The 144,179-nt window shown below is 49.2% G+C and overlaps 1 protein-coding gene across 1 annotated transcript; it reads left to right on the top strand.

The window, feature by feature from the left end:
- Nucleotides 1-32,970: 32,970 nt before the first annotated feature.
- Nucleotides 32,971-140,579, top strand: efcab2 (EF-hand calcium binding domain 2). The gene is made up of 7 exons (XM_038815538.1): nucleotides 32,971-33,151; nucleotides 49,773-49,857; nucleotides 66,771-66,843; nucleotides 78,538-78,617; nucleotides 131,299-131,341; nucleotides 136,193-136,259; nucleotides 140,312-140,579. The coding sequence occupies exons 1-7, from the start codon at nucleotides 33,127-33,129 to the stop codon at nucleotides 140,425-140,427; spliced, it is 489 nt and encodes a 162-aa protein (XP_038671466.1). The 5' UTR covers nucleotides 32,971-33,126; the 3' UTR covers nucleotides 140,428-140,579.
- The last annotated feature ends 3,600 nt before the right edge of the window (nucleotides 140,580-144,179 follow it).

Here is a 144,179-nt window from a genome sequence, read left to right as displayed (position 1 = left end):
AAGGGGACCTACTCCATGAACATTCAGGTGGTCTGTGACCACAGAATGAGGATCCTGCACACCTGCGCCTGGTATCCGGGCAGTGTGCATGACCCGTTCGTATTGACCTAATTGTTCATCCCCGCCATGTTCGAGGGACGCCCCCCCCCCCCCCCCCCCCCCCCCCTACCCGTCGGGGAGGGTCGGCCGCATCGTTGTGGTCTGCTGCGTCCTGCACAACATAGCCCAGCAGAGGGGCGATGTGCTGGAGGCAGAGGAGGGGGAGGGGGAGGAGCAACACGACGAAGGGCAGACCTCCCCAGATGAGGAGGATTGGGACAATAACAGGACGGGCGGGCTGGACATGGACGAGAGGCTGCCCACCGTTACCGGCAGGGCCAGCGGGCACGGGACAGGCTGATATCCGCCTGGTTCACAGACTAGAGGGTTGTGGGAATCGCCGAGTATGGGTACGGACAGCACAGTACGGCACCAGCCCACCACCCTCACCACTCACACCACCAACCACCCTCAACCCACTCACCCCACCCACCACCCTCACACCACCCACCACCCACCAACCATCACCCTCACCCCTCCCACCACCCTCACCCTCACCCCACCACCACCCTCACCCCTCCCACCACCTTCACCCCACCCACCACCAACCACCCTCACCCCACCCACCAACCACCCTCACCCCTCCCACCACCCTCACCCTCACCCCACCCACCACCCTCACCCCTCCCACCACCTTCACCCCACCCACCACCAACCACCCTCACCCCACCCACCAACCACCCTCACCCTGCCCACCAACCATCACCCTCACCCCACCCACCACCCTCACCCCACCCACCACCCACCACCCTCACCCCCACCCACCACCCCACCACCCTCACCCCACCCACCACCCACCACCCTCACCCCACCCACCACCCTCACCCCACCCACCACCCTCACCCCTCACCCCACCCACCACCCACCACCCTCACCCCACCCACCACCCTCACCCCACCCACCACCCTCACCCCACCCACCACCCTCACCCCACCCACCACCCTCACCCAACCCACCACCCTCACACCACCCACCACCCTCACCCCACCCACCACACACCACCCACCACCCTCACCCCACCCACCACCCTCACCCCACCCACCACCCTCACCCCTCCCACCACCAACCACCCTCACCCCACCCACCACCCACCACCCTCACCCCACCCACCACCCTCACCCCACCCACCACCCACCACCCTCACCCCACCCACCACCCTCACCCCACCTACCACCCACCACCCTCACCCCACCCACCACCCACCACCTTCACCCCACCCACCACCCTCACACCACCCACCACCCTCACACCACCCACCACCCTCACCACTCACACCACCAACCACCCTCACCCCACCCACCACCAACCACCCTCCCACCACCAACCACCCACCACCCTCACCCCACCCACCACCCTCACCCCACCCACCACCAACCACCCTCACCCCACCCACCACCCTCACCCCACCCACCACCCACCACCCTCACCCCACCCACCACCCTCACCCCACCCACCACCCTCACCCCACCCACCACCCTCACACCACCAACCACCCTCACCCCCTCCCACCACCAACTACCCTCACACCACCATCACCCCACCCACCACCCTCACCCCTCCCACCACCAACTACCCTCACCCCCTCCCACCACCCTCACCCCACCCACCACCCTCACCCCACCCACCACCCTCACCCCTCCCACCACCAACCACCCCGCCCACGACCAACCAACCTCACCCCGCCAACCACCAATAACCCTCACCCCTCCCACCACCACATCACCTACATGCACACCACCCCTCCATTGCACATCCACCTGGGGCACGACGGGCACGACTCACACGGTCGCCGGTGGAAGCGGGTCTATTGCCGGCCATGGAGGATGATGACAATCTGCTCTGTGATAAGCTCCGGGCTCTACATCGTTAGGCAATGTCTGACACAGGGCCACAGTAACACCCTCCACCTGGACTGTCCATGCAGCGCACAGACCCGTCGTCTGCCCAGGGGCATGGCGAGAGCAACCCCCGGGGGAGGGGGGGGGGGGGGCACACTCACCTGAGCCCGACGTCGACGTCCTATCACCTCTCACACACAAACTGGCGCTCACCTCCCACCCCACCCTCACACGCATCGGGAAGAGCACAGAGGCAGCTTCTGTAGGTGTGAAAGTGATTTTAATGACAGTTCATACATGTGCCCTAGCCCCTATAACTAGTCTGTGCCCTGCATCCATGCCAACCTACTCGGTGTCTAATTTTCTGGCCTTACGGGCCCTATGACAACGTCTAGGTGGTTCCCCAGACGGTGCAGCAGAACTGGAGGCGGACTCCTGTGATTCCTGCCCTGTGACTAAGGGACCTCTTTGGCAGCCGTTTCCTGGGGAAGCCCAGCCTGGATGGGCCAGGCTGCGGCTCGGGCGACTGGGATGGTGAGCTGCCAGCCTGTCCTGCCCATTGCCCACAGATGCACCTGGGACGGAAGGGGGGTGAGTCCAAGGTGTCCCAGTGTTTCGGGACCTCCCCTGCAGGGGGACCCGGAACGGGCCCCAACACCCCCGGGCCCCTCCATGGGTCAGGGGTGCGAACGGATCCAGCATCCAATGCACCCCCCGGCACCGGGCGCTGCCAGTCCTGGAGGCCCGCCCTGGTATCAACAAGGGTCTGTAAGTTTGCAGCCATGGAGCTCAGGGAGTTGGCCATCCCTGTCTGTGTCTTGACGACGCCAGCCTGCACCTGGGCAATGGCACCAATGCCCTCAGCAATGGCCTGCTGAGACTGGGCCATGGCCTGCAGAGACTGGCCCATGGCCTGCTGAGACTGGGCCACGGCGTTGAGTGCCTCTGTGATCTGCAGCAGGCTCTAGCTCATGGCTGCCTGTGAGAGGGCAACCATGTTCAGGGCCACAGACGCCGCCTGCACGGAAAGTCACAGGCCTTGCATACTGTTCCCATGTCTGACACCATCACCCCCATTGCCTCCACTGCGGACGCCACCCGTGCGGTGTCGGCCTGGGTGGCACGCATGACCGGCCCCACTCCCTGCTCCTGGACATGGGTGGACTCCTCCATCTGCGTCTGCAGCTGTCCGCAAGCCATCACCCCCTTCAATCATCCCTTGGTCCGTGACTGCATCGGGTCTTTGGGTGGGTGTGGTAACTCCAGGAACCCGGGACCCGTCCGGGAAGCAGATGGTTGCTGGGGCCGGGGCTGCCCTCCAACCTTCTGACCCCTCGCTGCTTCTCCCTCCATCTGCTGTACCGGGACGGCTGTGTTGTGCGCACCAGTGAGTATACCAGACGGCTCATCACTAAAGTTCCCAACCGAGGTGAGTGTCTCTGCGATGGTGGAGGGTGTAGGAGACAGCAGTGGCGTAATGAGGCGCTCCTCATCTGACCCGAAGTCCGGGGTCCCCTGGAGTGGTGTTTCCTGTCCGTCCGTCTCCTGTGTGTGGGTGTCCTGGGGGGGTCGTCTCCTGTGTGTGGGTGTCCTGGGGGGTCGTGTCCTGTGTCTGGGTGTCCTGTGTGTGGGTATGTCCTGTTTGTTGGTCTCCTGGGTGCTTGTGGCCTGTATGTGGCTGTTCTGGGTGCTTGTGTCCTGTGTGCCCTGGGTTGACTGGGACGAGGGCCTGTTGGTGTGGCTGCCCTCCCCGTCGCTGGGTGTGGCCCTCCGGCGTCGCCAAACTGGCACTAGATGGGGACGGCGTACGCCTGACGCTTCGGGTCTATCCTTGGCTCGTGGGCGCCCTGGCACTGGGTGGGGGTGCCGTATGCCTGAGGGTCTATCCCTGTCTTGTGGGCGCCCTGGCGCATCCTGGGGACGGTCGGCATCCGCAGGGACAGGTGGGTTGATGTTTGGTCCTGCGATACACAATACAGCATGCATGGTTAGACACACAGACGGGGATGGGGGAAGGGAGGATGGGGGGGAAGGGTGGATGGGGGAAGAGGGGATGGGGGAAGAGGGGCTGGGGGAAGAGGGGAAGGGGGAAAGGGGGATGGGGAAAGGGGGCAGGCAGTGGGGGGTCTCACTTGGTGGTGCGCCCCTGATCTCTGCATCCGCAACCTCCCGGTCCTCGGGTCCGCGTGCAAGTTCCAGGGCCCTCTCTTCGTGAACGGTGAGGGGGCGTAATTGAGGTGGACCCCCTCCGGTCCTCTCACGCGGCCGGTTGTCATGAGCGCGCTTCTCCTGTGGGGGTGGGGTGGGGTGGAGGGTGACAGGGATAAAGGGCAACCGTATTAGGCAGACATATACATGCTGTTGCTCTATTTATTTATCTCAGTGAACCACAAGCCTTTCCCTTATATCGATCAAATGACCACACAGCCAGTTAGTTAGTTCAAAAGATGGTTTATTTACATACACAAGAGTTATCTCAACATGCAAACACAATATCTACTACGAGTTAAACTACGCCTATCAGCCATAATAACCTATACTTAACTTCAGGGTGACCGGCACTGTGCAAATGGATAAGGCCTTTATCTGGATTTCACTTGGCTGGTTCGAAGGAAGTGGCTGTCTCTGCTGGGCCCATCCAGCAGGTAGTGATCGTTGGTCTAAAATTATGGCAGTCGCGATTGGCGTCACACCGCTGCTCGCCCCTTCCGGGTCGGAGGTTTTCCCATGTTCCGGGTGGCCCAACGCCGGAGTGGTTCGCGCCGTTTTTGGAACCGGCATCGGGCCATCCCGACGATTGTGGGAGAATCCCGCCCTATGTGTCAACCGTGTGGTCGGGAACTTGCCCATCGGGGGCGGAGCACGAGTAAGAAGAAAGTCTAACAACACCAGGTTAAAGTCCAGCAGATTTGTTTCGAATCACTAGCTTTCGGAGCGCAGATCTTTTCTCAGGCGAATGAAGAGGCGGGTTCCAGAAACACATATATAGACAGTCAATAATGCATTCCGATAAGACATTAGAAATTATTTACTCTTCTTGATAATACCCTCTGGCCCTTCGATGCCCTTCTTTAACGATTACACAAAATGTTTGGCCAATCCATTTGTTGCTGGATGATATAGAACTGACTTGTTATGGTGTATATTGTTCCCTTTCAAGTAGTCCTCAAACACCTTCAAAGTAAACATTATCACTGACTACTTGCTCCAGTTTCCAAATCATGCGAATACTTTGTCTGGTTTCTCAATGTCTGTTCAGTCGTCATTAATTGCTTTCACATGACTGGGCAGCAGAGTAGCACAGTGGTGTTGTTTCACAGCGCCAGGGACCTGGGTTTGATTCCCGGTTTGGATCACTGTCTGTGCGGAGTCTGCACGTTCTCCCCGTGTCTGCTTGGGTTTCCTCCGGGTGCTCCTATTTTCTCCCACAAGTCCCGAAAGACGTGCTGTTAGGTGAATTTGACATTCTGAATTCTCCCTCAATGTACCTGAACAGGTGACGTAATGTGGCGACTAGGGGATTTTCACAGTACCTTCATTGTAGTGTTAATGTAAACCTACTTGTGACAAGAATAAAGATTATTATGGCCATTTCAAGTGCGTGCCTACAATCACTAAGATCATGTGAGCCTCCAGTGGACCAGGGGAGGCAGTGGCGTAGTGGTATTACCTCTGGACTAATAATCCAGAGACTCAGAGTAATGCTCTGGAGATCCGTGCTCAAATCCAGCAGATGGTGAAATTTGAATTAGATAAACATCTGGACTTAGGAGTGCAAAGGTAACCATGAAACCATTGTCTCATAGAATCATAGAATTTACAGTGCAGAAGGAGGCCATTCAGCCCATTGAGCCTGCACTGGCCCTTGGAAAGAGCACCCCACTTAATCCCATACCTCCACCATATCCCCGAACCCAGTAACCCCACCTAACCTAAGGGCAATTTAGCATGGCCAATTCACGTTATCTGCACATCTTTGGACTGTGGGAGGAAACTGGAGCACGCGGAGGGAGACATGGGGAGAACGTGCAGACTCCGCACAGACAGTGACTGAGCGGGGAATTGCATCTGGGACCTTGGAGCTGTGAAGAAACTGTGCTATCCACTATGCTACCATGCCTCCCAATGGGGATTGTTGTCGATTGCTGTAAAACCCCATCTGGTTCACTAATGTCCTTTAGTGGAAGGAAACCTGTTGTCCTTACCTGGTCTGGCCTACATGTGACTCCAGATCCACAGCAATGTGGTTGACTCTTGAATATTCTTAGGGATAGGCAATAAATGCTGGCCCAGCCAGCGATGCCCACATCCCATGAACGAATAAAAGAACCCATTAAATAATCGATGTGTATTCTCTGCCATGGCTGTGTCGGCTATTCCCATGGATTTAATGGTTTTAATGGTGGTGTGTTCCTAAGTTTTGGCATTTCCCTACTTTCTCTTTAATTTGAGCATCTAATTATGGCCACCAAAGATAACTGCATGCCAATTCCTTCATCCTTACCACACCGGGATGTCCCTCATGCAGTTGGTCAAGGACTCTATTACGCAAGCACAGAGGAATAATCATGGATTCCCCATAGTAGAACTCCATTCTGTACTGTCAACTCAAATCTTCATGTGATGCAAGACTTGAGGTGGATTTTTCCTATGAATGTCTGGTGGATTTTTCCGATGAATGTCTGACAGTGTTCCTTTTTGGACCAATTTTACTGAATTTCTGTCCTCCAGAAAGTCCAACAAACAAGTCTTCAATCAGCGGCAGTGGATAATTGTCTACACACAAAACTGGGTTAATTGTAGTTTGAAAAACTCCACAAGTTCTCACTGAGCCATCCCATTTTAATTCAGGAATGATTGGTGTTACCCAATGACTCCTGTTCTTACCAATCTGTCGAGTTGTTCTTCAAATTTAGGCCTGATGACGTATGGTACAGTTCTAGCTTTGAGACATGTGGGTGTTCTGTCTGGCTTGAGTTTAGGTTTATCTCAATTCCACTCATAGAGCCTAACAAATCTTCAAACACCTTCTCATACTTCTTCAGACGTTGTTGCAAGTTGCTCTTTGAATCCACTAATTAATGGACTGTTCCCCAGTTAAGCCTAATCCTAGCAAACCTTGCTGTGTCGAATAAAACAGGAAAGTTTCCACGGACAGCGTGAAGTGGCAATTTCACCCTTTGTCCATTTGTTTCTACTGAAATGAAATGAAATGAAAATCGCTTATTGTCACGAGTAGGCTTCAAATGAAGTTACTGTGAAAAGCCCCTAGTCGCCACATTCCGGTGCCTGTTCGGGGAGGCTGTTACGGGAATCGAACCGTGCTGCTGGCCTGCTTGGTCTGCTTTCAAAGCCAGCGATTTAGCCCTGTGCTAAACAGCCCCTATTACTTTCACCATAAATGCATCCTTTAAATGATACAACCTCTTCAATATACATTCTTAGGATCACATTCAATAGTTTTAAAGCAGATACTTTAGCTTTTGATGATAAATTGTCTCAGGTATTAATTAATAATATAATAATAATCTTTATTGTCACAAGTAGGCTTACATTAACACTGCAATGAAGTTACTGTGAAAAGCCCCTGGTTGCCACATTCCGGCGCCTGTTCGGGTACACAGAGGGAGAATTCAGAATGTCCAATTTAACTAACAAGCACATCTTTCGGGACTTGTGGGAGCACCCGGAGCACCCAGAGACAATCCACGCAGACACGGGGAGAACGTGCAGACTCCGCACAGACAGTGGCCCAAGCCGGGAATTGAACCTGGGACCCTGGCGCTGTGAGACAACAATGCTAACCACTGTACTACCGTGCTGCCAGGTATTAGTGATACTGCTGCGCCCATATCCATTTACTTTCGTGACCGCCAAGTTTTGGATATGTTTTGAATATGTTGTTGGATACGTTGTTGATCACCCCACATGTACAAAGCATCTAGCTTTAGGGCAGCATGGTGGCACAGTTTTTAGCACTGCTGCCTATGGCGCTGAGGATCTGGATTCGATTCCAGCCTTGGGTCACTGTCCGTGTGGAGTTTGCACATTCTCCCCGTGTCTGTGTGGGTTTCACCCCCACAACCCAAAGATGTGCAGGTTAGGTGGATTTGCCACACTTAATTGGGAAAAAAAAATTAGATACTCAAAATAAAAAAAAAACACCTCGCTTTAACTCTTGCAGTAGCTCGGTTTCGCAGTCTTTTGAGTGATCTTGAGCTTAATTGTTTAACTCTATTGTTCTAGTTCCCCCTTCTTGGTGTAGGAGAAGTTTTCTGAATGCAACACGCTTGGGCAATGTGGCCCTTCTTGCCACACGTCTTACATGTATTCAATTTACTCCAGGATTGCCTCGTTGAGTGTCTAACCTGTGTATATTATTATTATTATTACAACTGTGACGTGGTTGCACCTTTGCAGCCTTGTTCCATTTTGTGAATCTTGGCTCCAGCCCCTTCTGGGAAGCTTCTCATTGCAAGCTCTATAGCTATGGCAATTTCCACAGCAGCTTTTAGTGTTAAATCATTCACAGGAAGCAGCTTCCTCTGACTAGCTTCACTGTGGAATCCACATACCAGCCTGTCTCGAAGAGTATTGAAGTTAAAACTCACCACTATTCTTAGAATTCCCCCTATACCAAAAAAAAGTTGATATTCTAAATGGTGAACAGGGATTCTCACTCCCTGACTCCAGTGCAGGCTTCTGTGGGTGCCATTCAGGTCAAACTATCTTTTCAAGTTATCCCCCGGTATAACCCATACCTTCACCGAAGAATTTTACCTACTTACCCCTTAATAGCATTGATGTCCTGGGTCCTGCGTTATTAAGGAAGTGAAGTAAGCTAATAACCACTTTTTCAGGTTAAGTTATTTTTATTATTATATTTTTTCTTTTAAAAGCTGCAAACACTTTCTTTACAGAAAGGAAAAAAGATCTTGCTTCTGGCTGCTTCAGGCCCACCTTGGCAATCGATCTTCTTAAAATCTGGTCTTCTTGAGTTGTATTCGCTGGTGAACTCGGTTGCTGTGTCCTGTTCTTCCCATGCACCGAGCTGTGAGAGCTGGCTCTACTAGCTATCTCTAAGCTGACTCTGACTCCTGTTTAAATTCTAGTCTTCCTTAGATGTATAACTGTTTAAACTCGGCTGCTTGCCTTGTCTTTCCCATGACCGAGCTCTCTCTCTCTCTCTCTCTCTCTCTCTGAGTTCTCCTCCCCTTCTCTCCTGTTGCTGTTCTCCTGCCCTCTGCTCCCTGGGTTTATATTCTCTTTCTGAGAGTTATTAAGTTTTAACGACTTTATTGTAAATGGGCTTGTTTCACTTTGATAGTTTAAAAGTATCTTTGATGTAAACATCTTACTACAACTAATTATTCATTTTGGGCATATCGTCTCCTCTCAGATCTGATTAAACAATGCTTTGGTTTCAATAGGTGTTACTTTTAATTCTGTGATTTCAAATCGTTTAATTTTCCAATTGTCCCCAGCTCATAACTTTGCCTTTGATTTTGACTTACATGATGTTTCTCGTAGACAGGTCGTCTCCAATTTTCTTCTAATTGTTTGATGTTCATAGAATTTTACACTTTAAATTTGACACCAAATTTGACTGATATCTTCCATCCTTTCCAGCTGTTTACTAAGAGAGTTTATTTCAATTAAGGTGTGAAATTTTGCTTTTAGCTGCATGCTAAAATTTAACTTGGTTATGACTTGAAAGACTTGCCTGTTTTAAACATTCGTCACTTAATGCAATTGAAACTCTCATCCATGCTTTTTCAGATGCTTCCTGAGATAGTTACATTCCATGAAGGTGTAAGCCATTGTTTTAGCTTACCACATGAGACTGGTGTGTTTGATTAGCCTGCTTGTGAGCAAGAATCTGCATTTTACAACCCTGCTCTTTGAAGCTGCTATGAAACTTTTGTGGGATCTTTCCCTGTACCCTCTCAAACCAGATATTGCCAGACTTCCATGTTTCAAATGACACATTTTTCTGTATTTTCAAGAACAGTATCATCAAGTGTTGTGTCCCAAATTCACAATATGTAGCTCACCTTCTTAAAGACGATACAAACTGTAAAGTACAGTCACCTTCTTCCTGACTACAGCAGTGGAACTGAAACCTTTCTGCAATCAATAATGGTTTCGGAGAAAAATGTCCCTCTAAGACTGTCATTAATTCACTGTCGGACTTATCGCCGATTATGCTGGGTAAACTAGATTCTGTAGCAGCATAAACATTTTTCAACCAACTGAGCTGAGAAATGTTGCAACCTTTAGGTCCTCCGGTGTCTGATTAGCTATTAAAAACAATTGGAATCTTTCCTCATATGAATTCCATGTTTCATAATCCTCATCAAAAACATCCATGGCCCTGGATAGCAGGCTTCAATGGGTCTACGAGGCGAGCGAGAGGGAGGGAAGGGGTGGATGTTGGGAGATGTTGTTTCAGGGGGAAATGTAGGGGGGTTCTTGGGAGGGGGGAAAGGGGTTTGATGTTAACAATGGACAGGGGCAGGTCAGGCTTATGGGGCAGGGCCCGGTGGTATGATGATGGTGGATAAGAAAGGTGGGGGGGGGGGGTGTGAGAGACCCCCAGTTAGTCACGTTGAACGTGAGAGGGTTAGGAGGTCCGGTCAAGAGGTCAAGGGTGCTTGCGCATCTTAAAAGTTTGAAAGCCGATATAGCAATGGAGCTGGTTTAGCACACTGGGCTAAATCGCTGGCTTTTAAAGCAGACCAAGGCAGGCCAGCAGCACGGTTCAATTCCCGTACCAGCCTCCCCGAACAGGCGCCGGAATGTGGCGACTAGGGGATTTTCACAGTAACTTCATTGAAGTCTACTCGTGACAATAAGCATTTCAATGCTGCAGGAGACTCACTTGAGGGTGAAGGACCAGGTGAGACTTAAAAAGGGCTGGGTTAGTCAGGTGTTTCACTCTGGATTTGATGGAAGGGCTCGAGGGGTAGCAGTGTTGGTCAGCAAAAGGGTACGCTTCCAGATGGAGAGGGTGGGGGCAGATCGGGGGGGGGTAGTTATGTGATTGTGGAGATTAGTGGCACTGTTAAGTGTATACGGTCCCAATTGGGACGATGGGGGATTCGCGAAGAAGGTGTTTGGGGCCATTCCCGACTTTGACACACGAGCTGATTATGGGGGGGGGGGGGGGGACTGGAACTTGGTGCAGGAGCCAAGGTTGGACAGATCACGACCGCGCTCGCTGGTCCCATCAGGGGTGGAGGGGCGAAGGCGCTGGCTGGGCTAATGAAAATGAAAATGAAAATCGCTTTATTGTCACGAGTAGGCTTCAATGAAGTTACTGTGAAAAGCCCCTAGTCGCCACATTCCGGCGCCTGTCCGGGGAGGCTGGTACGGGAATTGAACCGTGCTGCTGGCCTGCTTGGTCTGCTTTAGAACATAGAACATAGAACAGTACAGCACAGAACAGGCCCTTCGGCCCTCAATGTTGTGCCGAGCCATGATCACCCTACTCAAACCCACGTATCCACCCTATACCCGTAACCCAACAACCCCCCCCTTAACCTTACTTTTATTAGGACACTACGGGCAATTTAGTATGGACAATCCACCTAACCCGCACATCTTTGGACTGTGGGAGGAAACCCACGCACACAGGGGGAGGACGTGCAGACTCCACACAGACAGTGACCCAGCCGGGAATCGAACCTGGGACCCTGGAGCTGTGAAGCATTTATGCTAACCACCATGCTACCCTGCTGCCCCTGCTTTAAAAGCCAGCGATTTAGCTGAGTGAGCTAAATGGGAAGGGTGGACCCTTGGAGGTTCCTGCACCCAAGGGAATGGGAGTACTAGTTTTTCTCAGCAGTCCATAAGGTATACTCGCGGATCGACTTTTTTGTGGTGGGAAAGTCTTTGCTGGTTGGAATCAAGGGGTCGGAATACTCTGCAATTGCAGTGTCAGATCACTCTCCACATTGGGTGATATGGTACTGGAAAAGGGCAGAGGCTGGGGTGGAAATTGGATGTGAGGCTTTTGGAGAACCAGGTGTTCTTTGAAAAAATTGAAAAGGTAATTAAGGAATATGTAGGTTTCAACTGTACGGGTGAGGTGCCAAGTCTGGGAGGCTATAAAGGCGGTGGTGAGGGGTGAGGTAATTTTGTTTAAGGCTAGGGGGACAAAGAGGAGAGGTTGGAGCGGCAGAGGGTAATAGATGAGATGTTGGAGGTAGATAGGAGTTATGCAGAAGATGGGGACCCAGCGAAGCTGGAAAAGAGGAAGGAACTACAGGCAAGTTTCAACTGACTATCCACCAGGAAGGCGGTGCGCCAACTGAGACGAGCAAGGAGTGCAGTTTATGAACATGGAGACAAGGCGTATGTTAGCAGGTCAGCTCCAGAGGGAGGCAGCGGCAAGGGAAATTTTTCAGGTGAGGGATAGGGCAGGGAAGTTGGTGGTGGCTCCGTAGCTGATTAACAAGGTTTTTGAGGAGTTTTATGAGAGGTTGTACAGGTCAGAGCCACCCGGGGGAGACCGTGAGATGCAGGAATTTCTAGATGGGTTGGAGTACCCGAGGCTAGGGGAGGGGGACAGGGCTACATTAGAAGGAGCGATAGGGGAGCAGGAGATAAAGGATGCGATTGTGAGGATGCAGTCGGGGAAGGTGGCAGGGCCGGATGGGTTTCTGGCAGAATATTAGAAAAAATTCAAGGATAAGCTGGCACTCCTGATGGTGGGGATGTTTGAAGAGGTGATAGGGAAGGAGGTGTTGCCGCAAACCTTGGGGCAGGCATCGATTTCACTGTTGCTAAAAAGAGATAAGGATCCGACGGAGTGTGGGTCGTATAGGCCCATATCACTTCTCAACATGGACGCGAAAGTATTGGCGAAGGTACTGGTGGGTAGGCTGGAGGAGTGCCTAGGTGATAGGTGAGGACTGGGTTTGTGAAAGGGAGGCAGCTGTTTTCGAACATCAGGAGGGTTTTGAACGTCATTATGGCACCGGCAGAAGGGAAGGGAAACAGAGGTGGTTGTGGCATTGGACGCCGAGAAGGCGTTTGACCGGGTAGAATGGGGGTACCTGATGGCAGTTCTGGAGCGGTTTGGGATTGGACCAAGATTTGTGAACTGGGTAAAGCTACTATATAAGGAGCCGAGGCCGAGTGTCCGCACGAACAATACCAGCTCGAGATACTTTTCTCTCCACCGTGGGACGAGGCAGGGATGTCCTATGTCCCCCCTGCTGTTTGCACTTGCGATTGAGCTGTTGGCCATCGCATTAAGAAATTTGGGAGTATGGAAAGGAATAGTGCGGGGGGGGGCATAGAGCATAGGGTGTCCTTATATGCCGATGACTTGCTGCTATATGTGTAGGAATCGAGTGCGTCGATAGGAGGAATATTGGAGCTACTGCGAGTATTTGGGTCTTTCTTGGAGTACAAGCTGAACCTGGACAAGAGTGAGTATTTTGTGGTGTCTCGGCCGGGGGTGGGGGCAGGGGTGGGGGGGCTGCCATTCCGTAGGGCAGGGACTCACTTTGGGTATCTGGGGGTGCAGGTTTCCCGGTAGTGGGGGAGGCTTCGCAGGTACAACATCACTAGTTTGGTGGGCAGCACGGTAGCATGGTGGTTAGCATAAATGCTTCACAGCTCCAGGGTCCCAGGTTCAATTCCCGGCTGGGTCACTGTCTGTGCGGAGTCTGCACGTCCTCTCCGTGTGTGCGTGGGTTTCCTCCGGGTGCTCCGGTTGCCTCCCACAGTCCAAAGATGTGCGGGTTAGGTGGATTGGCCATGCTAAATTGCCCGTAGTGTCCTAAAAAGTAAGGTTACGGGTATAGGGTGGATACGTGGGTTTGAGTCGGGTGATCATTGCTCGGCACAACATCGAGGGCCGAAGGGCCTGTTCTGTGCTGTAATGTTCTATGTCTATGTCTATGGTGGGGAGAGTGAAAGCTGACCTGGCAAGGTGGGATGGTCTCCCTCTGTCACTGGCGGGTCGGGTACAGGCGGTTAAAATGAATGTGTTGCTGCGTTTTCTGTTTATTTTTCAATGCCTACCGATTTTCCTGCCAAAGGCTTTTTTCAGGGAGATTGAGGGAAGGATTACCTCGTTCATATGGGGAGGGAAGGTGGCCAGAGTGAGAAAGGTGCTGCTACAGAGGGGAAGGCAGGCGGGGGTTTGGGTCTCCTGAACCTGATGTATTATTACTGGGCGGCGAATGTGGAGAAGGTGCGGAGCTGGGTCAGAGGGGTTGATTCCCAGTGGGTCAGAATGGAGGAGAGTTTGTGCAGGGGGTCGGGGCTGAAGGCACTAGCAACAGTGCCACTCCCGATAGCTCTGGGGAAACACTTCGGGTTGGGGGCAGGGTCAAGAGAAATGTCGATTCGGGGGAACCACAGATTTGAGCCAGGGAAGTGGGATGGAAGTTTTCGGAAATGGGAAGAGAAGGGGATTAAGACGCTAAAAGATTTGTTTCTTAGGGGTCGGTTTGCAGGTTTGAGGGAGCTGGAAGCGAAGTATGGGCTGGGGCAGGGAGAAATGTTTAGATACATGCAGGTTCGAGATTTTGCCAGAAAGGAGATACAGAGCTTTCCAGAGGAACCGGCCTCAACATTGCTGGAGGAGGTGCTGACGACAAGGGGACTGGAGAAGGGGCTAGTGTCAGAAGTGTACGGAGCTATTTTGGAAGAGGATAAGGCACCACTGGAAGGGATCAAAGCAAAGTAGGAGGAAGAATTGGGAGAGATTATAGAGGAGGGGGTCTGGTGTGAGGTGCTCCGGAGAGTGAATGCCTCCACCTCATGTGCGAGGTTGGGGCTGATACAGCTGAAGGTGGTGTACAGGGCACACCTCACGAGGGCGAGGTGAGCCGATTCTTTGAAGGAGTAGAAGATGTGTGTGAGCGTTGCGGGGGGGGGGGGGGGGGGGCGCTAATCACGTTCATATGTTTTGGTCCTGTCCAAAGCTAGGGGATTACTGGAAGGAGGTGTTTAGGGTAATTTCTAAGGTGGTGCATGTGAAACTGGACCCGGGTCCCCAGGAGACCATATTCGTGGTGTCGGACTAGCCAGGGTTGGAAACTGGCGCGGAGGCTGATATCGTAGCCTTTGCCTTGTTGATTGCCCGAAGGCGGATCCTGGTGGGTTGGAGAGCAGCCTCTCCACCCTGTGCCCTGGCGTGGCAGGGGGACCTGTTGGAATTCTTGACCCTTGAGAAGGTTAAGTTTGAACTGAGGGGAAGCTCGGAGGGGTTCTACAAGCCATGGGCATTATTTATTATGCACTTTCAAGAACTGGATAACATCGAACATTAGTTGGGGGGGGGTGGATGGGAGGGTTAGGGGGGAGGGGGGCTGTGTATATTAAGGATGACTATGGGTAATCCCTGATTCCTTTTTGTCATTTGTTTATGTAAACATGCGGGCTGATGTTTGGGGTTTGGTGGGAGGATGGGATCGTTGTTATTGTTATGGGGATTGACATATCTGTTGCTGATTATTGCTTATTGTTGGTGGGTGTAAATTCGGGAGAAAATGTGAAAAAGGAGAATAAAAATATTTTAAAAAAAACATCCATGGCACCTGTTTTCCATGCCATTTTTGGATCCCGGCTCCTTGGGTCTACACTTCTGTTTTGTTATTTACAGCACAGATGGATGCTATTGAGCCCATCGTGTCTGCACCAGCTCCCAAAAGAGCTACCTAGTTAGTCCCATTCTCCATAGCCCTCTAAATTAATCCCTTTCAAATATGTATCCAGCTCTCTTTTGAAACCTCTTTGGAATCTGCCTCCACCATTCACAGGCACCTCATTCCAAATCCCAACAGCTCTCTGAGTAAAGAGGTTTCTCCTCATCCCTCTCCGAGCTCTCTTGCTGACCATCTTCAAATTGTGACCCCCCCCCCTAGTCACTGACATACCAACCAGTGGAAACAGTATACTGTATCATTCTTTACCCTGTCAAAATTGTTCATAATTTTGAACACCTCAATAAGTTCATCTCTTAATCTTCTCTGCTCCAAGGAGAACAAGTCCAATTTCTCCAATCTTTCCTTGCATCTAAAATTCCTCATTCCTGGTATCATTCTAGTAAATCACCTCTGCACTCTCTCCAGGGCTTTATGAAATGAAAATCGCTTATTTTCACGAGTAGGCTTCAATTAAGTTACTGTGAAAAGCCCCTAGTCGCCACATTCCGGCGCCTGTTCGGGGAGGCTGGTATGGGAATTGAACCGTGCTGCTGGCCTGCCTTGGTCTGCTTTAAAAGCCAACGATTTAGCCCAGTGACTGTGATGGAAAGTATGGCACAAACAATCTCTTGAACCAACTAGCAAATCTTCCCCCATTTTGCCTGAGTATTTCGAATTTTTGCCTGAGAAGTGATCTTGTACTGTCGGCAGACTTCAAAATCCCCTCTCCCCGAAGCCCAACTAGCTTCGCCACGTGCATGGTCCCTGCATCCCAGACCCCACTCACTTCAACGCAAGGAAGTCTTCTCCAACTGTCGGTTTCTTACTCAGTTGCTCAGGAAACTTTGTTGAATCTTCACATCGATAGCAGTGCTTCACCTGATGTCTGTGTGTGACTCCAGTGCTGAGAATCTTCCGTTGCTCCTAATGCCGTCCTACGTTCGTCAACAAAACTCTTCTTTCCAGCGATTTTTCTGCCTCAACCCTCATCGCCATAGAACATAGAACATTACAGCGCAGTACAGTATCTTCGTCCCTCGGTGTTGCGCCGACCTGTGAAACCCCTCTAAAGCCCATCTACATTATTCCCTTATCGTTCATATGCCTAGCCAATGACCACTTGAATGCGTTTAGTGTTGGCGAGTCCACTACTGTTGTAGGCATAGCATTCCACGCCCTTACTACTCTCTGAGTATATTTCTTTGTTGCTGCAAATAGGAAAGGTATGGGGGTGCCCACACTCTGGATTCTTGTAAAACATGATGAGAGGTTTATTAAGGGTGTTGCTCATACAATCAAGATAATGATCTGCTCAAAATCTGGGCACTCTGCTGATGTCACTACACATCAACCAGCAGGAATGTATTCCCAGATACATAACAAGACCTTAACCAGATCAGCCATGATCTTATTGAATGGTGGAGCAGGTTTTGAAGGGCTGAATGACCTACACCTGCTCCTCAGTCCTATGTTCATATGTAGCTACCAATCACCCAACTTCTCTTCCTGGCTCCATGTCAGCTGATACTGTTAATGATTTTCTCTCCTGAGGCACTGTCCCTCTCTACTTAAAATCTGCCATCATCACCCCCTCCTCAAAATCAATCCTTGATGCCCAGCCCCCCACTGTGTTTGCAAACTATTGCTGCATCTCCAAAGTCCCTTTCCTCTCCATCGCCCAAGGAATGCGTTGTTATTACCCAAATTCATGCCCATCTTTCCTGAACATTCTGATTGAATCCCTCTAATCAGGGTTTCGTCCTGCCATAGAACTGAAACAGTTCTTACCAAAGTTTTAAAAAAAGATTTAGAGTACCCAACTCTTCTTTTCCAATTAAAGGGCAATTTAGCGTGGCCAATCCACCTGCTCTGTACATCTTTGTGTTGTGGGGGTGAAACCCACGCAGACACGGGGAGGATGTGCAAACTACACACGGACAGTGACCCAGGGCTGGGATTGAACCCGGGTCCTCGGCGCCGTGAGGCAGCTGCGCCACCGTGCCATCCAGATGGTTGTATTTAAAAACAAAAGTGTTGCCTCACATATTGAACCTGAATTTTTGTCCAGACACAAATTGTGTTCCTTACCAGGTCTTAACAAACAAGCTTTTTCAGAGGTTTGTGGTTTCTAATTCAGAACTGCTCTATTGAAAGAAATGTATTTTTTTTTACCAATGTGCTTTGCAGCACATACTCATTGCAGATTAAGAGTGCGGTCTACTGTGTTCTGCCCGAGCAGGGATGTGATGCTGCTGATAGATGCCGGGAGAGAGTTCCCCTGGGCACCCGATAGAAGGTGTGCCTCGCGATACCTCACCAGATCTTGCGAGGCGTCACAATCTGGGTTCCCCCTCCCGCACATCTAAGTGGATTTAAGAACCAGGGAGAACCCTGCCAGCCGCCGTTTAGTACTGGTCCATATAAACATGGACCAGGCGGAATGGCACCTGGGGGGGGGGGGGGGGGGGGGGGGAGGGGGGTCTCTCCGAGGCTACTGAAGGCCCCTGGATGATCAGGGGCAGGGTGGCCCCAGGCTTTTCCCTGGCACCTTGCCAAGATGCCCGGGTGGCACTGTCAGGCTGGCAGGAGAACTGCCAGGGAGCCCAGGTGCCAGGCTGGCACTGCCAAGGGTCAGGGCCTGAGGGGGGGCCATGACGTGATAGCAGGGCTGGGGGGGAAGGGAGGTTGGGGGTGAAAAGTGGGGTTCTTGGAAGAGGGGGGGGGGGTCGCAAAAGGTAATGTAGGAAAGCCTGAAAAGGGGGGTCCTCAGTCACCTCATAGGAGGGTGTCCTCACTTTGGAGGGGGGGGAGGGTGTAATGCCCATGAGTGTGGAGGGTGACATGGCTTGTGGGTGGGGGGGGGGGGGGGGGTGGGGGGGGGATGTGGGGGATCTGAAGCTCACTTAGAGATTGAGGCACCATTTCAACATGGTGGCTCGATCTCTGAGGAGCTGGTCTGGCCAGTGGGTTCAGCTCCCCAGTGATGGAAAAAAATGGAAGCGTGGGCTAGCCCTGAGAGAAACCCCTCAGGGCCCGAAAAAGTGACCAAGTGTGGTTAGATAGCGCAGGGGAACTCGCCGACAGAAACTCCCAGCCAAATCCCCCCTGAAATTACTCTTTGGGCTGGATTCTCCGGCCATGCCTGCCGCAGGATCGCCACGGAACGGGGACCATATAAAGGTCCGTTAACCTTGGGCAGGAATGTCCAGTTGCCGGGTGGGTGTGGCCTAAAAACCCCGTCCTCAGAAACATTTTAGTTAAATCGCGCCCTAAATGTTAAATTCATTTCTTAAAAACTGTTAACTGAATTTCCTCAAAAGCTTTTGAAACACTGCGGTTCCACACCGTTTACAGATTTCCCTCACAAGGATAGAAAAAAGGGATAAAAGTTCAGGGTGGAGTCAGATGATTTAGTCACTGGAATGTATGTTGGCACTCCCAATGTGCCACAGAGCAAACGGTAGCTTCAACCTCGCTGAAATTACATTCTGGCATCCGGCTTTTTCACCCTGGTTCCAGCCTGTTTAAAAATATAAAAGTTTGAAAACAAGTACAATCGCGAAGAGGTTTAAGCGATTGGTGCTCCGTGCCAGGGAATAGGGCCCTTACAGGCATTAACTAACGGAGACTGGAAATCTCCCCAACATACTCTCACTTCAATCATGTTTGGTTTCAAATCCAGCCAATTGATGCCACAAGTTGAGGCCACTTCATTCGCAGTCCTTCTGTAGCTTAGGACACCTTTGCACGTAAAAACAGGGTGGTTTTTAAAAAACTTATTCATACAGCAATGTTCGCGTCATTGCAAAATTGGGAATTGCCCAATTCCCGAGAGGAATTGTGCGAGATTCCCTGGAGGGGCCAGTCTCTCACCAGTTGAGTTTGGCACTGTAATTCAGCATCAAAACTAGTTTACAAAGTGCTCCGACAGTGGGGAGAGGGTTTAAATATCCGTAGTACTTTGGGTGGGGGGAGGTGGAATACTTGAGTTCTTTTAAATGTTGAGGCAGTGTGGTGAATGTATTGCTGTAACAATCCACCACGTGTATATCTGTATTGGGCTGTTACCCATGTGGGCTCCACCTATGGACCATTGTAAGGTATTACCTATGATGGAGCATGTTGGTGTCTCTGTGGGCTCTGCCCCTGGCTCCACCCCTTGAGGGGAGGTATAAAGAGCAGTCGCCCTGTAGGCGGCTCTCACTAACAGATCAGTCGCAGGCAGGCATTGTTCTAGTTGATTAAAGCCACAGTTCACTTCTACTCCTGGTTTTGTGTGAATTGAAGGTCGCATCAATTTAATCAACTACAACGCCACTATCCTCAAACCTGACCGACTGGAACACGATCCGCAGGCCGCGGAGGCAAAAGGGATTTTTTCACACTGGCTCCGCTGTTTCAAGCCTATCTCGCTGCCTCCTCTCGCCTTCCGTCACTGACGAACAGAACATAGAACATAGAACAGTACAGCACAGAACAGGCCCTTCGGCCCTCGATGTTGTGCCGATCAATGGTCACCCTACTCAAACCCACGTATCCACCCTATACCCGTAACCCAACAACCCCCCCCCCCTTTAACCTTACTTTTTAGGACACTACGGGCAATTTAGCATGGCCAATCCACCTAACCCGCACATCTTTGGACTGTGGGAGGAAACCGGAGCACCCAGAGGAAACCCACGCACACACGGGGAGGACGTGCAGACTCCGCACAGACAGTGACCCAGCCGGGAATCGAACCTGGGACCCTGGAGCTGTGAAGCATTTATGCTAACCACCATGCTACCGTGCTGCCCCTCCTCCATGCACGGGTGAGCCATCGAATCTCTGTTGAAATCGCGGAAGCCTTCATTTACGCAGACGCCCTCGCGATGCTACAGCGCCTCTACGTAAGGCTCGTGAACGAGGTATATGCACGGCATCTCCTCACCACTTGCCGCAAGCGCCCTGGGGAATCGCTGGAAGAGTACCTACGCGACCTCAAAGCCCTTGCACGAAGCTGCAACTACCAGGCCGTTACGGCCACTCAACATATGGACCTCGCTGTCCGGGACACCTACGTGGCTGGAGTCAGGTCCAACCACGTGAGACAGCGCCTACTCAAAAAGGGGGCCCTGGACCCGGGAGAGACGATAAAATTAGCCTCCTCTCTGGAAGTAGCGTTCCAAAGCCTTAACGCGCTCCCATCCGATCACGCAGCCCCCTCGTGGACCCCTGACCAAAGAGTACCCCAGGCCTGTGCCGCGCGGTTGCCCGCCCACCATAGGGGGCTACCCTGTTATTTCTGCGGCCAGCATCAACACCCTAGGCAGCGCTGCCCGGTCCGGAATGCGAACTGCAGCGACTGCGGAAGAAAAGGACATTTTGCTAAAGTTTGCCTAGCCAGGTCCAAAAACTCTAAATCGCAGGCCCGACCTTCAGACTCACAGGCCCACAGATCCCGCAGTGTGGAAGCGTGTCTGCCGACTCCGCCCCCCCCCCCCCCCCCCCCCCCGGACGCATCATTGGCCTCATCTTGTCCGTGGGGGCAGCCATCTTCCACCCCACCCAACGTGGGCGACCCACAGGGGTTGCCATCTTGGCCATCCTCGCCCACGCGGCCCGCCACGTGTGATTCATGGGGGCCGCCATCTTGGACACCATCTTCCTCGCCGCCCGACATGTGCGACCGACAGGGGCAGCCATCTTGGGACCACCCCAGCACCCCCGACCACGCCGGCTACCCGCAACTCAGCGCGGTCACCCTTGACCAGTCGCGACCCAAACACCTCCGGAGCTCTATGATGACCATCCGGGTAAACAGACACGAAACGCCCTGCCTCTTCGACTCCGGGAGCACGGAGAGCTTCATTCATCCAGACATGGTAAAATGCTGCTCGCTCCCAATCTTCCCGGCGCATCAAACCATCTCCCTCGCTTCTGGGTCGCACTCGGTGCAGGTCCGGGGGTGCACTACCGCAACCGTCGCAATACAGTCGCCACCAGAAGCAGGCGGTATAGCATACAGGACAGGACTTTTATCAGGTCCGAGATCCAGCAGCTCTTGTGGGAGGGAATCATCGAGGCCAGCAATAGCCCTGGAGAGCCCAGGTGGTGGTCGTCAGGACCGGGGAAAAGAACCGGATGGTTGTAGATTACAGCCAAACCATAAACCGGTGCACGCACCGCGATGCGTACCCCCTTCCCTGGATAGCAGACATGGTTAATCAGATCGCACACTACCGGGTGTTTTCCACGGTGGATCTGAAGTCTGCGTATCACCAGCTCCCAATCCACCCGAGGGACCACCACTACACGGCTTTTGAGGCAGACGGCTGCCTCTTCCAATTCCTTCGGGTCCCCTTTGGCGTCACAGACGGGGTCTTGGTCTTCCAAAGAATGATAGACCAAATGGTGGACCAGTACGGGCTGTGGGCCACATTTCCGTACTTGGACAACGTCACCATCTGTGGCCACGATCAGCAGAACCACAATGCCAACCTCCAGAGATTTCTCCAAACCGCCCGAACCCTTAACCTCACTTACAACAAGGAGAAATGCGTTTCCGTCCAACCAGAATAGCCATCCTCGGCTACATCGTGGAAAACGGGGTTCTAGGACCCGACCCTGACCGTATGCGTCCCCTTCTGCAACTCCCTCTTCCCCACTGCCCCAAGGCTCTGAAAAAGTGCCTCGGGTTCTTTTCCTATTACGTCCAGTGGGTCCCCAACTATGCGCCCGCCCACTAATCAAGGCCACCATCTTCCCACTGGCGGCTGAGGCCCGCCAGGCCTTCAGCTGCATCAAGGCGGATATGGCCAAAGCCGCGATGCACGCGGTGGACGAGTCCGTCCCTTTCCAGGTGGAGAGCGACGCATCAGAGGTCGCCCTTGCCGGTGCCCTCAATCAGGCAGGCAGGCCAGTAGCATTTTTTTCACGAATCCTCACCACCTCCGAAATTCGACACTCCTGAGTCGAAAAGGAAACCCAAGCCATTGTGGAAGCCGTGCGGCACTGGAGGCACTACCTTGCTGGTAGGAGGTTTACCCTAGTCACCGACCAACAATCGGTAGCCTTCATGTTCGATAATACGCTGCGGGGCAAGATCAAGAATGATAAGATCTTGAGGTGGAGGATCGAACTCTCCACCTATAATTACGATATATCGTCCTGGGAAGCTCAACGAGCCCCAATGCCCTGTCTTGCGCCAGCGCGCAAGATGACCGACTACTTGCTATCCATGATGACCTCTGCCACCCGGGGGGTCACCCGGCTTCTCCACTACATCAAGGCCCGCAACCTGCCATACTCCACTGAGGTCAGAGCCATGACCAGGGACTTCCAAATCTGTATGGAGTGTAAGCCGCACTTCTATCGACCGGATAAGGCCCACCTGGTAAAGGCATCCCGGCCCTTTGAGCGCCTGAGTATCGATTTCAAAGGGCCCCTCCCCTCCAACAACCGCAACACATATTTCCCCACTGGCAGGAGGTCCTCCCCGACGCGCTCCACTTTATTAGGTCCCTACTTTGCACGGCCACAAAACAAGACCCCTCATGACCGCCTATTTGTTTTCCCCAGGAAAACCACCTCCGGCGCCTCGTTTCCGTCCTGGCTGAAGACACCGGGGCCCGTCCTGCTCTGCAAACACATCAGGAGCCATAAGTCCAAACCACTGGTCGAGAGGGTCCAGCTCCTACACACCAACCCCATGTACGCAAACATTGAACACCCCGATGGCCGACAGGATATTGTCTCCCTCCGGGACCGCGCACCCGCAGGTTCCACTACCAACGCCACCCCAACTTACCCCGCCCAGCCTACACTGACCAGCACCCCCGCCCCAACATGGCACCCCGCACCCCCTCCCGCCCGCCATTCCCCCTTCACCGACCCACAGGAATGAAGCTCCAGAAGACACGCTCCCGGAGTCCACATCTGTGCCCGCACCGGCAACTTCACTACCCATGCCAGCACGGATGAGTTCGACACCCGGGCCAGCTGCGATACCAGAGCTTCGGCGATCACAGCGCACAGTCCGTGCGCCGGACAGGCTGAACTTATGAACCCTTCACTCCCGCCGGACTTCATTTTTTAACAGGGGGTGAATGTGGTGAATGTATTGCTGTAACAATTCACTATGTGTATATCTGTATTACGCTGTTGCCCATGTGGGCTCCACCTATGGACCATTGTAAGATATTACCTATGATGTAGCATGTTGGTGCCTGTGTGGGCTCCTCCCCTGGCTCCACCCCTTGAGGGGAGGTATAAAGAGCAGTCGCCCTGTAGGCGGCTCTCACTAACAGATCAGTCGCAGGCAGGCACTGTTCTAGTTGATTAAAGCCACAGTTCACTTCTACTCCTGGTTTCGTGTGAATTGATGGTTGCATCAGGCAGCAAAAAAATCTGAACTTTAAATGGCCTGGAGAAGGTAAGACTGCACATGTGTGTAACCTTGTATGCACGTGGCTTTCTCCTTGACGAGTTAGCTATGCAGTATAAACTGGATAATGCCTAGCTAGAATCTGGCTGATAATCAAGCTACTGGTGTTAGACCAGCAATTGTTTTTTTTTATTTTATATTTTTTTATAAATTTAGAATACCCAATTCACTTTTTTTCCCAATTAGGGGGCAATTTAGCGTGGCCAGTCCACCTACCCTGCACATCGTTTTGGGTTGTGGGGGCTAAACCCATGCAAACACGGGGAGAATGTGCAAACTCCAAAGCCGGGATGGAACCTGGGATCTCAGCGGCGTGAGGCCGCAGTGCTAACCACTGTGCCACCGTGCTGCCCCTTAGACCAGCAATTGTAACACAAAAGAATCATGTAGGTCTATTTCAAATAAAATCTTTCAGAAAACTGAAAATGTTTAAAGTTTACTACTGGAAATAGATCATGTAAAATGCATTAAGCTGCTGTTTATTTCAAGGAGAAATTTAAACAGAAACTGTTCACCCACATTACAAAATAGATTTGTTTCGGTGTAACTTCATATTTTCCCAGGAGTCCTTTCTTAATGAAAACCAATATCATCTTGTTAGATTTAATCTAGTTCTAATTTATCACATCTTGGAAAGAGTGGATTCTGATCAAAATGTAACTATAAACACCTTCAGTACATCAAAGAATGTGGACTCGAATCTTTTACTGTAATTCTCTCTAATATGTTATAACCACTGATCCACCAATGTCTATAGTTTTATAATTAATATAGTATCAATTTAAAATAATCTTTTTGAAAGATGTCTCTGATAAGAACATGTATGATCCCCACGTACAATTTTGGCTGGAGAGGCATTATCATCTATATTACACAGCATCAACCACAACAGGAACTTCTCCATTCCTGCCAATGCCTTCTTGGTGAAAATATCTAGACAACAGAAGACTGTTACATTTTCTACAGAAATGCAATCAGTAAAATTCCTTTCACAATGTGCACATTAACTGTATTGGTGGTTGCTGTTATTGTTTGATCACTGCACGCGGATTTCAACTCAGCAATTATTCATGCAGTTGTGTTTTTACAAGTTAAAAAGCACTAAAGCAGTTAAGCAGTGATCAATTTATGTATTTTTGTGGCTTGCGCCTTTGCGTTCTGTGGGGTGAGGGTGGGAGGAGGGTCGGGAGGGGCATAAAATCATTGGAGGATGGGCGTGACCTCATTTGGGGAAGGGCCGTGATGTCACTGGGGGGGGGGTACCCAGCAATGAAGTCAAGCATGGGGCCTCACAAAGTTTAAATCCGCCACCAACTGTGATAAGGGTAACCAATATCCTTTCTTTCTTTTTGACCTCACTACAGTCTTTTGCATGGTTGATTGCACTTCCCTCCTCCAGTAACTCTCCACTGTAGTCCGGCTAGGTGGGATAGCACTCATATGTTAATGATAGCCAGAGGATCACTTGCAATTGCTTCTCGATCTTTAAAAAAAATAAATTTAGAGTACCCAATTCATTTCTTTCCAATTAAGGGGCAATTTAGCATGGCCAATCCACTCACCCTGCACATTTTTGGGTTGTAGGGGCAAAACCCACGCAAACACGGGGAGAATGTGCAAACTCCACACGGACAGTGACCCAGAGCCGGGATCGAACCTGGGACCTCGGCGCCGTGAGGCAGCAGTGATAACCACTGTGCCATCGTGCTGCCCAATTGCTTCTCTTTCCCTCCTGTATCATTACATCTGATGTCCCCCAAGGATCTTTTGGCCCTCTCCTATTTCTTATCTACATGTTTCCCCTTTGCGACATCATCTGGAAACACATCAGTTTCACTAGGCACACTGATGTCACCTAGCTGTCCTCACCACCCTACTTCCTGACCCCCACCACTGTCTCTAAGTTGCCTCCAGTTGGAAGACCACAGCCATTGGTTTCTGTCCCCACCACTAATTAACCCCACCAAGTTCTCCTCCAAGTCACTCACCATCCTGACTTGGAAATATATCGCCTTTCCTTTACTGACGTTGGGTCAAAATCCTGGAACTCCCTCCCTAACAGCACTGTGGGTGTACCATCACCATCTGGTCTGCAGTGGGTCAAGAAGGCAGCTCACCATCACCTTCTCAAGGACAATTAGAGATGGGCAACAAATTCTGACCAAGCCAGTGAAGCCCACATCCTGTAAAAATGAATTTAAAAAAGAAATCCCTTCTCAGAAAGAAAAACCAGCAAAACCTGGAAAAAGCCTGGAACTGGTCTGAAATACCTTAAAGTAGAACTCCAGAGGGCAGCACGGTGGTGCAGTGGGTTAGCACTGCGGCCTCACGGCGCCGAGGTCCCAGGTTCGATCCCGGTTCTGGGTCACTGTCCGTGTGGAGTTTGCACATTCTCCCTGTGTTTGTGTGGGTTTCGCCCCCACAACCCAAAGATGTGCAGGGTAGGTGGATTGGCCATGCTAAATTGCCCCTTAATTGGAAAAAAAGAATTGGGTACTCTAAATTTAAAAAAAATAGAACTCCAGTTCGGACCAGTACCAAACTGCCCCTCACCAATACCCACTCATGCAGTTACTGGCTCTGTGACTGCATCTACACTATAGATGGGACCACCCTTTAAAAAAAATTTAGAGTACCCATTTCAATTTAGCGTGGCCAATCATAGAATTTACGGTGCAGGAGGAGGCCATTCGGCCTATCGAGTCTGCACCGACCCTTGGAAAGAGCCACCTGCTGTTGCTCTGTTTCTCTGGTTCTAAATATGGCGGTCAATATGGTCGCCTTCCTTAATCTTAAGAGTCGCCAGGTATCTTTTGATACCGCCACAAGGTTCAAACCCGAATACTGATCAAAGAACCAATACACCAGTTAGTTAGTTCAAAGTCAATACTATTTATTTACACACACAGTAATATCTACTCATGCACAAAATACTACAAACTAAACTATCTCTAACGCTAACACCTATACTTAACTTCGGGTGCCCACTCAGTCAGAGGAACAATGGCCGTTGTTCGGATCTGAGGCTGTTGGGTTCAAAGGGGTACAGGAGAACAGCTAAGGTCGTCCGTTTGGTAACGAGCGTTGACCTTGGACTTACTTGCTTCTGGTGTATCTGGTGGACGGGTCTCTCCGCTTTGAAAGCCGAGTCCAAGAGAGCGATTCTCTCTCAGGGGTTTCTTCTTCTACCCGAAGGGGCTTCGCGCGCTTTTGGGCGGGCCTTAAACCTGGCCCCAATTAATTGGGCTGCATCTTGATCACTGCTATTGATCTTGACCAATAAAGGGGTGGGTGCCCTGATGGCTGGGCGTGTCTTTGGTGGCCGTTGACCTTGCTTTGTTTGCGCTTTCGGTTTGAGGAACTGGCGCAGGGGTGTCTGGAGCTGTATCGGTTCCTTGAGTGTCTTTCCTTTGTTCCCAGAGATGGGCCATCAATATGTTAATCGACCTACAATTTCAGTGTCGTCTGGGAGCTGCCGTCCCAATATACATACAGGTTCTGTGTCTGCTTGCTTTCTTAACATTGTCCATAGTTCCCTACAGTCTTTGCGAGCATCCATTTGGAATTCTGGAAGTGGCCATCCCAGATGGCTACACTTCCTCCTTGTGATCCTCAACGCGAAGCGTGAAGGATCAAATTACTGCATCTTCTTCATTCTCCTCCTAAGTCGGACACCCATAAGCAATGATAGGCCCCACACTACTCTGTCCTATGGATTGAAATTATGATTAAAGAAACACCACCTTATAAAAGTCTGGGTTTTAGTACATATGCAGGTTTACATTCCCCCTCTCTACAACATGAGATTGAAAATAACAAAATCAGAAGCTTCCATTTCTATCACGTTTCCATCGTCTTCACAAAGAGACAAACATGAAGCCACAGTGGGGGAACAACAGGACAGGTCACCAAGGTGAAGGGGCTATAGACAGAATGCAGAATTTCATTCCGGAGACTTTGTATGGTGGCAGACGGGAAAGTTTATTTATTTATTTATGTTTATTTATTATTTTTAAAATAAATTTAGGTTGTCCAATTCTTTTTTTCCAATTAAGGGGCAATTTAGCATGGCCAATCCACCTACTCTTCACATCTTTGGGTTGTGGCAAACACGGAGAGACTGTGCAAACTCCACACGGACAGGGATCCAGAGCCGGGATTGAACCTGGGAGCTTGGTGCCCTGAGGCAGCAATGCTAACCACTGCACCAGGCAGGCAGGAAAGTTGGCACGGCAGGGCTGGTTTATGTGCCAGAGCAGCCTCTTTTCACCTCATTATCTATGCATCTATCTTCTGGAGGGGTGGGCTAGGATCAGTCTGCCCCACCATTACCTCAAATTGGACCCTTTACAAGGTTCCTCCTCCATCCTAACCCATTCTACCCCTTCTCCTTCCCACCATCGCCGCACGTTATCCCCATTGCCACCCAATAATAATGAAGTGGATTAGACAACGTCAACCACCCCTGCTGCCTCTGTAGCGGGGTCCTGCCGACCCTCGGCACCTTCTCCGCCCATACAAAGAGAAGGCTTGATTGTTGACAGTGAAGATAGAAATGGTCACCTCCCAAAGGGCAAGAAAGAGATAAGGGGAGGGTTAAATTGTATGCATGTAAATGCATGTAGTATAGTGAACAAAATTGGGGAACTGGAAGCAGAAATTGCTCTAGGGGCGTACGACATAGTAGCATTGACAGAAACATGGCTCAAGCCAGAACAGGACTGAATACTTAACATCCCAGGTTAGAAGCTTTTTAGTAGGAACAGGGTGGGTAAATAGGGAGGAGGTGTAGCAGTCTTGGTCAAAGATAGTATCATAGTTCTTGAACGAGATGCAGTTCCTGAATTAGAATCTATATGGAGGTGAGAAACAGGAAGGGAGCAGTGACCTTGTTTGGTATTTATTATAGACCTCCAAATAATGGGGAGGAAGTGGAAGAGAGCACTTGTCGACAGATTATGGAAACCTGCAGAGTGAATAGGGTTGTAATAGATGGGGATTTCAATTACCCGCAGGTAGACAGGGAAAAGGGTAGAGTAAGGAGAGAAATTCCTGCAGTGTCTGCAGGAAAACTTTCTGGAACAGTACATTTCCAGTCCTACCAGGGAGCAAGATGTGTTGGGTCTGGTCCTAGGAAATGAGGCAGGGCAGGTGGAGAACTTCAGAGTGGGGGAGCGTTGGGAAGTAGCGATCATAATATAATACGAGTCAATATTAAATTGGAAAAGGATAAAAATCAGTCACGGATTAAGATTCCAGACTGGAATAGGGCAAATTTTATGGGTCTAAAAGTTGAACTGGTGCAGATTGATTGGAAACGCATTTTGGTGGATAAAACAGTGGATGAAAAATGGGAGACTTTCAAAGGAGAGATGAATAGGGTGCAAGCTAGGTAAGTAAACATGAGAAATAAGTACAGGGTATTCAAAGCTAGAGTATCCTGGATGACCGAAGATATTGATAAAATAAGGAAGGAAAAAGGCATATGATGCTTGCCGGAATAATAATAGTAATAGAAATCAGGAAGAGTATCTCAAATGCAGGAGAGAGGCTAAGGTTGGAATAAGGAAGGCTAAGAGGAAGCCTACTTGTGCTACCATGGGCAGCACGGTAGCACAAGTGGTTAGAACCGTGGCTTCACAGCGCCAGGATCCCAGGTTCGATTCCCCGCTGGGTCACTATCTGTGCGGAGTCTGCACGTTCTCCCCGTGTCTGCGTGGGTTTCCTCCGGGTGCTCCGGTTTCCTCCCTCAGTCCAAAGACATGCAGATTAGGTGGATTGGCCATGATAAAGCCAGTAGTGACCAAAAAGGTTAGGACGGGGTTATTAGGTTACGGGGATAGGGTGGAAGTGAGGACTTAAGTGGGTCGGTGCAGACTCGATGGGCCGAATGGCTTCCTTCTGCACTGTATGTTATATGTTCCAATGAGGAAAGTATGGCAGGCTGTGCTATAACAAATAACAAAATATTCTTCAAACATATTAATGGCATTTCCACATTGCTGGAGGAGGTGCAGACGACAGGGGGACTGGGGAAGGGGGTAGTGTCGGCAGTTACCCGTGTGTGCGTGGGTTTCCCCCGGGTGCTCCGGTTTCCTCCCACAGTCCAAAGATGTGCCGGTTAGGTGGATTGGCCATGCTAAATTGCCCGTAGTGTCCTAAAAAGTAAGGTGGGGGGGTTGTTGGGTTACGGGTATAGGGTGGATACGTGGGTTTGAGTAGGGTGATCATTGCTCGGCACAACATCGAGGGCCGAAGGGCCTGTTCTGTGCTGTACTGTTCTATGTTCTTAACAATGCTATTTTGGAAGAGGAGAAGGCACCACTGGAAGGGATCAAAGCAAAGTGGGAGGGAGAGTTGGGAAAGGGTATGGAGGAGGGGTTCTGGTGTGAGGTGCACTGGAGAGTGAACACTTCCACCTTATGCACGAGGTTGGGGCTGATGCAGCTGTAGGTGGGAAATAGAGCATACCTCACAAGGGCAAGGATGAGCCGGCTCTTTGAGGGGGTAGAAGATGTATGTGAACATTGCTGGGGGAGCCCCACGAATCACGTTCATATGTTTTGGTCCTGTCCAAAGCTGGAGGATTATTGGAAGGAGGTTTTTAGGGTAATCTCTAAAGTGGTGCACATGAAACTGGACCCAGTCCCTCGGGAGGCCATATTTGGGGTGTCGGACCAGCCAGGGTTGGAAACGGGTGTGAAGGCAGGTGTTGTGGCCTTCGCCTCGTTGATCGCCCAAACGCGGATCCTGGTGGGTTGGAGAGCAGCCTCTTCACCCTGTGCCCTGGTGTGGTGGGGGGACCTGTTGGAATTCTTGACTCTTGAGAAGGTTAAGTTTGAATTGAGGGGAAGGATGGAGGGGTTCCACAATTCATGGGCGTTATTCATTAAGCACTTTCAAGAATTGGATAACATCGAACATTAGGGGTGGGTGTTGGGAGGGTTGGGGGGAGGGGGGCTCTATGTGTTAATGGTGACTATGGGTGATTCTTGATTCCTTTTTGTTATTTGTTTATGTTAACATACGGGCAGTTGTTTGGGGTTTGGTGGGAGGGTGGAATTATTGTTGTTGATATGGGGATTGACATTGTATTCGTCACTGATTATTGTTTATTGTTGGTGGGTGTAAATTTGGGAGAAAATGTGAAAAAGGAGAATAAAAATATTTAAAAAAAACATATTAATGGCATAAGATTCGTGAAGGATAGAGTGGGGCCCATAAGGGACACACGGGATAAGATGATCACTGAAGCGGAGGGTATGGTATGAAAATGTGGGTGTTGATCAACTAAGCAGCGTGGTGATAGATAAAGAAAAGGTGCTAAAAAGGCTGGCAGCGCTCCAGGTAGAAAAGTCGCCAGGCCCAGATGGGATGCATCTTAGATTGCTGAGAGGTAAGGAAGCATATTGCGGAGCCATTGACAGAAATTTTCCAAGTCTTCTGAACACAGGATTTGTTCCAGGGGACTGGAGGATTGCAAATGTGACGCCACTGTTTAAGAAAGGGGCAAAGGATAACCGAGGAAACTACAAACCTGTCAGCTTGACATCAAAAGTGGGAAAACTGATTGGGGCCATAGTACGTGATGAGATAAATATACACTTAGAGAAAAATAAATTAATTCCAGACAGTCTGCATGGCTTTGTCAAGGGCAGGTCATGTCTGACAAATTTAACTAAGTTCTTTGATGAGGTGACACAGGCAGTGGATGAAGGTAATGTCGTAGATGTTGCATATTTGGACTTTCGGAAAGCATTTGACACAGTACCACATGGCAGGTCGGTTAACAAATTTAAAATGTTTGGGATTGATGGGTCCTTGGATTAGAGGTTGGCTTAGAGATAGGAAACAATGGTTAGGTATAGACGGGCAAGAGCGGCACGGTGGCGCAGTGCTTAGCACTGTTGCCTACGAAGCTGAGGACCCGGGTTCGATCCCGGCCTCCAGTCACTTCTGTATGGAGTTTGCACATTCTCCCCGTCAGGTTATGTATTGTGGCTTTTTAACGAGAGTTACTGAAACGCAAAAGGCGCTGCGAGCGTGTTTCCCGACACGGCATGGTGGGCCACCTGGATCTAATAATAATCTTTTGTTGTCACAAGTATGAAGTTACTGTGAAAAGCCCCCAGTCGCCACATTCCGGTGCCTGTTCGGGGAGGCGGGTACAGGAATTGAACCCGCGCTGCTGGAATTGTTCTGCATTACAAGCCAGCTGTTTGGCCCACTGAGCTAAACCGGCCCATAGGTGCCATCTAAGTCAGGAGAGAAAAAGAAAATCGTGCCTTGTTTTCTCCCCCACCCACCACCCTTCACCCACACACCACCACCCCTCACCCACCCACCACCGCCCCCACCCCTCACCTACCCACCACCATCCCTCATCCACACACCACCACCCCTCACCCACCAACCCCCACCCATCACCATCCCACCCCTCACCCACCAACCTCCCACCACCCCACCCACCACCCCTCACCCATCCACCACCACACCACCAACATCCCACCCCTCACCCACCAACCCCCACCACCCCTCACCCAAACACCACCACCATCCCTACCCCTCACCCACCACCACCTCACCCCTCACCTACCCACCACCCCTCCCCAACCACCACCCCCACCCTCACCCACCCACCACCATCATCACCCCACCCCACCACCCCCCATACACCACCACACCCACCACCATCACCACCCCTCACCCACACAACCCCCCACCCCCATACACCACCACACCCAACCACCAGCACCCCACCCCTCACCACCCATTACCACCCCCACCCCTCCACCCACCACCACCATCCCTACCCCTAACCCACCACCACCCCACCCCTCACCTACCCACCACCCCCACCCCTCACCCACCCACCACCCACCACCCTCACCCCTCACCCACCGACCACCACCACCATCCCCGCCCCTCATCCACCACCATCCCCCTCCCCCGTGGCCCTGTGTTGTGAAGTGTTGAGCTGTCCTGAGGGAGCAGAGTCTGGCATCTTCTCAGCCTGGCAGCTCCTCCATGGGCGCCCGGCCTGCTTGACAACCGGCCTCCCTAGCAACCGGCTTCCCTAGCAACCGCCCGAAACAACATGGCGGACGACAAAGAAACGGCAGGTAAGCGGTAGGGTTGGGAGAAAGGGACGGTGCAGGGCGACCACCACGGTGCAGGGCGACAACAGAGCCAGGGAAAGCACTCAGGCCCGATGCTGCATTGTTGCCTCCGACCAGCTCGGCCCGGCCCGGCCCGGCCCGGGGGGAGGATTTGCTGCAAAGATCCCCCCCTCCCCGCGAGCGGACAGATCAGGGAAATGTCAAAACTCACCGGGGTTGAGTTTACTTTTCTTTTTTTAAAAGAGCCGGTGCGTTTTAATCCCTGACATTTTGGATCGGCCACCAGTGAGACAACAAGCATCTGAGCAAATGGAGGGAGGGGGAATACAGGTTGAAAAACAATTGAGCATTGTCTCTAATCAGAAAGTATTGAAGTTTTTCTTTCATGTTCCGTGAAAGGCGACAGATTAGTTCATCTAAAACCCAGCTCACCTCACCCACAACCTGTGTACACTTGATTTCTTATCGCATTCCAGATTCACAGGGTGAGATTCTCCGGTGGCGCCCCCAGCGACGTGTCGCTTGCTGCCGACGGGATTCTATCTTCCCACCGCTTGTCAATGGGATTTTGCGATGTAACCACCTCACGCCGCCGCGAAACCCGCTGGCGGAGGATATGCTGCCGGCGGGTAAAGTGAATCGCAATGACTGCAGAATTCGGGCCACTGCATTTTTCACTTGTGGGAAAGTGATAGTTTCTGCAGTAGCCGGAAACACCCCATTTGTGAACGTTGCTTTATTCATGCAACCAAGAGAGGAGAGGGCAGCACGGTGGGGCAGTCGTTAGCACTGCTGCCTCATGGCAGCCGAGGTCTCGTTTCGATCCCGGTTCTGGGTCATTGTGAACATAGAACATACAGTGCAGAAGGAGGCCATTCGGCCATCGAGTCTGCACCGACCCTCTTAAGCCCTCGCTTCCACCCTATCCCCGTAACCCAATAACCCCTCCTAACCTTTTTTGGTCACTAAGGGCAATTTATCATGGCCAATCCACCTAACCGGAGCACCCGGAGGATACCCACGCACACACGGGGAGAACGTGCAAACTCTGCGCAGACAGTGACCCAGCGGGGAATTGAACCTGGGACACTGGCGCTCTGAAGCCACAGTGCTATCCACGTGTGCTACCGTGCTACCTGCTACCGTGCTTGTCCATGTGGAGTTTGCACATTCTCCGCGTGTTTGCGTGGGTCTCACCCCCGCAACCAACGATGTGCAGACAAGGTAGATTGGCCACGCTAAATTGCCACTTAATTGGAAAAAAAGAACTGGGTACTCTAAATTGAGAAAAAAAATCTCTATACATATATATATATATTTTTAAATTCTGAGTGTAATTTTGGCCATGTTTGGCAAGATCCTGGCCCATATTCAATAGCACTTAGTGCCGAAAATGAGCTCCCACGTGCGTCTCGCTTTTACTGGCCGTCTTGCCATTCGATTTGCCAGACTCACGCCTCAGCATCACATCACTAACAAGGGGAGCTGCTTTTAAATGTTCTCTTACCACTCACTCCCAGACAACGGTAGCACAATGGTTAGCACAGTTCCTTCACAGCTCCAGGGTCCCAGGTTTAATTCCCAACTTGCCCACTGCCTGTGCAGAGTCTGCATGCTCTCCCCGTGTCTGCGTGGGTTTCCTCCCACAGTCTAAAGATGTGCAGGTTAGGTGGATTGACTAAGCTAAATTGAGCCTAGTGCCCAGAAAATGGTTAAGTGGGGCTACGAGGATAGGATGGAGGTGTGGTAGAGTGCTCTTTCCGGGGGCCAGTGCAGAATCGATGGACCGAATGGCCTCCTTCTGCACTGTAAATTCTATGATTTCTATGAACACACAAGCATGGTAGCGTGTAGACCTGCTCTTTGCTTTGGTGATGCTGACTTGGTCAGGCTTCTCGACACTGTGGGGGTCGGAGGCCCAGCAGCAAGGTCAGCAATGGCGCCTGGGAAGCAGTAGCTGTCAATGCAAGCAGCATGACCGGGAGGGCCGCCATCCAAAGTCGGAAGACCAATGACTTTCACCGAACTTCAAGGGTAAGTTACCGCTTCTCTCCTAGCATGAGTTCCGCCTGCCACCCCTCAAATTCCCAACCCCCACCCCGCACAAATTACTGGCTGACACCACACACCCTCCCCACACTGATCTTTGTGCTTGTTCCTCATCACCCCCAGGCACCCGCCAGCATTACCAGGTGTAGTCCCCATACATGCCGCCTGCTATAGACCCCCTGACCCACCAAGCGCGCAGCTCACAATGCCCTCTTTGACCCGCAGGCAAAATAACCCATAATATATGGGAAAGGGCCATGTCGGGAGGCTGAGTCCCAGAGTTCGGATTCCTCACCCCCTATGAGGAATGGGCCCTGGAGATCGCGGGGTTGACAGAGGAGAGAGCAGTCACCGACGGAGATGTTGGTCTGTGCCACAAAAGTGAGGATCCACTGCCTATTCACCCAGATGACCTATCTCAAGTGATTAGTTCATGTCAGACAAAGTTATCCTCCCCTCTCATTGACCACATGTCCATTGTCTCACAGGACCTCCATCTGATGAGGCTGGGCCATCCAGAGTCGTTGCCCCCCTGCCACTCAAGAGACCACCTCGGAGCAGAACTCTGAGGAGAACACCGACGAGACATCACAGCTATCGCCCCCACCGTCGACCAGCGCAGAGACACACATCTTGGTGGACAACATTAGTGGATAGGCTTCTGGGGTACAATCTGGTGAGCACCACACAGTTGCCAAGATATTCAGGAGGGGTGGTCAGGTACATTTCAATGACTGCATAGCCAATTGGAGAAATCCCAAAGGCTTCAGTCGCAGGAGGTGGTGCCGACAATGCGTGGCACCGTGGCCAACATTGCTAGGGTGGAAAGCCTGGAGCACTATGTTCATGTCTTGAGTGGTGGTGTTCAAGGTATGGCTCAGTCTGTGACAACCATGGCTGAGGGCCTCAATATAATGTCCCAGTCGCTCAGGGATGTGCCCCAGGCGCAGGTAGATATTGCTGAGGCACTCCAGAGTATGACACAGGCGCAAAGAGACGTGTTCCAGGCACAGATCTACATGACTGAGGCACTCCACGGCGTGGCCCAGTCGCACAGAAGCTTCGCTGAGGGCACCAACACCATGGTGCTGACAATGGGGAGCCGCCAGGGCTAGCAAAGCCAGATGACTCAGAGGCTTCTGGAGCTCACACCAGATGCCCCTTTGTCCCATGGAGATCCCAGGGCCATACGGACACTGTCAGGGAGGAGGAAACACTGGAGGCTAACCAGGGGCCTTCCATCAAAGATATGACGGTGGTTTCCAGTTTTCCTGAATCCCCCCCTCCTGACGCCGGTGAATCTCAAGGGCAGCGGGCAGAATATGGTAGCACAGCAATGCCAGTGACACCGGTAAGTCGGCCAGGGCTCCCTGGCACCAGACCCTCCAGAGGACATCCGCCAAGGGCATCAAAGGACAAGGCGCAGAAATCAGTAGGCTCCCTCCATCTCTGATGTGCATCCTAGGTACACACGTAGATATAGCAATAGACCACGAAAGATTAAGATGATTGAGGAGCAGTGAGTGGACATTGGGGAGGAGGGGGTCACAATCTGTAGCTAGGGGTAATGGAAATGTCAGTAGTTCACCTGATACATGTGAAGCCTCTGTCACGTTAATCTTCACAGCGGGCCTGCCTGCACCCCCACCCCCCGTTGCCCTCGACTCCCCCCACCTCCAGCACTCCCCCCCCCCATTGTTAGTGTGCTGTAAGCAGAAATATAGGAGTCAGAATTTTGCAGAAACTGAGGAGCACCAGAGCTTTCTTCACAGCGAGTTATCATCATCCTCCTACCTTGTATATTGATTCGCTGAAAGTGTCGACACAGACCTATCACCTTGGACTGATGTTACACAAACCCTTGGAGGGTGGAACAAGGTGGCCAGATGGTGTGAGGGGTAGGGTGGAAGTGTGGATTGAGGTAAAGGAGGGAAATAGGGGTGCTGGACATAACCTCATCCTGGGCGAAATTCTCCGACCCCATGCAGGGTCGGAGAATTGGCCGGCGGCGGCGTTATTCCCGCTCCCGCCGGGTTTTTAATTCTCCGAGCGGCCAAAAACCGGCGTTGTGCAAATCCCGCCGGCAGCCTCTGAAAACAGCTGGCGCCGGCAGGATGTCATTGATTTTTAACAGACAGTCATTCTCCGTGCCGGATGCCACGTCGGCGAAAAACAGAGTAGCTTTAAAACGACGTCAACCATTGATGATGGTTGACGCCGTTCAGTGACCTAGGGCGAGTGCGGGGTAGCGGCGTTGAAGAGGGGTGGATTGGGGGGGGTTGCGGCGTTTGGGGGGGGGATGCGGCGTTTGGGGGGGGTTGCGGCGTTTGGGGGGGGTTGCGGTGTTTAGGGGGGGTTGCGGTGTTTTGGGGGGGTTGCGGCGTTTGGGGGGGGTTGCGGCGTTTGGGGGGTTGCGGCGTTTGGGGGGGGGTTGCGACGTTTGGGGGGGGTTGCAGCGTTTGGGGGGGTTGCGGCGTTTGGGGGGGTTGCGGCGTTTGGGGGGGTTGCGGCGTTTGGGGGGGTTGCGGCGTTTGGGGTGTTGCGGCGTTTGGGGGGGGGTTGCGGCGTTTGAGGGGGGTTGCGGTGTTTGGGGGGGTTGCGGCGTTTTGGGGGGGTTGCGGCGTTTTGGGGGGTTGCGGTGTTTGGGGGGGGTTGCGGCGTTTGGGGTGTTGCGGCGTTTGGGGGGGTTGCGGCGTTTGGGGGGGTTGCGGCGTTTGGGGTGTTGTGGCGTTTGGGGGGGTTGCGGCGTTTGGGGGGGTTGCGGCGTTTGGGGGGGTTGCGGCGTTTGGGGTGTTGCGGTGTTTGGGGGGGTTGCGGCGTTTGAGGGGGGTTGCGGTGTTTGGGGGGGTTGCGGCGTTTTGGGGGGGTTGCGGCGTTTTGGGGGGTTGCGGCGTTTGGGGGGGTTGCGGCGTTTGGTGGGGGTTGCGGCGTTTGGGGGGGTTGCGGTGTTTAGGGGGGGTTGCGGCGTTTTGGGGGGTTTGCGGCGTTTGGGGGGGGTTGCGGCATTTGGGGGGTTGCGGCGTTTGGGGGGGGTTGCGACGTTTGGGGGGGGTTGCAGCGTTTGGGGGGGTTGCGGCGTTTGGGGGGGTTGCGGCGTTTGGGGGGGTTGCGGCGTTTGGGGGGGTTGCGGCGTTTGGGGTGTTGCGGCGTTTGGGGGGGGTTGCGGCGTTTGAGGGGGGTTGCGGTGTTTGGGGGGGTTGCGGCGTTTTGGGGGGGTTGCGGCGTTTGGGGGGGTTGCGGCGTTTGGGGGGGGGTTGCGGCGTTTGGGGTGTTGCGGCGTTTGGGGGGGTTGCGGCGTTTGGGGGGGTTGCGGCGTTTGGGGTGTTGCGGCGTTTGGGGGGGTTTGCGGCGTTTGGGGGGGTTGCGGCGTTTGGGGGGGGTTGCGGCGTTTTGGGGGGTTTGCGGCGTTTGGGGGGGTTGCGGCGTTTGGGGGGGTTGCGGCGTTTGGGGGGGTTGCGGCGTTTGGGGGGGTTGCGGCGTTTGGGGGGGTTGCGGCGTTTGGGGGGGTTGCGGCGTTTGGGGGGGTTTGCGGCGTTTGGGGGGGTTGCGGCGTTTGGGGGGGTTGCGGCGTTTGGGGGGGGTTGCGGCGTTTGGGGGGGTTTGCGGCGTTTGGGGGGGTTGCGACGTTTGGGGGGGTTGCGGCGTTTGGGGGGGTTGCGGCGTTTGGGGGGGTTGCGACGTTTGGGGGGGTTGCGGCGTTGGGGGGGTTGCTGTGTGGGGGGGTTGCGGCATTGAGAGGGGGGGGTTGCGGCGTTGGGGGGGGTTGCGGCATTGAGAGGGGGGGTTGCGGCGTTGAGAGAGGGGGCGGCGTTGGAGGGGGGTGGGGTGGTGGGGAGGGGGGTAGGGGTGGTGGGGAGGGGGGTAGGGGTGGTGGGGAGGGGTAGGGGTGTTGGAGGGGGTAGGGATGGTGAGGGGAGTAGGGGCGTTGGAGGGGGTAGGGGCATTGGAGGGGGGTAGGGGTGATGAGAGGGGGGGTTGGGGTAGGGGTCAGCGGCGTGCAGGGGGGCGACGGTGCGTTGACCCCGGGCATCCGTCACCCCCCCCCCCTCTGCACGCCGCTGCCCCCTACCCCAACCCCCCCTCACCACCCCTACCCCCCTCCAACGCTCCTACCCCCCACCACCCCTACCCCCTCCAACGCCCCTACCCCCCTCCCCACCACCCCTACCCCCCTCCAACGCCGCCCCCCCCCTCTCTCTCAATGCCGGTACCTCCCCCCCTCTCCTCTCAACGCCGGTACACCCCCCCCCCTCTCCTCTCAACGCAGGTACCCCCCCCTCTCTCCTCTCCTCTCAACTCAACGCCGCAACCCCCCCTTCTCTCCTCTCCTCTCAACTCAACGCCGCAACCCCCCTCTCTCCTCTCCTCTCAATTCAACGCCGCAACCCCCGCTCTCTCCTCTCCTCTCAACTCAACGCCGCAACCCCCCCTCTCTCCTCTCCTCTCAACCCAACGCCGCAACCCCCCCTCTCTCCTCTCCTCTCAACTCAACGCCGCAACCCCCCCCTCTCTCCTCTCCTCTCAACTCAACGCCGCAACCCACCCCTCTCTCCTCTCCTCACAACTCAACGCCGCAACCCCCCCCTCTCCTCTCCTCTCAACTCAACGCCGCAACCCCCTCTCTCTCCTCTCCTCTCAATTCAACGCCGCAACCCCCCCTCTCTCTCCTCTCCACTCAATGCCGCAACCCCCCCCTCTCTCTCCTCTCCACTCAACGCCGCAACCCCCCCTCCTCCTCCTCCTCTCCTCTCAACTCAACTCAATGCTGCAACCCCCCCCCCCCAAACGCCGGGACACTCTCTCTCTCCCCCCCCAAACGCCGGGACACTCTCTCCCCCCCCCCCCCCAAACGCCGGGACACTCTCTCTCTCCCCCACCCCCAAACGCCGGGGCACTCTCTCTCTCCCCCCCCCCAAACGCCGGGACACTCTCTCCCCCTCCCCCCCCAAACACCGGGACACTCTCTCTCTCCGCCCCCCGCCCCTCAAACGCCGGGTCTCTCTCTCCCCCCCCAAACGCCGGGACACTCTCTCCCCCCCCCCCACCAAACGCCGGGACACTCTCTCTCTCCCCCACCCCCAAACGCCGGGGCACTCTCTCTCTCCCCCCCCCCAAACGCCAGGACACTCTCTCCCCCTCCCCCCCCCAAACACCGGGACACTCTCTCTCTCCGCCCCCCGCCCCTCAAACGCCGGGTCTCTCTCTCCCCACCACACAAACGGCGGGACTCGCCACTTCCGCAGCGGGTGAAACTGACGCGTATCGCGTCAGTCCGCTGCTGGCCCTTTCGGGAACAGAGATTAACGGCTTAAAAGAAGGCCCTGACGCCGGAGTCATCCGCACTGCTTTTTCCCGCTGGAAATGGGCGTCACGTCGGTCCGCGGAGAATTTTGCCCCCTATGTGAGCCTGGTGTGGATGAGGGCCCCCCTGGTGTGGATGAGGGCCCCCCTGGTCCTCCGGGTGTGCCTGAAACATGCCACCGCCTGTCCTCCATCCTCTGGTTCCTCTTGCAGCTCTTCCCCGGCCTTGACCTCCAGTGCAGTGTTCTTCAAACTTTTTTTCCGGGGACCCATTTTTACCAACCGGCCAACCTTCGGGACCCAACCCGGCCGATCTTCGCGATCCACGGCGGCTCACCTTTGCGACCCACGCTGGCCGACCTTCGCGACCCACGCCAGCCGACCTTCACGACCCACGCCAGCCGACCTTCGCGACCCACGCCGGCCGACCTTCGCGACCCATGCCAGCCCACCTTCGCGACCCACCATTTTCTCTTACCTTGTTTGCTGCTGACAAAAATGGAGGAAATGGTTTTGGGTCCCTTTGGCCCTCGTACTCGCTCCTCCAATGGAACCTGTTGGATGAAGGTGAAGCCTTCCGGTGTCAGAAAGTATGGAGTCTCCATCTGTCCAAAGTTCTGAATTTTTTTCCTGTAAAATTTTATCAAATAAAACCCACCCCCCCGAACTTGTAAAAAAAATAAAAAATGAATAAAATAAATGAAAAAAATAAAAATTAAATGAATAAAATAAATTAATAAAAACCGCCCCCGAACTGGTAAAACAAAAATCTGCAACCGTTTTTTAAAAAAGCGGCGCAGGAGGGGTCGGAGTCACAGAGAGAGTGAGGGAGCCGGGCACCGGAATGGGCACCCCGGGGGGAGGGCACACACTGGGTGGGGGAGAGGGCACACTGGGGATGGGGGGGGAGGGGGCAGGATGGGGATGAGGGAGGCAGGATGGGAGTGGGGGGGATAGGGCACACTGGGGGAGAGGGCACACTGGGGGTGGGGGAGAGGGCACTATGGGAATGGGGGGGAGAGGGCAGGATGGGGATGAGGGAGGCAGGATGGGAGTGGGAGGAAAGGGCACACTGGGGGAGAGGGCACACTGGGGGTGGGGGAAGGGGCACACTGGGGATGGGGGAAAGGGCAGGATGGGGGGCGAGAGGGGGCACACTGGGGGTGGGGGGCACACTGGGGGTGGGGGGGCATCTTGGTGGGCTTGGTCTAGATTGAAGGTGATGCCTTTTGCTGCCCGGCATACAGGACATCAGTGGCCTCCTAGATGCACCTGTGGGCTGTAGCTTGAGAAATACAGCATAGTCACTACTCCAGAGCTGGTCGCATAAATGTTCAGAGCTGTGGCATGTGCTGTCCGTCATCTCATCGAAAGACCAGCGACGCCCATACACCATGGGCCGTTGCTGCCACCCCCCCGGGTTCCTGCGTGGCCCGATGGATGGCCTGCTCTTTAGGGTGTGCGGTGGCGGCCCCCTGCTCATGGAGTGCTGCCTCCAGCCTGCATCATCGCTGCTGCCACCTTCTCTGGCGTCCACCTGCCACCGATACCGCAAGGGCGGTCTCTGCGGGATCCACGCCAGGAAGCCCCCGGACCCCAGACCTCTACCGGGAACATTAGGGAGGCTATGCTTGTGCAATCTTCCCTCATCTACACACTTGGGGCGCGATTCTCCGCTCCCCACGCCGGGTGGAAGAATCGCGGGAGGGCCGGGCGAATCACGACACGCCGCCTTGGCACCCCCCGCGATTCTCCCACCCCCCGCTCAGGATGGGCCGAGCGGCCTGACGTTCCCGACCTGTTGACGCCGGCGGCAACCACACCTGGTCGCTGCTGGCATGAACATAGTGCGAAAGGTAAGTTTGGGGCCTGTGGGGGGCGGAGAGGGGATTAAGCACCACGGCCTTGCTCGGGAGGGGACTGGCCCGCGATCGGTGGCCACCGATCGTTGGGCCGGCGTCTCCAAGAGACACACTCTTCCCCTCCGCCGCCCCGCAAGATCAAACCGCCACGTCTTGCGGGGCAGCGGAGGGGAAGACGGCAACCGTGCATGCGCGGGTTGGAGCCGGCCAACCTGCGCATGCGTGGCTGACGTCACTTAGGCCCCGCCGTCGCATCATTCTCGGCGCGCCGCTTTGACGCAAGCGTCAAGGCTCGGCGGCCGAGTTTCTCAACGCCGCTCCTAGCCCCCTGGGGGGGGGGGGAGGTGTGAATAGGGTGCGAGGAGCTGCCTCCGACGCCATCGTGAAACTCGGCCGATGTTCACGACGGGCTTCCCGATGCCGCGCGGGAGCGGAGAATCGCGCCCTTGGCCTTTAGTCACGAGAGGATCCCCAGTGCTGAAGCCCAGCTTTTTAGTGTTTGATTGTTGGTAGCTGCCTCCATGGTACTGACACTCCTAGAGTTCAGGCGCAGTATTCAGCCTTCACAGTTTCCTTGAGATGCTATGCACTAATCATCCTCCGAGGAATGGAACATGTACCCTGGAGTAGGGACTTGAGAGTTGAAAATATTTTGGGGTGGCACAGTGGCGCAGTGAATAGCATCACTGCCTGCGGTGCCAAGGACCCAGGTTCGATCCCAGCCCCAGGCCACTATCTGTGTGGAATTTGCACATTCTCCCCGTGTCTGCATGCGTTTCACCCCCACAAACCAAAGATGTCCAGGTTAGGTTGATTGGCCATGCCAAAATGCTCTTAATTGGAAAACAACATTGGATACTCTAAACATTTTAAAAAATTTTTCATTTGTTTATTAAACGGTCAAAAGTAACATTCCACATATCACACTAACCATTAAACAACAAGGAAACGTCACCATTTCATGTTGGCACCAATACAAAGGTATAATTTCACAAAACAAAAACCACACGGTATCACCCCTCGCAGGTTCTTCAACAGAAACTGAGAATAAGCCTGAGAATATTTTTTCATGTCAGAATTTTGTCGTAGAAATGATCTGTCCATCAATGTGTTACTTGTTCCACGTATCAGTGCCATTCTCTGTCCAGGAGCTGCAGCTGTGCAGGCCCCTCCCACACGGCCCAATCTCAATGGAACCAAATCCCGACATCCACATATTCCACTGGCGCTCAAGGTGCAGTTGAACATCCTTGACCTCCAGCGTGTTTAACCCGTGATGGCGTGCCAGTTACATGCAGTACTTGCCACACCAGCAACAAAAGCATCAGCAATCTGCAAAAGCATTTCCTCAACGACATCATCAGGTGGCTCATTTGGATCAATATCACGCACCAGGATTGCCTTCTGGACCCATATGCCCCCCTGAGCCCAATGTTCCAGGATCTGAAAAAAAGTGGTCCTTCTTTCATGCTACAGAAAAGGAAGGAAACAGCATCTGCAGCCACCAGCAGCAGCAAACACGACCTGCAAATCTTTTAGTTTATTGACAGTATCAAAATACAAAAGACAATACAATGAGGACACCAATCACTTGGCACTCAAAACAAACCCCCGACCTACATGAGCGGAAAGGCTCACCAGCCAAGCCCACCAAAAAGGCTGCTCCAACATGGAGAATGGCAAAGAAGAGAGAGAAAACCATTCCACCCCTCCCAAGAGGGGCAGCGCATGCCACCGGAAAAGGACACCAACACGGATCCAGCGGAGGAAGGAGAGAGAACACCCACCCCCCTCACCGACACCAGTAGTGTTCTCAGAATGAAAACACAAAACCAGGCAGGAATATAATGAGCTCACCAGCTGCACACCAAAGACGAAATGTAGGCAAAAACAAAAAGAATACATTACCGGCAGCTACCAAGTCAACACCCACCCCCGCGGCCCCAAGAGCAGACCTACATTGGTGGAAAGGTGCCCAATGCGTGTACAGGAAAGCATGTCTGTGAACATCAGTGCATATACATTGGCAAGAGTGTGCGTGCATAAAGAGTATAGGCATGAATGACTGTGCAGCGTGCCAATGCATGAGTGCAAGCAGCACAGATCACAGGAAAAGTTCACGCAGATTTGGGAAACAGGAAGCAGGAGAGAACACCCCACCCCCTTCTCCAGCACTGGTAATTTTTCAGGGTTAAGGCCTTAGAAACAAGAGGGATAGTAGCAGACAAGACAAGGCACAGCCGCCAGGCAAAAGAGCAATATACTGCCAACGGTGCAAAAACTTCTCGGTGGAAAGCGGTTTGGTAAGCCAACCACCGGAAGGTCTCACTGACCTGGAGCACAGAGAAGGAGGGAGAGAGAACGAAAACCACCTCCCCCTCTCCGGCATTGACAATGTCGTCCAACGACTCCCAGGCTACAGAGGCAGGAGGGGCTGTAATTGGCAAAAAGATAATCCGCAGTTATATGGTATCCATCTTACAATTCCGCCCCCCTCAACAAACATAGACCAAACACTGTGCAAAAGGAAACCAAGGAATTCCAGTGACTGATTGATCTCCCCGTGGGACTTGTAGAATACGAGCTCCCCCTCTAGTGGGTGGTGGCCCACCCAACTGGAGCTTGTTGATTCGCCCTTTAAGAGCTGTCCCACACTGGGACCGGCACTTCCGGTAGTCCCGCCTGGGACCTTTGAGTTGTAAGCCGTGTTTGGCCGTTACTTTATGTTAACTAATTAAACATTGTTGAAACTTTTCGGGCCTCCTGAGCTTTTCTACTTGTTCTATCTGTGATTCATGCACTTGGACACCCAGATAGATCACTCTGAAGCTCAGAGCTCTGCAATCTCACACCATTTAGATAATATGCTTCTTTCTTACTCTTCCTGCAAAAACGCAGAAGTCACAATTGCCCACATTATACTCCATTTGCCAGACTCCTGAGATGTACTCCAATAAATTGGTTAAACGTGATTGCCCTTTCACAAAACTGCATGGACTCTGCCAGATTGCATTAAATGTTTCTACTTTTCTAAGTACCCTGCTATACCACCTTTAATAAAAGCTTCTAACATTTTCCCTATGATAGATGTTAAGCTAACTGGCCTGTAATTTCCTGCTTTCTGTCCCCTCCTCCCCTTTTGAATAAAGGAGTTCCATTTGCAATTTTTTAATCCAGTGAAATCTTCTCTGTATTTTGGAAAATTAAAACCAACGCGTCAACAATTTCACAAGTCATTTATTTTAAAACCCCAGGATAAAGTCTATTCGGACCAGTATTTATCAGCTCAGTGCTCCAACAATTTGCTCAATATCACTTCTCAGGTGATTGTAATCTTCCTGAGTTTCTGCTCCCCCCCATTCCATTTCCCAATTTATGCTATTTCCCGGATGTAATTTGTATTCCATGTAGTGAAGATGCATAATGCCTGTTTAATTCATCCACCATCTCCTTACTTTCTATTATTAATTCCTCTGACTCGCTTTCTATAGGACCAAAGGTCACTTTGTTAACTCTTTTCTGAACTAAATGTCTATAGAAGCTCTTACAATCGTCTTTATATTTCCAGCTAGTTTTCTCTCGTACACTAATTTTTTACTCTTTATTAATTTTTTCGTCATTCTTTGCTGTTCTTTAAATTCTAGCCAATCTCCTGACCTGCCACTTTGTCCAGTTATTCACCTTTTGTTTAAGTTTGACACTGGACAGGATTCTTTGGCCTCCCCGTGGCGTGTTTCTGGGCGGTGGGAGGCAGCCCTACGTTGGCCAGTGGAGGGAGCTTCTGGTCCCACCACTATCAGATGGGATCCCCCATTGATTCCATCCCATGCTGCCGGGAAACCCGTGGCGGGGGTCCTCCGTCGGCAGGAGCAGAAGATCCCAACGGCGTGAAGAGCCAGAAGATCTCCCCCCACTGTCTTTAATTTTTTTAGTTAACCAAGGATGGTGGGTTCTCCCCGTGGATATTTTCTTTCTCATTGGGATGTATCTATTCTCAAATATCCCTTTAAAAACCGGCAGCTGCATCTCTATGGAAACATCCCTTCACCTCATTTGTCAGTTCACCTTAGCCAGCTCTGCTTTCATGCCTTCATAATTGCCCAGATTTAAGTTTCAAATAGTAGTCTCCGACCCACTCCTTTCTCCCTCAAACTGAATGTAAAATTCTAGTACATTATGATCACTGCTATCCAAGGTTTCATAGAATTACATAGAACACACTGTGCAGAAGGAGGCCATTCGGCCCATTGGGTCTGCACTGACCCCTTAAGCCCTCACTTCCACCCTATCCCCGTAACCCAATAACTCCTCCTAACCTTTTTGGACACTAAAGGCAATTTAGTTGGCTCTCTGGTTGGCTTCAGGACGTTCTGTGATTAGAAACTGTCCTGAAAACATTCAATAAACGGCTCATCTTACCTTTTCCCATCTGATTTTCCAGACTGACTGAAGATTAAAATCCCCCATGATTATCATTGTACTTTTCTGACAAGCTCCATTTAGCTCATCCTTTTTCCTCCGTCTACATTCTGGCTGCCTGAACTTCGGTCATCCCTCTCTAATGCGTTAATTCCATCATTAATTAACAGAACCACTCCCTCCACCTTTTCCAAACTTCCTACATCACTGGTTTCTTGTTTCTTGTTGCTCTTCCCGCATCTAGTGCACAAGGCATTCCCTTTGAGAGATTTTTCCTCGACCAGCTTGCTAGCCTGTTACCAGAGGCTTATAGCCTGAGGGGCGCCACTCTGCATCAAGCATTGCTGACCAGGAGTCTCTTTACCACCTACCATTGGCATGTTGGAATGATTTTGATTCTCAACCTGATGACCGTGTTATGAACCCACCTTCCTTGATCATCAAGTCTTGGGGTGGGATTGGAACCCATAGCTTCTAGCTCAGAGGCAGGGATGCTACCCACAGCGCCACCAGGTCTAATCACTGGTAGTATGTAATTCATCTTCAATGACTTTCCTGAACTATAATCAGAAGCATGAAACTTAAGAAGAGTGTTCTGTCATTCCCAAAGCAATGGAAAGCTATTTACCCACGTGGGGATTTCTAACCTTGCATCAAAACCATTGCACAATTGTTTAATTCAATGATGTTCAATGTAAAGTGTAGAATTACGGAAAATGCCAGAACAGTATTGGCACCTAATACTGTTAATAAAATCAAATAATATAAAGTCAAATCAAAAAGGAGTAGTATTCGCACCCCAACATTATTCTGCCTTTGAGGGCAGCACGGTGGCCTAGTGGTTAGCACAACCGCCTCACGGCGCTGAGGTCCCAGGTTCGATCCCGGCTCTGGGTCACTGTCCGTGTGGAGTTTGCACATTCTCCCCGTGTCTGCGTGGGTTTCGCCCCCACAACCCAAAAAAAATGTGCAGAGTAGGTGGATTGGACACGCTAAATTGCCCCTTAATTGGAAAAAATAATTGGGTAATCTAAATTTAAAAAAAAACAAAAAAAAATTATTCTGCCTTTGGATGGGCTGAGCAGACAGAAGCTGTGCATTCTACACACTTTTAACTTGAATTCATTTTGCAGGGGGTGTGTGATCATGAGAGAATGGCAAAATCAGTTTTGCGACTGCTGTCATGGAGGTGGGCAGAGCTAGCTGCAAATATAAATACTTACTAGTATCTAAGTTAATGATTTACAAAGATATTTTATCCTCCTGGTTTCTAGTTTCCCAATCCCATTCATCTCAAAAACCTATTCAACTGAATAGAATCAATGTTTTTAAAAAATAAGTCCTGAGCTCTCTGTGTTTGTCTATTGAGAAACATCTCACCTCTTCATGATCATCCTAATTAGTTTTGATACCCTCCGCCATATGTGAGGACTAAAACTGGACATTAATCTCTAAATAGGCAAACATGGGCATCATCCCCAGTGCAGTATCTGAAGCCCAACCATCTTTAGCTGCTACTTCAATTACTTTCCATCATAAGTCAGAATGTTCACTGATGATTGTTCACTTCCATTTGCAACTCCTTAGAAAATGGAGCGATTTGTACCTGCATACAGCAAGACCTGGACAACATGCAGGTTTGGGCAAGGAAGTGGCAAATAATATTTGTGCCACAGAAGTGCCAGACATCTCCAACAAGAAAGAATCTAACCACTTTTCCTTGACACAGTCCCCCACCATCAACATACTTGGAATCGGCATTGACTAGAAATGTAACTGGACTAATTAAACCACTCATCTGCCTAACACTGTGCTGGAGGCAGATTCAATCAGGCTTTCAAAAGACAATTGGATAAGTATCTGAAGAGAAAAAAGATATTTTCAGAGCCATGGGGAGCAGGTGGGGAAATGGGATAGAGATGGCTTGTACATGACAGGTTGAATGAACTTCTATGACTCTGATATAAGTACAGCGGCTACAAGAATAGGTGTTGGGTTAGCTTTCACACGTTTGTGGATAACAAACAGTTTTACCTCTGCCACCACCCTTAATGCCTTGACTATCACTGTGCTTGTGCAATTGTCTCCTTGGTCATCCAACATCAAGTTGTGAATTACTTTTTCTCAGCTTAAAAAAAGAGACAACTAAAGCTACCGTATGTTTGAGCCAACATCTCTACCCTCATAGAATCATGGAATTTACAGTGCAGAATGAGGCCATTCGGCCCATCGAGTCTGCACCGGCCCTTGGAAAGAGCAACGCCACCCTATTCCCTTAACCCAGTAACACCACCTAATGGCAGTAATTTAACATCGCCAATCCACTTAATGATGATTGAATCTGTAGATCTGCCCTTGCACAACTTGTAAATATGACGGTTGGTCCTCCCTAACCTCTACAATTGAAATAAGTTGTCCACATGAAGTCATGAAGACAAACTGCTGTTAGTTTCAAAGCTCCATCAAATCAGCCAACAGTCTCCACTTCCCTAAAGTGCTCGCAGCCAGCTCTTGGAATCCAATGGGGCAAAATACTGTGAATGTTGGAAATATGACAGATTCAGAAAATGCTGGAAATGCTCAGGTCAGGAATCATATGTGGAGAGAGAAGCAACCACTCTGTAGCCTTTGACATGCCCGACCACACTATACTCCTGCTGCAACTCTTCTGTTTTGTCCAGTCAGTGGGACCTGCTACGACTTGGGGCACTTTTTCCTCTTCAGTTGTATGCAGAGAATCTGCTGCAGTGGTGAATCTTCCCACTGCCATCACTGTCATCCAATACCGTGTCCAACTGCGCATTCAGATTGAAATCAATGGTATGAAAACTTGGTGCCCTTTTGACCATGAGCTGAACTGATGGCTAGAAGCATCTATTTGCAACTTGGCAATATTACCCACTTTGGATGTTAAATGCAAGTTATTGTTACGACATCGCATTGCAGCATATCAGCCAGAAATACTGAAATTGTCACATTTTCATTTACTACAGAGGCTTTAATAGCAGAACTTCAGAAGAACATCAAAGAGGCATTCGCCGTTTTTGATCATGAGTCAAACAACACTGTGGATGTCAGGTCAGTGAGTCAGTAACCTAGAACAACAATTCATACAATCATAGAATCCCTACAAGTGCAGAAGGAGGCCATTAAGCCCATCGAGTCTGCACCGACCCTCCAAAAGAGCACCCTACCTAGACCCACGCCTCTGCCCTATCCCCATAACCCCACCTAACCGTTGGACACCAACGGGCAATTTAGCATGGCCAATCCACCTAACTTGCACATCTTTGGACTGTGGGAGGAAACCGGAGCTCCTGAAGGAAACCTATGCAGACACGGGGAGAAACTGCAAACTCCACACAGACAGTAACCCAAGGTCTGAATCAAACCCGGTTCGCTGGCATCTTGAGCAGCAATTCTTGGTTTTGAGGAGAAAGCTGTAACTTTCATAGCTATGAAAATAATGGTGGCATGGCAGATAATTTTGTGGTGGAATGTTAGGGTTAATCATTTTCTTGTGCAGAATTGAGTCCATAAGCTAAAATGCTTGGTGCCGTCTAGTTAGACATGTTCTCATCACATATAGTGTGGCTCAGGAAGCTGGAATATTAACAGTATACAAAATATATTTGAATTATTTCAAACCCAGGGTGTCCTATTACTTATTCCCTGATTGGAGCATTTGCTATTAATATCTTTTCAAATGAGTTTCGGTTTTATGAAGCGAATGCATTGGCAGTCTGTGCAAGCTTCTTTGTATGAATTTGTTTTCATGGAAGGTGTTCTTTTAAATGACTAGGTGGTTTACAGCATCCATGCACCAACTGTGTCGAGCAAGTGCCCTTGTTCGTGCTGTGTTGCAAGAATTCTTCAGTAGCAATTACAGGGAGCAAGTTGCTATGGTTATAGATAGTCCTGGCTGCCAGTTGTGCTGCCCTACCGACCCTCTCCCCTGTCCATCGCCTTCCCTGACAATATGTTCCTTGTAAGAAGTGGATGGATGTTCACCCATTGCAAGGCAGGCTGGACGTCCCAAGTGCTTGCTGGTTTTTGGTGGCTTTCACTGGTCTCCCACTGGAGGTCTTGTTGAAAAAGGAGATGTTAATTGGAAAAGGGTCCTAGTTGTGAAGGGAAAACTTACTTAGGAACATCTGTAGAATGGGGAAAGTGTGAGAAAGACCGTGCTAAGTTGTGATTGGCATCCTTCCATCTGTGAGAGATGGTGGGAGTACAGCCTCAGAAATTGGTGAGGCCAATTAGATCATCTGCTGCACTTCTCATGGCTGAAGAAGCCAATTCTGGAAAGGCAAAGTCTGCCACAAATTCCCCACAGGGAATTGACTCTTGCGAGATGATCTCTGCTGATGCCTTGTTTGCTGGGTTGGCATCTGCTTTGGAGATTCTGAAACCACATGTCATTGTGGCAGTGAAATCCTGCCCACAGCTGGTGTTGCCATTTTCATTGGTCATCAGCTAGAGTTTCCCTCTTGTCTTGAATGAAAGAGGTTTACAGCATGGAAATAGGCCCTTTGGCCCAACTTGTCCATGCCGTTCAGTTTTTAACTACTAAGCTAGTCCCAATTGGCTGCATTTGGCCAATATCCCTCTATACCCATATAACTGTCTAAATGCTTTTTAAAAGACAAAATTGTACCCGACTCTGCTACTGCCTCTGGCAGCTTGTTCCAGGCACTCACCACCCTCTGTGTGAAAATATTTCCCCTCTGGACCCTTTTGTAACTCTCCCCTCTCATCTTAAACCTATGTCCTCTAGTTTTAGACTCCCCTACCTTTTGGGAAAAGATGTTGACTATCTACTTTATCTATGCCCCTCATTATTTTATAGACCTCTATAATATCACCCCTAAGCCAGGCGCAACATCGAGGGCCGAAGGGCCCGTACTGCGCTGTAATGTTCTATGTTCTATGTTAAGCCACCTACGATCCAGGAAAAAAAGTCCCAGCCTATCCAGCCTCTCTTATAACTCAAACCATCAAGTCCCGGTAGCATTCTAGTAAATATTTTCTGCACTCTTTCTAGTTTAATAATATCCTTTATATAATAGGATGACGAGAACTGTATACAGTATTCCAAGTGTGGCCTTACTAATGTATTGTACAACTTTAACAAGACGTCCCAACTCCTGTATTCAATGTTCTGACCAATGAAGCCAACAAGCATGCTGAATGCCTTCTTCACTACTCTGTCCACCTGTGACTCCACTTTCTTAAAAAAAAATTTAGAGTACCCCATTCATTTTTTCCATTTAAGGGGAAATTTAGTGCGGCCAATTCACCTACCCTGCACATCTTTAGGTTGTGGGGGTGAAACCGCGCAAACACGGGGAGAATGTACAAACTCCACATGGACAGTGACCCAGGGCTGGGATCGAACCTGGGTCCTCAGTGCCGTGAGACAGCAGTGCTAACCACTGCGCCACCGTGCTGCCCTCTGGGACTCCACTTTCAAGGAGCTATGAACCTGTACTCCTAGACCTCTTTGTTCTACAACTCTCCCCAATATTTGGGACTTTTGTGTCTCATTTGACAGCAAGCATGCATTGGAGCATTGGGCGCCGTGCTGATCGCTTGACAGGGACTACTCCTCGCATAGCACATCTGTGGGGATGCGGTCATCATTCATTCTGTGCACATGCCCAAACCAGCAAAGCCTTCTTTGCTTGATTAGTGCTTGGCATGTTTGCCCTTGAAAGGACTGCTTCATTGGCGAATTGTCTTTCCACTTGATGCCAAGGGTGCTTCACAGTACCAGAAATTGAAGTTATTGAGCTTTATTTTTGGCAAGGTGTGTATGTTGTACAGGCTTTGCTGCCATACAGCAACATGCTGAGGATACAGGCATTATGAATACCATCTTGATCCTGCAAGTCAGTTTGTGTTTTTCCATGCCCACTTTGTTAGTCAGTTGATGGCTGTCTTCCGAATACATGTGCTGAGCTCTTTGTCAAGAGACAGGTTATCTGTTGCCATAGAACCAATGTAGCAGAATTTGTTGTCTGCCTCCAGTGCTGTGTTGTTGAGTCCAAATACAGGTGGAGTCCAAATACAGGTGGAGACCTTTTCAATAACTACAGTTTTCTTGACACTGATGCTGAGGGAGAACAAGACCCAGACATGGGATAGGGGATCCATGAGCCTTTGGAGCTGATATTCTATCTTGAGCAAATCATGTGGCAAGGGCCATTGGACAGTACCTGACTTCAGTAATTAAAGCCATGTTTTAACTGCAAGAAACAGAATCATATCATACACAAGTGTTTGCAGAGAGAAAAGCAAAACAAGGTGGGTATTGGAGAGCTATCAGCAGCCTGACAACACAATGCAGTGGCAAGAAGGATGATCTGGAATTCCAGATTATAAATGGGATGCAATGACCACTCATCTCAGCTGAAGCAAGTTGAAAGTTTGGATTGATAACCCTAAATGTGCCAACAGAGAAAGGAAAACAAAAGTTTCCAGAGCATGGGGACAATATGCAAGTAAACCACAAGATGGTTGCCAACCACGACAGTGTAAGGAAATGCACAAGCAAAATTTATATGTCAACAGTTCAACAGGAAAATTTATGCACCAAAGCTGAACTGGTAGATTTGAAGGACAAGATTCCAGCTGGGTATATACCATTGAAAATGTGCAATAAACTCTCTTCAATTAACCAAGCTATGTGAGATCAGAACAAAATATTTTCAGAGATGACACAAAGGTGCTAAGAGGAAGCAACGACACAATTCCATACCAAGCAACTCAAAGTGGGAAATGAAAAATTCAACCAGATGTGCATGTGTAACCGTAGACATCTGAGCTCAACTAGCAAAGTAGCTCCATCACTCCAATCAGCTGGTCAGGGACAAGTGAGCTCATCAGCTTTATTGAGTACAGAGGTTCCAGAGGTTCATGTGTCTCCAACAACTGCAATAGAACAACAACAGTTACCAAGGCAATAAGCGTCACGGGAATGACATACTGCCAATATCAACGCGCATATGGACCATTACGAGACCTGAATGATTCACAGGCTGTGTGTGCAATGCATGTGCAAAAACTGGCTGACTAGTAGAACAAACAGTTATTAATCATTGAGAACAGTGGGTGTATAGTGGGCAACTTGGATACCTCACAGGACACAGGATAATGCTTGCAAATGTGCCTTTTGTATGCTAGGAAAATAGGGATGTTTATCTTTTGTTTGCTATGAAAAGGGGAATGAGACACTTGTTGCAGATAGAAGAAGAGATACCCTTTAGTGTTGGCTCCATATGAAGGTAGAGGAATATATGCTATTGGTGTTATTGGTGTTATAAAACTGTCTCTCCTCCAACAACTTGAACAACATTGCAGGACATCAACTAGTGTTTTGAAAATTGAGTAGAATGGGCATATATCCTCAGGAATGAGTAAAAATGGAATCTCGTTGAAATGTATAAAATTTCAAAAGGGCCTTACCAGGGAAGATGTTGACAGATAGTTTATCTTTGCGGGAGAGTCCAGAACTAGAGGCAATCGTTTTGGGTCAAGGGGTTGGTCAGTTAGGACTAAGTTGAGGAGAACTTTCTTCACCGAGGTTGTGAGTTGCTAGAATTCTACCCTGTAAGGCTGTGGCTGCTCAGTCATTGAGTCAATTCTTGAATTGATAGATTTTTGGACATTTATGGAACTGAGGTACATGGGGATAGGAAGGGAAAGTAGAATTGGAGTGGGAGATTGGAGAAGATTTTATTTAATGGCAGAGCAGACTGAAGATGCCTACTCACAGATCACACAGATCACAGAATTTACAGTTCAGAAGGAGGCCATTCGGCCCATCGAGTCTACTCTGGCTCTTGGAAAGAGCACCCTACTTAAGCCCGCGCCTCCACCCTATCCCCGTAACCCAGTAACCCCACCTAACTTTTTGGATATTAAGGGCGATTTATCATTGCCGATCCACCTAACCTGCACATTTTTGGACTGTGGGAGGAAACCGGAGCACCCGGAGGAAACCCAAGCAGACACAAGGAGAACATGCAGATTCCACACAGACAGTGACCCAAGCCAGGAAACGAACCTGGGACCCCGGAGCTGTGAAGCAACTGTGCTAACCACTGTGCTACCGTGCTGCCCCTATTCTTACGGAATCTCTTAGGCAGCGAGAAGAAACAAAAGATCTGGGATGAAATTAACTGCTTGAGCGGGAGTGACAGAATGCTTTCATCAGCCAAATCATCTTATCTAACTTTTCAGAAGTTCAATGTTTGGAATGATCAGCCAGGTAAAGTCGAAAGACAAAACATGGAGATATTTCAAACGGAAATTTAGAAGCTTTGATGAGCTCAATGACCATTTCTCATCTTTGACTTTTCTTGTTTATTTTGCACGTTAATCTTTTCCTTAACATCAGGTGTACTTCGGTGGTTACGGCTATTTTGTTTCCAACAGTCGGTGCAGGAGCAAACGTTTAAATGCTGCATTATTAATCCTAACGTAGTGTGGTGCCATGTCTCAAGTGAGCAGACCTTCATTGCGGGTGTGATTCTCTGGCCTCGTTACTCTCTTGCTCAAGCGAAATGAGGCTGATGAATAGCCAAAAACGAGAACCGCGCCAGATGCCCAACAGTTTGCAATGCAACTGGCTCTCTCCCGTAGGTGAAATCAGGATCTTGCTGTAGCGTGGCGAGAAACCAATTATCACCACTTAAGCCCCATTTCCATATAATCAATGAGAGCCATGGGCAGCACGATGGCGCAGTGGTTAGCATTGCTGCCTCACGGCGCCGAGGTCCCAGGTTCGGTCCTGGCTCTTGGTCACTGTCCGTGTGGGGTTTGCACATTCTCCCCGTGTTTGCGTGGGTTTCTCCCCCACAACCCAAAAGATGTGGCGTGTAGTTGCCATGCTAAATTGCCCCTTAATTGGAAAAAATGAATTGGGTACTCTAAATTTATTTTAAAAAACAAAGATGGGCAGCACGGTGGCTCAGTGGGTTAGCCCTTCTGTCTAACGGCGCCGAGGTTTGGCCATGCTAAATTGCCCCTTAATTGGAAAAAATGAATTGGGTACTCAAAATTTTTTTTAAAAAACAATGATATCTTTTTTGAAAGATGGTGGTATTCTCCGCTCCAGATAAAAATCGGGATGGCCGTCGTGAAATCGGCCGAGGTTTATGACGGCCTCGGAGCCTGCTCCCCGCGCCTAATTCACCCCCACCTGGGGGGCTAGGAGCGGGCCTCCGTCTTTCCCGGCCGCGACTTCGTCGCGCTGGAAATGACGCGCAAAACGGCGCATTTGTGAGGTCATCCGCGCATGCGTGGGTTGCCGGGTCCAACCCACGCATGCGTGGATGACATCAGCGCGCAGACGGCATGAACCCGCACATGTGCGGTGCCGTCTTTCTCCACCGCCGCCCGGCAAGACGTGGTGGCTTGATCTTGCCGGGCGGCGGAGGGGAAAGAGTGCGTCCGTTTTGGACGCTGGCCCGACGATCAGTGGGCACCGATCGTGGGCCCGTCCCCTCCCGAGCACAGTCGCGGTGCTCCCGTCCCAATCGGGCCCCTAGATGCCCCAAACGGGCATCTGCCGCCCGTTTCACGAATGCAGCGACCAGGTGTGGTTGCTGCCATGGTGAAACGGGTGTGAAGGGCCGGCCGCTCGGCCCATCGGGCTCGGAGAATCGCCGTTCGCCATGACAAACGGCGAGCGGCGATTTTTCCGAGCCGGGGGGTGGGGTGGGGGGGGAGAATTGTTGGGGGCGCCAGTGGGGCGTAAAAAATGTCGTGAGGCCCTCCCACGATTCTCCCACGCCACGTAGGGAGCGGAGAATTCCGCCCGGTCATTTTATATAATGAATGCAGAATTCGCCATTGAACTGCAAACATTTTCTCATGTAAACTTGCTCTAATGATGTTCATAAATGTAAATGTCATCTCCCAGCAGCAACCCTGGAGTACACTGACACTTGGTGGTCAGACTGATAACTGCTGTCAGCACAAGAACAAATCCACAAAGACCAATTTAAATGGGACACACTTTCTATTTTAAAAATCGTGAGCTGTATTCTCCGTTTCTGAGACTAAGTATTGAGGCCAACTGAGAATCTGTGGATTTTTACGCCAGAAGAACCGGCGCCTCACCTGGACCGATTCCACTAATGTTGTGGGACTAGCACGGTGCCGCATGGAACACACTCAATTTCACTGAAAAATGTTGCGGGATACGCTGGGTCCGTGATCGACACTCGGGAGGTTCACAAGCTGTAGCCGCACTTACGCATTACACTCTCCACACACACTTATCCCAGCCAAAATTATGGCACTGGTTGTGGAGTGCACCCATACAGCTGATGTGTCAGCTAGGGCCAGAGGACACCCTGGGGCGACACCTATATGACCCGTGGCACCAGGTTCAATGCGAGCTGTTAGTATTGTGCGCAATACCCGCATGACCATGGGGTCATGGTCCAGGGAGAGGTAGGAGCCAGTTGGGTTTGAGATTTGGCATTCAGCCTCTGGGAGGTACAGGTCAGTATGTCAGATAACAACAGCAACACCCTTGTCAACAGGTTTGATCACAAGGTCACGGTTGGACCTGAGTGAACAGAGTGCAGGAATTTCAGAGGAAGACATGTCAGAATGGGTGAGATTGGCAATGAAATTGAGACGCTCAATGTCATGTTGACAGTTCTCAATGAAAAGATCAAGAGAAAGTAGGAGGCCAGAGGGTGGGATGCAGAGAGAAGAGGAATACTTGAGTTGGGTGAAAGGATCCATTGAATCAGGGAAAGATTCCTGCCCAGAGAAGTGAGACCACAAGACATAGGAGCAGAATTAGACCACTCAGCCCATCGAGTCTGCTCCGCCATTAAATCATGGCTGATATTTTTCTCATCCCCATAACCCCTGATCCCCATGTTAATCAATAACCTGTCTATCTCTGTTTTAAAGACACTCAATGATTTGGCCTTCACAGCTTTCTGCGGCAAAGAGTTCCACAGATTCACCACCCTCTGGCAGAAGAAATTCCTCCTCATCTGTTTTAAAGGATGATCCCTTTAGTCTGAGATTGTATCCTCTGGTTCTAGTTTTTCTTACAAGTGGAAACATTCTCTCCACGTTCACTCTATCCAGGCCACGCAGTATCCTGTAAGTTTCAATAAGGTCCCCCCTCATCCTTCTAAACTTCAATGAGTACAGACCCAGAGTCCTCAACCATACCTCATACGACAAGCTCTTAATTCCAGGGATCATTCTTGTGAACCTCCTCTGGACCCTTTCCAAAGCTAGCACATCCTTCCTTAGATACGGGGCCTAAAATTGCTCACAATACTCAAAATGGGGTCTGACCAGAGCCTAATACAGCCTCAGAAGTACATCTTGTATTCCAGCCCTGTCAACATGAATGCTAACATTGTATTTGTCTTCCTTTCCTTCTTTTTATAAATTTAGAGTACCTAATTAATTTTTTCCAATTAAGGGGTAATTTAGAGTGGCCAATCCACCTACCCTGCACATCTTTGGGTTGTGGGAGCGAAACCCACGCAGACACGGGGAGAATGTGCAAACTCCACAAGGACAGTGACCCAGAGCCCAGAGCGAACCTGGGACCTCGGCGCCGTGAGGCAGCAGTGCTAACCACTGTGCCACCGTGCTGCCCTCCATTTGCCTTCCTAACTGCCGATTGAACCTGCACATTAACCTTAAGAGAATTGTGAACAAGGACTCCCATTCCTTTGTGCTTTTGATTTCCTAAGCATCTTCCCATTTAGAAAATTGTCTATGCCTCCATTTCTCCTTCCAAAGTGCATAACCTCTCACTTTTCCACATTGTATTCCATCTGCCACTTCTTTGCCCACTCTCCTAGCCTATCCAAATCCTTCTGAAGCCCGCCTGGTTCCTCAATACTCCCTGACCCGCTACAGATCTTTGTATCGTCTGTAAACTTAGCAACAGTGCCTTCAGTTCTTTCCTCCAGATCATTAATGAGCATGGAGAGGAGGTGACAGAAGATGGTTCAACATTCAGGCGAGGACATTTGGGGATGAAACTGAGTCCTTTGCTGAGTACAAAATGTTCAGCATCAGAGAGGGGCAGGTCAGAGGGTTTGGTGAACACACGGCAAGGACTGAGTTTTGAAGAATGAATGGGGTCAGAAGGGCGGAAAGGTGCGGAGGGTCCCAGATGGGCATTGGGAACTAAGTTGCTGTAGCTTGCGATCCTTAACACCTGAAAGGAAGAGAAAACGCTTCTTGATAACCGCTATAGCCATAATGTCTATGTCTTCCTCATGATTCGCCTTCTTTTAGCGAGTAAGAAGGCTCTGGAGAGAGCATCAGCCGAGTACAGCTCCTTACCACATTGGTAGACAATGCTGAGATTGTAACGTTGCAGCTTTAGTGTTATGTGTTGCAGCCATGTAGATGCAATGTGGGGAATCTTTTTAAAAGTAGTTACGAGTGGTTGGTAATCTATTTTAACAGTTGCAGGACGGCCATGTATGGAGTCATGAAATTTCAGACAGGTGAACACTAAAGCAAGACGCTACTTTTCGATCTGTGCATTATGAGTCTCAGTGTCAGTGAGGATCCTTGAAGCAAAAGCTAGTGGTCTGCCATTCTGGATGAAGACTGCGCCAAACCCATGTTGGGAGGTGGCTGCTGATATGAGTACAGGTGCTTGAACCTCAAAGTATTGTAGCACGGGTGGGGCTGCGAGAGCTTGTTTGAGTGTGTTGGAGACTGCTGTGATGCGCTTGCCAGTACCATTTGACGCCCTGGTGGAGAAGTTGGCGTAGAGGTCCAGTGACCTCATATCATACGGGATAAACTTAGAACGATAATTGATCACACCAAGAAGGTGCTGTAAAGGCATCCTTATCCACAGGAATAGCCACCTGTCGTACAGCCATTGTCTTGTCTGGATCGGGCATTACATCATCGACTGGGAGTAGATGGCCCATATAAGGAACCTGGTTGACCCTGAATTTGCATTTCGCAGGGTTAAACTTCAACTGTATGGTCATGATTCTGTCACGTACAAGATGAAGATGTGCATCATGTTCTTGCAGAGCACGACCCCAAGCCAGGGTGTCATCAACAATGATTGAGCACGGTTGGCCTGCAAAGAGTTGCTAGAGGACCTTACTGCTCGTGGAGATCCCAAAGGGCAGACAAAGAAAACAATATCTGCCTACCAGACATATGAATGTGGTTAGTTTCAAGGATTCCTCATCTATTGGGACCTGCCAAACCCACATTTCACATTGAGGATGGTGAGCACCTTGGCATTGGGCATGTCTGCTAGCACCTCTTCATAGGGTGATGAGGTCTCAGCAGCTCCGTGTTCAAGTGGTATGAGTCAAAACATATCCTAACTCTGCTATCTTTACTGCCACCACCATTGCTCAATCCTATTCTTTGGCCTCGTCGATAGGAGTTATGGCACCTTGTGCTGGCATCTGATACAGTTCATCAATTCCGTTCTGCTTCATGGCTACCGGTACTCTTCTCGGAGTACAGACCGTTGGTGGTACCGGATCATCTCGTCTCATGCGGTATACAACTGGTAGTTGACCAATGATGTCACAGTTGAAGAGGTCTTTGTATGCTATCACCTGTGGATCTTGGAGTTGTAGAGCATGCACTTCTGGACCATGTTGAATGAGCCACAATGTAATGCTGTCCCGAAGATTTAGTCGTGGCCATTCTGGTTAGCGATATCAAACTCAAAATTTTCCTGTGTGCAGTGGAGGGTAGCCACACTTTGGTGCAGATGGTTTATCCACCATGAGCCATGAGGTCCGCCTGGGTGCTGGATCTGGTGCTGTAAATGGGTTTAGTTGCTGTAACATTAGGCTGGATAATACAAAATACTTTGCTCCAGTGTCAATCATTACTTTTAGCCTTGCGGTTACTGCAAATTACATTGAGGGTGGTGAAGATCTCACTCTTTCCTGTGAAGCTGTTGAACTCTCGCAATGGAGTGTTGTTGGAGGCTCTGTAGCTTCGCTGCTTTGGCTAAGGTCCAATTCATTCAACTTACTGATGCTCCTACCTGTAGAGGATCAACCAGCTGCCATGTTGTTGATGGCAGAGGAGGGCTGCTGTTGTTTGATCTGCAGCATTTAGCGTAGTGATTCCTCATTTGTTGTATGTTTTACCATATGCAAAACAAACTGTTCTGTTTAGAGGTTGCTGGCCGCTGCAGTTGGAGCAGAGCGCCCCCATACTGCGAATACTTCTGTTTCTCACCCAAAATCTCTGCTTCTTTTTCTGATTGTTTAACATACAGATACAAATGGCTGCCCTGTAATGTTAGATCTTTCACTCACAGCAGAAGCTTGAGGACTAAATCGCTATGAATTCCACAAACTATTCGATCCCTAATTATTCATCAGTGAGAGTTGCAAATGCACATTTCTTTGCCAATATTTTCAGGGTAGCCATATAAAATTGTATTGATTCACCTGCACGTTGGTTTGTTGAATTGAACGTATATCTATCGAGGATTATGTTTTTACCCGGAGACAGATATTCCCAGACATTTTCAGGCTCCTCTTTTTCCTCCTCTCCGCCTGGAAAACAGCCTCGGGACTTGCGTTTTTCGATGGCCTCGGGACCTGCTATGTTTAATAAAGTATAAGCCTCTACCTTTTTGACTTGTCAGACAATGCAGCACCGCAGTAAATATGTCACTCCTTCTCAAACCTTTCCCAACTATCCGTGACATTTTCATCAAAGACAAGTAGGTCGAAGCGGCAAAACCCTTGTGCCATATGGTCAACTCCTGACACCATTTAAATGTTGGGTTCTTGAATCACTAACAGCAAGGACTTTCAACAAAGAATAGTTTATTCACTAGCTTGTCAGCTGCTTCAACACTTGTGCTGTGCCCTCTTTTGTAGCTTCATCACATTTTCACGTGACCACTCAGTCTACACTATTCAATTCCCTTTTGAATGCCTTGATTGAACTTGCCCCTGCCACATTCTCTGGGAGTACATTCCAGATCCTAACCCCTTGCTGTGTGAATACGTTTCTTCTCCTGTCATGTCATAATTGCTTCTTTTGCCAATGACCTTAAATCTCTGCCCTCTTATTCTTGATCCTTTAGCGAACAATTTTTCCCACTCTATTCGGTCTAGCTCCCTCATGATTTTGAATATCTCCATCAAATCTCCTCTCAGCCTTCTCCAATCTATTTTCAATATTGGTTTCAGGGATGAGGAACTTGGGGCGCAATTCTCCGCACTCACTTTTACGGCCACGCTAGTCTGACGCCCTCCCGCTATCCCCCCCCCCCACGCCCGACTCCCGACACGAATCGCTGCCGCCGTTTTTTTACGGCGAGCAGCGATTCTTAGCTGGCCGATGGGCCGAAGTCCAAGCCCTTTACGGCCGTTTTTACGAACGGCAAACACACCTGGTCTGGCCGTTCGTAAAAACGGCCGTAAAGTTCCGATCTTGGCAACCATGGCACCGATTGGCACGACAGTACCACGGCCGTGCCAAGGGTGCCATGGGCCCACGATCGGTGGGCACCGATCGCGGGCAGCGGGTCCGATTCCCGCGCACTCTTTGTCCTTCCGCCGCCCCGCTGTATCAATTCGCGGGGCGGCTGAGGGGCATCCCGGCCCGCGCATGCGCGGGTTTCGCGCAAATGCGCGATGACGTCATCCGCGCATGCGCGGGTTGGAGTCTTCCAATCCGCGCATGCGCAGCTGACGTCATGTGACGCGTCAGCCGTCGCAAACTCTGGCAAGCGGGCTTAACGAAATTCGTTAAGCCCGCGATGCCGGAGTTCACGGCCGCGGCATGCTAGCCCCGACCGGGGACCAGAATCGGTTCCCGGTCGGGGAGGGGGAGGCTGGCGTCAAACCCGCCCGTTTTTGACGCCAGCCTTACGATTTCTCCCTGTTTGGGAGAATCGCGCCCTTGATTCTCATTAATCTTTTCTGCACTCTCTGTAATGCCTTCATATCTTTTCTAAAATGTGATGCCTAGAATGGGATGCTTTATTTCAGTTGAAGCGAAACCAGGGTTTTATCCAAGTTTATCCTTACTCTTACACTCCATGCCCCTATTAATAAACTTTGGGATACTGTACTCCAGCTCTGCCTCCTTTGTCACAACGGTTTTTAACAATGCTCCGCACTCTTCCAGCCCAGCCTATATTGCCTTCCCTGGGCCCATACCTGATTGCTGCAGTAATCACTAGCTTTCTATTCCATTCTGTTCCTTCACGCAGCATTCCTTGGTCCCTGGCTGCCACATGCATGGCCACTGTGAATGTGCCGACTCCTTGTGATCCTGCATACTCCAGATTGAGCTGCCAGTACCTGGAGGCACAGACCTTTGGTGCAGGATTGTTAGGCCTCAACGGGGTGTGTGCAGAGGTGGGCAGGTGTGAAAATTAGCACTGCTGGGCGATGTGCAGTTTGACTTTGCCATTCCTGCTGCTCAGGATGAGGGAGGGTGGGAGCTGACTCCTCCGCCACCCCCCCCCCCCCCCCCTTCACCTTCCCCCAATTTGTGGCTCATTGGTCTTATTAACAAACATGTTATCAGCTCATTAAGGGCCAGTTTGGAATTTTGGCCAGGGCACACGGGTTGCATGGTGGATCAAGGACAATTCAGGTACGGGAATTGAACCTCGTTGGCCTTGTTCTGCATTACAAGCCACCTGCTTACTGAGTCTTTCACATGCTGTTGGACAGAGAGGAGTGTACTCTATCCCTTTGATCCACATAATTCATGATCTTTTCACCCTCTCTTCAAGGTTTTCACATTTTTCTTTGCCCCACTTTGTCTTGGGCCCACTCTGCCAATTTCCATCACTACCTCTTCCATGACAGACACAATAACAAGCTGTGGTACGCCTCCTCCAGTGCAAATTCTCCCGAGAGTTATGTGTCCCTTTCTCCTGCAATGACAAAACAGTGAGAGGTATTATAATAATCTTTATATTGTCACAAGTAGGTTTACGTTAACGCTGCAATGAAGTTACTGTGAAAAGCCCCGAGTCGCCACATTCCGGCGCTTGTTCGGGTACACAGAGGGAGAATTCAGAACGTCCAATTCACCTAACAGCATGTCTTCCAGGACTTGTGGGAGGAAACCAGAGCACCCGGAGGAAACCCACGCAGACACGGGGAGAACGTGCAGACACCGCACAGACAGTGAACCAAGCCGGGAATTGAACCTGGATCCCTGGTGCTGGGAAGCAACAGTGCTAACCACTGTGCTACCGTGCCACCCACTGCTGTCCTCTCTGACCAAGGCCACATAAACCTGCATCTATCAGTGTTGGGGTTCTGTCCTTGCTGAGGGATTACCCTGAGTACATATTTCTTCCATGCTCGGAGGGACCATGCATCCTCAGGCTGCTTAGCTGGTGTGTCTGTTGACGTTTGCATGCCCAGAGGCCTGTAATCATGGCCTGTAATCAGAGGCCTGTTGACGTTTGCATGCCCAGAGGCCTGTAATCAGAGGCCTGTTGACGTTTGCATGCCCAGAGGCCTGTAATCATGGCCTGTAATCAGAGGCCTGTTGACGTTTGCATGCCCTGGCAGAGGCCTGTAATCATGGTGTGTTGTACTCATCTCGCCAGGGTGAAGAAGATAATTGAAACTCTTGTATCACTGAACCTAAATCCTCTGCACAATGCTGCTGCTGCTGCTGCTGACAGCTTCTGCCACCTCAAGCCACCTCTAGCCATGTCTGCTTTGTTTGGCTGGGTAGACTTCTGATGCCTTCTGGAAATGGGCGCCATCTGCTCTCTCTCATTTCCTTCAGTTATACCTCAAGGTCCGCATCATTGAAGCAAATGCAGCCTCTCCTTGTGTGTCAGACCTCTGCCTCTCCTCCTGATCAGTTGGAGCCTGCACTGTGCTTCAAAATAGCTGCCACAATAATGCTGCGTGGTGTCTTTATATCGGCCCTGTACTTTAGATGCTTCGCCTCCATCCCACACCCGCTGCTGCTAATTAGCTGTCAACCCCGCCCTCCAACAAATTGGCAGCCCGCCGCTATCAAACTACACTGTGTCTACACTGATGTGTTAGGCAGGTTGGTTCGACGTTGACTGCAACTGGACGCAGGGAAGCTAGAAACAAATGTCTGACACAGGAGATGATCCAACACTGTTTTATTTAACTATGGACTGCTGTACATGTTCAGCTGTGGCTTGACACTCTACTAATCCAACTGATGACCTCTTACTGGCTTGACCAGACTTACTAGCTACCGCATGGTACTAGTGCTCACTAGCTTGTGCACTCTGACCGCCTCAGTAGCTGGGTCCTGAGAGAGGGAGAGTCTTAATGCCCTGTGGGCTTGATAGTGGTGGTGTCCTGTCTGGTGATTGGTTGTTCTGTGTTGTGTGTTCATTGGTCACCCTGTGTGTCAATCACTGCCTGTCTGCATCATATTATATACATGAATGGATATTATGACATACACTCCCTCCCCCCCCCACCCCGGGGAATGATTGGGATCCAGAAATGGTTCCAATATCGGGGTCCTGACCTCAGAGGCTACAATCCTGCCCATGGTGACAGACTTAGTCCTTACTGGCATATAGTTAGAATGTGCTAATCATTGTCAGATTCACAACATTATTACAAGATATTTAATAATAAGGAAATTGCATATCATTTACATTGTCTGCATGTGAGTCAGTCTTTGCGCTGACAGCAATTATCAAACTGGCCACCAAGTGTCAGTGCATTCCATGTTGTTGCTGCTGCATGATGCCATTTATATTCAGGAAGCTGCTACCTCCCAGGTTAGCTTTGTTGCCAGAGCCCAGTCTTAGGTGTCACTGCAAGCCTCTACCCCTTAGGTCCTCTTCCAGCTCCAGTTTCACATTCTCCCTACCTCTCTTCTAACTCAATCCATACTCCCTCTTGACCAGAACCTGTTACTCCTTCCTGCATATATAAGCCCCCACCGCTATGTATTGTCCCAGCCCAGAGTCCAGTCTCCTAATCCCTTCCATCCAAACCTAAGTCACCACCTTCTCTCGTTCATGCATGTCAGTTTAGATTCTGAAGAAAATGTGGGTGGTAAATCTAAGATAAAGGAGACAGGAGAAGGGAATATCGACAGAGAGAACAGCATAGGCGAAATCACAAAAAACAGGAGTCAGAGAAAAGTACAGAGGTACAGATATAACAACAACAAGACGGCGAGGACCCGGGTTCGATACCTGCCCTGGGTCACTGTCCGTGTGGAGTTTGCACATTCTCCCCGTGTCTGCGTGGGCTCACTCTCACAACTCAACGATATGCAGGCTAGGTGGATTGGCCGCACTAAATTGGCCCTTGATTTGAAATATTTTAAAAAACAACGACAAAATGTGTGGCAGTCATTTTTTTTTCCTTTTATAAATTTAGAGTACCCAATTCATTTTTTCCAATTAAGGGGCAATTTAGCGTGGCCAATCCACCTACCCTGCACATCTTTAGGTTGGGGGGCGAAACCCACGCAAACATGGGGAGAATGTGCAAATTCCACATGGACAATGACCCAGAGCCGGAATCGAACCTGAGACCTCGGCGCCGTGAGGCAAGCAGTGCTAACCACTGTGCCACCGTGTTGCCCTGTGTGTGGCAGTCATACCGAGAGAGAGTGGGATAAAGAATAGGACAGGTGGACAAAACAGAACAAGAGAGTGAAGCACAAGTGGCGGGGTAGTTATGGAAATAAATAATTTTACTCCTTTGTGAGCAAGCCATAGGAAATCAGCTAGTATGTTTGAAATAGAATCCAGTTCTTATATTTAGATTACGACTTAATCTTGAAGTCCAGGCAATTTACAAAATGCTTAACAATAGCTATCCTAGTTTTTGCTGTAAAATTTGACCCCTCATTTAGAATATTGCTATTTCAGTGTTACTTCTTTGTTTAAATGCATGATATAAATTTGATCGTATATCATACACCTTTTATGAAATCCATCTGTAAATTGTATGGTTAATCTGTTTATCTTCTGTCCACAGGGAAATTGGCACCATTATTAGATCTTTGGGCTGTTGCCCAAGTGAAGGAGAACTTCATGAACTGTTAGCAGAGGTACACTAAGTTTAATTAGTGCTATTTCTAAATGATATAAAATTGTTATGTATAGGTTTGAGAGGACAAAGGCACCTCAAAGCCAATTTACTTGGTGTTGCTGTCCGGTGTCTATCTGCTCACGCGGGACAATGTCATGGATTAAAGGGGGGCAAGGAGACCCATAACCCTGCCTTTTTTTTTTATAAATTAAGATTACCCAATTATTTTTTCCAATTAAGGGGCAATTTAGCGTGGCCAATCCACATACTCAGCACATTTTTGGGTTGTGGGGGCGAAACCCACGCAGACACGGGGAGAACGTGCAAACTCCACACGGACAGTGACCCAGAGCCGGGATCGAACCTGGGACCTCAGCGCCGTGAGGCGGTTGTGCTAACCACTAGGCCACAGTGCTGCCCAACCCTGCCATTTTACCCATTTTGGACCTAACCTGTATTTCTGGATACAGTAGTCCCCCGTTATACCGCGAGTGTTCGGGTCCAAGACAGTCACCCGCGTTGTATCCGAGCCGCGGATATCCAAGATGACGGATATCCAAATGAATGAACGAGAGGAAACATCGCTGACTGTACTGAACATTGCTGAATGGAAGGGCGTTTTAAATAAAAAACATCAGAGTTCGTTCAAGTCTTAAATCAAGTTTTAAATTTATTAAAATATATACAATAATATATACATACAATAATATACTTAAAATTGTACTTACAAGCATATTTTTAAAAATCATTTAAAAAAGTCTGTGAGTTTCTTCTGGCACATCCCCTTCCTCATCTTGACTTGTGCTTGCCTCTGGAGGTTCTTCAGGTGTAGGATGTATATGGGGTCGAAGTCCTGTTGCTCTGTGTATGCTATGAGCCACTTCAGGTGCGTGATGGCATCCGAGTGGCTCTTTGCCACTGTGGGCTGGGGTTCTTCCTCTTCTTCTGCCTCCTCTTGGATGACCTGGTCGATGATCTCCTCCTCTGTGAATGTTTCTGCGGGTGCCATGTCGTCCTCTGCTGCCGACCACCTGTTCACCCAATCCTGGAGTGTTAGGTTCTCATCCAGGTGGTCCTCTAGCCTCTCCTCAGCTGCCCTGGTCTCTGCTTCAGTAAAGCCTACGAAGTCCTCTTCATCCGGGTAATGTTGGGGTCGTGGGAGTGCTGCTCCTAGGGCCTTGTTCCAGCAGTTGGCGATGGTCTTCTCCGTCACAGCTCCCCAGGCCTTCCCTGCCAGATAACAGGCATCCTTGATGGTGATGGCTTTCAGGTAATCTGGGACAGTGAGAGGAGAGTCTATCATTTCCAGGATCAGTTCCTTTTTGTACACAGACTTGAAGGTCTGAATGATGCCAGCATCACATGGCTGGATCTTGCTGGTGGTGTTCTTTGGGAGATAGAGCACTTGGATCTGCCCATCCCTGGTCTTGAGAACATCTCCCTGAGGGTGGGCTGAGCAGTTGTCCAGTAGGAGTGTGACCTTCTGCGGTAAGTTGCGGGCACTAAGGTGGTCCCTGACACTGGGTACGAAGAACTTGAAGAACCACTCCTCAAATAAGGAAACTGTCATCCAGGCTTTGCCAGAGTTCCGGTAGGTAATGGGTAGGTTCTCCATGTTGATGTGGTGAAAGCATCTAGGAGACTTGAATTTGCCCACAATCAATGGCTTCAGCTTGTGTGTTCCCGTGGCATTGCTGGCAAACAGGATGGTGAGCCTGTTCTTGGCTTGCTTGTACCCCAGAGTCTTGTGGGCATCATCCTTGACAGCTAGGGTCTTGTCAGGCAGAATCTTCCAGTAGAGCCCTGACTCATCTGCATTGTAGAGTTGCTCTGGGGTCAGCTCCTCTTGCACCATGTAGTTCTTGAGGATGTCGGGAAAGGCTGCTGCTGCTCCTGAGTCGGCGGATCTCTGTTCACCACTGATGGTAACTGCACCTATCCCATGTCTTTTCTGGAACCGATGGAGCCAACCCTTGCTGGCTACGAAATTGCTGTCCTCTGGGTGGAGCTGGTGATGGAACTTCTCAGCCTGAGTCCTGATAATAGGTCCAGATAGGGGGGTGCCACCAGTCTGTTCCTGGACAAACCAGGTGAACACAGCCTTCTCCAAGTTAATGTCACTAGCGTTCCTTGCCTTTTTCCTGGTAAGCCCTTTACTCTGAGAAACTGTCCCAACATATGTTCTTAAATTGGGCTCATCTTTCGCCCACCCACGGAGGGTTGACTCTGGTACACCAGTCTCTCTGGATAATTTTGCCTTCGTTTCGCCGTTTCGAAGCCGGTCTATCAAATGTATCTTTTGCTTTACTGTGTAAGACTTGCGCTTAAACATTTTGAACGACAGTAACTGAACTCGAAGATACCTGCACTGGAAAAGGTATCCCTTTTATGGCTGGGTAATCGGGCTAATCGGTCGCGGCTATTCATCGCTGCTAATCGTTCTAATCATCGCAGCTAATCGGTCTAATCATTGCGGCTAATCATCGCGGCTAATCATCGCGGCTACTCATCGCGGCTAATCATCGCTGCTAATCGGTCTAATCATTGCGGCTAATCATCGCGGCTAATCATCGCGGCTACTCTTCGCTGCTAATCGTTCTAATCATCGCAGCTAACCATCGCTGCTAATCGGTCTACTCATCGCGGCTAATCGTTCTAATCATCGCGGCTAATCATCGCTGCTAATCGGTCTAATCATTGCGGGTAATCATCGCTGCTAATCGGTCTAATCATCGCGGCTAATCGGTCTAATCATTGCGGGTAATCATCGCTGCTAATCGGTCTAATCATCGCGGCTAATCGGTCTAATCATTGCGGCTAATCATCGCTGCTAATCGGTCTAATCACCGCAGCTAATCGGTCTAATCATCGCGGCCAATCGGTCTAATCATCGCGGCTAATCGGTCTAATCATCGCGGCTAATCGGTCTAATCATCGCGGCTAATCATCGCTGCTAATCGGTCTAATCATCGCGGCTAATCGGTCTAATCATCGCAGCTAATCGTTCTAATCATCGCGGCTAATCATCGCGGCTAATCATCGCTGCTAATCGGTCTAATCATCGCGGCTAATCGGTCTAATCATCGCAGCTAATCGTTCTAATCATCGCTGCTAATCATCGCGGCTAATCATCGCGGCTAATCGGTCTAATCATCGCTGCTAATTGGTCTAATAATCGCGGATATTCATCGCGGCTAATCATCGCGGCTAATTGGTCTAATCATCGCGGCTAATCGGTCTAATCATCGCGGCTAATCGGTCTAATCATCGCAGCTAATCGGTCTAATCATCGTGGCTAATCATCGCGGCTAATCATCGCGGCTAATCGGTCTAATCATCGCGGCTAATCGGTCTAATCATCGCGGCTAATTGGTCTAATCATCGCGGCAAATCGGTCTAATCATCGTGGCTAATCATCGCGGCTAATCATCGCGGGTAATCATCGCTGCTAATCGGTCTAATCCTCGTGGCTAATCATCGCGGCTAATCGGTCTAATCATCGCGGCTAATCGGTCTAATCATCGCGGCTAATCGGTCTAATCATCGCGGCTAATCGGTCTAATCATCGTGGCTAATCATCGCGGCTAATCATCGCGGCTAATCGGTCTAATCATCGTGGCTAATCGGTCTAATCATCGCAGCTAATCGGTCTAATCATCGTGGCTAATCGGTCTAATCATCGCAGCTAATCGGTCTAATCATCGTGGCTAATCATCGCGGCTAATCGGTCTAATCATCGCGGCTAATCGGTCTAATCATCGCGGCTAATCATCGCGGCTAATCGGTCTAATCATCGCGGCTAATCATCGCTGCTAATCGGTCTAATCATCGCGGCTAATCGGTCTAATCATCGCAGCTAATCGTTCTAATCATCGCGGCTAATCATCGCTGCTAATTGGTCTAATAATCGCGGATATTCATCGCTGCTAATCGGTCTAATCATCGTGGCTAATCATCGCGGCTAATCATCGCGGCTAATCGGTCTAATCATCGCGGCTAATCGGTCTAATCATCGCGGCTAATTGGTCTAATCATCGCGGCAAATCGGTCTAATCATCGTGGCTAATCATCGCGGCTAATCATCGCGGGTAATCATCGCTGCTAATCGGTCTAATCCTCGTGGCTAATCATCGCGGCTAATCGGTCTAATCATCGCGGCTAATCGGTCTAATCATCGCGGCGAATCGGTCTAATCATCGCGGCTAATCGGTCTAATCATCGTGGCTAATCATCGCAGCTAATCATCGCGGCTAATCGGTCTAATCATCGTGGCTAATCGGTCTAATCATCGCAGCTAATCGGTCTAATCATCGTGGCTAATCGGTCTAATCATCGCAGCTAATCGGTCTAATCATCGTGGCTAATCATCGCGGCTAATCGGTCTAATCATCGCGGCTAATCGGTCTAATCATCGCGGCTAATCATCGCGGCTAATCGGTCTAATCATCGCGGCTAATCATCGCTGCTAATCATTGCGGCTAATCACCGCTGCTAATCGGTCCAATCATCGCGGCTAATCGGTCTAATCATCGCGGCTAATCGGTCTAATCATCGCGGCTAATCGGTCTAATCATCGCGGGTAATCATCTCTGCTAATCATCGCTGCTAATCGGTCTAATCATCGCGACTAATCATCGCAGCTAATCATCGCGGCTAATCATCGCGGCTAATCATCGCGGCTAATCGGTCTAATCATCGCGGCTAATCATCGCGGCTAAAAAAGGTGCTGTTTCAAAAAGAGTTTAAAATGAGTCAAGTAAGTTGGGGTCCATAAGCCCCCCCCCCCCCCCCCCCCCCCCCCCCCCCCGCCGTATATCGCGAACAAATGAGTATTGCGGAGCACGGTATAACGGGGGACTACTGTATTAGACAGGCAGGGGTAGGAAGGTATTGATAATGACATAGATGTGGATGCTTTCCATGTCCAGACCCGATCCAGGAAAACACAGCATTTTTCATTGCCATACTTATAAATTTGGCTTTAGGATTTGTAGGCACTGAGTAGTATACAAGAGGTAGTTTAAAAGTTAAACATGAAGAATGGTTTAATACTTTTTAGCCCACTTTAAAAAACTGCAACTTTCTTTTATGCTGGAAGTTAGGTCCTCATGAGCCATTTGATTTTTTTAAATCCTTCCCCTCACACCAAGACTTGTTATCCTTCCCCTAGTAAGTAGCCCCAGTTCCTTCTCTTCCCACTTTCTCTTGAATTACCTGTAAGATGCAGGTAAATCAATAAAGCTGGAAGATTGGGGAGTTTGACTTCCTGCATCTATCTCTGAGTTATCGACAGCTAAAAGAAGCCAGACTGCACAGTTAGAAAGTAGTTCCAGGGGCTGCAACACTGACCTGTTCCAATCTGCACAGGTCTTGCCTTTCCTGAAATAATAATTATTCTACTTGACATAATTATAAGGAAGATTAGGTAATTTTTATCAGTAATCTATGGAGAAAGCACAACCGCCTCACGGCGCTGAGGACCCGGGTTTGATCCCGGTCCTGGGTCACTGTCCGTGTGGAGTTTGCACATTCTTCCCGTGTCTGCGTGGGTTTCGCCCCCACAACCCAAAGATGTGCAGGGTAGGTGGATTGGCCATGCTAAATTGCCCCTTAATAGAAAAAATAATTGGGTAATCTAAATTTATAAAAAAAAAGTAATCTATGGAGAGTTTGCGATGAAGTAACAGCCCATAGGCGTTTTGCAGGTTTTTGAGCGTAGATTTGCTGTTGTTAAGGCATCTGATTCAGCAAAATGCCCTCTGCTGCGGATCCGTGACCTATGTGAGCAGGGCAAGGAACAATCTGACGTTCAGTGCAAAGTATTATATACCAACCCCAGTTAAATGGACACCATCAGACAGAAGAAGAAGACAGGACAGGCCAAAGAAAACCTGGCGAAGTGTCTTTAAGGAGAACCTCCAAGAGCGGGACCCCACCTAGGCTGGAGCAAACAAGATTGTGATGGACCAAGGCCAATGGCAGAGTCTTGCTGCCCGTTGTCCCACATGGGAGTAGAGGAACTAAGTCTAAGTAGGTAAGTAAACCTCCCAACTCAAATGGCATTTTTAGCGTCCTTACTCCCAGTCCGTTTAGGTTAGCTAACACCTCTAGGGTAGTAATCTCAGGATTACTTCCCATGCGCTAGCAATAGGGATATAGTGCAGTTGAAAACGTGGCCAAAGAACTGGTGCAGGAGGGAGGCCTTCACTTTCTTGGATCACTGGGATGCCTTCCAGAGAAGGTGGGGCCTGTACAAGAAGGACGGGTTACACCTGAACTGGAGGGGACCAATATCCTGGCTTGGAGGTTTGCCAGTATGGTTCGGGTGGGTTTAAACTAATTTGGCAGGGGGATGGGAATCCATACAGTAAGCCAACAAGTGTAGAGACTGGGGATGAGCATGATACCAGGGTCAGGCTGACGCCTCCGAGGCTGGGGGAGGTCGAACTCATTGGGCCTGGAGATCTGGAGTGCATCTGCTTCAATGCACGGAGTATAACAGGTAAGACAGATGAACTTAAAGCCTTGATTCACACACAGAACTTGGATCTGGTTCCTGAAATGGAGACTTTGTTAAAAAAGGGGCAGGACTGACAGCTAAATATTCCGGGATATAGGTGTTTCAGGCAAGACAGAGGGGAAGATAAAAGAGGTAGGGAAATTTCAATATTGGTTCAAGAACATATCACAACTGTACAGAGGGAGGACACCATGGAAGAATCAAGTAACAAGGCACTATGGGTAGAACTCAGAAACAGGAAGGGGGCAGTCACTATGATGGGGTGTATTACAGGCCTCCCAACAGCCCATGGGAAGTTGAAGAAGATATGTAAGCAGATTCTGGATAGATGTAGAAATAATAGGGTTGTTGTAGTGGGAGACTTTAAGTTTCCTCATATTGACTGGAAATCCCTTCAGGCCAGTTGTCTGGATGGTGAGGAATTTGTTAAGTGTGTCCAAAAAGATTTTTTGGAACAATATGTGGGTAGTCAGACTAGAGCGGGGGCTATATTGGACCTAGTACTAGGGAACAAGCCCGGCCAGGTCATCAAATTTGCAGTGGGAGAACATGTGCAGTGGGCAGCACGGTAGCATTGTGGATAGCACAATCGCTTCACAGCTCCAGGGTCCCAGGTTCGATTCCGGCTTGGGTCACTGTCCGTGCGGAGTCTGCACATCCTCCCTGTGTGTGTGTGGGTTTCCTCCGGGTGCTCCGGTTTCCTCCCACAGTCCAAAGATGTGCAAGTTAGGTGGATTGGACATGATAAATTGCCCTTAGTGTCCAAAATTGCCCTTAGTGTTGGGTGGGGTTACTGGGTTATGGGGATAGGGTGGAGGTGTTAACCTTGGGTAGGGTGCTCTTTCCAGGAGCTGGTGCAGACTCGCTGGGCCAAATGGCCTCCTTCTGCACTGTAAATTCCATGATCTATGTGGCGAACAGTGACCACAATTCCGTAAGCTTTTGGATACTCATGGAAAAGGACGAGTGTTGTCCGAGGTTTACGGTGCTAAATTGGGGGAAGACTAGCTACAACCAGATTAGGCAGGATTTGGAGGCTGTTGTTTGGGAGAGGCTGTTTGAGGTTAAATCCACATTTGGCATGTTGGAGTCTTTTAAGGAGAAGGCAGGATTCAGGAACCACGGATGATTAGGGTAATTGAGAATCTTGTCAAAAACATTTGAGGAAAAAAGCACTTGAGGAATACAAGAAAAATAGAAAAGAGCTCAAGCAGGGAGTTAGGAGGGCAAAAAGGGGTCACAAAATTTCCTTGGCTGACAGGATTAAGGAGAATCCCAAGGCATTTTATGCGTACATTAGGAGCAAGAGGGTAGCTAGAGAAAGAGTAGGTCCAATCAAGGACAAAGGAGGGAAATTATGTGTAAAATCAGAGGAAGTAGGTGAGGTCCTTAATGAGTATTTTGCATCGGTATTCACAAAGGATAAGGTCACGTTGATCAGTGGTGTCTCAGAGGGATGTGTAAACACTTTAGAAGGGTCTTTATTACAGGGAGGAAGTGTTAGGTGTGTTAAAAAGCATTAAGGTAGACAAACCCCCAGGGCCAGATGGCATCTATCCCAGATTACTGCGGGAGGTAAGAGATTAAATCGCTGGGCCTCTAACAGAAATCTTTGTTTCCTCGTTGGCCAAAGGTGAGCTCCCATAGGATTGGAGAATAGCTAATGTTGCACCGTTATTCATTTTCATGTTGCACCGTTATTTAAGAAGGGTTGCAAGGATAATTTGGGTAATTATAGGCCAGTGAGTTTGACGTCAGTGATAGTAAAATTGTTAGAAAAGATTCTCAGAGATAGGATATATGCACATTTGGAAGTGAATGGTTTTATTAGCAACAGACAGCATGGTTTGAGATAAGGGAGGTCATGTCTCACTAATTTAATTGAGTTTTTTGAGGAAGTGACAAAAGCATTTGATAAGGTCCCTCATGGCTGGTGCAAAATATTAAATCACATGGGGTCAGGGGTGAACTAGCTGGAACGATTCAGAATTGGCTTGGCCATAGAAGACAGAGGGTAGCAGTGGAAGGGTGTTTTTCCGAATGAAGGTCTGTAACTAGTGGTGTTAACACAGAACATACAGTGCAGAAGGAGGCCATTCGGCCCATCGAGTCTGCACCGACCCACTTAAGCCCTCACTTCCACCCTACCCCGTAACCCAATAACCCCTCCTAACCTTTTTTGGTCACTAAGGGCAATTTTAGCATGTCCAATCCACCTAACCTGCACGTGTTTGGACTGGGGAGGAAACCGGAGTACCCAGAGGAAACCCACGCAGACAGGGGAAGAATGTGCATTCTCCAAATAGACAGTGACCCAGCAGGGAATCGAACCTGGGACCCTGGCGCTATGAAACCACAGTGCTAGCCACTTGTGCTACCGTGCTGCCAGGGATCCCTCATCCTTCATGAGGGATCCCTTCCTCATACAAAACTGTTCCGCAGGGATCAGTACTGGGACCTCTGCTCTTTGTAATATATATAAATGACTTGGAAGGAAACGTAGCGGGTCTGATTAGCAAGTTTGCGGATGATACTAAGATTGCAGGAGTTGCGGATAGTGATGAAGAGTGTCAGAGAATACAACAGGATATAGATAGGCTGTAAAATTGGGCAGAGACATGGCAGATGGAATTTAACCCAACCAAATACGAGGTGATTCATTTTGGTAGATCCAATTCACCTGGGAACTATAAAATAAATGGCAGAACCATCAGGAGCATAGAGACACAAAGAGATCCTGGCGTGCAGGCCCACAGATGCTTAAAAGTGGCAGCACAGGTGGAAATGGTGGTAAAGAAAGCATATGGCATGCTTGCCTTCGAAGGACGGGGTATCGAGCATAAAAGCTCAAAAATTATGTTACAGTTATATAGAATGTTGGTTCGGCCACATTTGGAATACTGTGTCCAATTCTGGTCATCGCACTCCCAGGAGGACGTGAAGGCTTTGGAGAGATTTCGGAAAAGGTTTACCAGGATGTTGCCTGGTATGGAGGGTATTAGCTATGAGGAGAGATTGAATAAACTGGGATTGTTCTCCCTGGAGAGACGGACCTGATAGAAGTTTATAAAATTATTAGGGGTATAGATAGGGTGAACAGTTGGAGACTTTTTCCCACGGTGGAATTGAAAAGTACAAGGAGGCACAGGTTCAAGGTGAGGGGATAGGTTCAATGGAGATATGCGGGGAAAGTTTTTTACACAGAGGGTTGTGGTGGCCAGGAATGCACTGCCAAGTGAGGTGGTTGAGGCAGATACGTTAGCGACCTTTAAGACTTATCTGGATAGGCACATGATTAGACTGGGTATAGAAGGATACAGGTCTAGATGGGACTCGTGATCGGCGCAGGCTTGGAGGGCCGAAGGTCCTGTTCCTGTGCTGTATTGTTTTTTGTTCTTTGAAGTTGTGTAATCTGTGTGGCTCAGCTACCTACTGGATAAACGAGAATAATGTATTGGAGTTTTTTTTCAAAATTTGCATTGGAGTTTGTACTTTCTAATACTGCAGCCTTAATGTCCAAATGTTTTGGATGTCCTCATGCCCCTTTGATCATTTTTTCCAAATCACATCAAGCCAGGGCAGATATATTAATTTAGCATTTTCCCCACTTAGATCCAACATGGGCTTTGCTCTTTCCCATCAATTTATGGAGCTGGATTACATTAGATCTCTCCATCGAGAAACAGTGAGGTTAGTTATGGGTACATCAAGATCACCTATAGGAATATCCTTCAAGAATGGCAAAGGCACACTCTGGTAGAGATATTTATAACTATCAATTTGTTCCTAAATGCTTGTGCAAAGTTTATGAATATCTTTTTATGACCCAACTACATACCTTTATAGAGAAGAGGGAAATATATTGTAACAGGTTTATGTGGTAAATCAGGAAGCTTTGCACCATAAAATGTTCCTCCTGATGTATTATTAAGAAATTCTCACTGTCCAATTTGGGACTTGGTGAAAATTATCTAATTCTATTAAACTCTTTGAAATAGAGAATGTTTTTAAAAGAAATTCAAATTAAGGGGCAATTTAGCATTGCCAATCCACTTACCCTGCACATCTTTGGGGTGTGGGGGTGAGATCCACGCAGACATGGGGATAATGTGCAAACTCCACAAAGACAATGACCCGAGATTGAACCCAGGTCCTCGGCGCCGTGAGGCAGCAGTGCTAACCATTACGCCACAGCGCCCTTGAAATTGAGAAAGTTTACAATTGACTTGAATAACAATAGAGAGATGTGAGTGAGGCACCCACTGGACATTGTAAGTTTAGCGCTAAAATAATGTGCAACATAATGTAATACCCATTTTTCTACCTGTGATTATTTACTATACAGATTACCAAATATGCATCATATAGCAGGATATCCATACTATATGCTAATGGAATGAAATTCCATGTTTAATGACTTTAAAGAATGCAAACCAGGCATTCTTTAAAAAGATCAAATGTGCAATCATGTGCATAGCAAGCTGTGCATGAGATTGGTGATTCAGAAAACAAATTGACTACTTTGGGACAATCTTATCTGGTTCGTGTTGTAAAGATGAAATAATGGGCGGTGCAGTGGTTAGCACTGCTGCTTCACGGCGCTGAGGACCTGGGTTTGATCCCGGCCCCGGGTCACTGTCCTCCCCTTCTCCCACATTCTCCCCTTGTCTGTGTGGGTCTCACCCCCACAACCCAAAGATGTGCAGGGTAGGTGGATTGGCCACACTAAATTGCCCCTTAATTGGAAAATGATAATTGGGTACTCTAAATTCATTTAAAAAAAGTAAATATGAAATTATTTGTCTAAAGGCTGGGCATTATAATTCAATACAGCAACAGAAGATGCTACAAATGATAGATACAGTGCAAAAGCTATTACTTCAGCCCCTTTGCAGTCAGCTATCACACATTTTCTGCTTATGTAGTGTTAATTCAAATCCACTTAATATTATGTTTCAACAATTTGCATTATTTTGACGTTTGGCAGATATACTGTAGGTTATCTTGAAACGAATTATGTTATCTCGCAATCTTTTTGGCTTTGATTTATAACACAAATTTCAATATTGCCCGTAAAAGCTATATTGTAATTGTAACTCATTCGTTTCTAGAGGCAGACTGATGAAAATTAGACATTGGTGTATCTTAAGTTGTTTTATTATTGTAATTCTATTTTGCAATTTCTACTTAAAGGTGGAGGAAGAAGAACCCACAGGGTATATACAATTGGATAAGTTCCTTCCTATGATGACGAGAGTGTTATTAGAAAGGAAGTGAGTTCTAGATAAATTGTTTTATTCTTTCACTGCTGATTTCAAGGCTGTTTGATTTATTAAAGTGCTAAGATAACTAATTAATAAAATAAATAATTGGCTGTGATGGTTAAAAACTTTCCTGTCTGCTAACCACTGAACACTTTCTCTACTGTATAGAGTGGACATGGAGAGGATGTTTCCATTTGTAGAAAAAAACTAGAACCAGAGGACACAATCTCAGGCTAAAGGGACGATCCTTTGAAACAGAAAGGAGGAATTTCTTCAGCCAGAGGGTGGTGAATCTGTGGAACTCTTTGCCGCAGAAGGCTGTGGAGGCCAAATGGGGCTGCTTTAGCTCACTCGGCTAAATCGCTGGCTTTTAAAGCAGACCAAGCAGGCCAGCAGCACGGTTCGATTCCCGTACCAGCCTCGCCGGACAGGCGCCGGAATGTGGCGACTAGGGGCTTTTCACAGTAACTTCATTGAAGCCTACTCGTGACAATAAGCGATTTTCATTATTTCATTTTCAAATCACTGAGTGTCTATAAGGCAGAGATAGATAGGTTCTTGATTAATAAAGGGATCAGGGGTTAGGGGGAGATGGCAGGAGAATGGGGATGAGAAAAATATAAGCCATGATTGAATGGTGGAGCAGACTCGATGGGTCGAGTGGCCTAATTCTGCTCCTATATCTTATGGTCTACCATATTTGATGTAAATAGATGTGTGTACCAACTATTATTTGTCATTCCTTTATCTTCCATATATGCTTGAATAAGGTTCAAAGGTTTGAAATGCCTGGATGACATGAACTTTTAATAGTTTCTGAAAGTGAGGTGTCAGGGTTGAGAATTGCCCATCCTTCATCTGCATTGTTCCCTGGTGGCATCAAAATCTCACACAGATTGCTGATGTATTTTAGTTGATGGTACCTTCTCAGCAGCTTCCCTGGACATCACTTTGCAATGTTTCACTGAGTCTACACCTGCCCCAGGTGCAGGATCCACCAGTATCCTCTGGAACTATCGTCTGGAGGCCCTGGGGCAACCTAGCAGGATGAGGACGTAACTCAAAGTGCCTCCACCACGTTGCCTCTCTGCTATGTCAGGAAACCCAAGTATATCCCAAACAAAGTAAAGAGGAGTTTGCACCCTCCCAAGTTTAATGTGTACTTAACTGCCCCACCATCTCCCACTATCTTTTAGTTTCTTGAATTTTAATCTAAAATGTCACAAGTTCTGGGCTACTCATTCAGCCCATAACCAAAAGGAAATAGACATTACCAAAAATAACTAGTTTGTATTTCAAATCAAACATCTGTGCTAAAAAGTATAACCTTTTTAACTAGGTTTTCTTTTTAATGTGTTGGAAATTGTAGCATGTTAAACTATCACAGAATTGAATAGTAAAGCAGCAGTCATTTTGCTGAATAGTGCCACCATGTGCACAAAATATTTGTCAGCACCCCAGAAACCTTTCCAACGCAGACTTCTAAATTCAGCACTCATTATAATATTTTTGTTAAAACTAAATGAGAGTTCAAACAATGGTTTAATTTTGTTGTGAATTATTAATAAGTTTGATTTGTTTCTACTGTTCTATGGCCATGTGGCAACTGAAACAATGATAGGTACGGTGGCACAGTGGTTAGCACTGTAGCTTCACAGCGCCAGGTCCCGGGTTCGAATTCCCGCTTGGGTCACTGTCTGTGCGGGGTCTGTTCGTTCTCCCTGTGTCTGCGTGGTGTGATGATATGCATAATGTAAGTTTGTACATGGTCTCTGACCACTAGGTGGCATTGTAAACCCATCACGTCACCATGTGATCTGAGAGTTGGGAGTTGATCGTGCTGGGAGATGGATATATTTGCAGTAGTTCCACGAGAGTTATTTTGTGTTAGTTTTTTATTCGTTAGTTTATCCTAGTTATCTTTGCACAAAGTTTGTTCTCTAATAAATTGTTTTAAACTACATGCTCTGTAGTTCATTGTTCACTTCGGCCAGTCTACAGAACATGCCATGTGGGTTTCCTCCGGTTTCCTCCCACAATTCCTGAAAGACGTGCTTGTTAAGTGAATTGGATATTATGAATTCTCCCTCTTATTTTTTTAAAATCTCGGACTTGAGGCTTCATCTTTTTAATGAGATTTCTCTCCTGGGAGCCCCTAACGTTTGCGTTCTAGTCAACCCCTTTCATTTTGTCAACTGGCAAGGCTCCAGCTGGAAGTTAGAGGGACAGTCATCAAAGTAGTGTCAGTGGGCGGGATAACCTCTGCATGCTTAGCTTGGTGCACCAGCAGGACTTAATCCATCACAGATTCAGACATTCCCACCAGTTTACGATGCAGTCGAGCTTATTTATACTTGAGAGCATAGGTGGGAGTGTCACATGCTTGCTGTAGGCTGTGCTCTTTTAGACTAGATGAACTGAATGAGCCACATAAAAGGTATAGCTTTTACTTATTTCCTATTCATTGATAAAAACATGCAGTATAACACCCATAAAGTGACAACACTCAGAGAAGCGAGTGAGACTTTGCAATTTCAGGTTTTTATAGAGTTGCTTTATTTGCTAATGATTGAGCAGCAGATCCTCTAAATGAACCTTAACCCTGTAATCCAAAACATCTTTGTACTGTATTCATGTAGCCTTTGTGTACCCACGATTTAATTGTATAACGAATCTCTCTTCAAAATGATGGGTTCTAGCACGTGAGCAAGAGGTTTACAGGCCAAATGGACAAATTTAAACACTGATTAATTATTTCCTGTCATGTTAGTAAATAAAAAAATGGAAGAATTAATGACCTAAACAACTTCCCTATTTATGTTAGTGCTCTTCATATCTCTGCTGATCACATGGTTCTACATATTAAAATACATCAACTATTTTACATCAAATAAAAAATGATAATTAAATCAAGGAATCAATTCACTTTGTGACCTAAATATGAACTAAAACTCATTGAATTTTCCTCGATAGTCTATGATTCTGGAAATTCAAGTTCACTGACACATGCTGCTGCCTTTCTTTGTACAGTACAGTCACATTTCCCGTTTCACTGCACCATTTTTATTCTTTTGTTCATATGCCCTTCCGGTGCATGGTGAATTATATTCAATCTCCTCGTCTGCAATACATGTTCTTGCACCTGGTCTTTCGTGTGAGTGAGAAAGATTAGAATGAAAGGAGGATTCCATGTAAAACTGACTTCACAAAGGCACTGTATTGTACTGTTCCCCTTAACAGTTCTCCTGCATTCTAGGTCCAATTATAGGTGAGATGGGAGAAATTTACTCTTAGATGGGTTGGGGGGGTTGTGGCTTCAGATGACGTCATAGCCATCATAGCCACTATAATGGGTGATTTATGGCCTGAGTGGTGTATGGATGCTACCTGATCCCCTTTCAGCCATTCACCCATTTTCTGGCATCAACAGTTCATTACAGGCTGGGAGTTATTGGCATGCTGTAGTATAATGTGGCCATGTGATTGATGTCGTATAATGTGGCTATGTGATTGTTGTAGTATAACGTGGCCATGTGATTGTTGTAGTATAATGTGGCCATGTGATTGTTGTAGTATAACGTGGCCATGTGATTGTTGTAGTATAATGTGGCCATGTGTTTGTTGTTGTAGTATAATGTGGCCATGTGATTGTTGTTGTAGTATAACATGGCCATGTGTTTGTTGTTGTAGTATAACGTGGCCATGTGTTTGTTGTTGTAGTATAATGTGGCCATGTGATTGTTGTAGTATAATGTGGCCATGTGATTGTTGTTGTAGAATAATGTGGCCATGTGATTGTCATTGAAGTATAATGGGGCCATGTGATTGTTGTAGTATAATGGGCCATGTGATTGTTGTTGTAGTATAATGTGGCCATGTGATTGTCATTGTAGTATAATGGGGCCATGTGATTGTCATTGTAGTATAATGGGGCCATGTGATTGTCATTGTAGTATAATGGGGTCATGTGATTGTTGTAGTATAATGTGGCCATGTGATTGTCATTGTAGTATAATGGGGCCATGTGATTGTTGTTGTAGTATAATGTGGCCATGTGATTGTCATTGTAGTATAATGGGGCCATGTGATTGTCATTGTAGTATAATGGGGCCATGTGATTGTCATTGTAGTATAATGGGGCCATGTGATTGTCATTGTAGTATAATGGGGTCATGTGATTGTTGTAGTATAATGTGGCCATGTGATTGTCATTGTAGTATAATGGGGCCATGTGATTGTTGTAGTATAATGTGGCCATGTGATTGTTGTAGTATAATGTGGCCATGTGTTTGTTGTTGTAGTATAATGTGGCCATGTGTTTGTTGTTGTAGTATAATGGGCCATGTGATTGTTGTTGTAGTATAATGTGGCCATGTGATTATTGTAGTATAATGTGGCCATGTGATTGTTGTTGTAGTATAATGGGGCCATGTGATTGTTGTAGTATAATGTGGCCATGCGATTGTTGTTGTAGTATAATGGGGCCATGTGATTGTTGTTGTAGTATAATGTGGCCATGTGATTGTTGTAGTTTAATGTGGCCATGTGATTGTTGTAGTATAATGTGGCCATGTGATTGTTGTAGTAGTATAATGTGGCCATGTGATTGTTGTTGTAGTATAATGTGGCCATGTGATTGTTGTTGTAGTATAATGTGGCCATGTGATTGTTGTAGTATAATGTGGCCATGTGATTGTTGTTGTAGTATAATGTGGCCATGTGATTGTTGTTGTAGTATAATGTGGCCATGTGATTGTTGTAGTATAATGGGCCATGTGATTGTTGTTGTAGTATAATGTGGCCATGTGATTGTTGTAGTATAATGTGGCCATGTGATTGTTGTTGTAGTAGAATGTGGCCATGTGATTGTTGTTGTAGTATAATGTGGCCATGTGATTGTTGTTGTAGTATAATGGGGCCATGTGATTGTTGTTGTAGTATAATGTGGCCATGTGATTGTTGTTGTAGTATAATGTGGCCATGTGATTGTTGTAGTATAATGTGGCCATGTGATTGTCATTGTAGTATAATGTGGCCATGTGATTGTTGTAGTATAATGTGGCCATGTGATTGTTGTTGTAGTATAATGTGGCCATGTGATTGTTGTTGTAGTAGAATGTGGCCATGTGATTGTTGTTGTAGTATAATGTGGCCATGTGATTGTTGTAGTATAATGTGGCCATGTGATTGTTGTTGTAGTATAATGTGGCCATGTGATTGTTGTAGTATAATGTGGCCATGTGATTGTTGTAGTATAATGTGGCCATGTGATTGTTGTTGTAGTATAATGGGGCCATGTGATTGTTGTAGTATAATGTGGCCATGTGTTTGTTGTAGTATAATGTGGCCATGTGATTGTTGTAGTATAATGTGGCCATGTGATTGTTGTTGTAGTATAATGGGGCCATGTGATTGTTGTTGTAGTATAATGTGGCCATGTGATTGTTGTTGTAGTATAATGTGGCCATGTGATTGTTGTAGTTTAATGTGGCCATATGATTGTCATTGTAGTATAATGTGGCCATGTGATTGTCATTGTAGTATAATGTGGCCATGTGATTGTTGTTGTAGTATAATGGGGTCATGTGATTGTTGTAGTATAATGTGGCCATGTGATTGTCATTGTAGTATAATGGGGCCATGTGATTGTTGTAGTATAATGTGGCCATGTGATTGTTGTAGTATAATGTGGCCATGTGTTTGTTGTTGTAGTATAATGTGGCCATGTGTTTGTTGTTGTAGTATAATGGGCCATGTGATTGTTGTTGTAGTATAATGTGGCCATGTGATTATTGTAGTATAATGTGGCCATGTGATTGTTGTTGTAGTATAATGTGGCCATGTGATTGTTGTAGTAGTATAATGTGGCCATGTGATTGTTGTTGTAGTATAATGTGGCCATGTGATTGTTGTTGTAGTATAATGTGGCCATGTGATTGTTGTAGTATAATGTGGCCATGTGATTGTTGTTGTAGTATAATGTGGCCATGTGATTGTTGTTGTAGTATAATGTGGCCATGTGATTGTTGTAGTATAATGGGCCATGTGATTGTTGTTGTAGTATAATGTGGCCATGTGATTGTTGTAGTATAATGTGGCCATGTGATTGTTGTTGTAGTAGAATGTGGCCATGTGATTGTTGTTGTAGTATAATGTGGCCATGTGATTGTTGTTGTAGTATAATGGGGCCATGTGATTGTTGTTGTAGTATAATGTGGCCATGTGATTGTTGTTGTAGTATAATGTGGCCATGTGATTGTTGTAGTATAATGTGGCCATGTGATTGTCATTGTAGTATAATGTGGCCATGTGATTGTTGTAGTATAATGTGGCCATGTGATTGTTGTTGTAGTATAATGTGGCCATGTGATTGTTGTTGTAGTAGAATGTGGCCATGTGATTGTTGTTGTAGTATAATGTGGCCATGTGATTGTTGTAGTATAATGTGGCCATGTGATTGTTGTTGTAGTATAATGTGGCCATGTGATTGTTGTAGTATAATGTGGCCATGTGATTGTTGTAGTATAATGTGGCCATGTGATTGTTGTTGTAGTATAATGGGGCCATGTGATTGTTGTAGTATAATGTGGCCATGTGTTTGTTGTAGTATAATGTGGCCATGTGATTGTTGTAGTATAATGTGGCCATGTGATTGTTGTTGTAGTATAATGGGGCCATGTGATTGTTGTTGTAGTATAATGTGGCCATGTGATTGTTGTTGTAGTATAATGTGGCCATGTGATTGTAGTTTAATGTGGCCATATGATTGTCATTGTAGTATAATGTGGCCATGTGATTGTCATTGTAGTATAATGTGGCCATGTGATTGTTGTTGTAGTATAATGTGGCCATGTGATTGTTGTAGTATAATGTGGCCATGTGATTGTCATTGTAGTATAATGTGGCCATGTGATTGTTGTTGTAGTATAATGTGGCCATGTGATTGTTGTAGTATAATGTGGCCATGTGATTGTTGTTGTAGTATAATGGGGCCATGTGATTGTTGTAGTATAATGTGGCCATGTGTTTGTTGTTGTAGTATAATGTGGCCATGTGATTGTTGTTGTAGTATAATGTGGCCATGTGATTGTTGTAGTATAATGTGGCCATGTGATTGTTGTTGTAGTATAATGTGGCCATGTGATTGTTGTAGTTTAATGTGGCCATGTGATTGTTGTAGTATAATGTGGCCATGTGATTGTTGTAGTAGTATAACGTGGCCATGTGATTGTTGTAGTTTAATGTGGCCATGTGATTGTTGTAGTATAATGTGGCCATGTGATTGTCATTGTAGTATAATGTGGCCATGTGATTGTTGTTGTAGTATAATGTGGCCATGTGATTGTTGTAGTATAATGTGGCCATGTGATTGTCATTGTAGTATAATGTGGCCATGTGATTGTTGTTGTAGTATAATGTGGCCATGTGATTGTTGTAGTATAATGTGGCCATGTGATTGTTGTTGTAGTATAATGGGGCCATGTGATTGTTGTAGTATAATGTGGCCATGTGTTTGTTGTTGTAGTATAATGTGGCCATGTGATTGTTGTTGTAGTATAATGTGGCCATGTGATTGTTGTAGTATAATGTGGCCATGTGATTGTTGTTGTAGTATAATGTGGCCATGTGATTGTTGTAGTTTAATGTGGCCATGTGATTGTTGTAGTATAATGTGGCCATGTGATTGTTGTAGTAGTATAACGTGGCCATGTGATTGTTGTAGTTTAATGTGGCCATGTGATTGTTGTAGTATAATGTGGCCATGTGATTGTTGTAGTAGTATAATGTGGCCATGTGATTGTTGTTGTAGTATAATGTGGCCATGTGATTGTTGTAGTATAATGTGGCCATGTGATTGTTGTTGTAGTATAATGGGGCCATGTGATTGTTGTTGTAGTATAATGTGGCCATGTGATTGTTGTAGTATAATGTGGCCATGTGATTGTTGTTGTAGTATAATGGGGCCATGTGATTGTTGTTGTAGTATAATGGGGCCATGTGATTGTTGTAGTATAATGTGGCCATGTGATTGTTGTTGTAGTATAATGTGGCCATGTGATTGTTGTAGTATAATGTGGCCATGTGATTGTTGTTGTAGTATAACGTGGCCATGTGATTGTTGTAGTATAATGTGGCCATGTGATTGTTGTTGTAGTATAACGTGGCCATGTGATTGTTGTTGTAGTATAATGTGGCCATGTGATTGTTGTAGTATAATGTGGCCATGTGATTGTTGTTGTAGTATAATGGGGCCATGTGATTGTTGTTGTAGTATAATGTGGCCATGTGATTGTTGTAGTATAACGTGGCCATGTGATTGTTGTTGTAGTATAATGTGGCCATGTGATTGTTGTAGTATAATGTGGCCATGTGATTGTTGTTGTAGTATAATGTGGCCATGTGATTGTTGTTGTAGTATAATGTGGCCATGTGATTGTTGTAGTATAATGTGGCCATGTGATTGTTGTTGTAGTATAATGTGGCCATGTGATTGTTGTAGTATAATGTGGCTATGTGATTGTTGTTGTAGTATAACGTGGCCATGTGATTGTTGTAGTTTAATGGGGCCATGTGATTGTTGTTGTAGTATAACGTGGCCATGTGATTGTTGTTGTAGTATAATGTGGCCATGTGATTGTTGTTGTAGTATAATGTGGCCATGTGATTGTTGTTGTAGTATAACGTGGCCATGTGATTGTTGTTGTAGTATAATGTGGCCATGTGATTGTTGTTGTAGTATAATGTGGCCATGTGATTGTTGTTGTAGTATAATGTGGCCATGTGATTGTTGTTGTAGTATAATGTGGCCATGTGATTGTTGTTGTAGTATAATGTGGCCATGTGATTGTTGTTGTAGTATAATGTGGCCATGTGATTGTTGTTGTAGTATAATGTGGCCATGTGATTGTTGTTGTAGTATAATGTGGCCATGTGATTGTTGTTGTAGTATAATGTGGCCATGTGATTGTTGTAGTATAATGTGGCCATGTGATTGTTGTTGTAGTATAATGTGGCCATGTGATTGTTGTAGTATAATCTGGGCATGTGATTGTTGTAGTAGTATAATGTGGCCATGTGATTGTTGTTGTAGTATAATGTGGCCATGTGATTGTTGTTGTAGTATAATGTGGCCATGTGATTGTTGTAGTATAATGTGTCCATGTGATTGTTGTTGTAGTATAATGTGGCCATGTGATTGTTGTAGTATAATGTGTCCATGTGATTGTTGTAGTATAATGTGGCCATGTGATTGTTGTTGTAGTATAATGTGGCCATGTGATTGTTGTTGTAGTATAATGTGGCCATGTGATTGTTGTAGTATAATGTGGCCATGTGATTGTTGTTGTAGTATAATGTGGCCATGTGATTGTTGTTGTAGTATAACGTGGCCATGTGATTGTTGTAGTATAATGTGGCCATGTGATTGTTGTAGTATTATGTGGCCATGTGATTGTTGTAGTAGTATAATGTGGCCATGTGATTGTTGTAGTAGTATAATGTGGCCATGTGATTGTTGTAGTATAATGGGGCCATGTGATTGTTGTAGTATAATGTGGCCATGTGATTGTCATTGTAGTATAATGGGGCCATGTGATTGTTGTAGTATAATGTGGCCATGTGATTGTTGTAGTATAATGTGGCCATGTGATTGTTGTAGTATAATGTGGCCATGTGATTGTTGTTGTAGTATAACGTGGCCATGTGATTGTTGTAGTATAATGTGGCCATGTGTTTGTTGTTGTAGTATAATGTGGCCATGTGATTGTTGTAGTATAATGTGGCCATGCGATTGTTGTTGTAGTATAATGGGGCCATGTGATTTTTGTAGTATAATGTGGCCATGTGATTGTTGTTGTAGTATAATGGGGCCATGTGATTGTTGTAGTATAATGTGGCCATGTGATTGTTGTTGTAGTATAATGTGGCCATGTGATTGTTGTTGTAGTATAATGTGGCCATGTGATTGTTGTTGTAGTATAATGGGGCCATGTGATTGTTGTAGTATAATGTGGCCATGTGATTGTTGTTGTAGTATAATGTGGCCATGTGATTGTTGTTGTAGTATAATGTGGCCATGTGATTGTTGTAGTTTAATGTGGCCATGTGATTGTTGTAGTATAATGTGGCCATGTGATTGTTGTAGTATAATGTGGCCATGTGATTGTTGTTGTAGTATAATGTGGCCATGTGATTGTTGTAGTATAATGGGCCATGTGATTGTTGTTGTAGTATAATGTGGCCATGTGATTGTTGTAGTATAATGTGGCCATGTGATTGTTGTTGTAGTATAATGTGGCCATGTGATTGTTGTTGTAGTATAATGTGGCCATGTGATTGTTGTTGTAGTATAATGTGGCCATGTGATTGTTGTAGTTTAATGTGGCCATGTGATTGTTGTTGTAGTATAATGTGGCCATGTGATTGTTGTTGTAGTATAATGTGGCCATGTGATTGTTGTTGTAGTATAACGTGGCCATGTGATTGTTGTAGTATAATGTGGCCATGTGATTGTTGTTGTAGTATAATGTGGCCATGTGATTGTTGTTGTAGTATTATGTGGCCATGTGATTGTTGTTGTAGTATAATGTGGCCATGTGATTGTTGTTGTAGTATAATGTGGCCATGTGATTGTTGTTGTAGTATAATGTGGCCATGTGATTGTTGTTGTAGTATAATGTGGCCATGTGATTGTAGTTGTAGTATAATGTGGCCATGTGATTGTTGTTGTAGTATAATGTGGCCATGTGATTGTTGTAGTATAATGTGGCCATGTGATTGTTGTTGTAGTATAATGTGGCCATGTGATTGTTGTAGTATAATCTGGGCATGTGATTGTTGTAGTAGTATAATGGGGCCATGTGATTGTTGTTGTAGTATAATGTGGCCATGTGATTGTTGTTGTAGTATAATGTGGCCATGTGATTGTTGTTGTAGTATAATGTGGCCATGTGATTGTTGTAGTATAATGTGGCCATGTGATTGTTGTAGTATAATGTGGCCATGTGATTGTTGTAGTAGTATAATGTGGCCATGTGATTGTTGTAGTAGTATAACGTGGCCATGTGATTGTTGTAGTATAATGTGTCCATGTGATTGTTGTAGTATAATGTGGCCATGTGATTGTCATTGTAGTATAACGTGGCCATGTGATTGTTGTAGTATAATGTGTCCATGTGATTGTTGTAGTATAATGTGGCCATGTGATTGTCATTGTAGTATAATGGGGCCATGTGATTGTTGTAGTATAATGTGGCCATGTGATTGTTGTAGTATAATGTGGCCATGTGATTGTTGTAGTATAATGGAGCCATGTGATTGTTGTAGTATAATGGGGCCATGTGATTGTTGTAGTATAATGGGGCCATGTGATTGTTGTAGTTTAATGTGGCCATGTGATTGTTGTAGTATAATGTGGCCATGTGATTGTTGTAGTATAATGTGGCCATGTGATTGTTGTTGTAGTATAATGTGGCCATGTGATTGTTGTAGTATAATGTGGCCATGTGATTGTTGTTGTAGTATAATGTGGCCATGTGATTGTTGTAGTATAATGGGCCATGTGATTGTTGTTGTAGTATAATGTGGCCATGTGATTATTGTAGTATAATGTGGCCATGTGTTTGTTGTTGTAGTATAATGTGGACATGTGATTGTTGTTGTAGTATAATGTGGCCATGTGATTGTTGTAGTATAATGTGGCCATGTGATTGTTGTAGTATAATGCGGCCATGTGTTTGTTGTTGTAGTATAATGTGGCCATGTGATTGTTGTTGTAGTATAATGTGGCCATGTGATTGTTGTAGTATAAAGTGGCCATGTGATTGTTGTAGTATAATGTGGCCATGTGATTGTTGTTGTAGTATAATGTGGCCATGTGATTGTTGTAGTATAATGTGGCCATGTGATTGTTGTTGTAGTATAATGTGGCCATGTGATTGTTGTTGTAGTATAATGTGGCCATGTGATTGTTGTAGTATAATGGGGCCATGTGATTGTTGTAGTAGTATAATGTGGCCATGTGTTTGTTGTAGTATAATGTGGCCATGTGATTGTTGTAGTATAATGTGGCCATGTGATTGTTGTTGTAGTATAATGTGGCCATGTGATTGTTGTAGTATAATGTGGCCATGTGATTGTTGTTGTAGTATAATGGGGCCATGTGATTGTTGTTGTAGTATAATGTGGCCATGTGATTGTTGTAGTTTAATGTGGCCATGTGATTGTTGTTGTAGTATAATGTGGCCATGTGATTGTTGTAGTATAATGTGGCTATGTGATTGTTGTTGTAGTATAACGTGGCCATGTGATTGTTTTAGTTTAATGGGGCCATGTGATTGTTGTTGTAGTATAACGTGGCCATGTGATTGTTGTTGTAGTATAATGTGACCATGTGATTGTTGTAGTATAATGTGGCCATGTGATTGTTGTAGTATAATGTGGCCATGTGATTGTTGTTGTAGTATAATGTGGCCATGTGATTGTTGTAGTATAATGTGGCCATGTGATTGTTGTAGTATAATGTGGCCATGTGATTGTTGTTGTAGTATAATGTGGCCATGTGATTGTTGTTGTAGTATAATGTGGCCATGTGATTGTTGTTCTAGTATAATGTGGCCATGTGATTGTTGTTGTAGTATAATGTGGCCATGTGATTGTTGTTCTAGTATAATGTGGCCATGTGATTGTTGTTGTAGTATAATGTGGCCATGTGATTGTTGTTGTAGTATAATGTGGCCATGTGATTGTTGTTCTAGTATAATGTGGCCATGTGATTGTTGTTGTAGTATAATGTGGCCATGTGATTGTTGTTCTAGTATAATGTGGCCATGTGATTGTTGTTGTAGTATAATGTGGCCATGTGATTGTTGTTGTAGTATAATGTGGCCATGTGATTGTTGTTGTAGTATAATGTGGCCATGTGATTGTTGTTGTAGTATAATGTGGCCATGTGATTGTTGTAGTATAATGTGGCCATGTGATTGTTGTTGTAGTATAATGTGGCCATGTGATTGTTGTAGTATAATCTGGGCATGTGATTGTTGTAGTAGTATAATGTGGCCATGTGATTGTTGTTGTAGTATAATGTGGCCATGTGATTGTTGTAGTATAATGTGGCCATGTGATTGTTGTTGTAGTATAACGTGGCCATGTGGTTGTTGTTGTAGTATAATGTGGCCATGTGATTGTTGTAGTATAATGTGGCCATGTGATTGTTGTTGTAGTATAATGGGGCCATGTGATTGTTGTTGTAGTATAATGTGGCCATGTGATTGTTGTAGTTTAATGTGGCCATGTGATTGTTGTTGTAGTATAATGTGGCCATGTGATTGTTGTAGTATAATGTGGCCATGTGATTGTTGTTGTAGTATAATGGGGCCATGTGATTGTTGTTGTAGTATAATGTGGCCATGTGATTGTTGTAGTTTAATGTGGCCATGTGATTGTTGTTGTAGTATAATGTGGCCATGTGATTGTTGTTGTAGTATAATGTGGCCATGTGATTGTTGTTGTAGTATAACGTGGCCATGTGATTGTTGTAGTTTAATGGGGCCATGTGATTGTTGTTGTAGTATAACGTGGCCATGTGATTGTTGTTGTAGTATAATGTGGCCATGTGATTGTTGTTGTAGTATAATGTGGCCATGTGATTGTTGGTGTAGTATAACGTGGCCATGTGATTGTTGTTGTAGTATAATGTGGCCATGTGATTGTTGTTGTAGTATAATGTGGCCATGTGATTGTTGTTGTAGTATTATGTGGCCATGTGATTGTTGTTGTAGTATAATGTGGCCATGTGATTGTTGTTGTAGTATAATGTGGCCATGTGATTGTTGTTGTAGTATAATGTGGCCATGTGATTGTTGTAGTATAATGTGGCCATGTGATTGTTGTTGTAGTATAATGTGGCCATGTGATTGTTGTAGTATAATCTGGGCATGTGATTGTTGTAGTAGTATAATGTGGCCATGTGATTGTTGTTGTAGTATAATGTGGCCATGTGATTGTTGTTGTAGTATAATGTGGCCATGTGATTGTTGTTGTAGTATAATGTGGCCATGTGATTGTTGTTGTAGTATAATGTGGCCATGTGATTGTTGTAGTATAATGTGGCCATGTGATTGTTGTAGTAGTATAATGTGGCCATGTGATTGTTGTAGTATAATGTGTCCATGTGATTGTTGTAGTATAATGGAGCCATGTGATTGTTGTAGTATAATGGGGCCATGTGATTGTTGTAGTATAATGGGGCCATGTGATTGTTGTAGTTTAATGTGGCCATGTGATTGTTGTAGTATAATGTGGCCATGTGATTGTTGTAGTATAATGTGGCCATGTGATTGTTGTTGTAGTATAATGTGGCCATGTGATTGTTGTTGTAGTATAATGTGGCCATGTGATTGTTGTTGTAGTATAATGTGGCCATGTGATTGTTGTAGTAGTATAATGTGGCCATGTGATTGTTGTTGTAGTATAATGTGGCCATGTGATTGTTGTAGTATAATGGGCCATGTGATTGTTGTTGTAGTATAATGTGGCCATGTGATTGTTGTAGTATAATGTGGCCATGTGTTTGTTGTTGTAGTATAATGTGGCCATGTGATTGTTGTTGTAGTATAATGTGGCCATGTGATTGTTGTAGTATAATGTGGCCATGTGATTGTTGTAGTATAATGTGGCCATGTGTTTGTTGTTGTAGTATAATGTGGCCATGTGATTGTTGTTGTAGTATAATGTGGCCATGTGATTGTTGTAGTATAATGTGGCCATGTGATTGTTGTAGTATAATGTGGCCATGTGATTGTTGTTGTAGTATAATGTGGCCATGTGATTGTTGTAGTATAATGTGGCCATGTGATTGTTGTTGTAGTATAACGTGGCCATGTGATTGTTGTTGTAGTATAATGTGGCCATGTGATTGTTGTTGTAGTATAACGTGGCCATGTGATTGTTGTAGTATAATGGGCCATGTGATTGTTGTTGTAGTATAATGTGGCCATGTGATTGTTGTAGTATAATGTGGCCATGTGATTGTTGTTGTAGTATAACGTGGCCATGTGATTGTTGTTGTAGTATAATGTTGCCATGTGATTGTTGTAGTATAATGTGGCCATGTGATTGTTGTTGTAGTATAATGTGGCCATGTGATTGTTGTAGTATAATGTGGCCATGTGATTGTTGTTGTAGTATAACGTGGCCATGTGATTGTTGTTGTAGTATAATGTGGCCATGTGATTGTTGTTGTAGTATAACGTGGCCATGTGATTGTTGTAGTATAATGGGCCATGTGATTGTTGTTGTAGTATAACGTGGCCATGTGATTGTTGTAGTATAATGGGCCATGTGATTGTTGTTGTAGTATAATGTGGCCATGTGATTGTTGTAGTATAATGTGGCCATGTGATTGTTGTTGTAGTATAACGTGGCCATGTGATTGTTGTTGTAGTATAATGTTGCCATGTGATTGTTGTAGTATAATGTGGCCATGTGATTGTTGTTGTAGTATAATGTGGCCATGTGATTGTTGTTGTAGTATAATGTGGCCATGTGATTGTTGTAGTTTAATGTGGCCATGTGATTGTTGTTGTAGTATAATGTGGCCATGTGATTGTTGTAGTATAATGTGGCTATGTGATTGTTGTTGTAGTATAACGTGGCCATGTGATTGTTGTAGTTTAATGGGGCCATGTGATTGTTGTTGTAGTATAACGTGGCCATGTGATTGTTGTTGTAGTATAATGTGGCCATGTGATTGTTGTTGTAGTATAATGTGGCCATGTGATTGTTGTTGTAGTATAATGTGGCCATGTGATTGTTGTTGTAGTATAATGTGGCCATGTGATTGTTGTTGTAGTATAATGTGGCCATGTGATTGTTGTTGTAGTATAATGTGGCCATGTGATTGTTGTTGTAGTATAATGTGGCCATGTGATTGTTGTAGTATAATGTGGCCATGTGATTGTTGTTGTAGTATAATGTGGCCATGTGATTGTTGTAGTATAATCTGGGCATGTGATTGTTGTAGTAGTATAATGTGGCCATGTGATTGTTGTTGTAGTATAATGTGGCCATGTGATTGTTGTTGTAGTATAATGTGGCCATGTGATTGTTGTTGTAGTATAATGTGGCCATGTGATTGTTGTAGTATAATGTGGCCATGTGATTGTTGTAGTATTATGTGGCCATGTGATTGTTGTAGTAGTATAATGTGGCCATGTGATTGTTGTAGTAGTATAATATGGCCATGTGATTGTTGTAGTATAATGTGGCCATGTGATTGTTGTAGTATAATGTGGCCATGTGATTGTTGTTGTAGTATAATGTGGCCATGTGATTGTTGTAGTATAATGTGGCCATGTGATTGTTGTAGTAGTATAATGTGGCCATGTGATTGTTGTAGTATAATGTGGCCATGTGATTGTTGTAGTATAATGGGGCCATGTGATTGTTGTAGTATAATATGGCCATGTGATTGTTGTAGTATAATGTGGCCATGTGATTGTTGTAGTATAATGTGGCCATGTGATTGTTGTTGTAGTATAATGCAGCCATGTGATTGTTGTAGTATAATGTGGCCATGTGATTGTTGTAGTATAATGGGGCCATGTGATTGTTGTAGTATAATGTGGCCATGTGATTGTCATTGTAGTATAATGGGGCCATGTGATTGTTGTAGTATAATGTGGCCATGTGATTGTTGTAGTATAATGTGGCCATGTGATTGTTGTAGTATAATGTGGCCATGTGATTGTTGTAGTAGTATAATGTGGCCATGTGATTGTTGTAGTATAATGTGTCCATGTGATTGTTGTAGTATAATGTGGCCATGTGATTGTTGTAGTAGTATAATGTGGCCATGTGATTGTCATTGTAGTATAATGTGGCCATGTGATTGTTGTAGTATAATGGGGCCATGTGATTGTTGTAGTATAATGTGGCCATGTGATTGTTGTTGTAGTATAATGTGGCCATGTGATTGTTGTAGTATAATGGAGCCATGTGATTGTTGTAGTATAATGGGGCCATGTGATTGTTGTAGTATAATGGGGCCATGTGATTGTTGTAGTTTAATGTGGCCATGTGATTGTTGTAGTATAATGTGGCCATGTGATTGTTGTAGTATAATGTGGCCATGTGATTGTTGTTGTAGTATAATGTGGCCATGTGATTGTTGTTGTAGTATAATGTGGCCATGTGATTGTTGTAGTATAATGGGCCATGTGATTGTTGTTGTAGTATAATGTGGCCATGTGATTGTTGTAGTATAATGTGGCCATGTGTTTGTTGTTGTAGTATAATGTGGCCATGTGATTGTTGTTGTAGTATAATGTGGCCATGTGATTGTTGTAGTATAATGTGGCCATGTGATTGTTGTAGTATAATGTGGCCATGTGTTTGTTGTTGTAGTATAATGTGGCCATGTGATTGTTGTTGTAGTATAATGTGGCCATGTGATTGTTGTAGTATAATGTGGCCATGTGATTGTTGTAGTATAATGTGGCCATGTGATTGTTGTTGTAGTATAATGTGGCCATGTGATTGTTGTAGTTTAATGTGGCCATGTGATTGTTGTAGTATAATGTGGCCATGTGATTGTTGTAGTATAATGTGGCCATGTGATTGTTGTTGTAGTATAATGTGGCCATGTGATTGTTGTAGTGTAATGTGGCCATGTGATTGTTGCTGTAGTATAACGTGGCCATGTGATTGTTGTAGTATAATGGGCCATGTGATTGTTGTTGTAGTATAATGTGGCCATGTGATTGTTGTAGTATAATGTGGCCATGTGATTGTTGTTGTAGTATAACGTGGCCATGTGATTGTTGTTGTAGTATAATGTGGCCATGTGATTGTTGTAGTATAATGTGGCCATGTGATTGTTGTTGTAGTATAATGTGGCCATGTGATTGTTGTTGTAGTATAATGTGGCCATGTGATTGTTGTAGTATAATGTGGCCATGTGATTGTTGTTGTAGTATAATGTGGCCATGTGATTGTTGTAGTATAATGTGGCTATGTGATTGTTGTTGTAGTATAACGTGGCCATGTGATTGTTGTAGTTTAATGGGGCCATGTGATTGTTGTTGTAGTATAACGTGGCCATGTGATTGTTGTTGTAGTATAATGTGGCCATGTGATTGTTGTTGTAGTATAATGTGGCCATGTGATTGTTGTTGTAGTATAACGTGGCCATGTGAATGTTGTTGTAGTATAATGTGGCCATGTGATTGTTGTTGTAGTATAATGTGGCCATGTGATTGTTGTTGTAGTATAATGTGGCCATGTGATTGTTGTTGTAGTATAATGTGGCCATGTGATTGTTGTTGTAGTATAATGTGGCCATGTGATTGTTGTTGTAGTATAATGTGGCCATGTGATTGTTGTTGTAGTATAATGTGGCCATGTGATTGTTGTTGTAGTATAATGTGGCCATGTGATTGTTGTTGTAGTATAATGTGGCCATGTGATTGTTGTTGTAGTATAATGTGGCCATGTGATTGTTGTTGTAGTATAATGTGGCCATGTGATTGTTGTTGTAGTATAATGTGGCCATGTGATTGTTGTAGTATAATCTGGGCATGTGATTGTTGTAGTAGTATAAAGTGGCCATGTGATTGTTGTTGTAGTATAATGTGGCCATGTGATTGTTGTTGTAATATAATGTGGCCATGTGATTGTTGTTGTAGTATAATGTGGCCATGTGATTGTTGTAGTATAATGTGGCCATGTGATTGTTGTAGTATTATGTGGCCATGTGATTGTTGTAGTAGTATAATGTGGCCATGTGGTTGTTGTAGTAGTATAATGTGGCCATGTGATTGTTGTAGTATAATGTGTCCATGTGATTGTTGTAGTATAATGTGGCCATGTGATTGTTGTTGTAGTATAATGTGGCCATGTGATTGTTGTTGTAGTATAATGTGGCCATGTGATTGTTGTAGTATAATGTGGCCATGTGATTGTTGTAGTATTATGTGGCCATGTGATTGTTGTAGTAGTATAATGTGGCCATGTGATTGTTGTAGTAGTATAATGTGGCCATGTGATTGTTGTAGTATAATGTGGCCATGTGATTGTTGTAGTATAATGTGGCCATGTGATTGTTGTAGTATTATGTGGCCATGTGATTGTTGTTGTAGTATAATGTGGCCATGTGATTGTTGTAGTAGTATAATGTGGCCATGTGATTGTTGTAGTATAATGGGGCCATGTGATTGTTGTAGTATAATGTGGCCATGTGATTGTCATTGTAGTATAATGGGGCCATGTGATTGTTGTAGTATAATGTGGCCATGTGATTGTTGTAGTATAATGTGGCCATGTGATTGTTGTAGTAGTATAATGTGGCCATGTGATTGTTGTTGTAGTATAACGTGGCCATGTGATTGTTGTTGTAGTATAATGTGGCCATGTGATTGTTGTAGTATTATGTGGCCATGTGATTGTTGTAGTAGTATAATGTGGCCATGTGATTGTTGTTGTAGTATAATGTGGCCATGTGATTGTTGTTGTAGTATAATGTGGCCATGTGATTGTTGTTGTAGTATAATGTGGCCATGTGATTGTTGTAGTATTATGTGGCCATGTGATTGTTGTAGTAGTATAATGTGGCCATGTGATTGTTGTAGTAGTATAATGTGGCCATGTGATTGTTGTAGTATAATGGGGCCATGTGATTGTTGTAGTATAATGTGGCCATGTGATTGTCATTGTAGTATAATGGGGCCATGTGATTGTTGTAGTATAATGTGGCCATGTGATTGTTGTAGTATAATGTGGGCATGTGATTGTTGTAGTATAATGTGGCCATGTGATTGTTGTAGTAGTATAATGTGGCCATGTGATTGTTGTAGTATAATGTGGCCATGTGATTGTTGTAGTAGTATAATGTGGCCATGTGATTGTTGTAGTATAATGTGGCCATGTGATTGTTGTTGTAGTATAACGTGGCCATGTGATTGTTGTAGTAGTATAATGTGGCCATGTGATTGTTGTAGTATAATGTGGCCATGTGATTGTTGTTGTAGTATAACGTGGCCATGTGATTGTTGTAGTAGTATAATGTGTCCATGTGATTGTTGTAGTATAATGTGGCCATGTGATTGTTGTTGTAGTATAATGTGGCCATGTGATTGTTGTAGTATAATGTGTCCATGTGTTTGTTGTAGTATAATGTGGCCATGTGATTGTTGTAGCAGTATAATGTGGCCATGTGATTGTTGTAGTAGTATAATGTGGCCATGTGATTGTTGTAGTATAATGTGTCCATGTGATTGTTGTAGTATAATGTGGCCATGTGATTGTTGTAGTAGTATAATGGGGCCATGTGATTGTTGTAGTATAATGTGGCCATGTGATTGTTGTAGTATAATGTGGCCATGTGATTGTTGTTGTAGTATAATGGGGCCATGTGATCAATCAGGTTCACTTAAAAAAAACCTTGGCCTGAATATTCTGGATTGCGGAGACTCCACAGGGACCCCAGCAGTCCCGATGCCATATCACACGAATGTTCACCACTGGAATAAGGGGGAACTTCCATCCCTCGCTGGCACAGAGTTGCACCTGGGAGGTACCCCAGGGTAAACCCACCCCCGCTGGTCTCTTTGCAAGGACTGCACGGGAATTGTTCAGGTCGTTCAAACCTCCAATGGGTAATTACCCTGTGCCAGGAGCCCCCCGACACTCTGATTTAAATTGAAGACTTTCAATGGTTCTGACTATCGGACCTCCCTAATGGTAGGGAGTTGGGGACAATTACGGAACAAAGAGATCTAGGAATACAGGTTGATAGGTTGAAACTGTTGAATACAGGTTGAAGGTGGCGTCGCAGGTGGACAGGGTGATGACAAAGGCATTCAGCATGCTCGGTTTTATTGGTCAGAATATTGAATACAGGAGTTGGGAGGTCTTGTTGAAGTTGTACAAGACTTTGGTAAGACCACACATAGAATACTGTGTTCAGTTCTGGTCACCCTACTATAGGAAGGATATTGTTAAACTAGAAAGATTGCAGAAGAGATTTATGAGGATGTTACCAGGACTTGATGGCCTGAGCTATAAGGAGAGGCTGGATAGGCTGGGACTTTTTTTCCCTGGAGCGTAGGAGGCTCAGGGGTGATATTATAGAGGATTATAAAATAATGAGGAGCATCAATGAGGTAGATAGTTGACATCTTTTCCCAAAGGTGAAGGAGTCTAGAACTAGAGGGCATAGGCTTAAGGTGAGAGGAGAGAGATACAAGAGAGACCAGAGGGGAAATTTCTTCACACAGAGGGTGGTGAGCATCTGGAACGGGCTGCCAGAGGCAGTGGTAGAGGCAGGTACAATTTTTCCTTTTAAAAACAGTTAGATAGTTACATGGGCAGGGTGGATAAAGAGGGATATGGGCCAAATGCAGGCAAGTGGGACTAGCTTAGTGATAGAAATTGGGCAGCATGGACCAGCTGGGCTGAAGGGCCTGTCTCCATGCTGTAAACATCTATGACTCTATGACTACCAGAATAGGTACCCATGAAAATCTAGAAGGATTATAACAACTTCTAACTCCTGAGTAACTCTACTTCTGACCCCTCTTACATCCCCCTCCCCCAACTACCCTGACACCCCCAATTACCCGTCAAACCCCTGACTCTCTCTGCCTACCCATTTACTTTACACACGTACTTTCTCCCTGGCTTCTCAAAGTGGTTAGGCCCCTTAAATTTACCTGCTTTACAGCAGTTGGTGCCTAAAAAATATGGGCATAGGGCAGCACGGTGACAAAGTGGTTAGCATTGCTGCCTACGGTGCTAAGGACCTGGGTTTGAATCCCGGCCCTGGGTCACTGTCCGTGTGGAGTTTGCACATTCTCCCTGTGTCTGCGTGGGTTTCACCCCCACAACCCTAAAGATGTGCAGGCTAGGTGGATTGGCCACTCTAAATTGCCCCTTAATTGGAAAAAAAATTAAAAATTGGGTACTCTAAATTAATTTTTTTTGAAAGAAATGGGCATGGCTTTACTTCTCCCGACACTGCTGCCCCACACAGAGGAATCCCAGGAGCTGGTTCACTGCACATTTCCTCACAGCTCCAGTCGGAAGGTCAGGTGAGAAACGTGCAGCTCCCAAATAAGTAAGTGAAAAGGAGCGGAGTGGCAATTGTGATTGCCACTCCTCCTAAATTCTGGCTCTATATCCAATTATAGATGGATTGACAGAGATTAATGGGACTGTAATTTACTCTGGGGATTCAGATGACATTTTAAATCACAGCAGTGAAGCTCAAGATGTAGTTAAAATGTTCAAAGTGGCTAATTTTGCGATATTGGGGTGCAGCTTACGTTTTCACCTCTGTGTAGTATTTGGTGCAGTATTTATCATGGCTTAATTCTAATGACATTTCCAGCATATGTTTGAGGATTAGGTTTGCGCTCTCCAACAAACTCACGCCTACCATTTCGGTCCAGTCGTCAAACGCAATCTGAACATATGAGGAACAAGGGATGAAAGAAAACCCATTTGAAAATTGATGGCGCTGAGGATCATAAGATAGGATGACTGATAGGACATTGTAATTCAGAAAAGATTGAGAGTTTTCGTGCACAGAATGGACAGCTTTTACATCCGAAGGAAGGCCATTGATAGTGTTAAAAATTGCAGTCTGTGTAATTGGTTTTATTACCTTTGGGCTACGTTTTCCAGTATATAAGAAAGGTATTGTCAGACAATTCTTGTACATTTGCAGCATATTTCTGTGTGATGTAAGAGAACTAATTTCAAGGCGCACTTTCCTTTTTGAGAACATGGAACATGAAACAAAAGAAAAAAATTTATTTCCTCTGATGCACTTTTCCCACTAATTTAAAAGATATCCAGATGCTCAAAAGTCTGTTTCGTTGCATTTATGAAATAACTTCTTTCAACTAAACCATATAACTCCACGAATTATGGACAAGCTATTCTATACTGCAGCGTGTGTTTTAAGTGAACCGTGATTATTGTAAAATTCTAAACTGCCTGCTTTACCTCTGCTGCCCAAGATCGAAAAGTCTAAAAAGGACAGAATCAGACAGCCATTCACGTAAGCTATCAACACTGATAACCCATCAGGCCAGCGATCACCACTAATGCCTGAAGATTCAACACCCAGGGTAGGACTTTCCAGGCCTACCTGTGGCAGGATCATGGTGGGTGGGAACGGAACGTATTGTGAGATCGTAAAAATCAGTTTAGAACATAGAACAGTACAGCACAGAACAGGCCCTTCGGCCCTCAATGTTGTGCCGAGCCATGATCACCCTACTCAAACCCACGTATCCACCCTATACCCGTAACCCAACAACCCCCCCTTAACCTTACTTTTATTAGGACACTACGGGCAATTTAGCATGGCCAATCCACCTAACCCGCACATCTTTGGACTGTGGGAGGAAACCGGAGCACCCGGAGGAAACCCACGCACACAGGGGGAGGACGTGCAGACTCCACACAGACAGTGACCCAGCCGGGAATCGAACCTGGGACCCTGGAGCTGTGAAGCATTTATGCTAACCACCATGCTACCCTGCTGCCCCCAAATATAATATTAATAATAATCTTTATTGTCGCATTGAGGCTTACATTAACACTGCAATGAAGTTACTGTGAAAAGCTCCGAGTCGCCACATTCCAGCGCCTGTTCGGGTACATGGGGAGAATTCAGATTGTCCAATCACCTAACAGCACGTCTTTCAGGTCTAGTGGGAGGAAACTGGAGCACCCGGAGGAAACCCATGCAGACACGGGGAGAATGTGCAGACTCCACACAGACAGTGACTCAACCCGGGAATCGAGCCTGGGACCCTAGAGCTGTGAAGCAACAGTACTAACCACTGCGCTACCATGCCACCCACGTTTAGCGGCATTGTAAAAGCAGTCCAGTATCGTCCGCTCCAGCTTTCAGTGGTGGGCCACATTTCCCATTGCAGCATGTCAGCAACGTAATTTTAATACATTTCCATCTCGTTAGAATGCCTACTAGCCAGATCATCCCCCATCCTGGATCAAGAGGGCATGTGGGAGTCCAATTAGACCAATGTGTTTCACAGTATATAAGCGACGTGGACCTGGTGACCTGCACTTCACTCAAGACTTTGAGGTTCGTTTGCCTCCCTCGCATGGTGCAGTGCTCACAACAACTCAGACTCAGCGGCAGGCTTCGTAGGCAGCGTCACATCACTTTCTGTGGGCTGGCGGAAGCAGGTTTCAATCTACTAGCATGGAATTCCACCGGGGTCCTCCAGCATGATCTGGACAGGTTTAATGAGTGGGCAAATCAATGGCAGATGCAGTATAATTTGGATAAGTGTGAGGTTATTCACTTAGGAAGCAATAACAGGAAAGCAGGTTACTACCTGAACGGTTGTAAATTGGGAGAGGGGAGTGTGCAGCAGGACCTGGGTGTCCTTGTGCACCAGTCGCTGAAGGTAAGCATGCAGGTGCAGCAGGTGGTAAAGAAGGCTAATGGTATGTTGGTCTTCATTGCGAGAGGTTTGGAGTATAGAAGCAGGGATGTGTTGCTGCAATTCTACAGGGCCTTGGTGAGGCCACACTGAGAATATTGTGTGCAGTTTTGGTCTCCTTTTCTGAGGAAGGATGTTCTTGCTCTCGAGGGAGTGCAGCGAAGGTTTACCAGACTGATTCCAGGGATGGCAGGACTGACATATGTGGAGAGATTGACTAGGCTGGGATTGTTCTCGCTGGAGTTCAGAAGAATGAGGGGGGATCACTTACTTATAAACTTATAAAATTCTAACAGGACTAGACAGGGTAGATGCAAGGAAGATGTTACCAATGATGTGTGGGTCCAGAACCAGGGGTCACAGTCTGAGGATTCAGGGTAACCCATTTCGGACAGAGATAAGAGATATTTCTTCACCAAAAGAGTGGCGAGGCTGTGGAATTCATTACCACAGGAAGTAGTAGATCCTAAAACATTGACTATATTCGAGAGGCTGCTAGATATAGCACTCGGGGAGAATGGGATCAAAGGCTATGTGGAGAAAGCAGGTTTAGGCTATTGAGTTGGATGATCAGCCATGATCGTGATAAATGGCAGAGCAGGCTCGAAGGGCCGAAAGGTCTCCTCCTGCTCCTATCTTCTATGTATCTATATACCAGATCAGTGATAAGAACATAAGAACTAGGAGCAGGAGTAGGCCGTCTGGCCCTTTGAGCCTGCTCCGCTTTTCAATGAGATCATTAAAAAAAAACACATTTTATTACAAACTTGTATCAAAGTAGGTTACAGCAAATAAACACCCCGGGAAACAGTCTTCCCAACAATCAACTATACAGTTTGTACAGATTTTCCTCCCCCCCCCCCCCCCCCCCCCCCCCCCCCCCGCCCCCGGTCACAAACATCCCCCACCTTTTCTCAAACTCCCCTACTGAGCCCCGAAACTCATACTTTATCTTCGCTAACTGCAGGAAGTCGTACAGTTCACCCAACTGTGGTGATGTGCATCACTGTAAGTTCACAAGGGGTTAATGTAAATACATGTAGACTAGCTAGACACTAGAGGGAGCACCAGAGAATCAGACAGCCATTCACGTAAGTTATCAACACTGATAACCCATCAGGCCAGCGATCACCACTAATGCCTGAAGATTCAACACCCAGGATCATGGTGGGTGGGAACGGAACGTATTGTGAGATCGTAAAAATCAGTTTAGAACATAGAACAGTACAGCACAGAACAGGCCCTTCGGCCCTCAATGTTGTGCCGAGCCATGATCACCCTACTCAAACCCACGTATCCACCCTATACCCGTAACCCAACAACCCCCCCTTAACCTTACTTTTATTAGGACACTACGGGCAATTTAGCATGGCCAATCCACCTAACCCGCACATCTTTGGACTGTGGGAGGAAACCGGAGCACCCGGAGGAAACCCACGCACACAGGGGGAGGACGTGCAGACTCCACACAGACAGTGACCCAGCCGGGAATCGAACCTGGGACCCTGGAGCTGTGAAGCATTTATGCTAACCACCATGCTACCCTGCTGCCCCCAAATATAATATTAATAATAATCTTTATTGTCGCATTGAGGCTTACATTAACACTGCAATGAAGTTACTGTGAAAAGCTCCGAGTCGCCACATTCCAGCGCCTGTTCGGGTACATGGGGAGAATTCAGATTGTCCAATCACCTAACAGCACGTCTTTCAGGTCTAGTGGGAGGAAACTGGAGCACCCGGAGGAAACCCATGCAGACACGGGGAGAATGTGCAGACTCCACACAGACAGTGACTCAACCCGGGAATCGAGCCTGGGACCCTAGAGCTGTGAAGCAACAGTACTAACCACTGCGCTACCATGCCACCCACGTTTAGCGGCATTGTAAAAGCAGTCCAGTATCGTCCGCTCCAGCTTTCAGTGGTGGGCCACATTTCCCATTGCAGCATGTCAGCAACGTAATTTTAATACATTTCCATCTCGTTAGAATGCCTACTAGCCAGATCATCCCCCATCCTGGATCAAGAGGGCATGTGGGAGTCCAATTAGACCAATGTGTTTCACAGTATATAAGCGACGTGGACCTGGTGACCTGCACTTCACTCAAGACTTTGAGGTTCGTTTGCCTCCCTCGCATGGTGCAGTGCTCACAACAACTCAGACTCAGCGGCAGGCTTCGTAGGCAGCGTCACATCACTTTCTGTGGGCTGGCGGAAGCAGGTTTCAATCTACTAGCATGGAATTCCACCGGGGTCCTCCAGCATGATCTGGACAGGTTTAATGAGTGGGCAAATCAATGGCAGATGCAGTATAATTTGGATAAGTGTGAGGTTATTCACTTAGGAAGCAATAACAGGAAAGCAGGTTACTACCTGAACGGTTGTAAATTGGGAGAGGGGAGTGTGCAGCAGGACCTGGGTGTCCTTGTGCACCAGTCGCTGAAGGTAAGCATGCAGGTGCAGCAGGTGGTAAAGAAGGCTAATGGTATGTTGGTCTTCATTGCGAGAGGTTTGGAGTATAGAAGCAGGGATGTGTTGCTGCAATTCTACAGGGCCTTGGTGAGGCCACACTGAGAATATTGTGTGCAGTTTTGGTCTCCTTTTCTGAGGAAGGATGTTCTTGCTCTCGAGGGAGTGCAGCGAAGGTTTACCAGACTGATTCCAGGGATGGCAGGACTGACATATGTGGAGAGATTGACTAGGCTGGGATTGTTCTCGCTGGAGTTCAGAAGAATGAGGGGGGATCACTTACTTATAAACTTATAAAATTCTAACAGGACTAGACAGGGTAGATGCAAGGAAGATGTTACCAATGATGTGTGGGTCCAGAACCAGGGGTCACAGTCTGAGGATTCAGGGTAACCCATTTCGGACAGAGATAAGAGATATTTCTTCACCAAAAGAGTGGCGAGGCTGTGGAATTCATTACCACAGGAAGTAGTAGATCCTAAAACATTGACTATATTCGAGAGGCTGCTAGATATAGCACTCGGGGAGAATGGGATCAAAGGCTATGTGGAGAAAGCAGGTTTAGGCTATTGAGTTGGATGATCAGCCATGATCGTGATAAATGGCAGAGCAGGCTCGAAGGGCCGAAAGGTCTCCTCCTGCTCCTATCTTCTATGTATCTATATACCAGATCAGTGATAAGAACATAAGAACTAGGAGCAGGAGTAGGCCGTCTGGCCCTTTGAGCCTGCTCCGCTTTTCAATGAGATCATTAAAAAAAAACACATTTTATTACAAACTTGTATCAAAGTAGGTTACAGCAAATAAACACCCCGGGAAACAGTCTTCCCAACAATCAACTATACAGGTTGTACAGATTTTCCTCCCCCCCCCCCCCCCCCCCCCCCCCGCCCCCGGTCACAAACATCCCCCACCTTTTCTCAACTCCCCTACTGAGCCCCGAAACTCATACTTTATCTTCGCTAACTGCAGGAAGTCGTACAGTTCACCCAACTGTGGTGATGTGCATCACTGTAAGTTCACAAGGGGTTAATGTAAATACATGTAGACTAGCTAGACACTAGAGGGAGCACCAGAGACATCACACACACACACTCAACCAATAGATCAGTTAGATAGGACACGACCAATGGGCAGTCACGATACACAGAGGTGACACGACCACAGGAGGGCATTACACCAACCCATATATAAAGGACACCACACACATGATCTGTCTCTTTCCAGTGGAGACAGTCAGTGAGTACAGACACAGGGTTGATTCAACATTACACCTACCACGTGGATTGTAGCAGACTGGGTAGTCAGTCTGGGTAGCTATAGTAGGATTAGCAGTAGTGGCGAACCCGAGTAATAGAAGTGTATATAGTTTAATAAACATGTTGAAGTTATCTCCACGTCTGAACCTTCCTTTGTCAAGTGCACCACAAGGAAGCCGCTTATGCCACACTTAGAGCATAACAAGACACCAGCCATGCTACTACCCCCGGTGGCGATGCTGACCGCCACTCCAGCAAAATCTGTCACCGTGCAATCAGAGAGGCGAAGGCCATGACATCGGCCTTCCTCCTCTCCATGAGCTCCGGCTTCTCTGAAACCCCAAATATCGCCACCAAAGGGTCCGGGTCCACTCCCTCCTCCACTATCCTGGCTAAGACCGCGAACATTCCCGCCAGGAATCTTCTGAATTTTTCACAATCCCAAAACATGTGTGTATGATTCGCTGGCCCCTGCCCAAACCTCTCACACTCATCTGCTACCCCCTGAAAGACCCCACTCGTTCTTGCCCGAGTCATATGCACCCTGTGCACCACCTTAAACTGCATCAGGCTCGTCCTTGCACAAGAGGAGGTCCCGTTTACCCTTCGCAGTGCCTCACTCCATACTCCCCAATTGACCTTCATTCCCAACTCCACTTCCCATTTCTCCTTGATCTTCACCACCCGCTCGCCTCCCTGCTCCCCCAGCCACTTATATATATACCCAATTCTTCCCTCCCCTTCCACATCCGAAAGCAGCAGTCACTCCAGCAGGGTGTATACCGGTAATCTAGGGAACCCCTTCCAGACCTTTCGTGCAAAGTCCCTAACCTGTAGATACCTGAACTCACTACCCCTCGGCAGCTGTACCCTCTCCCTTTGCTCCTCCAGACTGGTGAACCCTTCCTTCAAATACAAAGCCCCACTTCCCTCCACCTCCTGTATACACTATCCCCGCCCCCCCCAAGCTCAAACCCATGATTCTCGCACAGCGCCATTAGCACCGACATCCCTTCCACCCTAAAATGCCTCCTCAGCTGATTCCATATCTTCACCGTGGACTGCACCACTGGGCTCCCTGAATACCTACTCGGAACCATTGGTAATGCTGCCGTCACCATAGCCCTCAAACTAGACCCCTTACAAGATTCCTCCTCCATCCTAACCCACTCTACCCCTTCTCCTTCCCACCACTGCCACACCTTGTCCACATTTGCCGCCCAATAATAATGAAGCAAGTTTGGCAACGCCAACCCCCCCTGCTGCCCCTGCCTCTGTAGCAGGGTCCTCCCCACCCTCAGCACCTTCCCCATCCATACAAAGTCAGAGATGATTGTGTCCACTTTCCCAAAAAAGGCCTTTGTATAAAGGTAAGGGAGCCTGAAAGACAAACAAGAACCTCGGCAGAATATTCATTTTCACCACTTGGACCCTTCCCGCCACCGTGAAGTGCAGTGTATCCCACCTCTTAAGATCCTCCCTGGCTGCCTCCACCAGCTTTGTTAAGTTCCACTGTCTATTCCCTGTTTATTCCCTCGCTACCTGAATCCCCAAGTACCTAAACCTATCCCTCGCTACCGTAAATGGCATCCCCCCTAAATTAGCCCGCTGTGCCAGCTCATTCACCGGGAATACCTCGCTTTTCCTACATTCAGCTTGTATCCCGAGAACCCTCCAAACCTCCCCAACAGGCCCATAATCCTTCCCATACTCTCCAACGGATCCGAAACATACAGCAGCAGGTCATCGGCATAGAGTGACACCCGATGCTCCCTCTGTCCCCTCATTATCCCCTGCCTCTCTGCCGACCCCCTGAGAGCCATCGCCAACGGCTCTATGGCCAACACAAACAGCAGCGGCGACAGCGGGCACCCCTGCCTTGTACCCCTGTGTAAGTTAAAGCTTTGTGAGATCATATCATTCGTCCTCACCCTCGCCCTTGGCGCCACATACAGCAACTGCACCCATGCCACAAATCTCGGCCCAAACCCAAACCTTCCCAAAACTTCGAACAAATACCGCCACTCCATGGACACTACCACCTCCGGTACCAGAGCTCTCGACGGAGTCATCACCACATTCAACAGCCGTCTTATATTACTCGCGAGCTGCCTGCCCTGCACGAAGCCTGTTTGATCTTCTGCAACCACCTCCAGGACACAATCCTCCATCCTCCCCACCAACAACTTAGCCAATACATTCACATCCGTGTTCAATAGTGATATGGGTCTATACGACCCACATTCCACCGGATCCTTCTCTTTTTTTCGGGATTAGTGTGATTACTGCCTGCTTCATCGTCTTCAGCAACTCCCCCTTCTCCAGTGCTTCATTAAACGCCCCCAACAGATGTGGTGCCAGGTCTGCGTTAAATTCCTTATAAAATTCTGCCGGATACCCATCCGGCCCAGGGGCCTTCCCCGACTTCATACCCGATACTATCCAGCACCTCCCTCAGCCTGAGGTGCTCCTCCAACGCCTGCCTCTGTGCTTCCTCCACCTGGGGAAATTCCAGCTCGTCCAGAAACCGCCCCATGTCCCCCTCCTCTCCTCCTAGGTCTGCCTCATAAAGCCCCTGGTAATACTCTCTAAATGCCTCATTTATCTTCCCTGGCTCTGACACCACATCCCCAGCCCCAGTCCGGATCTTCAATATTTCCCTGCCTCTGCAGTTGGTGCCCCAGCATGCGGGTTGCTTTCTCCCCATACTCGTATTGCACCCCTCTTGCCCTACGCAGTTGCCCTATCGCCCTCCCCATTGTCAGCCTGTCAAATTGCCCCTGCAACGTTTTCCTCCTCGCCAATCCCTCCACAGGGGCACCCTCGAATGTTCCCTGTCCACCTCCACTATCTCACTCACTCGACGGTCATGTTCCGCCCTCCTTTCCTTATTCGCACGAACCGTAAATGAGATAATTTCTCCCTGGACCACTGCCTTCAGTACTTCCCAAAAAATGCCCGCCGACACCTCCCCATTCTGATTGAACTCCACATAATCCCTAATCGGCAACCACATCTTATCACGAAAACCTCCATCCGCCAACAACCCCGAGTCAAACCTCCACCCCAGCCTCAGCTTTCATCCTGTACTGAACCGAATGTCCAGCCAGTGGGGTGCATGGTCTGAGATAACTATCCCCGCATACTCTGCCCCCTCCATCCCAACCAAAATCTCCCGTCTCACTACAAAGTAATCAATCCTCGAATACACATTATAGACGTGTGAAAAGAAGGAATATTCTCTTCCCCCTGGGTTCTGAAAGCGCCATGGATCCACCACACCCATCCTCTCCATAAACCCCTCCCAGCTCCCTTGCCATTCGTACCCAGCGCCGGCCCTAGGGTTGCTGGCGCCCCGGGCAAGTTGAACTTCGGCGCCCTTGGAGGGGGGCGGGTCCGAGAGGGGGGGGCTGAGAGGGGGGGGGGCCGAGAGGGGGGGCGGGGCCGAGGCGGGCGGGGCGGGGGCAAGAGGGGGGCGGGGGCGAGCGGACCCGAGGGGGGGGAGCGGACCCGAGGGGGGGGGAGCGGACCCGAGGGGGGGGGGGGAGCAGACCGAGGGGGGGAGCAGACCGAGGGGGGGACCGGACCGAGCGGGGGGGCGGACCCGAGGGGGGGCGGGGCGGAGGGGGGCGGGGCAGGGCGGAGGGGGGGGCGGGGCGGACCCGAGGGGGGGGCGGACCCGAGGGGGGGCGGACCCGAGGGGGGGCGGGGCGGAGGGGGGGCGGGGCGGACCCGAGGGGGGGGCGGACCCGAGGGGGGGGCGGGGCGGGGGTGGACCCGAGGGGGGGGGGGCGGGGGTCGGACCCGAGACCGGGGGGGGGGGGAGCGGGGGAGCGGACCGAGCGGGGGGGCGGACCGAGGGGGCGGAACGGGGGGGGGGGCGGACAGAGGGGGGGGGGGCCGCCCTGGGGGAGTGCGGCCACCCTGGGGGCGTGCGGCCACCGCGCATGCGCTGGCTGGCACCGGCCCAACTGCGCAGGCGTGGGACCCGAGTCTCTGGCGCCCCCTAGCACATGGCGCCCCGGGCGACTGCCCGAGTTGCCGGTGCCTTGAGCCGGCCCTGTTCGTACCCGACCCATCGACCTGGGGCTCGATCTATCCACCGTTGGCTCCAGGACACAGTTAAAATCTCCTCCCATGATCAACTGGTACGTGGCCAAATCCGGGATTGCTGCCAGCAACCCCCTCATAAAACCCACATCATCCCAATTTGGGACATACACATTTACCAACACTACCGGTGCCCCTATCAATACCCCACTCACAATCACATATCTCCCACCTGGATCCCTCATCTCCTTCGCACTCACAAATCCCATTTTCTTGCTCATTAAAATCGCCACACCCCTCGATTTCAAACCCCGAGTGAAAAACCTGCCCAACCCACCCCTTCCTTAATCTAACCTGGTCCTTCACACGGAGGTGTGTCTCCTGCAAAAAGAACAGCCCTGCTTTCAAGCTCCTGAGGTACGCGAACACCCGCGACTTTGAACCGGCCAGTTCAGTCCCCGAACGTTCCACGTTACCAACCTTACCGGAGGCTTTCGTCTCCAATCCCTTCTACCGTCCGTCATCTTCCCCACTAAACTCCTGCCCCTTTAATTCCACTCTGTACCTAGCCCATCCCAGATGGCCCCTTTCTTCGCCCTTGACCATGTCATCTCTCACCCCTGCCGCATCACAGAAACCAACTTTTCCCCTTCGCCCCCCCCCCCCCCCCCCCCCCCCCCACTCCTCAGCTCAAAGAAAAAGGCCTCCTGCTGGCCGTACCCTCCCCCACCCAAACAAGGACTTCTCCTGAACTCCAGGTAGCTTCTCCAAAGCAAACAAACAGATGTTAACCACAAACAGTCCCATAAAACAGGGGGGGGATGGAACATCCATCCCCACATAAACCTTTCAGCCCTACACCTCCTTACAATCTCACATTGAACAGAAACCCCCCCCCCCCCCCACAAAAACAGGCGAAAATCCCCCCAATCCCTACACCCACTTCAAACATGCTCCCAATCATTATATAGTGCCAGCACCCCGGTTTTCAGGCATTGTCCACTCAGTTCTCCCCCAGTTTATGCTCCTTAATTAAGTCTTTGGCCGCTTCTGGGGTCTCAAAATAATACTCACTCCGAACGTCACCCATAATTTTGCCGGTACAGCACCGCCTTGGCCTTATGGAAACGGGCCCGCCGTTTTGCCAACTCGGCTCCGATGTCCTGATAAATCTGGACGTTATTTCCTTCCCAGTCGCAGCTACGCTTCTCCCTGGCCCACCGTAGAATTTTCTCTTTCTCCACAAATTTATGGAGTCTCACGATCACCGCCCGCGGTGGCTCCCCAACTCTAGCCTCTGCCTCAGAGACCTATGCACTTGGTCCACTTCAGGTGCCTCATCCAGCACCATTTCTGCCACCAGTCCCGCCAGCATCCTCGAGACGTACCTTGTGGCACTCATACCTTCCACTCCTCCAGGCAGGTCCACTATTCGCAGGTTCTCTCTTCTCGAGGCATTCTCCTGCTCCTCCATCTTTGCCCTCAGCATTTTACAAAGGTCTCGTAGGAGCCCCACCTCCGCCTCCAGATAGGTGTGGTCCGAGATCACTCCTTCAATCTCCCGAATCTGTGACCCCTACACCTCCAAACACCTCTCCATCCGCTCCAAAGTACTCTTAGGGGTGCCACAGCTTTTGCAATGCCCCCCCCCCCCCCCCCACCAGATTGCTGCTGACATTTTACTGCTCTCCTAGAAAGTCGAGGAACGGCTGCCACCTCCGAGAGAACCCCGCCATGGACCCTCTCAAGGCAAACTTTATTTTCTCGAGACTGAGAAACCCAGCCATGTCACTAACCCAGGTCTCTACACTCGGGGGCTTCGAGTCCCTCCACATTAATCCGTCTCCGGGCTACCAGGGAGCAAAGGCCAAGACCTTGGCCTCTTGCTTCCTGAACCCCCGGATCGTCTGACACACCAAAGATCGCTATCTCTAGACTCGGCACCACCCGCGTGTCTAGGATCTTGGACATTGCCTTAGCGAATCCCTGCCAGAATTCTTTAAGAGCCAGACATGCCCAGAACATATGGATATGATCTGCAGGGCTTCCCGCACACCTCGCACATTTATCCTCAACCCCAAAGAGCTTGCTCATTCTCGTTGCTGTCATATGTGCCCGGTGGACCAGCTTAAACTAGATTAAGCTAAGCCTGGCACATGATGAAGAGGAATTAACCCTGTTTAGGGCATCCGCCCACAGGCCCGCATCCAGCTCCCTGCCTAGCTCCTCCTCCCACTTGCCCTTAAATTCCACCACAGGGGCTTCCTCCGCCTCCTGTAGTTCTTGGTACATGTCCGACACCTTCCCCTCCCCTACTCAGGTGCCAGAGACCACCCTATCTTGTATCCTACATGGGGTTAGCAACGGAAATGTCACCAACTGTTTTTTAATAAAGGCACATACCTGAAGGTATCTGAAAGCATTTCCAGGGGGCAAATTAAATTTCTGCTCCAGCGCTTTCAAGCTGGGAAAAGTCCCGTCTATGAACAAGTCCCCCATCCTTTTAATACCTGCCCAATGCCAGCTTTGAAACCCTCCATCTATCTTGCCCGGGACAAATTGGCGATTGTTGCGTATCGGGGTCCAAACTGAGGCTCCCTCCTGTGACTTCTCCACTGGCCCCAGATCCTTAATGCCGCCACTACCACCGGACTTGAGGAGTAGCGGGCCGGCGAGAGCGGCAGAGGTGCCATTACGAGTGCCCCTAAGCTGGAGCCTTTGCATGAGGCTGCCTCTAACCGCTCCCATGTTGATCCCTCCCCCAATACCCATTTCCTAATCATGGCTATATTAGCCGTCCAATTGTAGTTGCAAAAATTTGGCAGCCCCCCCCCCCCCCCCTCCCCCGGACTACACTGTAGATACAGTCTCTTTACTTGCGGGATCTTATTTGCCCATACAAATCCCAAAATGATCTTGTTGATCCTCACACATTTCTTTCCTCTGTTTATGGAATTCCTCCTTGATAAAAGTCATCAGTTCCTGTATCTGGGGCCTGACAGCTTGCCCCTCCCCCTCCTGCATGCTGGAAGAGGCTGTTGCTGCAGCACCAGACTGTTTCAACTTTCCAGCCAAATTTCTCACTGTTCTCTGCCAAGTCTGGCGATCAGGAGACATACCATTCCAGGGGTAAACTACTCCTCTAACATTCGCCTGCGCCTTTTCATCAAAATTCCACCCGGATCTGTGTGAAAAAAGCCCTTTTCTATGACTTGAAGCAGGAACAGTCCTGTATGTGACCACTCACTCCATGGTCACAACCGGAAGTCTCCTTTTCAATCAGATCATGGCTGATTTTTTGTGGACTGAGCTCCACTTTCCCGCCCGAACACCATAGCCCTTGTTTCCTTTATTCTTCAAAGAAATATCTTTATCTTGAAAACATTTAATGACGGTGCCTCAACTGCTTTGCTGGGCAGGGAATTCCATAGATTCACAACCCTTTGGGTGATTTTTAATGTGCTCCAGGGCAAGGCCTCGACTGCGGAATAAGGGTGGCCAGTCAGGTAAAGGGGCTGGGGGGAGGGGGGAAGGGGGCTAGTCAGGTAAAGGGGCTGGGGGGGAGGGTGGCTAGTCAGGTAAAGGGGCTGGAGGGAGGATGGCTAGTCAGGTAAAGGGGCTGGATGGTGGCTAGTCAGGTAGAGGGGCTGGGGGGAGGGCGGCTAGTCAGGTAAAGGGGATGCGGGGGAAGGGTGGCTAGTCAGGTAAAGGGGCTGGGGGGAGGGTGGCTAGTCAGGTAAAGGGGCTGGGGGGAGGGTGGCTAGTCAGGTAAAGGGGCTGGGGGGGAGGGTGGCTAGTCAGGTAAAGGGGCTGGGGTGGACGGTGGCTAGTCAGGTAAAGGGGCTGGGGGGGAGGGTGGCTAGTCAGGTAAAGGGGCTGGGGGGAGGGTGGCTAGTCAGGTAAAGGTGCTGGGGGGGGAGGATGGCTAGTCAGGTAAAGAGGCTGGGGGGGGAGGGTGGCTAGTCAGGTAAAGGGGCTGGGGGGAGGGTGGCTAGTCAGGTAAAGGGGCTGGAGGGAGGGGTGGAGGGTGGCTAGTCAGGTAAAGGGGCTGGGGGGAGGGGGGAGGATGGCTAGTCAGGTAAAGGGGCTGGGGGGGGGGAGGGTGGCTAGTCAGGTAAAAGGGCTGGGGGAGAGGATGGCTAGTCAGGTAAAGGGGCTGGGGGGAGGATGGCTAGTCAGGTAAAGGGTGTGGGGGAGAGTATGGCTAGTCAGGTAAAGGGGCTGGGGGAGAGGATGGCTAGTCAGGTAAAGGGGCTGGGGGGAGGATGGCTAGTCAGGTAAAGGGGCTGGGGGAGGATGGCTAGTCAGGTAAAGGGGCTGGGGGGAGGGGGCTAGTCAGGTAAAGGGGCTGGGGGGGAGGGTGGCTAGTCAGGTAAAGGGGCTGGGGGAGGGTGGCTAGTCAGGTAAAGGGACTGGAGGGGAGTGTGGCTAGTCAGGTAAAGGGGCTGGGGGGGAGGATGGCTAGTCAGGTAAAGGGGCTGGGGGGGAGGGTGGCTAGTCAGGTAAAGGGGCTGGGGGGGAGGATGGCTAGTCAGGTAAAGGGGCTGGGGGGAGGGTGGCGAGTCAGGTAAAGGGGCTGGGGGGGAGGGTGGCTAGTCAGGTAAAGGGGCTGGGGGGAGGGGGGAGGATGGCTAGTCAGGTAAAGGGGCTGGGGGGGAGGGTGGCTAGTCAGGTAAAGGGGCTGGGGGGGAGGATGGCTAGTCAGGTAAAGGGGCTGGGGGGAGGGTGGCTAGTCAGGTAAAGGGGCTGGGGGGGAGGGTGGCTAGTCAGGTAAAGGGGCTGGGGGGAGGGTGGCTAGTCAGGTAAAGGGGCTGGGGGGAGGGTGGCTAGTCAGGTAAAGGGGCTGGGGGGAGGGTGGCTAGTCAGGTCAAGGGGCTGCGGGGGGAGGATGGCTAGTCAGGTAAAGGGGCTGGGGGGGAGTGTGGCTAGTCAGGTAAAGGGGCTGGGGGGAGGGTGGCTAGTCAGGTCAAGGGGCTGCGGGGGGAGGGTGGCTAGTCAGGTAAAGGGGCTGGGGGGGGGAGGGGAGGATGGCTAGTCAGGTAAAGGGGCTGGGGGGGGGGAGAGGATGGCTAGTCCGGTAACGGGGCTGGGGGGGGGGGAGGGTGGCTAGTCAGGTAAAGGGGTTGGGGGGAGGGTGGCTAGTCAGGTAAAGGGGCTGGGGGAGGGGGGAGTGTGGCTAGTCAGGTAAAGGGGCTGGGGGGGAGCGTGGCTAGTCAGGTAAAGGGGCTGGGGGGGGGAGGGGAGGGTGGCTAGTCAGGTAAAGGGGCTGGGGGGGGGAGAGGATGGCTAGTCCGGTAACGGGGCTGGGGGGGGGGGGAGGGTGGCTAGTCAGGTAAAGGGGTTGGGGGGAGGGTGGCTAGTCAGGTAAAGGGGCTGGGGGAGGGGGGAGTGTGGCTAGTCAGGTAAAGGGGCTGGGGGGGAGCGTGGCTAGTCAGGTAAAGGGGCTGGGGGGGGGGAGGGTGGCTAGTCAGGTAAAGGGGCTGGGGGGAGGGGGAGGAGGGTGGCTAGTCAGGTAAAGGGGCTGGGGGAGGGTGGCTAGTCAGGTAAAGGGGCTGGGGGGGGGGGGGGTGGCTAGTACCAGGTAAAGGGGCTGGGGGGGAGGATGGCTAGTCAGGTAAAGGGGCTGGATGGTGGCTAGTCAGGTAAAGGGGCTGGGGGAGAGGATGGCTAGTCAGGTAAAGGGGCTGGGGGGAGGGTGGCTAGTCAGGTAAAGGGGTTGGGGGGAGGGTGGCTAGTCAGGTAAAGGGGCTGGGGGGAGGGGGGAGTGTGGCTAGTCAGGTAAAGGGGCTGGGGGGGAGCGTGGCTAGTCCGGTAAAGGGGCTGGGGGGGGAGGGTGGCTAGACAGGTAAAGGGGCTGGGGGAGGGTGGCTAGTCAGGTAAAGGAGCTGGGGGGGAGGATGGCTAGTCAGGTAAATGGGCTGGGGGGAGGGGGGAGTGTGGCTGGTCAGGTGAAGGGGCTGGGCGGGGGGAGGGTGGCTAGTCAGGTAAAGGGGCTGGGAGGTTGGTGGGGGGAGGGTGGCTAGTCAGGTAAAGGGGCTGGGGGGGAGGATGGCTAGTCAGGTAAAGGGGCTGGGGTGAGGGTGGCTAGTCAGGTAAAGGGGCTGGGGGGGAGGATGGCTAGTCAGGTAAAGGGGCTGGGGGGGAGGGTGGCTAGTCAGGTAAAGGGGCTGGGGGAGAGGATGGCTAGTCAGGTAAAGGGGCTGGGGGGGAGGGTGGCTAGTCAGGTAAAGGGGCTGGAGGGGGGAGGGTGGCTAGTCAGGTAAAGGGGCTGGGGGGTGGCTAGTCAGGTAAAGGGGCTGGGGGGAGGGGGGAGGATGGCTAGTCAGGTAAAGGGGCTGGGGGAGGGTGGCTAGTCAGGTAAAGGGGCTGGGGGGGAGGGTGGCTAGTCAGGTAAAGGGGCTGGGGGGGAGGGGGGCTAGTCAGGTAAAGGGGCTAGGGGGGAGGGTGGCTAGTCAGGTCAAGGGGCTGCGGGGGGAGGGTGGCTAGTCAGGTAAAGGGGCTGGGGGGAGGGGGGAGGGTGGCTAGTTAGGTAAAGGGGCTGGGGGGGAGGGTGGCTAGTCAGGTAAAGGGGCTCGGGTGAGGATGGCTAGTCAGGTAAAGGGGCTGGGGGGAGGGTGGCTAGTCAGGTAAAGGGGCTGGGGGGAGGGTGGCTAGTCAGGTAAAAGGGCTGGGGGAGAGGATGGCTAGTCAGGTAAAGGGGCTGGGGGGAGGATGGCTAGTCAGGTAAAGGGGCTGGGGGAGAGGCGGGCTAGACAGGTAAAGGGGCGGGTGCCAGAGGATGGCTAGTCAGGTAAAGGGGCTGGGGGGAGGATGGCTCGTCAGGTAAAAGGGCTGGGGGGAGGGTGGCTAGTCAGGTAAAGGGGCTGGGGGGGGGGGGGGGGGGGGGGGGTGGGAGGGTGGCCAGTCAGGTAAAGGGTCTGGGGGGGAGGGGGGGTGTGGCTAGTCAGGTAAAGTGGCTGGGGGGGAGCGTGGCTAGTCAGGTAAAGGGGCTGGGGAGGGTGGCTAGTCAGGTAAAGGGGCTGGAGGGGGGAGGGTGGCTAGTCAGGTAAAGGGGCTGGGGGGGAGGGTGGCTAGTCAGGTAAAGGGGCTGGGGGGGGAGGGTGGCTAGTCAGGTAAAGGGGCTTGGGGGGAGGGGGCTAGTCAGGTAAAGGGGCTGGGGGGGAGGGTGGCTAGTCAGGTAAAGGGGCTGGGGGGGAGGGTGGCTAGTCAGGTCAAGGGGCTGGGGGGGGGGGAGGGTGGCTAGTCAGGTAAAGGGGCTGGGGGGAGGGTGGCTAGTCAGGTAAAGGGGCTGAGGGGAGGATGGCTAGTCAGGTAAAGGGGCTGTGGGGGGAGTGTGGCTAGTCAGGTAAAGGGGCTGGGGGGGGAGGGGGCTAGTCAGGTAAAGTGGCTGGGGGGGGGAGGGTGGCTAGTCAGGTAAAGGGGCTGGGGGGGAGGGTGGCTAGTCAGGTAAAGGGGCTGGGGGGGGTGGCTAGTCAGGTCAAGGGGCTGGGGGGAGGGGGGGAGGATGGCTAGTCAGGTAAAGGGGCTGGGGGGGAGGGTGGCTAGTCAGGTAAAGGGGCTGGGGGGGAGGGTGGCTCGTCAGGTAAAGCGGCTGGGGGGAGGGTGGCTTGTCAGGTAAAGGGGCTGGGGGAGAGGATGGCTAGTCAGGTAAAGGGGCTGGGGGGGGAGGGTGGCTAGTCAGGTAAAGGGGTTGGGGGGAGGGTGGCTAGTCAGGTAAAGGGGCTGGGGGGAGGGGGTGTGTGGCTAGTCAGGTAAAGTGGTTGGTGGGTAGCGTGGCTAGTCAGGTAAAGGGGCTGGGGGAGGGTGGCTAGTCAGGTAAAGGGGCTGGAGGGGGGAGGGTGGCTAGTCAGGTAAAGGGGCTGGGGGAGGGTGGCTAGTCAGGTAAAGGGGCTGGGGGGAGGGGGGCTAGTCAGATAAAGGGGCTGGGGGGAGGGGGGCTAGTCAGGTAAAGGGGCTGGGGGGATGGTGGCTAGTCAGGTAAAGGGGCTGGGGGGAGGGTGGCTAGTCAGGTAAAGGGGCTGGGGGGGAGGATGGCTTGTTAGGTAAAGGGGCTGGGGGGGAGGGTGGCTAGTCAGGTAAAGGGGCTGGGGGGGAGGATGGCTAGTCAGGTAAAGGGGCTGGATGGTGGCTAGTCAGGTAAAGGGGCTGGGGGAGTGGATGGCTAGTCAGGTAAAGGGGCTGGGGGGGAGGATGGCTAGTCAGGTAAAGGGGCTGGGGGGAGGGGGGGAGGATGGCTAGTCAGGTAAAGGGGCTGGGGGGGAGGGTGGCTAGTCAGGTAAAGGGGCTGGGGGGAGGGTGGCTAGTCAGGTAAAGGGGCTGGGGGGGGAATGGCTAGTCAGGTAAAGGGGCTGGGGGGAGGGTGGCTAGTCAGGTAAAGGGGCTGGGGGGAGGGTGGCTAGTCAGGTAAAGGGGCTGGGGGAGAGGATGGCTAGTCAGGTAAAGGGGCTGGGGGAGGGTGGCTAGTACCAGGTAAAGGGGCTGGGGGGGAGGATGGCTAGTCAGGTAAAGGGGCTGGATGGTGGCTAGTCAGGTAAAGGGGCTGTGGGGAGGGTGGCTAGTCAGGTAAAGGGGCTGGGGGGAGGATGGCTAGTCAGGTAAAGGGGCTGGGGGGGAGGGTGGCTAGTCAGGTAAAGGGGCTGGGGGGGAGGGTGGCTAGTCAGGTAAAGGGGCTAGGGGGGAGGGTGGCTAGTCAGGTCAAGGGGCTGCGGGGGGAGGGTGGCTAGTCAGGTAAAGGGGCTGGGGGGAGGGGGGGAGGGTGGCTAGTTAGGTAAAGGGGCTGGGGGGGAGGGTGGCTAGTCAGGTAAAGGGGCTCGGGGGAGGATGGCTAGTCAGGTAAAGGGGCTGGGGGGAGGGTGGCTAGTCAGGTAAAGGGGCTGGGGGGAGGGTGGCTAGTCAGGTAAAAGGGCTGGGGGAGAGGATGGCTAGTCAGGTAAAGGGGCTGGGGGGAGGATGGCTAGTCAGGTAAAGGGGCTGGGGGAGAGGCGGGCTAGACAGGTAAAGGGGCGGGTGCCAGAGGATGGCTAGTCAGGTAAAGGGGCTGGGGGGAGGATGGCTCGTCAGGTAAAAGGGCTGGGGGGAGGGTGGCTAGTCAGGTAAAGGGGCTGGGGGGAGGGGGGGTGTGGCTAGTCAGGTAAAGTGGCTGGGGGGGAGCGTGGCTAGTCAGGTAAAGGGGCTGGGGAGGGTGGCTAGTCAGGTAAAGGGGCTGGAGGGGGGAGGGTGGCTAGTCAGGTAAAGGGGCTGGGGGGAGGGGGGGAGGGTGGCTAGTTAGGTAAAGGGGCTGGGGGGGGGAGGGTGGCTAGTCAGGTAAAGGGGCTCGGGGGAGGATGGCTAGTCAGGTAAAGGGGCTGGGGGGAGGGTGGCTAGTCAGGTAAAGGGGCTGGGGGGAGGGTGGCTAGTCAGGTAAAAGGGCTGGGGGAGAGGCGGGCTAGACAGGTAAAGGGGCGGGTGCCAGAGGATGGCTAGTCAGGTAAAGGGGTTGGGGGGAGGATGGCTCGTCAGGTAAAAGGGCTGGGGGGAGGGTGGCTAGTCAGGTAAAGGGGCTGGGGGGAGGGGGGGTGTGGCTAGTCAGGTAAAGTGGCTGGGGGGGAGCGTGGCTAGTCAGGTAAAGGGGCTGGGGAGGGTGGCTAGTCAGGTAAAGGGGCTGGAGGGGGGAGGGTGGCTAGTCAGGTAAAGGGGCTGGGGGGAGGGGGGGAGGGTGGCTAGTTAGGTAAAGGGGCTGGGGGGGAGGGTGGCTAGTCAGGTAAAGGGGCTCGGGGGAGGATGGCTAGTCAGGTAAAGGGGCTGGGGGGAGGGTGGCTAGTCAGGTAAAGGGGCTGGGGGGAGGGTGGCTAGTCAGGTAAAGGGGCTGGGGGAGAGGATGGCTAGTCAGGTAAAGGGGCTGGGGGGAGGATGGCTAGTCAGGTAAAGGGGCTGGGGGAGAGGCGGGCTAGACAGGTAAAGGGGCGGGTGCCAGAGGATGGCTAGTCAGGTAAAGGGGCTGGGGGGAGGATGGCTCGTCAGGTAAAAGGGCTGGGGGGAGGGTGGCTAGTCAGGTAAAGGGGCTGGGGGGAGGGGGGGTGTGGCTAGTCAGGTAAAGTGGCTGGGGGGGAGCGTGGCTAGTCAGGTAAAGGGGCTGGGGAGGGTGGCTAGTCAGGTAAAGGGGCTGGAGGGGGGAGGGTGGCTAGTCAGGTAAAGGGGCTGGGGGGAGGGTGGCTAGTCAGGTAAAGGGGCTGGGGGGGGGAGGGTGGCTAGTCAGGTAAAGGGGCTTGGGGGGAGGGGGCTAGTCAGGTAAAGGGGCTGGGGGGGAGGGTGGCTAGTCAGGTAAAGGGGCTGGGGGGGAGGGTGGCTAGTCAGGTCAAGGGGTTGGGGGGGGGAGGGTGGCTAGTCAGGTAAAGGGGCTGGGGGGAGGGTGGCTAGTCAGGTAAAGGGGCTGAGGGGAGGATGGCTAGTCAGGTAAAGGGGCTGGGGGGGGAGTGTGGCTAGTCAGGTAAAGGGGCTGGGGGGGGGAGGGGGCTAGTCAGGTAAAGTGGCTGTGGGGGGAGGGTGGCTAGTCAGGTAAAGGGGCTGGGGGGGAGGATGGCTAGTCAGGTAAAGGGGCTGGGGGGAGGTGGGGAGGATGGCTAGTCAGGTAAAGGGGCTGGGGGGAGGATGGCTAGTTAGGTAAAGGGGCTGGGGGGGAGGGTGGCTAGTCAGGTAAAGGGGCTGGGGGGGAGGGTGGCTCGTCAGGTAAAGCGGCTGGGGGGAGGGTGGCTTGTCAGGTAAAGGGGCTGGGGGAGAGGATGGCTAGTCAGGTAAAGGGGCTGGGGGGGGAGGGTGGCTAGTCAGGTAAAGGGGTTGGGGGGAGGGTGGCTAGTCAGGTAAAGGGGCTGGGGGGAGGGGGGTGTGTGGCTAGTCAGGTAAAGTGGTTGGTGGGTAGTGTGGCTAGTCAGGTGAAGGGGCTGGGGGAGGGTGGCTAGTCAGGTAAAGGGGCTGGAGGGGGGAGGGTGGCTAGTCAGGTAAAGGGGCTGGGGGAGGGTGGCTAGTCAGGTAAAGGGGCTGGGGGGAGGGGGGCTAGTCAGATAAAGGGGCTGGGGGGAGGGGGGCTAGTCAGGTAAAGGGGCTGGGGGGGAGGGTGGCTAGTCAGGTAAAGGGGCTGGGGGGGAGGATGGCTAGTTAGGTAAAGGGGCTGGGGGGGAGGTTGGCTAGTCAGGTAAAGGGGCTGGGGGGGAGGATGGCTAGTCAGGTAAAGGGGCTGGATGGTGGCTAGTCAGGTAAAGGGGCTGGGGGAGTGGATGGCTAGTCAGGTAAAGGGGCTGGGGGGGAGGATGGCTAGTTAGGTAAAGGGGCTGGGGGGGAGGTTGGCTAGTCAGGTAAAGGGGCTGGGGGGGAGGATGGCTAGTCAGGTAAAGGGGCTGGGGGGGAGGATGGCTAGTCAGGTAAAGGGGCTGGATGGTGGCTAGTCAGGTAAAGGGGCTGGGGGAGTGGATGGCTAGTCAGGTAAAGGGGCTGGGGGGGAGGATGGCTAGTCAGGTAAAGGGGCTGGGGGGAGGGGGGGAGGATGGCTAGTCAGGTAAAGGGGCTGGGGGGGAGGGTGGCTAGTCAGGTAAAGGGGCTGGGGGGAGGGTGGCTAGTCAGGTAAAGGGGCTGGGGGGGGGAATGGCTAGTCAGGTAAAGGGGCTGGGGTGAGGGTGGCTAGTCAGGTAAAGGGGCTGGGGGGAGGGTGGCTAGTCAGGTAAAGGGGCTGGGGGAGAGGATGGCTAGTCAGGTAAAGGGGCTGGGGGAGGGTGGCTAGTACCAGGTAAAGGGGCTGGGGGGGAGGATGGCTAGTCAGGTAAAGGGGCTGGATGGTGGCTAGTCAGGTAAAGGGGCTGTGGGGAGGGTGGCTAGTCAGGTAAAGGGGCTGGGGGGAGGATGGCTAGTCAGGTAAAGGGGCTGGGGGAAGGGTGGCTAGTCAGGTAAAGGGGCTGGGGGGGGAGGATGGCTAGTCAGGTAAAGGGGCTGGGGGGAGGGTGGCTAGTCAGGTAAAGGGGCTGGGGGGGAGGATGGCTAGTCAGGTAAAGGGGCTGGGGGGGAGGATGGCTAGTCAGGTAAAGGGGCTGAGGGAGAGGCTGGCTAGTCAGGTAAAGGGGCTGGATGGTGGCTAGTCAGGTAAAGGGGCTGGGGGAGAGGATGGCTAGTCAGGTAAAGGGGCTGGGGGGAGGGTGGCTAGTCAGGTAAAGGGGCTGGAGGGGGGAGGGTGGCTAGTCAGGTAAAGGGGCTGGGGGGAGGGTGGCTAGTCAGGTAAAGGGGCTGGGGGGAGGGGGTGGGGGATGGCTAGTCAGGTAAAGGGGCTGGGGGAGAGGATGGCTAATCAGGTAAAGGGGCTGGGGGGGAGGGTGGCTAGTCAGGTAAAGGGGCTGGGGGAGGGGGTGGAGGATGGCTAGTCAGGTAAAGGGGCTGGGGGGAGGGGGCTAGTCAGGTAAAGGGGCTGGGGGGAGGGGGGAGGGGGCTAGTCAGGTAAAGGGGCTGGGGGGAGGGGTGGATGGTGGCTAGTCAGGTAAAGGGGCTGGGGGCGGGGTGGATGGCTAGTCAGGTAAACGGGCTCTGGGGAGGATGGCTAGTCAGGTAAAGGGGCTGGGGAGAGGATGGCGAGTCAGGTAAAGGGGCTGGGGGGAGGATGGCTAGTCAGGTAAAGGGGCTGGGGGAGGGGGGAGGATGGCTAGTCAGGTAAAGGGGCTGGGGGGAGGGTGGCTAGTCAGGTACAGGGGCTCGGGGGGAGGGTGGCTTGTCAGGTAAAGGGGCTGGGGGGGAGGGTGGCTAGTCAGGTAAAGGGGCTGGGGGGTGGGGGGGTGGCTAGTCATGTAAAGGGGCTGGGGGAGGGTGGCTAGTCAGGGGTGGGAGTGTCCTCTGCAGGGAGAAGGAAGAACGATGCTCATGCCGCTACTAGACTATTGTTGGAGCAGGTCACAGGCATCTTAAAGATGTGACTCCGATGTCTGGACAGATCTGATGGACCACTCCAGTACAGCTGGCGGGGGTCTCATGGATCACTGTGGCTTGCTGCATGCTGCACAGCCCAACGTTGCGAAGTGGGAAGACTTGTCTGATTGCTGACATGGAGGAGCTGCACGCCTCCTCCAATGAGGAGGACATCAATGAGGGGATGAGGGTGTTAGTTTAGGAAACAGTCAGCAGTGGAAGAGACCATTGCACAGGCCAGATGAGGCAGGCGTGCGTGTGAGGCCCTCATAGCCACCAGCTTCCACCAGGTGAATGATGAGTTGCAGTGAGTACGTTTTTGAACAAGTGCCCTCCATCATGGGCCAACACTAACACTAGCATTGCTGCTCCTCTCATTTCAACTTCATAGAACATAGAACATAGAAAAATACAGCACAGAACAGGCCCTTCAGCCCACGATGTTGTGCTGAACTTAGGTTAATCATAGATTATCATAGAATTTTGGACGCTAAGGGCAATTTATCATGGCCAATCCACCCAACCTGCACATCTTTGGACTGTGGGAGGAAACCGGAGCACCCGGAGGAAACCCACGCACACACGGGGAGGATGTGCAGACTCCGCACAGACAGTGACCCAAGCCGGAATCGAACCTGGGACCCTGGAGCTGTGAAGCAATTGTGCTATCCACAATGCTACCGTGCTGCCCTTAAGAACAAATTAATCTACACTCCATTATTCTACCATAATCCATGTACCTATCCAATAGCCGCTTGAAGGTCCCTAATGTTTCCGACTCAACTACTTCCACAGGCAGTGCATTCCATGCCCCCACTACTCTGGGTAAAGAACCTACCTCTGACATACCCCCTATATCTTCCACCATTCTTAGACAATATCTAAGGAAATAAGGGAGAGTTTCAAATTGAAGGAAAAAGCATATAAAGTGGCAAAGATTGCTGGGAGATTAGAGGACTGGGAAATCTTTAGGGGGCAACAGAAAGCTACTAAAAAAGCTATAAAGAAGAGTAAGATAGAGTATGAGAGTAAACTTGCTCAGAATATAAAAACAGACAGTAAAAGTTTTTACAAATATATAAGACAAAAAAGAGTGGCTAAGGTAAATATTGGTCCTTTAGAGGATGAGAAGGGAGTTTTAATAATGGGAAATGAGGAAATGGCTGAGGAACTGAACAGGTTTTTTGGGTCGGTCTTCACAGTGGAAGACACAAATAACATGCCAGCGACTGATAGAAATGAGGCTATGACAGGTGAGGACCTTGAGAGGATTGTTATCACTAAGGAGGGAGTGATGGGCAAGCTAATGGGGCTAAAGGTAGACAAGTCTCCTGGCCCTGATGGAATGCATCCCAGAGTGCTAAAAGAGATGGCTAGGGAAATTGCAGATGCACTAGTGATAATTTACCGAAATTCACTAGACTCTGGAGTGGTCCCGGTGGATTGGAAATTAGCAAACGTGACGCCACTGTTTAAAAAAGGAGGTAGGCAGAAAGCAGGAAATTATAGGCCAGTGAGCTTAACTTCGGTAGTAGGGAAGATGCTGGAATCTATCATCAAGGAAGAAATTGCGAGGCATCTGGATAGAAATTGTCCCATTGGGCAGACGCAGCATGGGTTCGTAAAGGGCAGGTCATGCCTAACTAATTTAGTGGAATTTTTTGAGGACATTACCAGTGCAGTAGATAATGGGGAGCCGATGGATGTGGTATATCTGGATTTCCAGAAAGCCTTTGACAAGGTGCCACACAAAAGGTTGCTGCATAAGATAAAGATGCATGGCATTAAGGGTAAAGTAGTAGCATGGATAGAGGATTGGTTAATTAATAGAAAGCAAAGAGTTGGGATAAATGGGTGATTCTCTGGTTGGCAATCAGTAGCTAGTGGTGTCCCTCAGGGATCCGTGTTGGGCCCACAATTGTTCACAATTTACATTGATGATTTGGAGTTGGGGACCAATGGCAATGTGTCCAAGTTTGCAGATGACACTAAGATGAGTGGTAAAGCGAAAAGTGCAGAGGATACTGGAAGTCTGCAGAGGGATTTGGATAGGTTAAGTGAATGGGCTAGGGTCTGGCAGATGGAATACAATGTTGACAAATGTGAGGTTATCCATTTTGGTAGGAATAACAGCAAACGGGATTATTATTTAGACGATAAAATATTAAAGCATGCTGCTGTTCAGAGAGACTTGGGTGTGCTAGTACATGAGTCACAGAAGGTTGGTTTACAAGTGCAACAGGTGATTAAGAAGGCAAATGGAATTTTGTCCTTCATTGCTAGAGGGATGGAGTTTAAGACTAGGGAGGTTATGTTGCAATTGTATAAGGTGTTAGTGCGGCCACACCTGGAGTATTGTGTTCAGTTTTGGTCTCCTTACTTGAGAAAGGACGTACTGGCGCTGGAGGGTGTGCAGAGGAGATTCACTAGGTTAATCCCAGAGTTGAAGGGGTTGGATTATGAGGAGAGGTTGAGTAGACTGGGACTGTACTCGTTGGAATTTAGAAGGATGAGGGGGTGGAGGGCCAGAAGGGGTGGAGGGCCCGAAGGGGTGGAGGGCCAGAAGGGGCAGAGGGCCAGAAGCCGACTGAATGCTTTGCCGATATGATAGCGAAGCTGATCTGAGAGGGAGAGGAGCCCTCCCAGGATGAGTTGGACAGGGCCAACCGGACGCTCCGGTTGAAACATCTTATAGAAACATTTAAAATTATGAAGGCAATAGATAGGATAGATGCGGGCAGGTTGTTTCCACTGGCGGGTGACAGCAGAACTAGGGGACATAGCCTCAAAATAAGGGGAAGTAGATTTAGGACTGAGTTTAGGAGGAACTTCTTCACCCAAAGGGTTGTGAATCTATGGAATCCCTTGCCCAGTGAAGCAGTTGAGGATCCTTCATTACATGTTTTTAAGGTAAAGATAGATAGTTTTTTGAAGAATAAAGGGATTAAGGTGTTCGGGCCGGAAAGTGGAGCTGAGTCCACAAAAGATCAGCCATGATCTAATTGAATGGCGGAGCAGGCTCGAGGGGCCAGATGGCCTACTCCTGCTCCTGGTTCTTATGTTCTTATGTTCTTATTGCTGGGTAGACAAGGACGGTTTACACCAAGTAGAGAAGAAGGTCTGAGCTATCAAGTAGGCCCCCAAGCCAAAGAGTACAACCGAGCTACGGTCATATCTAGAGTTCACAAACTATTACGGAGAGTAGCAGAGATCAACAGAGGGTGAGAGACAAAGTGGAAGACCTGAGGATCGTGGGTGTGCCCGAAGGGGTGGAGGGCCAGAAGGGGTGGAGGGCCCGAAGGGGTGGAGGGCCCGAAGGGGTGGAGGGCCAGAAGGGGTGGAGGGCCAGAAGGGGTGGAGGGCCCGAAGGGGTGGAGGGCCAGAAGGGGTGGAGGGCCCGAAGGGGTGGAGGGCCAGAAGGGGCAGAGGGCCAGAAGCCGACTGAATGCTTTGCCGATATGATAGCGAAGCTGATCTGAGAGGGAGAGGAGCCCTCCCAGTATGAGTTGGACAGGGCCAACCGGACGCTCCGGCAGTGATTGTCTGTTTTCATAATTTTCCGATGAAGGAGAGACTGCTGATGTGGGCAAAGCAGAGGCGCGAGGTGGAGTGGGAAGACAAGGGTATACCAGGACTTGATGACAGAATTGGCAAGAAGGCGAGCAGCCTTCAGACGGGCTAAGGCGGAATTGTATGAGCGCAATGTGGGTCACGTACAACGGCAGAGATTATTATTTCGAGGCGTAGGCGTTTGTGAAGGCAGAAGGCCTGGGATTGAACTGAATTTGGACTTCTGATGGTTTTTGGCTGTGTTTTTTCTGAATGTCATACTTTTTCTTGTATGGGTGTTATGGATAACTTTGTTTTGGTTTTTTTTGGATGTAATGCGGATTGGAGAGGTAAGAGGGGCCATTGGGGTTGGTGTGGTTTTGTTTTTGATGTGGGAGAGGGGCATCTGGCAGGGGCATCGCGCTAGCAAATGCTATGTTGACTAGTGAATGGGAGTGAGGTGGGGGGAGGGGCCACGGCTGTTGGAACCTGGACAGACCGGTTTCGATGGGCTTGGGAGGTGTGATTGGGGGGATGGATGGGGCTGATACTGGGTGAGGATTTGTTTCAAGAGGAAGTGGCGGAGGGGATGCTGGAAAGTAGGGGGGGGGGCAGAAACAGTAACAGCAGGGTCTTGCCTACGAGTGGTGGCACAGAAACATATGAGAATTGGGGGGACGGGTGAAGAGAGCGTGAGTTTTCTCGCATCTGAAGAGCCTGAAAGCGGACGTGGTGCTGTTAGAGAGACCCGTCTGAGAGTAAAGGATCAGATGAGGCCGAGCAAGGGTTGCGTGAGCCAGGTGTTCCATTCTGGCTTTGATAATAGGGGCAGGGGGTGGCTATACTGGTGGGTAGGCGGGTGAGGTTCCAAATGGAGAAGATGGTGGCAAATCAACAGGGCAGGTACATGATAGTGACGGGTGTGCTGGCTCCATGTATGCCCCGAACTGGAATGACGAGGGGTTGGTTTGTGAGGAGGAAGTTAGCAGCCTGAATATGGAGCTGGACCTGAAGATGGATAGGTTTCGGCCATGCTCTCTGGCCCCCTTCGGGGGGGGGGGGGGAGGGGGGGGGGGGGGTCCGGGGGGCATAGCTGTTAGTGGGGTTAAGAAGGAGATGGGAGGGCGGATCCGTGGAGGGTTTTGCATTGTTTTTCTCCTCGATACACAAGGTGTATTCGAGAATCAACATTTTTGTGGTATGGAAGGAGGAGGCAGAGTGCTCAGCGATCCTGATATTGGATCATGAGCCACACTGGGTGGATGTGGTCTTGCAATCTTGCAAAAGGGGCCGGCATGGAGACTGGATGTGGGCTTGTTGATGGGCTCAAACTTTAGTGGCAAGGTGGCACAATGGTTAGCACTGCTGCCTCACAAGGCTGAGGACCTGGGTTTGATCCGCCTGTGTGGAGTTTGCACATTCTCCCCATGTCTGTGTGGGTCTCACCCAAAAGATGTGCCAGATAGGTGAATTGGCCATGCAAAATTACCCCTTAATTGAAAAAAAAAGAATTGGATACTCTAAATTTATTTTTAAAAAAGACGGGTAGGGTGATGGAGGAGTGTGTGGAGTTTAATCGAAATGGAAAGGTCTCTTCAGCGGTGGTAGGGAAGCATTGAAGGCAATAGTGAGGGGGGAGGTCATCGCATTTAAGGCGAAGGTGGATAGGGAGGCCGCGGGAGGAGCAGCAACGGCAGTTAGAGGAGATTTTTGATGTGGATTGAAGATACGCGGAGGATCCGGAACCGGGGCTGGTTGATGAGGAGGAAGGAGTTGCAGGAGAAATTTGACCTTCTGCATACGGGCAGGGCGGTTCAGCAGTTGAGGTAAGTCTTGGAGTTGTGTATTATGGAGAGAAGGCCAGTCGATTGTTGGCGGGCCAGCTCCATCGGCAGTCAGTGAGGGAGATGGGGCAGGAAGGTGCCTCCGGAGCCCCTGTAAAGAGTTTTTGAGGACTTTTACAGAGCGTTATATAAGTTCGAGCTGCCGGAGGATGAGTCGGGGATGAGGGAGTTTTTGGAGGGACTGGAGTGGGAGAGATGGGAGAGGTGGAAAGGGCTGGGTTAGAGAAACCATTAGGGGTGGAGGAGGTGAAGGCAGTGATAGGAAAGATGCAGTCAGATAAGGTGCCGGGGCTGGATGGGTTCCCGGTGGAGGTTTATAAAACGTTTAAGGGCAGGTTGGTGCCGCTGATTGTGGCAATGTTTGAGGAAGCAATGGTGAAGGGAGGGGTTGCCTAAGACTATGAGGCAAGCATCTATTTCATTGTTACTGAAAATGGATAAGGACCTGGTGGAGTGTGGGTTGTATAGGCCCATTTCTCTACTGAATGTGGATGCCTAGATATTGGCGACGGTGTTGCTGGTGAGGCAGGAGGGGTGTCTTCCAAAGGAGGTGGGGGAGGATCAGACTGGGTTCGTCAAGGGCAAGCAGCTGTTGTCGAACGTGTGGTGGCTGCGAATGTAGTGCTTTCTCCGGCAGAGGGGAGAGAGTGAGAGGAGGTGGTGGTGACGTTCGATGCCACAGAGTGGAGTGGAGGTATCTGTTTGTGGTATTGGAGAAGTTTGGGATTGGGCCTAAGGATCTGGGGGCAATTCCGACAGCACTTCAAGTTGAGGATGGGGTCGAGGGTGATGCTGATAAGAGGGAATCATGGGTTTGATCCGGGGAGGATGGATGCGACGTTCTGAGGGTGGGATGAGAAAGGGGTGAAAGAGATGGAGGATCTGTTTCTGGAGGGGAGATTCGTAAGTCTGCAGGAGTTGGGGGTGAAGTATGAGCTGCAGCGTGAGGAAGGCTTTAGGTATATGGAGGACGGAATTTTGTGAGAAAGACTTTTCTGAGTTTCCCAGTGGTGCCATCTTCCTCGTTGCTGGAGGAGATGCTGTCGGTGTGGGGATTGGAGAGTGGGGTTGTCTCAGCGATTTATGGTAGGATTATGAAGGAAGATAAGGAGTCTATAGGAGGGATTAAGGTTAAATGGGAGGGAGCGTTTGGGATGGGGCTGGAAGGGCTATGGTGCAAAGTGCTGCGAAGGGTCAGTGTCTCGACCTTGTGTGTGAGGCTGGGGTTGATTAAGGTGAAGGTGGTGCACACGGCGCACTTAACAAAGGCAAGAATGAGCTGGCTATTTGAGGGGGTGGAGGATAGTTGTGAGCGGTGTGGGAGGGGCCAAGCCAACCATGTCCATATGTTCTGGTTCTGGCCGAAGTTAGAGAGATATTGGGTGTCATTTCTTTAGCACCATGTCCAAGGTTCTGGATATGGAATTGGAGCCAGCTCCCTTGGTGGCCATACGCGGGGTGTCGGACCTGCTGGAGTTGCAGACGGGGGCGTGGGCAGATGTCTTAGCCTTCGCCTCGTTGCGCCCCCCGCGGATGCGACACCCCATTTAAATTACTATTTACTTTGGTGGGATAGCAATATTCCACTGGGCGGGAGAAGACGTAAGATCCTGGCCCATCATCTTCTGCTCCAATATTTGAACTACATTCCCACTTAACACATAGCCAAACGTCAATCTTGTCTCTGCTCAAATCTCAATTCCTTACTTCCCGTATTGAATCGGATCTGCCATTTCTCTGCCCACTAAACAGGCTCCTTAAAGTCCTTTTGAATTTGTGCACATTGATATTTGTCATTTGCAATTGCTTTGTTTCAGTATCATCTGTTTGGAACTCTAGGTACAATTCCTTCTCCTAATTCATTCATAAAAACAAGTAACACCCCATCACAGTGTGCCTCCTAACTGCCAGGGCACCTTAAAGCTTCCTGCTTTTGTAGTGTCTTTAAATAATATCCTGAATTAAAATGGTTCATCATTAGAACAGTGACTACTCTTCGAAAAGTACTTCACTGGCTGCAAGGCATTTGGGATGTCTTGAGGTTGTGAAAGGTGCTGTAAGGTGCTGTAAAAAGTCAAGCTCTTTCTTTCTTAACATGCTTTTTAAATATTTTGATTTACAGGTACAGACCCCAACCGGAAGATGTTATATTGCGAGCATTTGAGGTATAGTTGGATTTTAAGTTCTTTGTCCTAAAGCCATTGCTCTGTTTTGAAATAGTGGGGGTGATTCTATGGCCGTGCACAAATCCCACTATGTCGGGAGAATTTCAGGAGAGGCTGGAAATGGGATTTGCACCGAGGCTCTTGGTCTGTTCGAGCTGGCGTGATCAGGATCTTGCCCAGACCTGATCAGAGCTCATTTGCAATCATTTAAATCTCATTAGTGAGATTAAAGTGAAATGTAGCGGCCTCCTGGAATGCTCCTGGCCTCCCAGTGGGAAGTCACACAGGGGCAAATAACAGTGGGAACCAGGTGCCATGGACTCCGAGGGGGAGCAAGGAGGTGAGTATCATCTGCGCACTCACCTACTGGGTGCCCAGGGGCAAAGCAGCCTCTGCCAGGGTGCAGGGAGGGGGATCCTTCAAGGGATGTGGAGTTTGGTGGGGCTCAGGCTCGGCTGGAGGGGGCCAGGTATCTAGTCTTCTCTTTGTTATTTTGAATAGCTTTGAACTCTCTCCCAACATGTCTATTTCAAAGAGCTGTCAGGTTGAAGGTGAAAGTCTTCTCTCTGTTGCCTTGAAAAGCTTTGAAGTATATTGTTTGCATTCCATTTCACACCCCACTGACTTTCAAAAGCCTCTGTGGTTTCACTGTTGCAGTGTGCCTGCTTTTGCCTCTTTGTACTTGCTTATTTATATTCCATTTGACTTTTATAAGCCTTTTAATTGACAGCTGAAGGCTCTTTCAAAGGAGGGTACAGCTTTGTTTGCTTTCATCGCACAACATTGGTCATTAACGCTGATTGTGCTCCCTCATTTGAGCAGGTGCTCTGTCTGACTGCATTTCTTTCATTAAGGGTTTTTTCAAGTCTGAATTGTTCCCTCATTTGAGCAGGTGCTCTGTCTGACTAAGTTTTTTTCATGGAGAATTTTTTCAACTTCTTATGCGTGAGCAGCATGCTTGTACAGGAGGTAGTTTTCTGCTGTAGAAGCAGCTGGCAAACTGAGACATTAAAGTCCATGGGTTCCTCAATGAGGACCGGCTTGCAGCCACTGTTGCATTCTCTGGATAGGCATGATGACCATGCGGGGGGGCTGAGAGGCCTTTGTACTCCCCAGATGGTCAGGGACATGGCTGGACAGTGCCCTGGTACCCTGGGGCACTGCCAGGTTGGAACTGTCAGGGTGATGGGGTCTGAAGGTGGGGGGGGGGGGGGGGGGGGGGGGGTGGAAGCTGAAGGGGGCGGGGCATTTAGTGACCCCAAAGCAGAGTGTTGCTCATTTGGAGGTGGGGACTGATGACAGCCACTGGAGGGGGGGGGGGGGGGGGGGCACTGGCACATTTAGAGGTGGGGGGGGGGAAGTTGCCCCTCTGTGTTAAAGGGCTGGGGTGTTCCCATTGTCAGTGGGGGTCAGAATGTCCACTGGGGGGGGGCTGTCACTTTACTTTGAGATGGGGTGCCATTTGAGCTGGACCTGCCAGCATCTTTAGGTCCCGCACAGCTTATTCACAGCACAAATCACCTCAACCTCCAAAAAATGACTTAACTGTGGGTGGATTGAAATCTGGATTGCGCCGACCCACCCGGCAGGAATCACACCGTGTTTTCCACCGGAAACCTCACTTAGAAATCTTTTGGGAGTATTGCACCCAGTGTATTTTCTTGTTTTGGGATTTCTGATCACTGTGGGCAGGATTCTGAGATACTGAGGAGAAGTGTTAATGCCATTGGGAATGGGGTAGCGTTTCTCGACGGTGTCAACATGGCCTCAGGATCAGCAATTCTGGCCCCTACAGGGGGCCAGCACGGCATTGGAGCGGTTCATGCCGCTCCAGCTGCTGATCCCGGTGTCAACTGGGCGCTGCGGGATCCGCACATGCACAGTGGCACTGGCACCAATGCGTACATGCACAGTGGCACCGGCACCAATGCGTACATGCACAGTGGCACCGGCACCAATGCGTACATGCACAGTGGCACCGGCACCAATGCGTACATGTGCAATGGCTTCCATCAACGCGTTGGCCCCGACGCAACATAGTGCAGGGCTACAGAGGCGGGCGTGGAAGAAAGGAAGTCCCCAGCAAGAGAGGCCGGCCCGCCAATTGGTGGGCCCCGATCACGGGCCGAGCCACATCGGAGGCCCCGCCCGGGGTAGGACCCCCCCCCCCCCTCCCCCCCACCCATCACAGGCCGCCCCCCGACCCTTCCACGGTGAGTTCCCGCCGGCGAAGAGCAGGTGTGGATGGCGCCAGCGGGACTTGGTTTTTTTACGACAGCCGCTTGGCCCATTCCGGGCCAAGAATCGGCGGGCCGGCCGTGTAGAGCGGCCCCCGACTGGCGCCGCGCCAACCACACCACCAGCGCCAATGGTGCCGATTCTCCGCTCTGCAGAGAATCACATGCCGCTGTCGGGGCGGCTTGGCGCGATTTGCGCCGGTCGCGGGGATTCTCCGGCCTGGCCCCGGGCTGAGAGAATCCCGCCCTGTTTTCCTCCTTCTTATGTTTGTAAGAAAATGGAAAGATTTGCAGCACAGATGAAGACCATTCAGCCCATCCTGTTTGTGTTGGTTCAAAAAGAGCCAGTGGGAGCAGAATATAGGAGTTTGATATAATGATGAAATTAGCAAGATCTGGCAGTAATGAAATGAAAAATGAAATGAAATGAAAATCGTTTATTGTCACGAGTAGGCTTCAATGAAGTTACTGTGAAAAGCCCCTAGTCACCACATTCCAGCACCTGTTCGGGGAGGCTGGTACAAGAATTGAACCCTGCTGCTGGCTTGCCTTGGTCTGCTTTAAAAGCCAGCGAATTAGCCCAGTGAGCTAAACCAGCCCCTGAGGGAGGGGTAATGTGGAGGGATCCTTAGCCAGCCCTTTCACTCAACGCTGCTCGGGCAAATGCTGCTGTAAATTATATTTCAAACACAATCCTTGGAAGCTGGAGGTAAATAATACAGCAGCTGGGATTCTGCAATTCGAAATAGTTGCAAAGGAAGGAAATGCCAAAATAAAAGTCAGGACACGTGACTGATTGCTTTTTGCAATCTCAAGTGAAAAGTGAGGCTGAACTATATGGGCGGGATTCTCCCAGACCTGGGCCGGGCCGTAGAATCCCCACGACAGGGTTATGCCACCCCGAGTGGAGAATCGGCGCCATTGGTGCCGGCGTGGTTGGCGTGGCTCCGGTCACGGGCCGCTCTACGTGGCCGGCCCGCCGATTCTCCCGCCCGGATGGGCCGAGCGGCCGTAAGAAAAAAACGGAGTCCCGCCAGTGCCGTTCTAACCTGTTCTGAGCCGGCGCGACCTCGACACTGAAGGGTCGGGTGGAGGCCTGTTGGGGGGCGGGGGGGTGAGGGGGGGGGGGGGCGGGGGGGTGAGGGGGCGGGGGGGGCGGCACCGACCCCAGGGTGGGCCTCCGATGCGGCCTGGCACGCGATCGGGGCTCAATGATCGGCGGGCCGGCCTCTCTAGCTGGGGGCCTCCTTTCCTACATGCTGGCCCCTGTAGCCCTGCGCCATGTTGCGTCGAGGCCACTGCCCATGCACGCATTGGCACCGGCGCCACTGCGCATGCGCGGATCCCGCAGCACACAATTCGCGCCGGAACGGCAGCTGGAGCGGCGTGAACCGCTCCAGTGCCATGCTGCCCCCCTGTAGGGGCCAGAATTACTCCCGTTGGTGGCCCGTTCACGCCCTCGTAAAACGCGACAGCGTTATGACGGTGTGGACACTCTGCCGCGGGATGGGAGAATCCTGCCCATGGAATTTGCTTTCATTGTTACTCAGCCTGTTTGTCTGTTATCTATGAAATAAAGTAGCTGAGTAATTACTGCCTGGCCTCTTCTCTCCTTCAAAAATGTTCGAGATGCACATGTAGGAGTGTGTGCAACATACAAAGTCCAGGTCAGATTAGATTCAGTTATACTCCTGCGCTACATGACCACATTAGTTCATTATTGGGGATCTGCCCTGGAACACCTTCAAATGTGAGATGTTCAGACTCAAGGGGCGGGATTCTCCCGTACCCAGTGGGGCTGGAGGGTCCCGGCGGAACAAAGTGGCGTGAACCACTCCGACGTCTGCCCGCCCCAAAGTTGTGGAATCCTCCGCACCTTCAGGGGCTAGGCCGGCACTGGAGTGGTTTGCGCCCCGCCGGCTGGCGTTGAAGGCCTTTGGCGCCACGTCAGCCGGGGCCAAAGGGACTCCGCCGGCCAGCGAGATTGTCAGCGGCTGCTGACGTCATCCCCGCGCATGCACGGGGGGTTCACCTACGTGTCGGCCATCACGGAGGCTGACACGGCCGACGCATAGGAAAAGAGTGCCCCCACGGCACAGGCCCACCGCCTATGGATCGGTGGGCCCCGATCGTGGGCCAGGCCACCGTGGGGCATGCCCTGGGGCCAGATCAACCCGCGCCCCCAGGACCCCGGAGTCCGCCCATACCGCCAGGTCCCGCTGGTAAGGGACCTAGTCTGATCCACGGTGGCGGGACCGGCAAATAACCAGCGGGACTTCGGCCCATCGCAGGCCGGAGAATTCGGGCAGCCCCGGGGCCCATTGAGTCGCGCCAGTACCCGCCATTCTCTGAGGCGGGTGGTGCAATTCACGCCTCACCAACTTTTGGGGGGCCGGAGAATTCGGAGGACGGTGGGGGTGGGATTCACACCGACCCCCGGCGATTCTCCGACCCGGTGGGGGATCGGAGAATCCTGCCCAAGATATCTGGCCCTGCTGCATTTGAGAAAATATCTAGAGTAAGACCTGAAACCTGTAACACGCACTCTGCAGTTAAAGCATGGCTGTCTTTATTAAACATTTCTGATTTTAACAATGAATATTTTCATTTTCAGGTGTTAGATCAAACTAAAAAGGGATATCTTACTCAAGAGGAACTTACAAAGTATTTGACTGAGGAAGGTAATATATCTGTTAGAGTGTTTTATGTATATGTAATGTGCGCTTTTCGTAAATGGAACACTTATTTTCATTCACACCTTCTGATCATTCTTTTTCTATCATGCTTCATCTTACTGCTGCTGAAAATACTTGGCTTGGGGCCAAGGGAGGAAAACCTATGAATTAATATAATTTTGGGTGGGCCCTTATTATGCCAACTCTTGGTGGCTTTATAGTCTCCATCTGAAAATCGGGGGACATGTTATGGTGCGATAAAATACAATGCATTTTTGTAACATATCCTACAATAATACTGAAGCCAACTCCATGTAACCATCCCGGAATCATGCCTCACTTCACAATCCTAAATCACATATTTATGACCAGTCTGCTGTATTGCCTACCATCTTCCCCAGTACCCTTGACTTTTAAAAGAAAAGTAAAAATAAATACACAGAGTAATATTTTAAGATCACAGTTTTCCACAGAAAAACTAAACAGTTGCAGAATTTGCTGAAAATGGCCAGACTACTGTGCAATGTAAATAGAATTTGACTTACTCTGTAATTATAAACAAGTGAACCTGCTAATACATTGTGGCAGTAATTGTTCAAAGGATAAAACATCTTTCGCTATAAAACAGTATTGGCGGGATTCTCCGGCCGTGCCCGCCCGACCACCGGGAAATTCTGCCCGACGTCAATGGACTTTCCCATTGTCCGCGTTCCTGTGGCAATCTTGCAGCGGGCAGGGCGGAAGAATCCAGCCCTATATCTTTTTTAAAATAAATTTAGAGTGCCCAATTCATTTTTTCCAATTAAGGGGCAATTTAGCGCAGCCAATCCATCTACCCTGCACGTCTTTGGGTTGTGGGGGCGAAACCCACGAAAATATGCAAACTCCACACGGACAGTGACCCAGAGCCGGGATCGAACCTGGGACCTCGGTGCTGTGAGGCAGCAGTGCTAACCACTGCGCCACCGTGCTGCCCTCAGCCTCACCTTTTCACAAAACCCCTTCTCCAAGAGACTCAAAACTAGCCTCCATCATGGCCTCTGCACCTGACCCGAGCTAACTCCATCACTGTGCTTTAGGTTTGTTCCTGTCTTTATAAAACTATCCCGACTTGCTCACCATAGAAGATATGGAAGCAAATATTTTGCTCGCAAAAGTTTATATAGGTTTTATCAGAAGACATATAATAGCACTTAAACTAAAATGGAATGTCTTAGGTCAAAATGAAAATGGTGTACCTATGAGTGGAGATTGCATGTATTCTGTTTTAAATACGGCGCTAATTTGATTGTCCCTTTTTAAAATGAAGAATTTGATGATTCAGAATTACACCTCTTTTATAAAGAGAGCTCTTCCCTATTTCTTCATTTTTTCTGGTGCTTGTCATTTGAAGTACAACTGAGCAAGTATGTGGGTATAATTTCATCAATTATCAGAGAAATTATCTGTATCTCAGTTCTGCACCCTTATTCTAATCAACGCTTGACTATCTTGAATTGACATGTTCCATTGAAACTGAATGTGAGCTGATACGAATCTGGCTTGCATTTTTCTCAGCTTCCTCCAGCAAGAATATTTATTTTGTACCGCATAATTACTTGAAGCTATTTGGCAAAGAGCATGTTTACTTTTCTGGCATTCGGAGAAGCAAGTCAGACTTCAACATTTCAAACATGACAGCAGTTTCTTTCGGTTTTGTTTTGACTTGTGTTTCTTGCACAAGTTGCGTTTAAGATTTGCTTTCCCTTGAAGGTAAATAGGAATTAGTTTATACCACAGACGAGGAGAATTATTTTCTCTCAGAGGGTCATTAGTCTCTGGAACTCTCTTCCTCAAAAGGCAGTGAAAGCAGAATCTTTGAATGTTTAAAAAAACATTTTTTTTTAAGAGTACCCAATGTTCTTTTTCAATTAGGGGGCAATTTAGCGTTGCCAATCAACCTAGCCTGCGTTTCTTTTGGGTTTTGTTGTGGGGGGGGAGGGAGACCCACACAAACATGGAGAGAATGTGCAAACTTCACACGGACAGTGACCCGGGGCCGGCACCGTGAGGCAGCCGCGCTAACCACTGTGCCACCATGCCGCCCGTATCTTTGAATATTTTAAGGCAGAGCTAGACAGATTCTTGATTAACGGGGGTGAAAGGTTATCGAGGGGGAGGCAGGAACATGGGAGAGAGGTTGGAATCAGATCAGCCATGATCTTCTTGAATTGTGAAGCGGGCTCGAGGGGCCGAGTGGCCCACTCCTGCTCCTAAGTCACATGTTTGTATATATTTGTACTCTAGCCTTCAAATATGTTCCTTTTTGATTGTACAACTTCACTGCTACCTATAATGGGGAGAAGAATACATTCAGGTGGTTTGTGGTGTTGTTTCTTCTTTCCCTCTCCATACAAAAACTTCATTCCTTTTTTCACATCACCCAACTTAATAAAAAAACGAATTTTGAGTAAAAACCAGAAAGTTCTGGCTTAACTCAGCAGGTCTGGCAGCATCTGTAGGAAACAGAGGGTGGGATTTTGCCCCCCCCCCCCCCCCCCCCACCCCGGCCCCGCTGCCAGTTTTTCCTGCCATATTCACAATGCCAGTAAAGCAGAATGTAGAGAAAGGTAACCAAGGTCCTGCCTGCCCTCTCAAGTGGCTGGAATAAATCCTCCGCCATTTTCCGATGAAGAGCAGGGGTTCTGGAGTCCTGTCCAATGGCTCCCGCTTAACCAACACCAACAAAGAAATGTATCTCCTTTTCACAGTTTCCTTCTTGTAGATGCTTGCTGTGTGCCAATTGGCTGCTGCATTACTGAAGATTGCAGTAATGGACACGCTACTGGTAGAACAGGGCGGCACGTTGGCACAGTGGTTAGCACTGCTGCCTCACGGTGCCGAGGATCCGGGTTCGATTCTGGCCCCAGGTCACTGTCTGTGTGGAGTTTGCACATTCTCCCCATGTCTGCATGAGTCTCACATCCACAACCCAAAAAGATGTGCAGCGTAGGTGGATTGGCCATGCAAAATTGCTCCTTAATTGGAAAAAAAATGAATTGGGTACTTTAAATTAATTTTTAAAAAACACTAATAACATAATAATAAGTCTTTATTGTCACAAGTAGGCTTACATTAACACTGTAATGGAGTTACTGTGAAAAGCCCCATATCACCACATTCCGGCGCCTGTTCAGGTACACAGATGGAGAATTCAGAATATTCAATTTACCTAACAGTACGTCTTTCGGGACTTGTGGGAGGAAACCCACACAGACGCAGGGAGAACGTGCAGACTCCGCACAGACAGTGACCCAAGCTAGGAATCGAACCTGGGACGATGGCGCTATGAAGCCGCAGTGCTAACCATTGTGCTACCGTGCTGTCCACGTACTGGCAGGAGCAGACTACGGGGGCCCCCATTTGGTCCTGACGTCAGGGCCTAAAGCTAGGGGAAAATCCAGCCCATTCTGTGACGTGCGAGTAGGGTGAAAGGCACCATGTGCATCAGTTTACATACTTCTTAAAATGCTTTTATACCAGTGTAAATTGTACTAGTATTTGTGTCCAGTCCATTTCTTAGTGAAGAGTTCATAGTGACATAAATAATTTTTTTTTTAAATAAACATTTAATTGAGGCATTTTTTGGCATTGTAACAGCAGCAATATAAACAATGTGCATGAAAATATAAACATAGTGCAAATACCACCTTCCTCCCCAACAGGTCGCACCATTAATTAACCCCCTAATCTACGCAATAATTTAATTTAAAAAATATGTTTGCATTATATTCAGACATGTTTATTAAGAGCTGTCAAAGTAGTTGTTTTCCAGTGCACCTGTCACAGCTTCAGTATAACATCTTTCAAAACCGGCATAAATATTTGTTAGTGTGACAGTGGTTTGCAGTAACGGTGGTGCAATGGCATTTAACTGTATTTGGACTCCCACTTTATTGTTCGATTTCATAAATGTGAGGTGGGTGAAGATGGCCATGAAGTTGCTTCTTCAAGCTTAACGATTGACCTTGGGAAGCGTGAGAAGAGAGCGTGATTGTGTTATTTCTTTCATTCCATAGGGGAGCCATTTACACAAGAGGAGATGGAAGAGATGCTGTCGGCTGCTGTGGATCCAGATAAAAATGTTATCCTGTATAAAGACTTTGCAGCAATGATGACTCTTGAAGACACCTGAACATATTATGAAAAAAAACTTCAGAAAAATGCAACAGCGAGCCTACTCAAAATCAGCAAGATTTGCGCTATATGGAAGCAGTCAATTTATTTTAAAATTGTAACTGTTCAACTGATAAGAAAATAAACCCAAGTGAAAAATATTGCCCAAAATATGTGTGAAACATTTTTTAAAAAGGTTTTTAATTAGATGACTGTTGTCCTTATTGATTGTAGCTGAATTATTACATTTATTTTCTGTGTGTACAGATATTTATATATATCTCTGTCTGGCCAAAATTGTGAGCCGTGACCTTCATGTTGAAACTTTACATCCCTCAGCATCTCGAGGGCTTGACCACCTTAGCCTTCTCTCGGGAGCAGCCCTTTTCACCCAGCCCATAACCAGTGCAGGATCAGTCAAGAGTTCGAATGCAGCAACGTGGCTTAAGAAGATTTTTAAAGTTGTATTGCAGCAATAGGCACGTGCTGGCTTTACTAAAGCCAAGAAAATTGCTCAATTACATTCACTGCAACTTGAGGAATAGCACCTCATCCTACCACTAGACACTTAAAAGCCCCCTGACTTTAATATTTCTTTTTAAATTTCAGACCTCAACATAAGCTTGAGGTACAGCAGCTAATCTCTGCTGGGCATTTTAGAGCTATCTGGAATTCTGGAATAAATATTGAGCTTTAGATTGTAACCTCTGACCCATTCAGTTTCCTGTTTCTTTGGTGTCCATCCGCCCCAACGCTTTGGGCTGGATTCACCGTATTTGAGCCGAAGTGTGGAGGATCTGTGGCATCAAGAAAATCGGCAGCGACCCCTCACCGATCCTGCGACCAGTGAGGGGCTATCAGCCACGGCTGGAGAATGGCCGGGTCTGTGGGCACGTACGCACACGGCGACGATCTGCAGTGGTCGCGCCACATAACATGGCACTGGCCGTGCATTGGACCTGACCTGCCAGATATTGTCCCCCCCGCCCCCCCCCCCCCCCCCCCCCCCCACCACTCGCGGAAGCCCCCCCCGGCCAGCAGCACAGCTCCCACCCGACTGTGGTGGCGCTGGACACAGTCCGCAGCCATCACGCCGGGTTCCCGACCACTGGGAGCACACTTAAACCGCGCGGTCTGGAATTCGGCCCATCGGGAGCGGAGCATTGGAGGAGGGCCTTCAGGTGATGCGCTAACACCGTCCCAAAGGTGTGCGACGTGATGACGCCATTTCGGAGGGGGCGGAGGATAGAAAACCTTTTGGCAAACAGGCACTGCCCCCGATTTTGGCGTCAGAAGGGATTCTTCAACGCAGTTTTGGCATTGTGGAACGGTGAATCCCGCACTTTGCTTTTGGATGGCAACTATTCATACCTGTCATGATATGCAGCCAAGCAGCTAATGGACACAGAGAACAGGACATGACCAATAAGCAGGCAGGACACTCAGGGGTGGGATCTGACTATAAAAGACACGAGGCATTCACACTCCGCATCTTTCCACTGATGAACATCTAGAGAGTCAGTCAAGGGTGTTGTTACAATCTCACACCCCCACCACATGACTGGTTCAGTCAAACAGAGTAACCACACTTAAGTTAGCAGAGAGTCGAACTCACAGAGAACTGTGCTAACTGTGCTATTAGTTCAATAAACCTGATTGAACTAACTTCAAGGTCTAGAGTATCTTTTTGATCTATGCTGCATCCAGTTGCAGCCAGTGTTATACCAGTGTACCTAACACGACAACCTCCTCAAGACATGCCTTTTGTTTCATGTTTATTACCTCACCCTATGGCCATGCATCATTACATTTCAATAATCCCTCCTGCCCTCCACTCTGTCCAGACCTTCTCTTTTATTCTTTTTCCCACCATCCCCCTTTTTGTTTGCTCCAAACCTATTGCATCTCTAACTTCTTTCAGTCCCCACTTCTCCAGTCTATCCACGTAATTAAAGTTTCTCATCCCTGGAGCCTATTCTCGTGAATCATTGCTACACCCTCTCTAATGCCTTCATTGACTGGATGATCCCAGCAGTGGGTGGAAAATCCTGCCCTTCGTCCCTGAGCGGTTTCCTTTCACCACTCTTTTACTATTTATATGGAAGATTTTTGGATTTCGCTTTATTTTAGAACCATAGAATTCCTACGGTGCAGGAGGAGGCCATTCAGCCCATCAAGTCTGCACCAACCCTCTGAAAGAACACCCTTCCTAGGCCCACTCCCCCCACCCTACCCCCCTAACCCCATCTAACCTACTCATCTTTGGACACTAAGGGGCAATTTAGCGTGGCCAATCCAACTCATCTACACATCTGTGGACAGTGGGAGAAAACAGGAGCACTCGGAGGAAACCCACGCAAACACGGGGAGAAAGTGCAAACACCTCACAAACCTCCACAGCCACCCAAGGCCGGAATTGAAGCCTGGTCCCTGACGCTGTGAGGCAGCTGTGCTAACCACTGCACCACCATACCAGTCTCCTTTTGCACTCTTTCTTGGCTTCTCTTGCCTGCTTTTTCACTTCCCCTCTGAACCTTCTATAGTCAGCCTTGTTTTTGGTCATATTGTTTATCTGTCACACACACAATTTTTCTTCGTCATCTTAGTCTCTACCTCTTTTGCCGTCCAGTGACTTCTGCATTTTTTTGCTCTCCCTTTCCACTTCCTGGGAACACAACGCGTCCGTACCTGAACCGAATCGTCAATAAAGGCAGCCCATTGTTGGATATCATTCATTTTTGCCTACCCACTTTTGATTCTAAATGACTGGGGCCAAATCCATTCTTAACCTATTGAAATTGGCTTTCCCCCAGTTAATTATTCTTACTCTGATTGCTCCTTGTCCTTTTCTTTAACTGACCTAAACTTTATGATGCAAGGAATCGCTGTCCCCTAAATATTCCTCTTTTGTCACTTGGTCCACTTGGCCTACTTAACTCGCATGATCAAGGCTCGATATTGCCTCCTTCCCCATTGTACTGGACACATCCTGCTGTAGAAAATATTCCCGGACACACTCTGGGGCCAAACGTTTCCATCCTGGGGGCTGGGATTTTTCAGTGCTGCCGAAACCGAATGGAGTTTTGGCTCGAATACCGCATTTTCTGCCCTTGCTCACACATGTTCCACCACAGAGAATCCCACCCCAGGAACTGTTGCCCCCTCTCTGCCCTTTGCATTGCTACTATCCCAGTCTATATTTGAATAATTAAAGTCTCCCAATATAACGGCTCTTATCATTCTTCCTACCTCTCTCTGTAATTACCTCGCAAATTTGGTCCTCCACATCTTTCGCGCTGGTTGGTGACCTATGGATGACTCCGAGTAATGTAAGTGCAACTCTCTGCAGATGCTGCCTGACCTGCTGAGTATTTTCCGCTCCTTTACTTTGTAAAATTAAGTCTGCTCTCCTTGCTAGATATGACATGGATGGCAGGTTGTCAGAGGAAATCCCTTTTGACAGGATTTAGACGAGACAAAAACATTGATGTGGGGGGGGGGGGGGGGGGGCAGCAAGCTTAAAATATTAATGGATGTAGCAGTTTCTCAGATGAAAATACAATTTCTGATTACTGCCGGTGTCAGCAGTATACTATTATGATGGTGAAGCCTGTGATGAAAGCTATTTACCCATTTTCTACTGACGCTTGAACTCTTAACATTCTGTTTTTTTGACCGCCTCATAAAGTAACAGTTCTACTTTGATGAAACCTTGTGGGATAGACATGCAGTTCTGGCTGCTAAATTTCTATGGGTTATCATGCTCTGAGT

Source organism: Scyliorhinus canicula, chromosome 1, assembly GCF_902713615.1.
Source record: "Scyliorhinus canicula chromosome 1, sScyCan1.1, whole genome shotgun sequence".
Taxonomy (NCBI): Eukaryota; Metazoa; Chordata; class Chondrichthyes; order Carcharhiniformes; family Scyliorhinidae; genus Scyliorhinus; species Scyliorhinus canicula.
Note: the sequence above shows the minus strand (reverse complement) of the source record. Positions and strands in the feature narration are given on the sequence as shown.

Bases quoted from the DNA above. Each gene is read 5' to 3' on its own strand.
- efcab2 (XM_038815538.1), top strand. From the start codon at position 33,127: ATGGCGGACGACAAAGAAACGGCAG. The intron at 66,844-78,537 runs GTACACTAAGTT...TTCTACTTAAAG, and splicing joins TTCATGAACTGTTAGCAGAG to GTGGAGGAAGAAGAACCCAC. The intron at 136,260-140,311 runs GTAATATATCTG...TTCATTCCATAG, and splicing joins AAAGTATTTGACTGAGGAAG to GGGAGCCATTTACACAAGAG.